We start from the raw sequence: 122027 nt of genomic DNA on the forward strand, positions 1-122027 counted from the left end.
AGCTTCATACAGATGTGTAGATGTTGCTGTAAATACCTCAGGTTATGGCAGGCTGTCACGTCTGGAGGCTTCATATTTTTTTTAGGGTTAGCATCTGGGAGTTCATCATATTAAATTCATCATATGCCCCCGCCCCCCTCCCTCCCTCCCTCCCAGGCATTACAACACAGTTTCCTGGACTTTGAAAGTTTCGATGTTGAGGAATATGAACATTATGAGGTAAGTAAGAGTGAATTATTTGGTCAGAGAATTTTTATTGGTCAAAGTCAAACTATCATTAATTGAAACTAGTGCACTATCAGTTCAGGCAGACTCATTTACAGAATAAGAGCCATAATTTAAATGTATTTCTTTCACTAAGGCTCTCAAACCCTAACCCTTTTTTATCTCAAAGGCTCACAGTTTCTGAGACAACCTCCAGTGACATCACTGATCACAATGCATATGTCAATGCTGACCACTGATTTAAGTGACATAAAAATTAAGGTTTTTATAGGAATACATAATTAGTGAACAATTGTTATGACTTTCACTACCCTCTGTAGCTGCATACGCATTTAGACCCTAAACTCAGAAATCAGTGTGATGCTGTAAATGCCTCATAGGCAGGTAGTAGGTAGACACCAAAAATAGCACACAAAATCATGTAAAGTGTCTTAATAGGATATGGGGGTCTGCATTTGTCAGTATGTGCTGATATTTTTAACTTGGGGATGTCAAACACTGCCAGTTTGATGATGCTAAGTACTTTCAGGTGACATATCCTGTTTTACCAGATGAATTTGTATAGTTAAATTGTTAAAATGATTAAGTCTTCCGCATGAGTGTGTCACTCACTGGATCTCATTATCTGTGTGGGCTCTGTGTCCTAAGCGTGTGGAAAATGGGGACATGAACTGGATCATTCGAGGAAAAGTTCTGGCGTTCAGCAGCCCTCACCCTCGCAGTAAGATAGAGAGTGGTGAGTCCCCTAAAACACTGGCTCAGTTTGGGTTTCTGACTTTGCTGGCTATTATTTCAGTCTCTCACTAAATCCATCAATTGAAATGTTATACTCGGTCTAAACATTTTTCTAGGTTATCCACTTCACGCACCAGAGGCGTATTTTCCATACTTTTGCCAAAGTGGCATCACAGCTGTGATCCGTTTGAACAGGAAGTTGTATGATGGCAGACGTTTTGAGACTGCAGGGTTTGAGCACCACGATCTCTTCTTTTTGGACGGGACCACACCCTCTGACTTCATTGTCAGGCGCTTCCTTCATGTGTGTGAGAGTACGGAGGGAGCTGTGGCTGTGCACTGTAAAGGTGGGAGTCAAAGGGTACAATGTTGTAGCTTTTCGTGGTTTATCTGCTACTTGTCACTGCTGACTTTGTGCTACTCAAACACAGCTGGCCTGGGCCGTACAGGCACTCTGATTGGGTGTTATTTGATGAAGCACTTCCGCTTCACTGCGGCTGAAGCCATTGCTTGGATCAGAATCTGCCGGCCAGGATCCATCATTGGTCCACAACAGAACTTCTTAGAGGAGTGAGTTCTAAGATAGCTCTTGAAATCCTTTATCCAGATCCAGTCATTTTGAGGTTTGTCTATTTTTTTCCTCACAGATACCACCTTGTTGCCACACACATGGATTCATCCACAGCAGCAAATAGTCCCCAACGAACGTCACGTTTCCTCCTTTTTTAGTAAGCGCTCTCATAGTTTCCCTCCGCTCTCTCCCAGCCGTCATCCTGCAGGTGGTGAATCATCACTACCCCATGTTCCTGCAGTGCCTGCTGCTCCCATATTTCTATGAACTTCGTGCAGCATCAGATGTCTTTGCCTGCACCTGTATTGAAAATCCCTTCCCCCCACTCTCATGCTGTCATTCTCTCCCTCTCTCCACCCAACTGGTCAATGCAGATAGCCGCCCCCCCCACCCCCCGAACCTGGTTCTGCCTGAGGTTTCGCCTCTTAAAGGAAGTTTTTCCTTGCCCCTGTCGCCAAGTGCCTGCTCATCAGGGGATCTTTTGGGTCTCTTTAAATCATTTTATAAAGAGTTTGGTCTAGACCTGCTCTATATGTAAAGTGCCTTGATGTAGCTTAGTCATGATTTGGCGCTATAATCGATAAATCTGATTTCAAGAAACTAAGATCACAATAGCCAGAAAATATGTCAGATACAAAAGCAATTAAATCTTCAGGACAAATGTAAAGGTTTGACTTCAGAACACTTAAGTGGTGCACAGTCTGAAAGCCAAGCGATATCACAAGATATAGAGGAGGTTTAGCAGATCCTGGATCCAGTCTTATTTCTTAGTCACTAATGCATAGCGTTAATGCATAACAACAGTTAGGATGTTATCTGCTGTGGCATGTTAGTATTGTACAAACAAAACCAGCCAAGTTTCAGGAAATGTGCCCAAAACTTGAGTTTCCTTTGTAGCCACTGTAGATGTCTAAGGACAAACTAAAATTAAACTGTCTGTGGCTAATTTCTGTTTCATGTCTCCAGCTGACCATACACCTACAGATTGTGTTTACTGTGTGCGTGCAGGAAACAGCACAGTTTGTGGGTTCAGGGAGATGTCCATCGATCGAAACAGCAGCAGAGACAGAGCCGACTGCAGCAGCTTCACAACCCAGACTCTGAGGATGGGAAACAGGAAGCCATGTCCTGCCTGCTGTCAAGCATGGACGATCTGTCAATTAACACCACACTCTACAAGTCACACAGCTTTTATGAGGTCAGGGGAGGGACTTATTATTTGCTTTTATATTCAAAACTGTAAGTAGGTTATTACTTACATATAAATATATGTACGTGTGTGCGCAGAATAACTGCAAAGAAAACAGTCTTACTCAAGGAGACAAGTTGAGAGCACTGAAGGAAAGACGACATCCAAGATCAGTCTCATCCTCCTCAAGGTACACTCACTGTGTGTGCATGTTGAAATGTTAATTAAAACCGGCCACTCTCATTTGCATGTCCATTTTTAAATGCCGGTGGAATTGCAACCAAATAAGATAGAGCAATTTTTTTTTTTTTTTTTTTAATTTTAAACCAGATGAGTGACACTACCAGGATTTCTGTGTATACTGGATCGCTGTTTCTTTGCGCTAATCGGTTTCCAAAAAACACAGAGGAAGCGCAAACAAAACTATTGTAATCTATGCTGCAGCTGTTTACTGCACTTACGATTATGAAATCTACACCATGTCGTTGTCAACATGAACTATCACACCCCTCGCCACATCACCTGGGATAATCAGAAATGACGTCATTTCCCGGGAATTGTAGTTTTCCCGCAATCAACTATTAGACATAGTCACTCTTCTTCTTGCGCTTATAAAAAAAAAAAAAAAAAAAAAAAAAAAAAAAAAAAAAAAACTTAGACACACACAGCCCACTCAGGCCAGTAAGCTCTTGCCTTGATCTCTTCCTCGACCTCTCCCTTGGCCTCTGTCTCTGGCAACTGTATTGCAGTAAGCCAATTGAAGAATCTGGAGTCTTTCCGCTGTCAGCTTAGTTTTCTTCACCTGTTGAGACTGCTCATCTTGGACAATATTCTCAGCATGTAAGCAATATTTTTTAACGTCATTTAAGCGGGCACTTTGCCATACTACACAGTGTCAAACAAACAATGATCTGATTTCAGGATTCAGACCATCCACCAGAGTTTGGATAATCTGTCACTCCCATAGTGAGTTAGTGGAAATATCTGCTGGTTGCTCATTTCCACTATGAGTGTTGAAAATTCTGAGCTTTCTGGAGAAGAAGTCATCAAAACTTTCACTGTGAGCATGAGTTCACAGTGGTCATATTGATAACTGGTTTAGAGTTTCTCCTCTAGTGCTTGACCAAGTACTCTCTGTTGGGCCCGATTGTGGATAGCATAAGCAGTTGCAGAACCAGGCTCGGGGGGGTGGCTATCTGCCTCCACAGCAGAGACTGGACCAGAGGAAGTAGATTGACTTTTTAACTATAAGCTCTGTCATACAGGAAAGTTTTAAGCCTGGTCTTGAAAATTACTAAAGAGTCCGCCCCCCGGACCGATGCTGGAAGTTGGTTCCATAGAAGAGGAGCCTGATAACTGAACGATCTGCCTCCAGATTTACTCTTGGAGACTCTAGGAACCTCAAGTAAACCTCCATCTAGAGAGCGGAGTGGCCTGCTAGGACAGTAAGGAACTATGAGCTCTCTGAGATATGATGGAGCTTGGCCATTAAGAGCTTTATATGTTAAAAGAAGGATTTTGAATTCTACTCTATATTTTACTGGCAGCCAATGAAGAGCAGCTAACAGGAGAGATATGATCTCTTTTCCTAGTTCCTGTTAATATTCATGCAGCAGCGTTTTTAATCAAATGAAAGCCTTTTAGAGATTTGTTTGGACATCCAGATAGTAATGAGTTACAGTAGTCCAGCCTAGAAGTTACAAATGCATGGACTAGTTTTTCTGCATCATCTTGAAAGAGGATGTTTCCAATTTTCATAATGTTTCTCAAGTGGAAGAAAGCTGCCCTACTGACTTATTTTATGTGAGGTACAAAGGACATGTCCTGGTCAAAAATTACTCCAAGGTTTCTTACGTTGGAGCCGGAAGCCAAACTAATGATTTCCAAATTGATCAGATGATTAGATAGCATTTCTCTGAGGTGCTTAGGGCCGAGGACAATAACTTCAGTTTTGTCAGAGTTAAGGAGTAAAAAAAAATGTTCCAGACTTTTATGCCTTCAAGACATGTCTGCAGTCTGACTATCTCACTGACTTCATTTGGCTTCATTGATAAGTACAGCTGAGTGTCATCTGCATAAGAGTGAAAGTTGATGCTGTGTTTCCTCATAACGTTGCCTAGAGGAAGCAGATAAAGAGTCAAGAGGATTGGTCCAAGTACCGAACCCTGTGGGACTCCATAACTGTCTACAGTGCATGAGGAGGAGCTGTTAACATGAACAAACTGATGTCTATCTGATAAACAGGATTGAACCACCTTAGTGCGGTTCCTTTAATTCCAATTTCATGTTCTACTCTCTGTAGTAAAATATTATGATCTATGGTGTCGAATGCAGCACTAAGATCTAAGAGGAGAAGTATGGAGGCTGATCCATTGTCTGAAGCCATTAGAATATCATTGGAGACTTTAACCAGTGCTGTTTCTGTGCTATGATGGGTTCTAAATCTGAAACTCTTCGAGCAAACCGTTCCCATCCAGATGTTTGTGTGAGCCCTGAACATCCATGTGACAGGGCTCTTGCTGTTATATGCATTGCTATGTTTAATCTTATTGCTACATGTGGTCCTACTGAAGGCCCAGAGTCTGGGTCCACTGCAATAACCAAAGGTACATAGTCCTGTCTGACGGGACCCTTCCCTGCCTCATCTACGTTTTATTTGACCACTTTTCTTCATTTCTCTATTTCTCCTTTTCGCCATTTCTCTGGTCAAAAAAGAACCCCTTCTCTCATTTCTAGGTCTCAGCCAGAGATCCTGGCTCTCTGTCTTTTCTCCAGGTGAACTCCCTCATGGAATTCCCTGTCCAAGCTTTGAAGCTTCCACCAAATCAGTGCATGTTTGAACCAATACCCTTACATTTTTAATACTTTTCTTCAAACAATTAATTTTCAAATTAATTAATAAACCCCAAACAAGGTCACCCACTATTCTGTTGTCTAAGAGTCACCACTTCTGACGAAAAGCAAAAAATTCAGAAGCCCCGGGAGGCAATCGTCCTGTTAAAAAAAAAAAAAAAAAACAGCCACAGATGAACAACCAGTCTCCATATCCAAAATGTTGTGGATGTTTTGCCTTAAAGCACCCTGAACAACAATTTAGTAAACACACAAAAACCACTGATTGGCTGGAAGGAATAACTATATTGCACAATATAGGAGACAACTTATGCACAGGAAGGTACAAGCAATGTCTCAAAATCACAACATTTATACAGGGCTTTTGATCGCATTCCTGTTCCAGATTACTTACAGTTATGAGTTATTGTTATTTTTCACAGTAGCTGTTGTTTTGAATGATGAACCTCCTGCTTTTCCTTATGTCCATCTCTAAAGCCAGATGCAACTCCGAGAGGACTGCTAAAAAAAGCTAGTTTGTAATGTCAGTACTTTGAGTTTGTCATTTTAAAGTGTCTGCAACTCTGCAACAGGGTCTGCAACGGGGGTCCACCAGACAGGAAGTTGACAGAAATTAATGTAACAATTCGTAATCCTTTATACCTTGGTGCAGGAAAAAGATGTGCATGTTTTATGCTTTACACAAAGTCTCTACATGTACCAAATATCTGTGCATAAGATCCACTTCTAAATAACCTCTGGGATTGTCATAAATCCCTCCCACCACACCTTTTTGATGTTAGCACAGGTATCTGTGACCTTTCATCCACCTCACACTGTGATTGATCAGTTGTTATGAAGTGAGAGATACTAAGTATCTTACTTCTCCCCCAGGTTGTCTGTGGCTCTGTGCAGGGCATTTTAGGGTAGGCTGTCCATACATCCCTTTATCTGTCTCATTCTCTGGGACAACGATGTCCATAATCTCACAATTTTTGACTCTTACTTTTTTTTTTTTTTTTTTTAAAGGAGGGTATATTTCATTGTGCTGTTAGTAATAGCACTTGTCATCATAATTCCTTTCATATTCACTCATCTTCCTTCTTTGCTGTTTCTTATTAGGTTAAATTTGTATAAGGCCTCTAATTCCTCCATCACCGCTCCACCAAATTCTTCTAAAGTTCCCCTTTCCTTCTCTTCCTCTAAGAAGCTGTCACAAAGCTCCTCCTCTTCCATCACACTAATTAAGAGGTGAGTTTGCACTCTTCACTTTTTAATCAAGTGACTGACAAAATGACTAACACTTTATTTTGGTGTTTTTCATCCTCAATAACCCTATATAATAACTAACCCTAACCCTAACCAACAGACTGATGATATGTGTCAGTCAAGCAGGATTTATTTGTCTCTCTCTGTCTCTGTCCTTAGGCCCTTCAGCTTCAGTCTGTTCAGCACCAGACCAGCCATCATCCACTGACCTGTGGTTGTCATTTGCTTCTTGTCATTCCCCACTGTCTCCCCCATTTTCTGTCATTCTCAAACAGTCCTATGAAATAAAGCCAGAAAAAGAATCGTCAATGCTGTGTCTCACCACAGCACTTTTACAAGAAAGAAACCACTCACCCAGAAGTTACAAAACTTTGAGGCAGGAGACAACCCTGGCATTACAACAGGCTTCCATTCTATCGCAGGGTGCTACTCACGCTGCAAGCCATTAAGTGAGCTTATGTCTCTTGACTAGTGGAAGAAGCTGGACCAGAGTAAAACTCCACTGAGATAAACCAGGTTGGAGTACTGAGTATTCATATTAGTGTTTTTCACATCAGCTGCTGCATTTATGCTTCACAAGTGAGTGAGGGTTCAAATGAGTTTATTCATTATCACTGGATGAGTAACATCCAGTAAGTTTCTGGAAATCAACATGCTTCACTGAAGGAGCATTGTGTTAGTCACGTATAACATCACACAAGTGTGTATTCTTAATTCAGGAAGCACAAGCTATCACCTAATCCCCTCTAGTTTTAGATCTACAGTCCATTTGTCATTGATCTTTTCAGAGTCTCGAAGACAGGTTTTAGTGAGAACAAGATATTTTTTATTACTGCGTCACACTTTCTTTGGTTTGTGTTTAACCCTAACCTTAACCCTAATCTCGGCCGTAAAGTATACCTCTGCAGTCCCTGCCCATAAAACAATTTATTTTATCCCCCCACCAGGTCAGTTCATTATATTATCTGAATTTTGAACATACAAATAAAACAAGTATTTTAAATAAAATAAAAACTATATTGGTCCATAGCTTTCTTTCTTTGATATGTCAGGGACTTTTTGGTCCAATTAATACATCAGGCGGGAAATTCAAATCAATATAGCTTAGTGACAGCATCAGCACCGCTGTCACTGTCAGAGACAAAATGAAACAAAAATATCTAAGCGGTGCCCAAAAACAGCACAACGAGGAGAAATCTGAGGAATTTTCTGCCAAACTAACAAAAATAACAGCTATATTTGGAACTGTAAATCCTGTCAGATTTGAAGAAGGATGCAGTATGTTAACAGGTGGATTCCTACATAGTTGATGGTGTTTAGCTACTGTACAGTTTGGCAAGATGAACAGTTATTAAATAGCCTTATTGTGTGACGTTATGTTATGCTGACTTTTTTTTTTTTCCAGAATAATGTGTTATAAGGCTTTCATATAGCCTTACCTACGGGGAATTTGCCTTTAGGCACAAAAACAGCTATAGCCCACATACAGAGAAAAATATAGCTAAGTTACTGAAGTTACTGAAGTGTCATAAATACAGGATAGGCTATTTCATATTTAGAGTAAACACAGGAAACTTGTGCGACAATAAATGGAGCAGACTCAGAAACCAACTCCCTAACAACAAACTATCTCAAACAGCACTACCGTCAACTACTATGACCTCTCACCAACTGCACCAGTGAACTAGCAGATTCAGCAAACAAACTCACCTGAACCATCCTATAATTAGAGAGAGAGCACAAGTAACAGCAAACCAGGACAGACCAACTCACCTGGACTAAGCACGTGGTCTCAAAGAGGCTCAAACAGGCCACACCCTCCACTTAAATACACTTCCCCTTCCTGGATTTCTTCCTCTGCTTCTCCCTAGTGTCTGTCTATCTTAAGAGCTCCCCCTGCTGGGACCCCAGCTACAATTAGCTCTTCTAATCCAAATCCACTGACTGGATCTTACTGCCTCATCTGACATTTCCTTCACTATTTTCCTCACACTCTGTACCCTTCCTCCTAACTCCCTCAACAAAGCAACAACAGATCTTGCTTCAAACCCTCTAAATCCTACTTCCACTGGACAAATCCTAACCTTCCATCCTCGCTGCTCAGCATCTTTACCTAGGCACAGTCAGCTCTATGAAATATACTCACATTCTACTGCTAGACCACAAAATTATATCAGGCCCAGGTAAATAGCCTTGTACAGGCTATTTCTTGGGAAACAACAAGCTTTGTTCCTACATCCAACCGCATCTCCTAGTCACTAGCATGCTCTAAGCTGCCTTGCCTCCTTGTTATCTTGTTAACTTTCCCTCCTTCTTGAACAAACTGAATTGCCACTCTCTTTGTCTTAGACCCTCCTAAATTTGCCTTCCTCCATATATCTTCAATGCCTGAAGCTAAGCTTTTTAAAACTTGGTTATGTCGCCACGTATCCCGTCCTCGTGACAGACTAACCTTACAACCTGACAAGATGTGCTTTAGAGTTGCAGTACCTGAACACAACAAACATAGCGGGTCTCCATTTACCCAGAGTTTTAGGTTCCTTACTGTCTGCAAACCCTAACCCTAACCATCCACAACTAGCTTCCTCTTCTCTTTGAGACAAGAAACTTGTGCGACAAAAAAATGGACCAGACTCAGTGACTAACTCCCTAACAACAAATTTTGCCCCGCCCTATGTGCCCTACAGATAATATCTAGGCCAGTGAGCACCGATAGCTAACATGTCTTTGTGGTCATCAGGTGGGAACCTCCTTTCATCTGTGTTTAATAAATAAATTAATTAATTAAAACACAAGCTATAATAAAAATGTTAACGGAATGTTAAAAGCTTCAGCACTAGGATGGGGACAGCGCAGGCCCGCAGTGTCACCACCATTCAGTCAAGAGGAGAGTCCCGTGAATCCTGCAACTTCAGCACCAGGAAGGCGAGAGTGCAGGCCTGCAGCTTCACCACCATCCAGTCAGGGGGAGCATTCAGTTGACTCAGTGACGGTTGAGGGAGAGCCCAGAGTGCCAGAGTGTATTATTGGATTATTGGATAAATTCTTTACAACATGTCCTGAAAATGAATCTCCTTCAAACGGTCACAACATAAGTATGAGAGGCAGGAAAGTAAGGAAAAAACAAAAAGTAAATTTTGTATTTTTTGTGGACTTTTCCATGTCTTGTAAGATCTGGAGCATCAGCAGCTTCTCCAGCTGCCCTGTAAATAAATAAACATAATAAAGTAAAAATGTGTATGTGTGTAACACTGTGCTTAAATATAGGAAAATAAAAAGCTTTACTTAAATAATGATTCAATTAGTTTTGTTGCACATAAAAGTCACATAAACATTGTACTTATGTAACCGGTCATGTCTGACTCTGCGTTGTGTACGTTGTGTTCAGTCAGAGACTCTTAAGTGCTATTTATTCTCAAAACGCCAGACGAAGGTAGCAGAAATAGAAAAATCTTCCAGTCGAATGTGTTCATATAACGTGCCCCTACACAGATCAAATGACAACTTTAAGCTAGCAAGCAAACTTATAAATGTGAACAGAGAACAAAATATTTCCTCACCATGATAACGGTTACCTCTCCCGTGGAGAACAACAGCAAAAGGGGAGAGGTTAAGGCGGGAAACCCAACTTATTCAGGGAAGTGTCACCTTGTTTATGGAACGTAGGGGTACACCCTGGAAACAATGTTCCACACATATTGATACTAGAGGCTCTACACATCGGGTTGTAACTATTTAACGTTACTGCTATGTCAGCCCTTCAGATAACCACAGTTGCAGGGAGGTAATATACAAAATAATCTTTATCAATTCATCACAAAAGGGAAACACAGAGCTCAGGTAAGTAGGGGGCAAACAGTCACCCCAGGACAACAATGGGTCCAATTAATTATGTGACTCCCGCACACAGACCATTAAGGCATGCTTTTCACCCTTTAAGAGGCAATGCAAACTCAAAACAGCACACAGATTGAAAACCCACTATACATAAGGATAATTAAACAAGCAGGTTAATCTTTACACCCTCTAACAGGAGGCACTATAATGCAAGATTACACACCTTAAGAGAAACCCAACAAGTGTCCTGCCAACTTAGTTGCTTCTCCCCAATAGCCCTCCCTCTCAACCCTATTAAAACAATGAAATAGGCAGCTCTATACAAAATCTAAAAATACAGTCATACACCCTAACCCTAACCCTAGCAGTTAAAAACAGTTATACTTAACTCACCCGCCCAGCGAGATCCTCCCCCTAACCCTAACCCTAACTCCCCAGGGAAATGGCTTTGCTGGACGGCGTGAACAGGATCCAGCCACAGTCAGTCAGTGCCACAGCAGGCAGCAACAGCATACACAGAGCAATAGTGGCTCCAGCACTCACTACCCCAGCCAGGGGTGGGCTGGGGTTGAAATTCAGCCCAAGAGCTAGGCTTGGAGGGGCCTTTTTACTCTACTGACCCTACTAACTTCTACTGAAAAAAAACGAAACAAAAAACTTTTCATCAATCAGTCACACCTGAATCAGTTTGAGTCATTAGAGAGTCCCGGCTGCTGACGTCACCATCCAGGGCTTTCCCCCAGCTCATTCTTACCACAATATATTAGACTCACAAACCTGATACACCTAACTTACATAGTAAACACAGATGAGTATGTATATTAAAAAGGATTTAACTACAAAGGATTTTAACAGCTACGTGACAATGACCAGGACCAGACAGACCCACAAAGCAGATCAGAGGGCTCACCAACGTAAGGGGCATTGTCCATTGTGGTTTGCAATCCCTGGTCAACGAATCTAACAATCGGGACATGGAATGTCACCGCACTGGGGAGAACGCAGCCCAATCCCCCCAATCTGAACCCAAATGGTGTTCTGTTATTGGACTTCTTTGCTAGAAACAGTTTGTCAATAACAAACACCATGTTCAGACAAAAGGGTGTCCATCTGTGCAAGTGGCACCAGGACACCCTCAGACCTGGAATCCCTAGTCAAGAACAATGTTCTGGAGGCAGTCACTGTCAGCAAATGGGGTACTCCCATAGTCTCACTGATGGATGGAGGAGTCCGCACTTGTGGGGATTTCAAGGTAACACTGAATCCTGTGCTATCTACAGAGCAGTACAGAGCAGTTTAGCAAGATAGATCTGAGCCTAGCTTTCCTGCAAGAGTCACACGAACTGTTCACTATTAACACACATAAGGGCCTCTTCAAGTACTACCATTTGCTATCACATCAGCGCCAGCACTCTTTCAACGTGCTATGGATCTGTTGAAGATAACATTAAATTCAGCTCAGAGGTCTGCTGTGGTGAAGTTAATTTTTATTAAAGTAAGCCAGCAAACTGCTGAGCTGACCTACACAGAGAATGTTTTGTTTGACCCAGCTGACCCAGAGCAAATGAAATGGTACCTCTTTACACAGTTGGATCAAAGCAGTGACAACAGACAATGAACCAAAAGCAAATATCAACAAGCTATAAGGTAAGAAACAAAAGGCAATAAAAGGTGGGCATTTACAGTTGGGGACATTTGCATTTAAGACAGCCTCAGTAGCTTCGACTTGTTTCCAGATGTGATTCCTGGAGAATCAGTCATGAATATCAGTCAGTGTGAAACTGTCCCAAATGGGGTTAAAAGAAAAGGGTGCTCAGCACCAGGGGTAGGGCGCTGCTCCCACTGAGCCAAGTGGCTCGCTAAATATAGCAAAAAGGGAGGGAGAAAGTGGACAACCCTGCCTGGTTCCCCTTTGGGGAGAAAAGCTTGGAGAAGTTTGATCTGATACAAGCACTGGGAGAGCTATACATTATTTTGATTCAGCTCATAAAGTTAACCCAAACTTTTGTAATGTGGTGAGGACAAAATTCCAATTTACCCTGTCAAATGCTTTTTCTGCATCTAGGGAGACTATTATCCCATCTTTGCTCTGACTGTTACAACAGTCTATCAGGTTAATAAGTCTGCAGGTGTTGTTGGTAGAGTGTTGGTCTTAAATAAACCCAGTTCGGTCGGGATATATTATGTGAGGTGTTACTTTTTCAAGTCTTCTAGCTAGCGCCTTGCAAATAATTTTAATATCTACATTTATAAATTATATTGGACGATAGCTTCATGGGAGTGCAGGGCCTTTGTCCGGTTTACGAAGGAGGCTAATATTTGCACAGTTGGATGGGTGGAAGGGTCGAGGTTTCTTGCATTTCATTGAGCATTCTGTAAAATATTGGTGCAAGCTCTAGCCATAGCTCTTTGTAGAATTCTGTAGGGAAACCATCTGGTTACAGGGCTTTCTTGTTTGGCATATGACTAAGGGCTTCTTGAAGTTTCTGAAATAGGTGACTCCAGAGCAGTTATTTGGTCTGGATTTAATTTTGGCAAGTCAACTGTGCTCAGAAAAGTTTCAATGCTGGATTTGAAGGGGTTAATCTAAAAAATGTGAATTATTTCTTCTTGGTCACGGGCTATTTTTCCAGTGGAGTTCTTTAATGATGATATTGTTGTTCTTTCTTTGTTCTGTTTTAGTTCATTTGCTAGAAATCTGCTGGATTTATTGCTATGTTCAAAGTTCTCCAAGTGTAATCTCTGCAGCTGGAATTGCATTTTGATGTTGAGTAATTCCTTTAGGGGTAGCACAGCGGCATAGTGGTTAGCGCTGTCACCCCACAATAAGAAAGTCATGGGTTCCTGGTTCCCAGCCTGAGGCCTTTCTGTGCGGAGTTTGCATGTTTTCCTTGTGTCTGCGTGGGTTTCCTCCAGGTACTCCAGTTTCCTCCCACCGTCCAAAGACATGCATGTATAGGTTAAGTGTCGATAAATTGACCATAGGTGTGAATATGAGTGTGAGTAGTTGTTTGTCTCTGTTTTGTCCTTGTGTGTTGGCCCTGCGATGCGGATGAAGATGAGTGAGTAATTCCTTTAGTTTTAGTTTTAATTCCGTCAGTTCTCTCAGTAGATGTTCCTCTTGGGAATCAGCATGAGCTGTCTCCAAAGCTTTAATTTTTTGTTTAATTGTTTTGAGAGTTTTCTCCTGTTTTTTCTTACATAAAGAATAAGATATTATTTTGCCTCACATAACTGCTTTTTCTGCCTGCCATAACATGCAGGCTGAGACATCAGGCTGGTCATTTATTTCACAGAATATTGCCTATTCCTCCTTAAAGATGTTAATAAAGGTGGAGTAGAAGTTGGCGTTTTAGTTATTTTTCTGAGTGTCAGAGTGGCTCGTGCATGGTCACTGATGGCAATAGGGTGAATCTTGGTGTCAGAGACATCCTTCATAATTGAATTACTAAATAAAAAGTGGTCTAAATGGGAATAAGTGTGGTGGACTGGCGAGTAGTAGGTGTATTCCTTCAGTGAGGGGTGACATGAGCACCAAGCATTGCAAAGATCAAAATTACTCATATACTTCTTCATTATCTCAGATGATTGGTAGTTGTGTTGACTAAATGCCCTACTGGTTCTGTCCACTTGTGAGTTGAATACCTGGGGGGTCATTGCACAAAGCCAAGATAAGGGATTAAGATGGCATATGTTGCTTATCCTGGCTGAACGTGGCCTCAAGTCGATTGTATTGAAGTAGGTCAAACTTATCCCTGTCAAGTTAGCATGGTGATTTATTCTCTGCAGCTAGCCTGTTCCAGTCCAGGCTAACAACCAGGGTAAAATTAATCCTGGTGATTCATCTGGTAGTTCTGCTGTCAATCCTGTGAGAAAGGACCCCTCTACATTACAAGATTGCAGGTAACATAAATTTCAAAATGTAACCATTAGTTCCTAATTTTTATCAGTCAGTGTTGGATAATCACTATTTTTTGTTACAGCTTTCCCTAATGTCATTGGTGCAGTGGATTGCACCCATATCAGACTCAAACGCCCCCCAGGGGAATACAATGGAGATTACATTAACAGGAAATCCTTCCACAGCATCAGTGTTCAGGTAAGAGTGATTAGTTGGTACTGTGACCTACATAAATGAATTCTATACCTTAATAGGTTACATCTTGTTGTTTCAGATGATCTGTGATGCTGACAGCCCTGTCAGCAATTTTGTGGCAAAGTGGCCTGGCTCAGTGTACGACCCCAGAGTCTTTCCAGGCTAGTCCAGTTTACGAGAGGCTCTCAAGCTTCACATTTTATTTGTAAGCAGCTTCGACATTATGAGTGTTTAGTTCTGCTGTGTAGTTTTATAAATTGTATTTTGTATTAGCAGGTGAATTCTCTGGTGTGCTGCTGGGAGACAAAGGCTATGCCTGAAAGTCATTCTGCTTGACTCCCCTTGCAGACCCCCCAAACCCAACCACAGCAGGCCGACAACAATGTACATGGCAAAACCAGGGCGACCTTTGGCCTTCTAAAATCTCCCTTTCAGTGTTTCCTTGGACAGGGCCTGTGATGTCATTGTTGCATGCACAGTGCTGCATAACATTGCAGGCCTAAGAAAGGAGCGGTACCCTGAATGGCTGTTAATGTAGACTGGGAAAATGCTCCTATTTTGCCTGAAAACATGACTGGTAGACTGCTCAGGCAGCAACACATTGCAAGTTTTTTCACTTCATTTTTTTGGATTTAGCTCATCTTCAATAAAACATCTCACGTTACTTTTTTCTGTGTATGTGCATTTTGTCTGACATTGGTAGCACAGTGTTCCACTTCACTAAATCAATGGTGCAATACAGTACACATTCATGAAAAAGGGAGGACACCAATGTTTTCTAGTTGATTCTTTAATTTACCAGTCCTCATTTGTCCAGAACCTGAAATAGAAGGCAAAAGTAACAAATATGAATACACTATTACAGTTACAGTGTGCACTGAAATACTCACTTCTCTTTCTAGTTTCTGGATTTCCAGTTACCTAAGGGCCCTGCGTTTGAGGGTAGGATGCTTGATGTAGAGACTTTTGACTGTCAGATTATCAAAGTCTTCATATCCATTATATATTAAATAAGCAAGATATTTCCACAAATTTGGCACAATACCTCGAGCCTGGAGGCCAGTGACAAAGTCTCCTTATCTGCAGATGTGCCTTCCCCCTGCCATAAACATACATCAAGAGAACTTGTATTAAATTTGACAGGACATGCCAGGCCTGTGATTTCAATAAAATGTAATAACCAGATGATCTTCTCATGGCTCCAAAAGTGTGACTGTGGTCCCAGGCACTGCAAGGAAATCCAGAGTCAGACAGTATAGTATATTTCATTGATTGTATTCAGTGTACAGTACTACAATATGTACCTTGTATGAAGCAAGGTTGTATGTTGCTGGGACACAATCTGTGACTGTCCCTCCCTGGATCTCCTTCATCACTGGCCTTTGTTCACGTGGAGTGCCAGCTCCTCTGCTGGGGTCAAATCCTGGCTTGGTGGGCCACCATCCATTCCAGTTTTATGGGCTTTTTTTTAACTGCTAAAAATCTTAGACATTCAATATATCAGACGCCTAAGCTATGCACCTAATTTGTCATCTACGCTGAAGTCACTTACCAGCCTGCAAAATGTTTTTATATTTAATTTTAACTTTTCTGCCAGGTCCTTTTCTGGCCAGACAAGTCTCTTAAAGAGCGATAAGTAAATAAAAGATGCAAAAAAAAAAGTGAGAAAAACAAATTAGATAATATTGACAAACATTGTGGATAATCATTTGTATTGACTTGTACTGTAATTATCTCTACATTTCCAGAGTAACATAGACTTCTACTTGCCACATTTAAAGCAGTGTACAACCATTGATGTGTGGACTAAAATGAACTCCTAGCTTTATGACAGTTCCAGTGGACAGCATGGCAGTGTAGTGGTTAGCGCTGTCACCCCACAAAAAGGTTGCGGGTTCAGTTCCGGGCTTTTTTGGCCTTTCTGTGCAGAGTTTGCATGTTCTCCCCATGTCTGCGTGGTTTTCCTTCAGGTACACCGGTTTCCTCCCACCATCCAAAGACATGCATGTATAGCCTAACTGGGGACTCTAAAGTTACCGTAGGTGTGAATGCGCGCATGAGTAGTTTGTCTTTATCTGTTGGCCCTGTGATGGACTTGCAACCTGTCCAGAGTTTACCCCGCCCCTCATCCAATTTGGATCACGCTCAAGTCCATTCCTCTCAGTTCCCTGCCAGCTCTTCACCTTCACCCAATGCTTCAAACTTCACAAAGATGGGCCAAACATTGTCGTTTGCCCTGTAATTTCGTCCTTGCCTTGTCCAAGCCCTGTCCATGCCCTGCCTTGTTGTTTTGCCCATGCCCTGTCGTTTTGTTCCTGCCTTGTCCGTTCGTTATTAAAGTGTTTTCTTCATCACCTACCTGGATTTCCAGCTCCTGCATTTGGGTCCTCCCTGCAACGCGCTCGCACCGCGTTTTCCCGTCGTGACAACATTTTTTCAACTTATTTCACCTCAAACCACTGATGATTAGAAAAACGGGTCAACCAACAGGAAATGAAATTGATTATTTTACCTACAGTTCAGATACCCATGCTGTGGATGCACACAGTAAATGGCCTGAGGTGGCTATCATGAGATCCACTACCACTGAGAAGACAGTTGAGAAGCTGGGGGATATGCTGTCCAACTGGTCTCGGATAAGGGGCTTCCTGCAAGCAAACGGCGTGTAGTACATACGGTCAGCACAAAAGTGTTCCTTTTGCTGTGCTTCTTCAATCCATGCGAGGAAGCATTGCCCTGCATCATGACTCTGTGATCCAGAATATGGGTGATGCATTAAGACTGGGGGAAAGGAGAGGAGGGTGGGGGTAGTCAAGAGGACTGCTGCACACCTCTGTCCTGCAGCCTACCCCGACGGAGAGCCCCTTACCTCTGTCCCCAAAGGTGTGGTGCAGTAAAATCTTGTGTCGGGTGTATGTGGTGTACCTAACTGTGACTGTGATGTAGAAATGTGGTGGAAAGTGTATGTGTAGGGTGAAGCATGGTAAGTGCAATTTAGGAGGCTGGCAATTGAGGGCCCGGTCCCCAGCTGGAGGGCCACAGGGAATCCGGAAGACTCCCAACCAGATCTTGCCCCCCAGCAAAGCACAGCAACAGGAGTGCAATGGCAGCCCTGGCAGCCACCACAAGACAACATCGGCCAGTCATTGATGGGCACCGTCAGAGATCTCATTCACCCCAAGCCCCATGGCCCTAGCATGCCAGAGACACAGGACATGGCCAGGGTGACACCAGAGAGGAGGAGTTGCCCTCACAGCCACACTCACACAATTTTAAGAGTCACCAATAAACCTAGACATGTAAGTCTTAACATGCAAACCTACAATTTTCTTGGGAGATTAAAGTCTACTGCACTACTCTAGTGAAATTATTGACAATGTAGCCCAGGCGAAAAAATAAGGGGACAAACATATTACGATGAGAAGTGAAGTGAAATTAAGGTTATTTAAATAACACTTAATAGACACATAAGACATTGTTAGTAAATAAGTAAATAAGTAGATCTAAGATCTGCACATCAATGATCCTAGCACAAGTTTTAACTATACTGGACAAGCTGTTTTTGTCTTTCACTGACAACCCATGAAACCAAGATATAAAAGAAAAGTTTAAAAGACTCTAAATAAAAGAATGATAAAACACACATAAAATGGATTTGGAGACATTAGAAAATGTAAAATCAACAACAAAATCTGCTCGGGGAGGTTAAAATAAGATGCTAGACGTTCAATTACGATATGTGGTTGCATCTTATTAAAAGCAGAAGACAAATCAGCAAATAACACTCTAACACGGAACTGGGGTTTTTCCAAATGTTCGAAAATTTTGTCCAATATAAATCAATCATCAAACCAATCATCCACCCCTTTTCCTGCCTGTTATGCAAACTGCAATGGATCAAGCTTGCCTTTAATAAAGCCAAGGATAATTTCTTTCAGGGTTAGGGTTAGGGTTAATGATCCAGCTGAAAAGTTTTTAGTCTCCGGCGAAAGCCACCTTTCCTTCCTCTTTTTCGATGTCTCGTCTTTTTTCCTTGTCTGCAGAGCTCCGTTGGGATGTTTGTTGGTATAATATCAGATGTAGATGTTCGTAGAGATAAGAGGAAGTCACGGCTGTGAGTGACACTGCTGCAGATGCCAGACTCTCCAGCATGACAGTAGAAGTCGAAAAAGAGCAAGATTATGCATAACAGCGAGTGAATCTCAAAGTTTTTTTCCCACATCCTGAAGAATGACAGTTCCAACACTCATAAATGTCGACCTGGTAAGACAAAATGATCTCCCACTTTTTGAATTAGATGAATCCAAAAGGGTACTGGCCATTGATGGCAAACTACTGGTTAATGTTACCCATATAACCCAGCCCATGAAACTCACCTTGTCTGGCAACCATCACGAGCACGTTGAACTGTAACGGTATTTTCCCCTCTAACACTGGGTTACAGCATCCATTTGCAATTGGAGTGAGCGCTGTCACCAACATTGTTTGCTATCAGCCATTCCTGAACACTCCCCCCAAACTCTACAACCCCCAGAGAACATAAACTTTACTAAAGTTCCCTGTGAATATCATGACTTAAAAGACACCTTCAGTAAAGACTGAGCTCTCTCTCTCCCTCCACACCAACCGCATGACTGTGCTATCAATCCACTCCCAGGCTCACCGCTCCCTACCAAAAGACTATACAATCTCTCCAAACCTGAAAAGGCAGCAATGGTAAAATATATCCATGACTCACTAGTGGCAGGCCTTATCCGTCCCTCCTCTTCTCCAGTGGGAGCCAGTTTTTCTTTGTAGAAAAGAAGGACAAAACCTTGAGATCCTGCATTGACTACACAGGTCTAAACAACATCACAGTCAAAAACAAGTATCTGCTCTCACTCCTAGATTCAGCATTCACACCACTTCACATTGGTGCCATTTTTTCTAAACTTGACCTAAGAAATGCCTACCACCTGGTTAGAATCAGTGAGGGAGACGAATGGAAAATTCATACACATTTGGGACACTTTGAGTATTTGGTAATGCCTACCCTAACCCTAACCCAATGAGCCTCTTGCACCTAACCCTATCCACCAACTATGAAGAACATGTTAGCCATGTTAGACAAGCACTGAACCGATTGCTGGAGAACAGATTGTTTGTAAAAGCAGAACAATTTGATTTTCATGTGACCACTGTAAGCTTTTTGGGGTATTTCGGTTGAGAAGGGGCAGCTCAAACAAGACCCAGAGAAGATCAGGTCAGTTGTAGAATGGCCAGTTCCTGCCACACGCAAATAACCACAAAGGTTCCTAGGCTATGCTAACTTTTATAGAAGGTTTATTTGCAACTGCAGTTGCATCGGTGCCCCTCTCACCCAGTTAACTTCTGTTAAGAAACCTTTTGTTTGGTCACCCGCCAGTCAGGTGGCTTTTGCAACTCTGAAAGCCAAATTTACAGATGCTCTGGTGTTAATCCATCCAGATCCAGCTCACCAGTTCATTGTTGAGGTTGATGTCTCAGACTCAGGAGTTGGAGCCGTTCTCTTCCAGCGCCGGCCTGTGGACCACAAGCTTCACCCGTGCGCTTTCTTCTCCCACAGCCTGACTCCAACAGAGAGAAACTATGGCATGGGGAACAAGAGTTACTAGCGGTGGTTTGTGCCCTCCAGGAATGGCGGCACTGGCTAGAGGGACTGGCTCACCCCTTCATTGTCTGGATGGACCATAAAAACCTGGCCTACCTCCATTCTGACCGCTGATTAAATTCATGCCAAGCCAGGTGGACTCTCTTCTTAGGGAGGTTCGACTTCGAACTCACCTACTGTCAGGGCTCTTGAAACATCAAGCCGGATGCCCTCTCCAGGCATTTTGCTCCGGAGGGGGAGGAAACCCCTGAGGAGACGACCATCATCCTGTGTGGTCGGAGCAGCCAAGTGAGAAGTGGAACAGCGCGTCCAGGAGGCCCAACAAGAAGAAACGGTCCCGAGGGAATTCATCGCCGCCTGCTCTGTCTGTGCCTGAGTCCTCACACCGTGCGCCAGCTGGCCTCCTCCAACCCTTGCCCATTCTTCATCGACCCTGGTCGCTCATAGCTGTGGATTTCATCACTAGTCTCCCTCCCTCAGAAGGTAACACAACCATTTTGTTCCACTACCCAAACTCCTATCTTAGAGACTGCAAACCACATTTTCTCACCTGCATGGCATTCTCCAGGACATTGTCTCAGAAAGGGGCCCTCAGTTCACTTCCCAAGTGTGGAATGCTTTCTGCCAAACCCTAGGAGTCAGGAGTCTGGCGGGAAGCCCAGGCAGCTTCCAGAAATCAGCAGATCACAGATCGACATCGGACGCCCACAGTACAAAGTGGGCCAGCAGGTCTGGCTTTCCTCACGGGACCTTCCTCCCCAGACAGATTTTTGCAAGATGGCTCCCAAGTGCACTGACCCCTACTCCATTGAAAGCATCATGAACCCAGTGCTGTCAGACTCAGACTTCCTGCAGCACTCAAGGTACACCCCATCTTTCATGTTTCTCCCAAAACCAGTGGTTGACAGTCCATCCCTCCCAACGGGAGATATGATAATTTATTTTGACATCTTGTTAGGCCAGCAATATTAACAATAATAGCAAGTGCAATTATGGAGGGTGGATATTTGCAGTATTTAGTAAAAAACAATCTACCTCTACAGTAGCAACTTCACATCAAATCAGACGGCAGGCCAACAGCAAAACTAGAACTGTGTAATGAGAGGAAGACAGGTTTTTGGACTTAAAATGAGTAGAATTGCGCCCCAAACCAAGTGGCTAGTTGGTAGCGCTAAACTTCAGCATATAAGATGTGTTTAATATGTTTAAGAGGACAGTGTGTGTGTATGTGAGTGATTGAGTGACTGAGAGGGAGAGAGCAAGACCGTTAGTGTGTCGGTGTTGGTTAGATAAGGAGCATGTGTTGGAGCATGAGCAAGTCCTGTTAAAATGATACTGGGCGCTCTAATACTTCATCTGACTACATTAAAATAGCAACATACTTTTTTCTGGCCCATCCCATTAAAATATGTACAGCTTAGAGGTTGTGTGTCACTTGGCTTCCTCAAAAATTTTGTGACTCTGTGACTCAAATGACTGATTCACTTTAGTCAGTGACTCATGTAAACTTGAGTCAATGAAAGGAATCATGTTTCCCATCACTATAATTCTACCCTCTTATCTGCAGAACTCCAAAACCTTCCACTTTAATATGGGAATTTGGGTGTAGTTGTTCAGTAAGTTATTAGTCAGAAATTCAAATCAATAGTCATTCATTGAACTGAAATGGTGATTTGGCTATTATTCCTCGTTTTAGGGATGGTTCCACAGGGTTGACTTTGATATTAATAAAAAATATTATTAAACATTAATATTGTTAATACTGTAGCTAATTTGATAGCAAATCACCAACTGTGTAGGCCTCCTGTGGTTTCACATTGGTTCCTGTTGTTTTCCATTGTTCACACTGATTTCCGTGGGTCATGTTTTTTCCTGATATTTCACATGGTTTCCTTTGCATTCTCACAAAGGCTTTACAAGTTGTCAGGGACAGAGAGCTCCTTTCTGTAGCGCTTCCTTTGTATCAACTGTCTTTAGATACAGCACACTGGGCTCCTTCCTTTAACTTCTCGAGGAAGTTGTAGCATGAAATGTGTTTTTTATGTGGTCTATCTGTTGCACACCTACCTTTAAAGCCTCTTCTGAATTTAACCGACCAGCGTTTGAGTGTATGGATCTCTTTTAACCCCTTGAACAATATATTTGGACTGTTTTTAACCAGTAAACTCACAAACAGCAAATATTGATTTTAAGAATTTACTAAACAAAAATCAAAATGAATCAAAAGTAATCCTTCCTCCTTTGCTTTGAAGTTTAGCAGGCCTAAAAGCCTCTCCTTTCAGATTATTAACCCTAAATTAGGACCATGAGCAAATAAACATTCACCCTGTTCAGCTCAAATACAGCGACTGGAAACCACCATAGAAAACACTTAACACCATGTATCATTCCTATTTTCTGCAGCTAATTACCTGAACTGCTATGCTAAGAAAATCATTGACATATCCTTTTTCATCTGAATCATTTCACACACACAAAAATACGTTAAACATTTAAATTTTGTGGGCCCACAAAAACAAACACAAAAGCTGGCATTAAAAGAAAATAACCCCAGTTGCAGGCCTGATTGAAATTCCATATGATGTAAGAAGGAATGATGGTGACACTGTGACTGCCGCAGGAACTCACCAATTATTACCCACAAGTTTCAGTCTCCTTATTGAACCAGAGATGAACAGCGATGACCAGAAATCTGTCCTTTATCTCATCTCCCATGCAGGTAGGTCCACACCTCTCACCCAGAATGACGAAAGGATAGCAGGAATCCACTCCTCAGACTTGGCCGTGAACCGTTAAATACCGCATACCTGTTAATACCCAGCATAAAAGTCCAGTCGTTAGCTCTACACTAACATGCGGCTAACTGACTGTCGCCGGATGGATTACATGGATTACAGTGCGTAGTTCCTACACAAAATATACACACAGAACACAGTAACACTCACGATGGCAATGAGCAGGCATTGACTCACTCTCATTTTACAAAAATTTGCCTACAGATAGCTGTTAAGCTAAATTGTAACTCCAACATGCTGCGCTCTCCTCCAAGAGCCAGTGAGAGAGTGCACACTGCTATGTGCATCTCCCCTCTCTGATGTTTTTCCCACCCCTCAGCCAATCACAATTAAAAAGATGAAATTTATGCTTCGAAGCATATCTCAATGCAACAAGTTTTAACTATGACTCTTCACCCATTTAATCCCAAATTTTTCCCAGGCAAAAAAATATCCAAATCATGTGTCATTAGTATCCCTTTCAAACAATCAATCATCATTTTTTCGAAATTTTAATGGAAAAGTGTGTGAAAAAGTGTGTTTCATGATCGGTCACAATTGTGACCAGTGGGATACTGTGTTGTATCTACTATTGGACAGACTGAGGTCCAAGACTATAGGTCTATTTGACCTGTGGGTTAGGGTTAGGGGACCTGTGTGCGCACACGAGTGTACAAAATCCTTATATCGAAGGCGAGTTATTATCACTTTTAAAAGTTCCAGCATTGGCTCTAAATGTTCTCTCATTGTAGTGTGAATATTTTACATATAGGCCTGATACTATCTGCTAGCAATATGAATACTGGGAGCACCGTTACAAATATTGAGGTCAAGACAAAAAAGAACAACAACAATCATCAATGTATTTTAACTAACTTTAGTGCAACATTCATTTGAAAACGTCCTCTGACTCAAAATTGATTCGTAGGCAACTGGACTTGTCTGGACTTGTCTATGAAGACGTTTCGCACTAGTCTGACATCAGAGTAGTGCAGACTAGTAGACCAACTAACATGAACTGATGAAGCCCCTTGGATGAGGCGAAATGTCTTCAACGTCTTCATAGACAAATACAAGCCCAGTTGCCTACGATTCAATTTTGAGTCAGAGAATAATGACCTGGGTGAATGAGAATTTTCATAGACAAAAGTTCATTTTTAGTGCAAAATTCATTTGAAAACATTCATTTTTAGTGCATTGAACACACTGAACATGAAGGTAAACATTTAGGATAGAGGTAGCTGGCTGAACATGCTTTCAATTATAGGCCTACACTGACTGACTGAACAACAAAATAAAATTGGTTGTAGAACCAAGAGCAAAGCATTATCTATTCCTGGAACATTTAGGACATTTTGATGTTTGGTTTTTTTTTTTTCAGCTTTTCTTCCTAGACTCCAAAGGACTGTATGCAACCACTTGTGTGTGTGTGTGTGTGTGTGTGCGCGTGCGTGTGTGTGTGTGCGTGCGTGCGTGTGTGCGTGCGTGTGCGTGTGTGCGTGCGTGTGTGTGGAAAGTTAGGCAGCAGCAGAATTAGCTAGCTAGCTAGTTTTCCTTGGGTCTGTGTATGTGTGTAAAATTAGGTAGAAAGTTAGGTAGCAGCAGAAAGTAAGGTAGAACAGTTAGCCTATGTGTATTAGCATGTAGATACAATGGGTTATCCCACCGGTCACCATTGTTGCCGGTGACATGTTTGTGAGTTCTATAACCACATTAAACAAAGTTGAGTAATTGCAAATGCATATATCAATACTAGACACCTTAAATATGATGTGTACCAAAAATCTATGTCCTATCTTTATGTTAACGTATTAACCTTTTCTTTGGGAGCTTTCTTGCTCTCTCTCTCTCATCCTCTTCTCTTGGTGCAAACAGGAAGTAAACAGCTCTGGTCATGTGACAATTTACAGTAAACATGCGACACTGCACATATTTCATTGAGACCATTTATTATTTCAATATCTGTTGGAAATGCATTGATAGATCATTCAGTAAAATTTTTATAGCCTTAGAAATTTAAGTTTTTTTTACATTCACTATTGTGACTGGTGGGATTAAATGGGTTAAGTTGGGTTTTTTACTGATTTTACCGTATTTTTCGCACTATAAGGCACACTTAAAATCCTTACATTTTCTCAAAAAACTGCAGTGCGCTTTATGTATGAATTCTTGGTTACTGACTTTGAACCAATATTATGTGATACACTGCGCTCAAAAATCTGTCAAAATGTTTTCCTGTGACTTTGGTAAGCGACGAAGCTACTCCGCTTGATGGATTGTCGGAGCATTCCCAGCTGACACAGGGACATTGTATTAACGTTGTTCCTTGGTTGGATATCGGTTGCCTGTCTAACGTCAGACAATGGTAGACAACTAATTATGTAGTGCTAGCAAGCCACCATCATCTAACATTTAGTCAGTGTTACCTTACTGTTAGCCCCAATGTGTATGGTTTAGTGCCATATTTCATATTTTGTGTATTTCTACATTTCTCATGCATTATGGGCCTCTGTATGGATTTGGGTTCATGCAATTTCTATGTTTCCAAGTAGGTGGCTCCACCTGCATGTGAAGCGGAAATGATGTCTATCTTCTGTATGGCTTTGATGAGATTCAGGTGTGTTTGTTACTGGTGAGAGCATACAATCAAAGTTTTTGACCATCAGTTTGCGTTTTTTGCACTTGTGAAGGAAGAATCTGTTTGCACCTGTATCTTTTTACAAACCCACGTTGGAGTATTATTGCAACGGACTTATGGAGCTTAATTTTTTAACTGACAAGTGGCCTGGTTTCAGCCACCTGATGGCTTGTAGGTTTATTGTTTTTCTAGTCCCAAGTAAGTTGTGCCTTTACACTTACTATAATTAGACGTCAAGCCAACGTTCAAACCCAATTTTCATATCTATATCATAATCCAATTATAATCAAATGCTACAACTTTGGTCCAAAGTCACACTAACTTCAGGTGTTTGCTATCACTCGCAATGATAAACCAATCAGAGAACAGAACGCAGTACGCTTACCTCTGCCACTTTTTGTAATACCGGTACATACTGTGCTTCAAAAAAATATTACTGTACATTAAAATGTGAGTGTATTTTTCTGTATTTGTCACAACTGAACAATATTCTGAGTTATTGTGAATGAGCGGAATAAAGTTTGACTCACCTGACTGTTTTGTTTCGCTTTATATATGTTTTATCATATGCCTTATAACCCGGTGCACCTTATGTATGAAAATAGACCCGTTCACTGATATTGTGCCTTATAATGTGGTGCGCCTTATGGTCCGCAAAATACTGTAAATTACATCTTAACTCTAGGATTTATTCCTAGGTTACAAAAACATTCAGGGCTTTTGTGACAAAATGTTAAGATGTATCCTCTTTGCTTCTTGGTATGTCCACATCTTTAACAGATAGCCCATGGTTTCTTCCAACTACTTGGAAGTTGCTGAAAGGACAAGTTCTTCCAGGACCTTCACCTAAAAGAGATGGAGAGATTCTTTGAGTCAAAGAATTAAATTCCCTTCATTCAATACAGCAAATGCCTCACAGTAACTTCACATTAACACAGGCATTAATGTGGGGGCTGAATTTATCTTTTATGAGATCATAAAAAAATATCACTTAAATTAGCGCTGTACATTTAATTAAACTATCAAAATATAGCCAAGTATAGTATACCATTCACAGGCACAATGACTTCTCATGAAAGTTGTTTTAAAACAGTGATGTGCATTGTTAGTGCTGTGTTCTTCTCCTTCTCGGATTCTTCTGACATAGAAAAACATATTTGTTTGATACTTCAAAAATATTACGTCTGTTGTTAAAATTAAATGCAGAAATTACTAATCCAACTGGAATTGCATAATACAGTATTAGACAACATAAGAGTAATATTTTTTTTTTCATTATCATGCAACCCTAATTTAAATTACAAGCAGCAACAGCAGCTTGGATTCTGTTGATTTCAGACAAAAACTAAAACTAAAAATATATACAAAGAGTTAAACAAATTTTATAGAAGCTTTAAATGTATGAGTAACAACATTGTCCAGTCTCTGCACTCTTTCTTGACATGTGGATGTGTGTGGAGAAGGCACAAGCAACAGGTTTCTATTGCTATGGTCAGAAGATCAAGATTCTCAAAGTCAGTAAATAAAATACTCTGCATCAGCAAAAGGAAAGTCAGTGCTAATTTACCTACAGGTCACAGTATGTCCCTGCTCATCTATACCTACCTGTCCATCTCCTCCACAGTCTTACCTGGCATCTGTCTCCTACACTGAGGTTCTCCAGCTGGTAGACTGTCACCTGTCCATGACTGTCCCCAACCATGACACAGTCTGTTTTTTTCGCAAATAGCAGGGATGTCATCTTCACCCCAAAAGGAGCGGGTTGCACAGCCACAGGGTCCAAGCTGAGGGAGAGACAGCAGACAAATCAGAGAGACAGACAGGAGGAAACTTGCCCGAAGTTTCTCTCGTTAGACTCACATGCTCGCATTCAGGTTCCAGATTTCTAGCTGTCCCTCATTGACAGCCCCAAATACTGTGGCCCATTTTGGGGACCACTTGATGTCACACACTGCTTTCTGGATGGAGGTGAAGCTCAACACAGGCTTGTGGTAGTCTTGCTTCCACAGCTGTATTGTCCAATCAGAGGAGCAACTCAGAAACATGTCAGGACTAAAAGGACTCCAAGCAATGTGGCTCACAGGACCCTGAGGAAGATGTCAGTTGTTAAGAGCATCATTACATTGACACTATACACATGTGATACAATTAGAAATATTTACTTCCAAGGGAAAATTTGGTGAGGAATACAAGACCTGTTGCATATTTATAGGAAACAGCTGAAAGATCAGGAAGCATTGCATTGTGGGATAGAGCATTAATGGATTTTACAAAGACCTACAGAAATGGAAGATATATTTCTCTGGTTAACATGAAACATTTCTAAATCTAAAGCAGTTGCATGGGAGGGAGGTGGATGCATTTATATCAAATGGACTCACAAAGTGTTTCCTAAATGTCTCCAGGAACTGCTGACTGTTGGAGCAGGAGCACTTGTGGATGAGACCCTCTTCTGTGCCTACTAGGTACAGACTGGAGTCCTGCAGGAGGGAGGAGCATGAAAACACCCAGAGATCTCCCTAAAACCAAACCAATTTAATACAAACCAGCTGAAAGTAAATAGTCTAAAACTAGCCTAAACCAACATATTTTAGGCCAATCTGTAATCTGTCCATGTCTGAAATTTACCAATGGATGGAAGTCAACACACAGACCAGAAACCATTGCTGACAGAACATTCTCTGTCATCTGTCCTTTATTGTTCTTCTTCATGTTGTGATTTCTCTTCAGTTTCATCACATCTATGATAAAAGATGTAACAATAACAAACCAATTTTTTCTGGATTAAAATAATATTTTACAAACAAATCAGGCAGTTCAAATTAAGCACTTCTCTGAACATTTTTAGATGCTAAATTTTGCAGGTCAAAAATACCAACATGTCAAAATGAATACATTCAATCAGGATGATTGCATGAGCTCACCTGTACAGTCAAGTCCATTGTTGATGACAGCCCATTTGCTGATCCTGCCATCTGCAGACACAGAGAACAGAGCCTCGGCCATCTCCTCTCCTGTTAGGCTCAGGCCCTGTTGAGTCCACCTGAGCTGCCACACTGGACCCAGGTGCCTGTTGAGACAGGCACTGCACAAAGACACACAAAATCACAGAGAAGAGTATCACAACATGCTTCACTTTTTGTGTGTCATTGGATTGCTGCACATACACACTTACTTCTCACCTGCTGGTGAAAACCTGTGACCTGTTGTCCATCTGTATGTTGTAGATGATGATGCTCCCGTTTTGTAGCCCCACAGCCAGCTGCCAAGGGCTGCTGACTGAGAAGTCCAGAGACATCACAGCGCTGTCACAAACGAGGACATGATCAGGCCACTGCACAGAAGATACACAAAAACATCTGGAGCTGCCATTTTAACTCAACAGTTCATTAGTGGATATGCTGTTGAATGGCAGATTTGCACTAGCACAAGTCTGTAGGTTTAGGAGAATAAATGAAATAGTAAATGAAGTCTGTTTCACTACTGTTGGGTTCTTGAGAGACCAGCAGCACACAAGACCTGGTCTCTGGGTAGTAGAGTCGGATTCACCATAACCTACAGCCAGGAGGTCCTAACAGAGAAAGTAGAGCACATAAAGATATGTCTTTGTTAAAAGTTTACTTTCCAAACATAACTTTCAGGACCATAAAAGAGTTGATGAATTAAAGTAATGAAAATGTGGGCCAGGTGCCCCCTTATACCAATATTCGTGTAAAATTCATACCAGCAATTTTTCATGGTATGCTCATATAATAAAATGTTAATATTAATATATAACATATAAATAATATTAACAGTTGGTCATAATAGGGTTTTTAGCAGAAGTAACAATGGGAATTGAGAACAAGTATGTAATGATAACTAATGGTAACTATAGCAGCAGCAGGTATTGAGCAGGAACATGGAGCAGAGATGATTCAGCACCTGTAAGAGGGGAAAAGAAAGAGAGAGGACAGGAGGGACAAACATAGACTATTGCAGAACAAAGCTAGTGACGTGATGTTGTGATGTAAATGTCTTGGTGGGAGAGAGACGGACAGAGAAACAGTGAGAGAGATTGAGAAGGGGAGAGAGAGAGAGAGAGAAAGAGAAAGAGAGATGTTCAGTGCAACCCCTGGAATCATTCTCACCTCTGAATCTCTGAGAGCTAGCTTCTATAGTCTCATCATCCAGATCATCAACCTGTCTATTGGAGCCAGTACCAACCAGCCTCTTTAAAGAGATTTTTTATTTAATTGAGCAGTTCATTCTAGATCTGATTATTGACCCTATCTTTGGGTTATGTACCTCAGACTCTTAAGACCACAGTCATTAAACCCCACCTTACATAGCTGAATCTTGATCCAGATGATTTGGCCAACTATAGACCCACTCACTTCTACAATCATATCCTTGATCTTGTTCTAACATACGACATTGAAATTGATAGGCTAACAATTCTTCCCCAAAATTCTCTCCTGTCTGACCATTACCTTATTATATTTGAGTTTACTTTAATGGGCTCCACAGCATTGAGGAATAAATTCAGCTATAGAAGATGTTTATCTGAAGCTGCTGTGGCTAAATTTAAAGAGAACATTTGGTCATCATTCCCAACAATGCTATATCTAAATTCAAATGAGGATTTCTCCCATATGCAGGTTGATGACCTTGTGACTAGCACTATGGCCACACTGCGTTCGAATCTCGACAATGCCGCCCCTCTCAAAAAGAAAGTATTCAATCTGAGGAGGCTGGCTCCCTGGTATAATTACCAAATCCGTGCCTTAAAGCAGACATGAAGGAAATTAGAAAGGAACTGGCGTTCCAGTAAGTCAGAAGAGTCTCACAGAGAAAACAAGAACAACCCCAGGTTTCTCTTCGGCACTGTAGCCAGGCTGACAGAGAGCCATAGCTCAGTTGAACCAGTGATCCCCTTAGCTCTAAGCAGTGATGATTTTATTAACTATTGTACAGATAAAATTCTCACAATCAGAGAAAGAATTTATCAGCTCTTGCCTACGTTAGATAAAAATCCCCTACATACAGCATACAGCAACTCCTGAATCAGCTGCGATGCCTCTTTTACATCTAGAATCATTCTCACCTCTGAATCTCTCAGAGCTAGCTTCTATAGTTTCATCATCCAGACCGTCAACCTGTCTATTAGACCCAGTACCAACTAGCCTCTTTAAAGAGATCTTTTTTTAATTGAGCTGTTCATTCTAGATTTGATTAATCTGACTTTATTTCTGGGTTATGTACCTCAGGCACTTAAGACCGCAGTCATCAAACCCCAGCTTAAAAAGCCTAATCTTGATCCAGATGTTTTGGCAAACTATAGACCCATATCGAACCTTCCATTTATTTCTAAAATCATTGAGAAAGCTGTAGCAAAACAGCTACACGAGCATCTGGATGGGAACAGTTTGTTTGAAGAGTTTCAGTCAGGATTTAGAGCCCATTTAGAGCCTCTCTCTCTCTCTCTCTCTCTCTGTCTCTCTCTCCCACTCTCAACCCAACTGGTCGAGGCAGATGGCCGCCCCCCCTGAGCCTGGTTCTGCTCGAGGTTTCTGCCCCTTAAAGGAAGTTTTTTCTTGCCACTGTTGCCAAGTGCTTGCTCAACGGGGGATCTGTTGGGACTCTTTAAATAAATGTATAAAGAGTTTGGTCATATCTAATCATCTGATCAATCTGCACGGCATTAGTTTGGCTTCCAGCTCCACTGTAAGAAACCTTGGAGTAACTTTTGACCAGGACATGTCCTTTGTCCCGCACATAAAATAAGTCAGTAGGACAGCTTTCTTCCACCTGAGACACATTAGGGAAAATCAGAAACATCCTCTCTCAGGATGATAAAACTTATTTGTATGACAGAGCTTATAGTTAATAAATTAAAGTCCACCTACTCTTTAGCTATGCTGCTCTAGCTCCCCCCCACACATGCGCTGACAATAACCATTCTTCTTAAAAATGTTTCTCTCTCCCTGTTTCTCCCAGTTCTTTGTATGTTTACTGTATTGACTAACCATGTTTTCCCAAAGTCTCTGTCTCTTCCAGCTCCTCTCCTCTCTCTCCCTGTCCCCATCCTGCATGTGGTGACTCATTGCTATCCTATATTCCTGCAACACCTGATGCTCCCTTATCTTCATTAATTCCGTATTACAGCATCATCTCCATGAACCTGCAGCATCATGTTCCTGCGTACACCTGTTTGAATACCCTCGTCTCCTGCTCTCATTCTCACCCTACACTACACCCCCACCCCCGTGGCTCTCTCACTCGCTCTCGCTCTCTCTCTCTGTCTCTCTCAACCCAACCGGTTGAGGCAGATAGCCGCCCCCCCGAGCCTGGTTCTGCTCGAGGTTTCTGCCTCTTAAAAGAAGTTTTTCCATGTCACTGTCGCCAAGTGTTTCCTCATGGAGGGATCTGTTGGGTCTCTTTAAATAATTTGATAAAGAGTTTGGTCTAGACCTGCTGTATATTTGCTCTATATGCCTTGATGTAACTTTGTTATGATTTGGTGCTATAAAAATAAATCTCATTTGATTTGATTTGGACCCCAGTTGTCTAGGCCTATAACAGCATAACTAAGAGACACTGATTAACTTTTGAACTATAGGCTTTGTCATACAGTTATAAAGCTCATCAATCTGTGTAGGGGAGAAGCCCTTTACTGAATTTTAACATTGTAAGAAATGATGCTTGATTATTCTCTTTCAATTTAGCAACAGCATTTTCAGATAAAGACCTGCTATAACTGAATTCATTCCAAGATGCTGTAGGACCAATTATTGTAAAAGCAAATGTTATTAACTAATAGTCAGAGAGAAGCGGATTGTGAGGAAGTATTATTAATTGGTCGATTCCAATGCCATACGCTAATACAAGACCAAGGGAGTGAATCAAACAGTGAGTAGGTTCATTTGCAAAACAGTTTTTTTCAATTTTATAGTTTGAGTGAGAGAAACTGAGAGAAAAGCTTTCCAGAGACCTATAACCAGTATTTAGTCTACAGTTGAATAAACTGGATTAAAATATCACAGCCATGCCTCCTTGATCTATGGCATGAGGAATACGAAAATTAACATGAGTGGGATGTAAATTCATTTACTAAAATACTCATCCTACTGCAGCCAGATTTCAGTGATACAAAATAAATCAATAAAATTGTCAGTTATGAGATCATTAATTAACAGGGATTGGATGGTAGTGATCTTAATATTCAACATTCTAAATTTATTTTTGAAAAATGAAAAATAATTTCAATTCAGTTCTCATTTTTAGCTCATCCTTTGTTTACTTTTGGTTTGATAAAAGTATAAACAATTGACCAACAAAGCCAAGCAGGCATGATTTACAATCATATTGAACATTGTGGTGTTTCCCCTTTCATGTGACATTTTCTATATGAAAACATTATTTCAAAGTCTTCCCTGCTGCTGAGTTTGACCTTCAAGCCAGAGACGACAGTCATGCCTGGCAGTGTTTGAGCTTCAAAACAACTTCAGCTCCCTACCAAGCTTACAACAATTATCAAAATCTTTAAACATCTTGATGTTTAATGTTCACCATTTTATTTTATTGTGTTACCATGGGAACATTTGCAAAGAGACATCGAAGCCAAACTGTAGCTAACACTGTCATTAGTTTCATGGATATTTTGCAATTGTTCAATCTGTAAAATTTTGATCATTGTTGTTGTCCATTGTGATTTTTGTTTTATTCTGTTTTTCGCCTCTGGTGTCTTTCCAGTGTTGCTGCAACTTTAAAACATTTTTAAAACTATTTCTTATGTTTCCATGTTCAACAATATATATATAAATATCCCTGGTCTTTCCTGCTAAATTTTAGTTGTGTTGAATGTAATAACATTGAAAAATTAAACAGACAAACCCTATTTGTTATTTACTTTAACCGCACAAGTTGACAAAATGATCTGGGATGAATAATTGAAGCAGCAGCAGGTTGTTACCGAGTTCTTCTTGTTCCAGGTCATACTGCTGACACTGCGTCCTCTGCTGAACTCACAGCTGAAAGCCCACAGACGTTCCAGAGTTGGAGATCTACAGCTCTGTGTGTCATCAATTCTGTCCACAGTTACAGGCTGCACTGCAATATCTGGGTCTGACACAATTCATCACAATCACACTAAGTTGGAGGGAAAATGCATGTAAGAGTATAATATAATGTGGATTTACATATATCTTCACTTGAGGAGGAATATGACTGTGTTACCCTCTAGTACAGGCAGCCATCTGTAAGTAGCCAGTTTAGACTGGAAAGTGTTTCCTAAGATGCTTCTCTCCATCACCATTAAGCACCGCTGGAATTTCACTGACTGCATGAGGAGCTTCAGGTCCGGCGCAGCATTGAAACTGCTCCCAAACATTACGATTTCTTTCAGTGAACTTGGAACGCTGGCTGAAGAGAGACAATGGTATTGGTGTTACATCTGCTAATAATGTGAATCATGTCAGGCAAAATTCTGAGCAATCTGGAGGGAAGCACCTCTCCTATACCTGTACTGGCTGTGCTGCTCACTGACATGTTCTTCTCAGTCCCTCTGTTGGAGTCCATTAGAGGCTCTGGATAGTTTGTCTGTTCTGGTTCAGGTATGTGCACTTTGTAATTCTGCTCAGGGCAGCACCGAGTGTCAAACATGTCCCAGGAGGTAACATTACTGGCTGTAAAAAAAATATTTAGTTCACTTTGAAGTTAAGTTGAAGTTGAAAACCCAAAACATTTTTTGATTCAGATTTTGGCATTTGATTATATAATTGTATCCATTACACACAGGTGATCATCTTGAACCATCATAATCATTTTGGCATTATCTGAGAATATGCAGCATGCCAGTTTGTGTCACTCATATGTCATCATTGTAGCTACTGTAAAGTAGCAATGATTCGTATTTTCTTATTTACTGGCATATTGGACTTACTGACACTTTTTAACCTATTTTAACTAGTTTTTTCAGTTTCTTTTGCTGCAAATAGAACTTTTGCATAGAAACTGTTTGTTTGAGGAATTTCAGTCAGGAGAGAGCCTATCATAGCACAGGTGAAAGTACCAACAATATTCCAATTGCTTCAGGCAACAGATTGACCTCCATACTCATCCTGTTAAATCTGTTGCTGCTTTTGGGACCACTGACCTTAATATTTTATTACAGTCTGGAACATGACAATGGGATTGAAGGAACCACATTTGGAGGGTTTAAATTATATTTATCAGATAGATATCAGTTTGTTCATGTTTGTTCAATCATTGAGTTCCACAGGGTTCTGCACTTGGGCCAATTCCTTTCACCCTCTATATGCTTCCTTTAGGCTATCAACTGTTATTGCTGGGCAGAGGACATTTTGCTATACTTACCAATGAAGCCGAATTAAGCTAATCAACTAGTCAAACCTTAGGCATGTCTCAGTGACATAAAGCTCTAGATGACTTGGCCTTAAGTAAATGAGGTATTAAGGGCAGTATCTTTTCACCTGCACGATATTGTGAACAGGTGATAGAGAGGTGAGGTGATAAGATGTCAGTGTCATGTGTTTTCAGTTTTATGCAAAGATGCCACAGGGAAAGTAAATTAGTTTGTCTTCTTATATGATATAAAAACAGAAATAGTAAAAAAGAATATATACAAAATTTAGCAATAAATAACTCAAATTTAAAATTGCGTTAACAAAAACAAAACAAAACAAAACCCCAACAGATAAGAAAGCACAAAGTTTTACATACATACAAATACATTTACAATATCACCAATCAATGATTGAGCTTATTTGTAGCTTCTACATATTACCTCTCCATTTATTCTTATGTGACTAAAACCAAGATAGATTCTGCTCCCATGCATGTCATATTGTTGTATCCAATATGAAAGTTCTATAAGCATCAGAGGGATGCTAACTAGCTGCTAGTTGTGGCAATTAAATAAGATAAGATAAAATAAGATGAAATATAATAAGATTTGAGGCATCAAAATAATATTGATACAACCACTCACACTCAGACCTACGGGCAAATGGGAGGAAACCATATGCCACCTCTTTCTCTCATAGTTTCACAAATTCTACTTCTTTCTCATGAAGTAATACATTTTTTTTATAAGTGGTTTATTTAAAATGTTTTATGCTGTATTGCTTTCCTTCTGACATCCCTGGTCCTTCCTACAGTTTTGTGGCCATAAAAAATGAGTGACTGCATATCAAGGGCTCTAAATTATTGAGACTGACCTGTGTCCAACATGACGCAGCTGTCACTCTGGACATGTTTGTTCTTAACTGCTTCATTCAGTGTCTGTACTGATCGATCCATGCACTTATCACTGTCCATTATGTTTCTGCAGACATCAGCACACTGATTGTTCCTTGTTCTGTAAAGACAATGTGAAGATGACACCTGCTTGTTAAAACCTAATATATTTTAACATTTTCTACTAACAATAGATACAACTCATTCCAGTTATTTTTTTCCCCAGGCAATGTCTTACAGTAGTACTCCTCAAAGTTGGACATTTTGTTAGTCATGAATATGAAGAAAAGGAGATCTTAACTCACAAAATCACTTCTGCATCATCAGCATCCACTGACACCAACATGCTGAATATGTCCAGAAGAGAAATGCTGTCTGTCTCAGCGATGTAGATGTCTATGACTTCTTTTAAAATTTCCTCTGTCAGCTGCCGTGTGACTGTTTCTCTTCTCCCTTGCAGATCTGGCAAAAATCAAATACCAAAAACCATATTGCACATCAACTTGCTGCAGAGACAATCAAAACAACAACAACAAAACATTAACATCGTATTGTATTGTCATGAACCTGGAAAATATACAGGCATGTCTTGTTTGGAAAAGGTGTCCTCAATCTCCTCGTTGCATGACTCTATTGCAGATTGGCTGGATATTCTGCTGCTACCAAACACTGACCTGAAGGGTGAAATATGAAGATCATACTGCTTTACACATAGTACACAAACAGACATCAAACACTCAATCCATATGATTTAGAACATTCTTAATCATGTCACATTTTTAAAAAATGCAATTATTTCCCTGTCCATCACATTAATAAATCATACATTATATTTTTTCAGTTACATTGAACTTCTACAGTTAATTTCACTTATTCATTGTTGAAGCATGTGCATAACACTCGCATGTTTTTTTTTTTTTTTCTTTTCTTTTCTTTTCTTCTTCTTCTTTTGTCCTTTGTCTATTCGGGGTCGGCAGAGCAAATCAGCTTCCTGCGACTTGCATGATTCGGATTGTTTTACGCCAGATGTCCTTCGTGACGCAACGGTCTCATTTTATCCGGGCTTGTGACCGGCACCAAAGTACCACTGGCGGGCGCCTTGTTGAAGGCGTTCCTCGTCGAGGAATCGAACCACGGTCTCCGGCATACCAAGCGGGTATACTCACCACAATATCATTAATTCAGCAAATTTGCTAGTGGGTTTTTCTAATTTAACATATACGGTTCTCCTGCAACCACATATCACTTCCGGATGCTCTGTCTGGGTACCTGGAGAACCCCGCGGTGAAGCTCTCCATGGCTGTTGACGAGTCTGATGCTGTTTCAGCCGAAATTTCATCTACAAAGAACATGCTTGCTCTTCCCTGCACTGCCCTTGGATCTGTCTGGTAAAGCGGCAGGGGGGTTACTTCATTGTCGTCATCATCGAATACCTGAATCAGGAGAAATAGAAACCGATTTTTCTTGTGAGGTGTACATTCAGAGGTGTAAAATCACTCGGACAGCATGTCTGTCACCCGCGCAGCCTGTTTTGGGGTCTGAACAGTGCTCTTCTCCAGGAGTCTGCTGATGCCGGCCGGGCTGAAGCTTTTCCTATTTGACCATCCGGTGACGCTTTGTGTGTGTCTGAGGTTGACGCCATTAGTCCCCCACACTGAGACAGTTTGAGTTTTAGAAGAGCTAAGATAAAGTGAAGTAAGACGTTAGTTAAAGGTTAATAGTTTGTCATGACTTACCGTGAAACAGTAAACTTACGGCCTAAGCAACAGAGTGCGTCTTTTCTTTCTTTCTTCAGTCGCCATTCATGCGGTAATTACTGACTGTAGCCTTCTCGTCTGGCTTTGCTTTTAGGTTGCCAAAGCAACGGAGCGTAGCAATGGTAACCAAAGTTACGTGTGCTGTTCGACTCAACATAACTATTAATGATTAGTAAATAAATACGAAGCAATCCCCGTTTGTTCTTGTTTTTGGTTCAGTTCATAAAAGTTATTTGGCATGAGAGAACAAACATGATAGTCTGCTGAGGTTATGACGTGATTTTAAGAAAGTGAATTTATTTTTACTTCTACCTAACCACTGGGGTTTTATTCGTGATAGTATTGTACAACTGATAAGACAACATTGATTTTACTACATTCATGTACTAAATTTTTGCATCTCTTGTTGCCAGAATATTTAGGATTAACTCCACGTTACAGGTCACACAGTTGAAACTGATGCAGTGTCACTCCAATCACTTTAATATGTGTGTACTACAAGAGGTTCAGCATTAGAGATAACACACATAAAATGCATAACAGAAACAACCAGTCTGTATTTAAATTTAGTATGGTAATTGTGAGGCTTGGTGGCTTGAATAGAATAAATTGCTGTTTTTCTTGCATTGAGTTCTTGGTAGTTTTTTATTGTAAATTCAAGTTTTGTTGGGCTACACAGAAAAAAAAGATGCACTACATTCAAAATCAACTATTTTATTTGTACCATAATTAGACATAAATGTGTTCATACCTCACAGTTTTTTATCTATTATTGCAGGAGGTTGCATGATGGTGGATGGCTATCTGCCAGTTACTGGGGCTCCTCTATGAGAGCTTCAGCTCAGAAAGTTGGTTTTACTTAGTGAAGAGAACTTAAAAGAAAAACTCACAGTTAGGAATTTTTGTATGAATCAGAAGAACTCTTGAGTTGGTGAGATAAAATACTGTGTGAATACAAGCCCATGTCTGTGTGTCACACCCAGCTCTGAATATTATAACAATTTAAGCGTCATCTCTCTTTGTGTAACTATCAATCATAACAAGCTGACCTTATGCTACACTTGTCATGTAAACTGGCCTGCAAAGTACCACTAACAAATTAACTACAAATAGGTGCTGTGAAGAGCCACTAACACACTGTCAGCTTCATCCTAAGAGGTCAGACTGTCGAAACTTGTGCTCCTTTCCTCCTGAGAGTTGAACTGCAGTCTGTTCTTTGTCAAGTACTGGCTGCAGGAGCAGAAAGTGTGATAGAATGAGGAGGAGAGGCCAGCGATATCAGTGGAGATGTAGGGGAAGACCTCTGGAGAAGCCTTATTATAGTAACTGATCTGGAAACAGAACAAAATGTTAAAATTATATATTAAAATATTCTTGTTGACAGTTGTAAACTGATGTTAGTCTCACCAGTGACATGTCGTTTTTGGACTCTAGGATTGTAAACCCTGCACACAGAACCTCCCCTCTGTTATATGCATCAGTGGGGGGATGAGTTGGCAGAGACACTGAACGCAGAGCAATGACATATGGATCGCTGAGGAGGAAAACCATCCACATTAATCAAATAAAACAGGGGAATGTGACCATTGAGCTGTTACTTTCCTTCTACTGACCCGCTGCTACACGGCTTCCTCTTGGAGGCAAGCAAGATGAAGTCCTGGAGGACTCCTTCTCCCTGATTCACTGAAGTTAGAGAACCTGCTGCACCAGGATGGACTGATGGGGTGACCACTCGATATAAAAAGTCGTCCTCGTCCACCCAGTGAATCAGCTCGCACTTCCTGATTTGGGAGAACACGCAGAACAATGCTGACAGTCAGAATATGCTTTATTTGATATATGGTGAAGGAATGGAGAAGACATAGCTTAGCTCGGCATAAAGACATTGCTCTGTCCAGGTTACAAAATCCACCTACCAGACATACAATTCCACTGCTAACTCTCTGCTCCGTTTACAGTTGCAATTATGTTTGATTGGAGTAAACAATCCTGAATGATTTAGCTGGCCGCAGAGACCTAACTGATACAGATATAGAGTACATACTGTGCTTCCAACAACACTACAAAGAAGCGGGTGAAGATGCAGTTAATTAAAATGTTATTGGGCCAGTTTTATGTGTGACCTTTGTTCAGAGTGAGCCACAGCTAATTATAAACCTGTCACAATCCAGAGTACAGACCAAATTAAACTAACCTGAATTTTGTGCTGATAAAGTCTCTCTCTTTTACACTGTTTAACAATAATCTGTTCTGTTCGGGACTGTAGAACTCCATAGAGAGTGGTGAGCTACCAGAACCAGCACAAGAGTTACAGTTCAAAGACTTTGCATCACATCAACAGAGGGAGTCTCCCACTTCTACACTCAGGAAAATGTATTTTTACGCACAAGACCAACACAGAGAGTCTTAGAGTGGCCAGAGGGTCCTCTTTTGCATCCTGCCCCATGCCCAACATGTGACACATACCGTTTTGCACTAGCCCTTTAACACATTGTTGATTCTGTTGTGAGGTCCGGAAAGGGGGTGGAGATTCCCATCTTCTGCACCCCTCAGGTTTCAAAGAGACTCCAACAGAGATTTCCCAGATCTTTGCTAAGTGCCGTCCCGGACTCTGATCTGACTCAGGTTTCTCTTCAGCGCTGTAGCCAGGCTGACAGAGAGTCATAGCTCAATTGAGCCAGTGATCCCCTTAGCAGTGATGATTTTATGGACTTTTTTACAGATAAAAGTTTCAGATAAAGAATTCTTAAGCTCTTACCTATATTAGACTATAATCTTCTACTGAATACAGCAACTCAACTCTGTATCTCTCAGAGCTAGCGTCTGTAGTCTCATCATCCAGATCATCATCATCAACCTGTCTATTAGGCCCAGCATTAGCAGCACTAGCCTCTTTAAAGAGATGTTTTACTCAATTGAGCCGTTCATTTTGGACCTGATTCATTTTAACCTTATCTTTGGGTTATGTACCTCAGACTCTTAAGGCCACAGTCATCAAACCCCACCTTAAAAAGGCGAATCCAGATGTTTTGACCAACTATAGACCCATATTGAACTTTCCATTAATTTCTAAAATCATTGAGGAAGTAGTAGCAAACTGATTACATGCCACCTGGATGGGAATGGTTTGCTTGAAGAGTTTCAGTCAGGATTTAGAGCCCATTATAGCACAGAAACAGCACTGGTTAAGGTCTCCAATGATATTCTAATGGCTTCAGACAATGGATCAGCCTCCATACTTCTCCTCTTAGCTCTTGGTGCTGCATTCGACACCATAGATCATAGCATATTACGACAGAGACTGGAACATGAAATTGACATTAAAGGAACTGCACTAAGGTGGCTCCAATCCTATTTATCAGATAGCCATCAGTTTGTTAATGTTAACAATAGCTCCTCCTCATGCACTGTAGTCAGTTATAGACTGACTATAACCCCCCCCACACACACACACAACCCTAACCCTTACGTGCACATACATGTACACAAATGTACATGTGTGTGCACATATGTTTGTCAATAAAATCCTTACTGATAATGTGTGTCCCAGCTCGGTCTGTTTCTCAGCTCAGCCAACAGACAAAATGCTCTGTGAGCAGGAATGTTAACCTCCGATTCCACCCTAAAACTCAACACGGACTTCCTCTCCAGTGTGTAGAGACGAACCTGAAACAAAGAGTTAAATGAAAGATAACTCCTCTTTTGGACCAGGAACTAACTCCTCAATGAGAGCAGAAGTAGAGAACAGCAGATACCTGGTCTTTCTCAGAGTTGAGGCACCAGTTGTTTTGAGCAGCAAGCATCTTCAGAGCAGACACGTTGTTATAGCTCAGATACACCTGGAGATATACACACAAAACACACATAAGCAAAAGAAAACAAGCATGAATGGGCCACTAAAGAGTAAGTGAATCAAACAAATACACCAACAGGAGTACAGAGTAATAACACTCAATGTGAGTGGGTCACATAATCCATGAAAAAGGATAACACACACAAGCAGTTTTTAGGGGGGGCAAAAACACATCTTTATAATCCAGAACATGAAAATCTTAAAAAGATTGTGTTTATGAAATAATTCTATTGCTCCTTTAAATCAGGGAATAAGAGGGATGTGGCTATATAACTCCAGCAAAGTACAGTTTGAACTAACTTATTCCAGTCACTCTGACTGAAGTTCCACTGAAAGATTTTAGAGAGTGCAATAAGAGGATACTACGTTTTGTGTGGAATAGCAAAAGGCCCTGGATTAAATGTAAGACCTTACGATAAACAAAGAAAAAGGTGGACTCTCACTACCATGCAGTGATGGCTACTTTACTGCTCAGTTAAGACCACAGGTATGCTGGTGCAATCAAGACTACTCAACTAAATGGAAAGAAATGGAATTGACACAATTCGAATCACCATTAAAGTCTAAGTAATTGCCAGCACTGGGATTTAGGAATTGATAAACCTAAATAATGAACCAGAGTGGCCCTCAGTGTATGGATGAAGATTATAAAATATGCAAAAATGCTGAAATGGGCGGCAATAGACTCAGACTTTAAGAAAGCTGAATTATATACGCAATTTTGACAGTGGATGCACAACGGTATAATATCTTACTTCCACCACACGGAGGTGGCTGCAACAATTATGAGCGAAATATACTACATGGAAAAAGTGGCCTTCGCATTGAGATTGTATACTGATCAACGTACAAAATATTTGGGAAATTTTCAATTCATATACCAAAGGGGGTAACCCATTATATGTGCAAACAAAAACGTATTTTTTAATTTTTTATTTGTCCCTTTTCCTGGGAAAAAATAAATAATTACCTACTCACACACACATTAGGTAATATTTAGCAAAAAAATCCATATGGTGTGCATATATTGCTCAAGGATTCAAAAGCGGCGCTAATAGAAAGACGTAATAATGCTTACTTATTAATATTGTCTGAGAAAGCCAAAATGGCTGTAAATTAAGCTGTCCCGAGCACCCAGAGCACTCTATGTGTCTGATCAATGTGTCAATCTTCAGCAGTATTCAATTGACTACAACGTTTCCCACACCTGGTTTCTGGGTTCCCAGGGCACAGACAGAGGGACCTCACCCTGTGTGCGGGAAATTATATATTTTCTGAAACCAAAAAAGCAAAAATGTCAGGTTTATTTTACACAGTCAAATTGAGACCACACAAAACTTTTGTCTATCATACATTATCAAAACACTATGACAAACTCAAAATGCAGGTTATGTCTTTTCATTTAAGTTCCACTTATATATTGTCCAAATAAACAGAAAATATCAAGTGTTTTACCTCACGCTTGATATTAGTAGTTGCAGACACAGATATCATTATAAATGCAAAGAACAAATAGGCTCATTACAACTGCTGACGGATGTTTACCTGTCTAATCTTATCTTCTTCCTGGCTATGGCCTCTTGAAACCTCCTCTCCCCTTCCTATACATGAAAGACAGGGAGGAGAAGACACGTTATCAAACAGGACTCAGACTTCCCACAACTCTCATAGTTCAACATGGTAGTGTGTCTTTTTTAGACCCTTGCTGCCCATTAAGCAGCAACATTTCCATCCTTTGATTAATTTGGTGACAGGCTGATGTTAACACTTGTGGGGATTTCTGACTGAGTACCAAATCCAGAATTTTCTGTCTCACATCAGGGACAGTGCTGTGTAGTACAAGTCGTCAATCACACTGTGGCCAGAACCTTATGTATACTCAGTTTTATGGTGTCACGGTCTGCTTTGGGAATTTCCACTCTCTCTGCCCCCGATTCCACTCTGCCATACCACCATCAACTGTGATCATTCCCACCTGTTGCTAATATTTGGGTTTCATCACCACTCATCACCAAATAAGCAGTGTCCACTTACTCATTGCTTGATCATTAGGCCTGACTCTCCATTAGTCACCCTCAGCCTGACTTACTTGTTTCAATTTGACTTGCCTCAGACTACTCCTGGTCTCTACCCCAGTAATTTTTTTTTCTGTCCCTCACCACCAGTTTTACCTCTGTGTCTTCAGTATCTCATCTGCCTGTGGCTGTGCTGTGTTTCGCTGTTCCTGGTCCTGGTCCCTTGGGAGAGATTGCATTTCCACTTGCTATCTTCAGAGCTTCCTGCCAAATGAAACAACTCTTCTGCAGGGTGAGTACCTCTGGATTTTCTTGTCCCACAAAGGGCTTTGTGGTGTGGAACAAGAATTTAATCCACCTGCTAAATTTACCTCCTCTCCAGGGGCCATCACCTTATCGTGGTGGAGAGGTTTGTGTGTCTCTGTGAACCTGGGAGCTATGTTGTCTGGAGCTTTATGCTCCTGGTAGGGTCACCCATGACCAATTAGTTACAGGCAAGGGGCCAGACAAAGAATGGTCCAAGAAGACGTCATGAAAAAGAGGGAAAGGAACAAGATGACCTGGAGCCAGGCCCAGCCAAAACGTGAGCGCCAGGTGGCCAGGCCTACTGCGGGGCCCGGCCGAGCCAAGCCCGAAGAAGCTTGTTTGTTCCTTCACCCTGTGGGCTCATCACCTACAGGGGAGACTGATGGGGTCGGGTGCACTGCCAAATGGGTGGCAATGGGAGGCGGGGAGTCCCGATGGACTGGACCCAGATGGCATAGACTGGCTGTAGGGATGTGGAACGTCACCTCGCTGTGGGGGAAACTATGGAGTTTGCCTGTTTGAACATAAGGAGCCTCATAAGTGTACTTGGTACCAGAGCAGCCTAATGCCGAAGGTCGATGATCAATTTTATTATCGTGCCATCTGATCTTAGGCCGTATGTTGTGGACACTTGGCTGAAAAGAGGGGCAGAGCTGTCAACTGATTACCATATGGTGGTGAATTGGGTCAAGTGGCGGGGAAACCTCTGGACAGACCTGTTAAGCCTAAACTTGTAGTGCAGGTGAACTGGGAATGTCTAGAGGAGGCCCCTATCCGGGAGGCCTTCAACGCCCACCACTGGCAGAGCTATTCAGTCACTGTATCGCACTGTTATGACGAAAAGAGAGCTGAGGTAGAAAGCGAAGCTGTCGATCTTCAGGTCAACCTTCACTCCTACCCTCACTTATGGTCATGAGAAATGGATCATGACCGAAAGAACAAGATTGCGAATACAAGCAGCCAAAATGAGTTTCCTCAGAAGGGTGGCCAGCTTCTCCCTTAGAGATAGGGTGAGGAGCTCGGTCATCCGAGAAGAACTCGGAGTAGAGCCTCTCTTGTGTTGAGAGGTGCCAGCTGAGGTGGTTTGGGCATCTATTTAAGATGCCTCCTTTGGGAGGTGTTCCGGGCACGTCTAGCTGGGAGGAGGCCCCGGGACAGACTGAGGACCAGATGGAGAGATTATATCTCCACTCTGGCCTGGGAACGACTCGGAATCCCCCAGTCGGGGCTAGTCGATGCTGCTCGGGAAAAGGAAGTCTGGAGCTCACTGTAAGCGAATGAAGATGGATGGATGGATGCTAACCTTACCTGCTGAGAGTTTTAATCAAGGTCATAATGAACAGTTAATCTGTGTGATTGCATTGCATTCATGTTCACCCTCGTGACCTGGAAACAGATGAGCGGTTGAAGATGAATGAATGTATTGCATTTGAGTCCTACCACACCCTGTGATATGTGGTATATTGTCCTCTAAATTGACCATCACTTAAAAGATATATAAGATTGAAGACTGGTCATTAGATGGAATGATGGTATAAGGCTTTAAGCACCAGAGCAAGCACCAGAGGAAGTGTATTTAAGTGGAGGGTATGGCATGTTTCAGCCTCTTTGAGACCATTCGGTTAGTCCAGGTGAGTTGGCCTGTATAGGGTTGATTTGACTTGTGCTCTCTCTCTGATTATAGGAATGTTCAGGTGAGTTTGTTGGCTGAATCTGCCACCCTCACACGTCCTCAGCTCCACCTTCTCCTCCAAATAATGTTTCTTCTCTTTTAAAAGAAAAAATTAAGTAGCCCACAGACAAATTACAAACTAGAGGTTTCAAAACGAACTCTTACAGACCCTCAGAAATTCATCTAAATCTTTGTCGCAAAAAGAACAGTGATAAAGTGGAACAAAACATCATATAGTGCCTTTCAGATTTCAGAGACTCTTCTCAGTGACTCAACAAGTAGGACTAGGACACTTTAATAGGAAGTGTGTCAGTAAAGAAGTTCATCTCTATAGACCCAGCACTGGGTCTATATCTTTTTGGCTTGTTTAACAGTGTGGTGTTTAGAGCCTATTCCTTCATTGGTCAAAAAACGCTGCAATGAACAAATAGATGAATATTGATCCTGTGATCCAGGCGGTAGAGCAGCCAGTACACCATTTGGAGCGTGTGTATCACAATAATGTCTATAAAGCTGCAACTATGGATTATTTTTGTAATTGATCATTTTCTTCTACTTGATTAAATAGAATTGTTTCAGCTCTAAATGTCTATTTACACTTGGGTAAATATTGTACTATGTAATACTGTGTAGTTATAATTAATTTAAAAAGATCATAATTGACTTTGAATATTGAAGACGGGATAATTTCTTGTGCCCTTCAGAAAGCCGCTTCTGCAATAATTTTCCATCTCAACATGACTGATTTCTATTGAATCATATTACCATCTTACCATACCATCTTTCTGTTGGTTAACTCACCAGGGGTTCAGGTCGTATATGTGGTAACGTACATGGCTTCCCGTGGTCATCAAGCACTTCAAATGTCATGAAAGCAGAATTTATGTGTCGATTAGGCCCTTCCCCCTGGTAGGCCTCTGCTCGCACTCCCACTTCCATGCTGCATTGCACATAAATCTACTTATTTACTATTTTCAATATTCCTCTGCTGTGGAATTTTAACACTAAGCTGCTGTTATTTCACAGATCAGTCCAGTTTTAACTGTTGGATTTTTGTGATGAGTTCTGGACACACAGGTACCTGTTTTTGAAGGCATTGTTGACTATGGCCCTCAGCAGCACTCTGTCTCCAATTTGAGAAGGTCCTCTGAACGTGAACATGTCAATGGTACGGAGAATAGGATGATCCTGACACAGACGACTGTAGAGAAACCAAACACTGTCAGGTACCTCCAAGAGGTCATGTACATGCTCACATAATAGGAGTTGTGCTACTGTTGCATTGCTAAAGAAAACGTAAGTTCCAGTTTTAGATTGGTAATTTAATAACAGGCACCATGCAGCATAGTATGTAGCACTGCTGCCCCAAAATAGGAAAGTCACGGGTTCGGTTCCAGGCCTGGGGCCTTTCTGTGCAGAGTTTGCATGTTTGGCCTGTGCTTCCGTGGGTTTCCTCCGGCACTCCAGTTTCCTCCCACAGTCCAAAAACTTGCATATTTAGGTGGAGGGATCAACCCATTATTGGCGCCAATATTCTGCATTTTGACACATATCAGCATCTGCCTTTTTTTTTTTTAATCCAACGGCTGATAAGAGATCAATTTAAAACTGGGTTATTTTGGCTCTGATGCAGCCGTGCTTCTCTGTCTGCTTATATATATATATATATGTTTCGAACATGGATGTATAAAGGGAACTGGATACAGTGTTGGAGGCGGGGCCCCTCCATTTCTACGGTCGTTGCTCAGTGGCACATGATGCCAAAAAAGTTTATTTTCTGGGTGTCATGGTGGCATTAAAATACCTGGATCTTCTGCATCAGTTATATTGAAATTCTGGAAAACATTATTTACTGAAGAAAACTTTAGGAAGCTATTTATTTGTTTAAGTTCTCATTTAACTATATAACTCATGCAGCTGAGCCTGGTAGCTCCCTGCACTTTTTGCCATAATTTTAAAACAAAGATGTCTATTGTCTAAGATAAAATAATCTGATCTGATCTGAAATCGGATAAGCAGTTTAATAAACATATGCTTAAAGACATTTAAACTAAGTTAAGTGTTGGAGTTTGTATTATTCAAAATTTTGATGCCAATATTTTCCCTTTTATTGCAAATGGATATTGGCTCCTAATATCGGTTATTAGCCTCCTTGACTACTAATAATAGGTATTGGTATTGGCCCTGAAAAAAAAAAAACATATCGGTCTATCTCTATTTAGGTTGATTGGTGACTTTAAATTGCCCTATTGCTGTAGTTGACATTGGTCCTGCAATGGACTGACAAACTGTCCAGGGTGTACCCCACCCTCGCCCCATGTGAGCTGGGATCAGCTCCAGCATCCTGAAGCAGTAGAAGATCAAAAAAAATAAAACCAAGGTTCACCACTACTCTGCACTAATGTAGGATTAAGTAGAGCGTATAATATCGTATCAAGTGGTGTTAATGTAATACGTGGTGCTGGTAAATTAGCATTAACAATATTACAAGAAAATTGTAACACTTTTCTGTTGTCCATTATCTTGGAGGCATCATTTGATTTTTAAATGTATCAGTCGTAAATCACCAGTCTATGATTCCCTCCATTGTCTGTGATTGATAGTTAATTCACTGCTGATTGACACTAATCTCAGAGCATAATAACAATAGCTTCTGCAACATTTCCTTTCAAATGTCAGCAAACTCTAAACTGTCATAGCTGTGAGGGTACAATGTTGAAAGACTGCAGATTACCGTGAAGCCTGACAGGATTTCAAATTCGAATGTTTGAATTTGCATTTGAATTGAACATACACACACCAATACACCCACCGATACATGTATGATTTAGGTGAAAATGGCCGTTATTGTACCTGGCAGCAATTGTCGCTACATTAACCATCCAGGCCATGATCTGTCCTCCAAATGTGTTCTCCTGATGAGTAGAGAACCACCGCAGATGAATCAATCTTAACACTATTTTAGACTCAAATTTTATGTAAAAGAAATTTGATTGCTCATTGCTTATGAACTGAAATAAATCACCTGATGATTAGCATGAGGGGGTAGAACCAGTTCAACACTCTCCACCTTGGTCTTCACTGCTGCTACTGCATTTCCTACTTCCGAGTTATCACCTGAGCAGATACACAAACATATTTAAAATTTAATACAAGATTTCAGTGGTTGCAGCTTTAAAAAGATTAAATTTTAGTTATTATTCATGTAACACAAACAGTAGTGTAAAACTTTTCTAAAGAGTGGGGGGACGCGGTTTTTCTTTGGGGGAGGGTTGGCATCAGCTACAAATTGAGCCTCTTAATGGATTTATGTTGTTAATGAATGTATTTATTTGAACACATAAACATCAACTTTGCCAACAAAGAATGCTTGAAAGATTGGTTACAATTCAATCAAAAGGCTGATGAATATTATATCAAACAAACTGACCAATGAACATATGCAGGGGCGTAGCCATCATTTCAAAAGTGAGGGGTGCAGATTATTCAGACGTAAAATGACTTTTATTGAGGGATTTATCACCCTGTTGTTTTCAGCTGTGCTTCTTCTTCACAGCTAGAGAATTAAATAACCACAACTAACCACAATGTACAGTATGGCCCCAATGGTGCTGATATTTCAGATATCGGCTTATTAAACAACAGTTTATGAGGCAACGTTTACATTTTGGTTATTGGTCCAGGACTCCTGATGCCCTATATTATTAATTGAATTTAATAATTTTTTATTTTATAACATAGCTGATAACCAAACTCACGCTTTTCAAACCCAACAAAACCAACAAAAATATGTGCGAACTAATTCTAAATTTAAAGTAGAAACTCTGAAGGAAGCGATGTGATGAAATAGTGGTGGAAATTAATCTCAAATTCTCTTAGAACTGCCTTCTCTGCAATAATAATAATTATAATACATTTTACTCGTGCACACCCTTCTAAACACTCAAGGTCACCTTACAAGACAAAATTAGTCAAAGAAAGACCACAGCCATATTTACAGGACAAAAACAAAGGAAAGCAAAAGCAAGGCAGTGAAGTCATTGCAAAGAGTGTTTAAACAGAGTAGGCCTATCTGAAAAGGTAACTTTTGAGGTGAGATTTTAAAGTGGTGAGAGGCAGAATTGTTGAAGTCCTGAGGCAGAGAATTTTAGACTTTTAGTACCTGAGGGTACAGGTGGGTGTTTTGACAGGAAGGTGTTCAGTGAGGTACCGAGGTGCAAGATTGTTTAAGGCCTTGAAGGAGGAGGATCTTGTTGTTGGAAGTATGATGACCAAGTGATATTATTCATATGGGATTTGATTGTGCACTATTGAGGATGACACTCAGACTCTTAATCTGTGGGGTGGGGGAAAGAGGAGTTTTTGATGAGAATGGATGGAATGGAAGTTATTCATCTAGGAAAGGGTGGATTTTGTGCCAATGAGTCGGACCTCTGTTTCATTGTGTGTGTTCGGTGGACAGGTAGAGCTGGGTTTGTCCACCTTGCAAAGAAAATTTATGTTTTATTTATTTATTTTAAAGGATTGTTTAACCAGGAAAAGGGAGGGAAACTTAAAGCAACAAAGATAGAAGTAGAAGAGTACCTGATAAATTCATATTCAGATTCTTAGCAGGATAGAGTAGTAGGGCTTCCACCTGACATGACACCATTAGGGGAGATAGATCAGGAAATGGATGTTAGACCACCTAGGTGGAAGGAGGTTGAGGAGGTAGTCAGGTGTACAAAGGCTTCTTCGGCCCCAGGGCCAAATAGAATCCCCTACCAGGTTTATAAAAGCGCACCTAATATCCTAAGACTTTTGTGGAGGCAATTAATAATAGTTTGGGAGAAACAGTCTATTCCCAGAACATGGCGTAGGAGAAGAAGTCTTTAGACCTGAGTCAGTTCCATATGATCTCTCTCCTGAATGTACAGGGGAAGATTTTCTTTAGTGTAGTCGCACGGAGACTAGCTAGTTATTTAGAAAAGAATAGCTTAATAGATACTTCAGTACAGAAGGGAGGAATACCAGGTTTCGCAGGGTTTCGCACACTAGCATGATTTGGCACCAGATCCTGGCAGCCAAATGTGAGAAAAGAGACTTGCATGTGATATTCTTGGACTTAGCAAGTGCATTTGGGTCATCGCCACATGACGGAGAACAGGTAGTGCAGTTTTGGAAGGATGTTGCTGAGGGACTGGATAGAATAGGCAAATCAGGGCTTCCTGATTTGTGGGGGGGTAACACGCAGTCTTGCCTGCGTGGAGTCTGTCTGTCATCTCACCGGATCAACAGAGAAGGTTATTGTGGAGGTGACAGGTGGGGTTGAAGTCGAGTCGTTGGGAAGATGAGTGTTGTTGCTGCTGTTGGTGAAGGAGGAGGTGGGGTGGAGGTGCAGAGGGGACTAGCATAGGAGACTGATGGGCTGTTAATAGGAGGGGGAGTGGGCAGTCAGCAGTGGTGGTGCTGGTAGGGGCCAGTTTGTCAAATCTGTTAAAAAACAGATTCAGTTCTTTGGCTTGGTCCACACTGACTTTAACTCCACTTCTGCCAGTTGGCCTGACTGAGTGGTCTAGAATGGCTCAAATCAGGTTATGGTTCTCATGCCGTTCCAGACCTCTCTCATGTTGTTTTGCTGCAGTCTTCACTCCAGTTTACTGTTGTCACACTCCATGGCCTCCTAAATCTTCACCTTGAGGACCCCCGGATTGGTCTGATCTCCTCCCTTTGTTAGCCCTCTTCATTGGTCAGTTTTCTTTTCATTCAGGAGGGGTTTGATGTCTTTTGTCACCCATGGCTTGTTATTTGGCTAACAATGTACAGTATATTCCTAGCTGGCAGCATGGAGGCCACACAGAAGTTGATGTAATCTTTGATACATTCTGTGACCCTATCAATGTCCTCCCCATGCGGCTCACAGAGTGCTTTGCAGTTTGTTTCCCAGAGGGGGGAGGGGTAGCAGCTGTATGTATCCTTAGTGTTGGCATACAGCAATTCCAAGTTTCTCTCCTCTCTAGTAGAACAGTTCACATACCTTTTGAAGTTGGATAAGCTTGTTGCCATAGTGATGTGATAGAAGTCACCCATTATAGCAATGAAAGCACTCGCTTGTTGAGTCTGAAGATGGGCAACAGTGCAATGGATGACATTACACGCCGATGTTGGGCACAAGGGGAGATGTAAACAATCACTATGATGACATATAAAAACTCCCTGGGCGAGTAGCATGGCCTGAGACCAACAGTAAATAGTTCAATGGCCGGGCTGCAAGTGCTTTCCTTCACAGTGATGTAGCCAGGATTAAGCCATTTTTTGTTGAGGAGTACAGCAAGTCCTCCTCCTTCATACTTACCTTTCCCAGTGCAATCCTGGTCAGCCCAGACAGTCTGGAAGCCATCAATAGAAACTTTGTCGCCATGTGTGTCCCGGTGCATCCATGTCTCAGTAAAGCACATCAGGCTGCACTCTCAATACTCCTTCTGACTCCTGGAGAGCTCTGTTAGCTTATCCATCTTATTCAAAAGTGACCTCACATTGCCCATGATTTTCTTTCAGTCTTCATCTCCAGTACAGGCCAACCAGCATGGCCAACTGAGTGACTTTTCAGACCCCTTTAGCAAAATTTTTTCAAAATAGCAACTAATGACAAATCTAGCGCCTGTTTCTGGTGTTAGTGGAGACTTTTCTGGTGTAGGTCTGCAGCTCTCAACAAGGAGCAGCAATGGGTGCTGCCATGAGCCCGTCCCAAAGCCCTCACAGGCACTCGGACTCACAGTGGCCTCGTCCAAAGGCAGTCAGTGCAGAGAGGAGTTCCTCACTACTTCACGTCCAAATGAATCAAAACTGATCCCACCCTGGATGAAAATGCAAAGTTTCCCCATGAAAATATTTTTGGTTACCCTATTTTCTAACATTAAACAATACAGGACAAAATTGATTTAGCCAATGTAACGTGGTTCTCGACAAAGCATTAAAGTCTTTTAGAGAAGTGATGACCTATTTCAATAGCAAAAAGAAGAAAGTACACTTATAGCTCTAAACACATTTAAGGTGTTTTTTTACTGACTTTATGTCTCTCCCACAACGTTAGACTCTCTCCTACAGCATCCATTACAATTACACGCCTATGGTCAATAACTTATGCAAATTAAGTGATGACATCATTTAGCGACTTCTACGACAATAGCTACATTCCTTCCTGAGGAGTTGGCAACACTGAGTCCAACGCCATCAGAGTCAACTAACCACATCGAGATCTCAGCACCGATTCTTCCCATGAACAGGATCCATACCACCTATACTTCACTTACTCCCACGTCGCCTTTTCATTGATGATGACATCCCAATAAAGTCGTATCACCGCTCTCCCTCTTTTCCTCTCTGCCTTTTTCACATGACAATAGTTTTTATTAACCCAAATATAGTCTTTCCTGTTTAGCAAGATAAAGCTGAAGCCTCTATCAAACCTCCTCCTTACAGTGCTACATTCAGCAGCTACATCAAGTGAAGTCAGCATCAAACCTACCCTGCTGGATGGAGCTGTGGAAAAGAAGATCTTTGATAATCTCATCATGTACCATCCTGACCCTCCGTCTCTCAGCTGCCACGCTGTATTCAATTTGTTCCCTCTGGGTGCGTGGTATGATCGGCTTCAAGGGTACCTATTATGTAACAACAAACAAATATGCAGATCAGCCACACACTTTCTGAAAAAACAGAAGGGGGTTATAGTCTCTTCTAAACAGCTCCTTACCTTCTGTCCATTGCTTGTGCGTTGGGTGACAAAGGTGGCATAAGCATGACAAACTCTCCAGTGACGATCATAGAACAGGTCCTCACAACTAACCTGTATGCCCACCTAAAACGGGATTATTCATGGTTCAAACACATCTCTGAACATATATCTATTCCAAGTGTCATTTCACTCAAATAAGAGGCAGCTCTATCGACTGAGATAATGATCATGTAATATCATTCCAAACAGATCAAAAACAATTTGATGTTTGAATGGCTATATTTGATGACATATTTGAGAGTTAACCCTAAGGAGAAAAAAAAGCATGAAACAACTGAAATTGCTTACTGTGAATCGTGAAGGAGGTTAGTGGATTCATTTACAATTGTTTCTCAACTATTTGGATATAAAGCAGCTACTTATTATTTTTGGATATTAGTCTTTGGACTGTTGTTCATTTTTGTTATTTTTCTTGCTCCTTTTTTATTATTTATTTTATTATTGTTTTACATCATGAATTGAATGTCATAAAGAAAAAATGTTTGCTATCTTGAAAATAGCTCATGGGGATCAAAATAAAGAAATGCTCCAATCACTTCCAGTCATTGCGTCTTTGCTGCTCTCCTGATCAATGTTGAGCTTTCATATTAAAAGCCTGTTTACAAAGTAAGGACTTTCAATTTGAAAACTCCAGAAGAGGGGCGACAATTAAGATAGAATAAGATAATACTTATTTTCCATTTTAATTGCAATTCCAGCAATCACATTTGCCATTACAAGTGTTAAAAGTAACACATTTTCCTGAAGGAAAAAGAAAAGATGAATGAATGGCTTACATGAGAAAATACATTTTGTAATATAATCAAACTTTCTTTGGTTTAACTAAAAAAAGAAATGAAACAGCTGTAATGGGGTGCATTTAAAGTTAGGTGAGTGAGTGCATGTCTTTGTTTATGTCTCTGATACACTGTTATAACATGCTGGCATCTGACCTCCATACTGGTGTTAAAGGCTCTGTTGACTTTTGCCTTGATGTTCACCACCATACCCACACTGCAAAAACACACCAAAGAGAAATGATTATATGCTGGACATTCATACGCACACATGCATATGCTTTTTCTACTCACACTTCCTGTTACCTGATGGTGTGTTCAAAGTTGATGTCATCCATTGATGCAGTGATGCACGGACTTCCAGCATGTCTCTCAGCTGAAACAGAGATGTGTCATGACCTGTCAAGTCTCAGGTTACAACATTGACAGGACACACACGAATGGAATGAACATTTCAACAAACACATATACACCTCACCAGAGAGGCAGGCAGTGGAATCTATCCATTTGAGTAGCTGTCCCACACTCAGCTCCTGACGATGGTTGCTGTGACAGGGCATCACTATCTGACTCATTTTCACCTCTGTGGGGTTCATGCTCTCTTCTTCCTCTCCCTCCTCCTCTTCTTCTTTCCACACATAACCTGACACTTCAGAATTCATCTTAAAAGCTGAGGGAAACGACAAGAGTTTTTCAGGTTTTTTGTCTGATTGAAAGAGATAAGGAACGAGAGGCAAAAGTTAACATGTTGACTGGCAGAAAGCAGTTGTTGTTCATACATTAACATGGGCTTTCAGGATTTATACTGACAAGGGGGACAGAACTGGAGCAGGTTCCTGTGTTCCAGAGTTTTAGGGGTTTTTCTTGCTCAAATAAATCAGAATCAGACACATTAATCCATGGAGGGAAACGCTGCAGTTCGGTAGCTTATCCTTGGAATGGAGCCAGAATAGTCACTTGTGGAGCCCCCATTCTGCTTATCACCAACCTAAGATACATAGTTTCCCCACCTGACAAATTGAGGGCTTTCTGTTGGGTGGGGGGGTCAATTCCAATCCCTTTGTCACCTTGTCTGTGAGGAGGGTGGGGTGGATGGTGTTAAATGCACTTCAAATATCAAAGAACATAATTTTCACACAAGAGCCATGTTTATCCAGATGAGAGGGGGCACAGTGGAGCACATAGATGACAGCATCATCCACTCCAAAGTGTTCTTTGCAGATGCAATAGAAGAAGTAGCAGCAGTAGAAGTAGAGAGACATTGGGGTGGTATGTCAAGTGCAGTGCCAAATCTATTTAAGAATTAATTGATTTTGTTGGATCTGTCCACATCATACATTAATGGCTGTCTTTCCTTTTTGTTCTAGCTAGTGATGGTGTTGAATCCCTTCCACAACTCACAGGTGTTTCTGTGAGTTAAATTCATCTGAATTTTTCTAGATATCCACGCAGTAGGGGTGTGCCAAAAAATCAATTAATATTCACAAGATTCACAAAAATTCACAAAAAATAAAACAAATCCGCAGGGTGTCTGCCTCTGTGATTACACGATACGAAACTAATGCAAATATCGATCAAAAACACTCCACTTGATCCCTAAGAGCTTGACATGAACTTGCATGGTTTGCAAAATGACTCACTTATCTCAGTGGTCCATTGATTGGTTGTGCAGATAGTTGAAGGCTGCCTCATTACACACGGCTTTTATCATGTCTGCAGAAAAAACCAAGATGTGGTCTGACCTGCATAGTAGAGGTAAGGCATTAGCTCTGTAGGCTTCTTTGGCATTCGCATCAAGTAGATCAAGTGTTTCATTTTCTCTGGTATGACAGTTTAACTGTATAAATCCAATTCAGTAGGAGGAAAGAGAAACATGACTGAAGCCTACAGATATTACTATGAGTGCTTCAGGATGTGTAGTTTGTATCCTGGCAACAGTTTCATGGATGACATCACATGGAACATTAGAAATAGTTCCATACAGGAGTCTGAGATGTTCTGATTCAGCCAGGTTACAGTAAAGCACATGAGACTACACTGGCACTATGCATGGGGGGGGGGTCTTCAACAAAATTCCCTACTCATCACTTTTCAGCAAAGAGCTGATAGCCCTCGTGATGATTGATAGTAAAAACAAAAAAATATATATATATATGCTGCCCATCACTTTTGCAACAGCACTGCAACATTGAAAAGGCTACTTAATCTCAGCTGGGAGTGGTAACTTCCAGATTTGCTTTTTTAAAGCAAGAAGCACCGCTCTTGAGTAACCCCCCCCCACACACACTGAAGAAGGAAAAAAAAAAAAGCCAATAGTTGGCATAACAAAAAACTAAAATACAGCAAAAGTTAATAAAAATAGGGTAATCTTGGGAGCTACCAGACTTTGCAGCAACCTAGTGGAAGTGTATCATTTGAAATCTCATTGAATTCTCATTTATTAAAGTTACCTAAATAATATATAAATTTTTGGAAGGAAAAACACTCATGACTCATCAGGTCACATCAGTGAAGAGTTGCTCATGTACATCCAGTGATAGGCAAACAGATGTTTACTGCAGCTTCCTGGACATTGACTATTTTTCTTCACCTGCTTCTGTTCTGGATTATAGCCAAACACTGAGGTTTGCTGTTTTTGACAAAAGTGATAATTAGAGTGTAATGTTCGTTATGTTCCTAGGACCTTTGCAATATTGCAACATGCTGTTCTTAGTCCACTATTGTCAGGATGTCTCAACAAGCCTTCAGCTGATTCAGAAAGAATATTAACAGGAACTAGAAAAAAAAGATCTAATTTCTCATGTGCTAGCGTCTCTTAACGGGCTCCCAGTAAAATTCAGCATGGGATTTAAAATTCTTCTCCCTACATGCAAAGCTCTCAATGACCAAGCGCTATCATATCTGAGAGAGCTCATAGTTCCTTATTGTCCTAGTAGGTCACTTTGCTCTCTTGGTGCAGATTTACTCGTGGTTCTTCAAGTTTCCAAGAGTAAATCAGCAGGGAGATCCTTCAGCCTTCTCACTCTCTGTGTCTCTATCCCTCTCTCTCCCCCATCTATGAACATTCCAACATTTCAAGTCACTACCTTTGTTTCTTCCTGTACTTTGTGTTTCTCCCTCCTGTCCTCTCTCTTCCTGTCCCTGTCCTACAGATGCTGAATTTTTCTGCTCAATACTTGCTGCTACAATAGGTAATATTAGTTATCATTATCACAACTACGAATTATACTGGTGCTCCCATTCCCCTTCAACCCCACCAGTTGTGGGAGATGGCTACCTACTCTGTCTGATTCTGTCCAAGGTTTCTGCTTCTTAAAAGGAAGTATTTCCAAGCCACTGTTGTCAAGTTATTGCCCAAAGAGGAATTTGTTGTGTCTGTTCAACAACTCCATAGTTTGCTCTATAGGTGATCTGCATGTAAAGTGTGTTATGATTTGATGGATGAATTTAATATTATTTGATTTAATGTCTCCCTTTGTGAAAAAGTGAACAACACCTTACGGTGACTGCATGTGCCAAGAACTACAAGACAGTGTTAAAGACTGGACTTATTTGAAAATGCCAAGCTGGTTGAGATCTGTAGTGTACACGTATACAGCCCGGCAGGATTTTCTTTATACTTTTGACAACATTTAAACGTTCTCCTCAAACCTGAAACGACTCGTCACGTGGAAGAGCTAAAGTAAACCGCTGCTATTCAAGTAGGACACCGTGGATTGAACAAGTTCCTCTTCTGCTTCCGAGCTAACTTCAAAAATCCACAGCTCCAACGTGTGCAGCCTGAAAACAATTTGTCCACATCATCATGCATACAACTAACTAGCTTAGTTAGCTGCTGAAGACAATGGCTAACTCCAGGACTAAATGTAGCTGAGTAGACATATAAAGCAACACTTTAGCACTATAACTAAGACGTAAAGTTTTCACGAAAAAGAACAAACCTAAAAGCAGCTGCCGATGATGTCCAGATATTAGTATGCGTCCGGAAAGTGAGTGTCGGGGCTGCGGCTAGGCTGCTGATGGGCAGAACATAGATTCTCTGATATTACCAAAACATATTCCGGTTATACCTCTTAAAATAAAAGCTATGCAAGCCAACATACCGCTGTTTTCTTATGGATATTAAAGCTATCCATAATGTATCTGTGGAATGTACGAGAATATTGAGATTACATGAAATCAATGCAAAAAAAAATTCTATTGCAAGACATTAGCAGAAGAAAAAAGCCAGCCTTTAATGCCACATTTTAAGATGAAGGAAAAGCAGGTGACTTCCGCTATTTGTATTTGATTAACTTGACAAAACTCCTCAAAGTTAGGAATGAATATTCACGCAGTTCACCGTTGGGTAGACTGACACACTGGTATGACTGGTATGCGTCTGAAGAGGTCTTCTCCACTGACACAAAATCAGGGCATTCCCTATTTTATTCTACAGTTTGGAAACAAATTAAACTGTACTTCGGGATTAATCATTTACTGGAGCCAAGGGTGAAACAACCACTCCCACCCCCACCAACTTCCCAAGTCTTTCACGTTATTATAGTGCAGCTTTACACGAAAATAATACCGTATTTTCCGCACTATAAGGCGCACCTAAGAGCCTTCAATTTTTTCAAAAGCTGACCATGCGCCTTATATATGGATCAATACTGATATTGATCCATATATATATCTGCCAGTGGATCGTAAATGCCTGGGGTGATATGTCACTGAACTGCCAGACAACAGCGACACTGACTCGATGAATGACTTTGATGAGTCGGAGCCGGGCGTGTTGGATGCCGCATTCGCCCAGCTGTTCAATTCGGACACTGAAGAAGAAGAATTCGAGGGATTGGTAGATGAGGAATGAACTGATAAAGTGAGCTTTACGTGTTTCTTTTGTATGTTTACAGTTGAACAAGGTTGGTCATATTGTGAATATGGACATTAACGCATAACGTAACGTAACGTAACGTAACCCCAGCCTCTACTGTAGCGCCTTATAATGCGGTGCGCCTTATATATGGAAAAAGTTTTAAAATATGTCATTCGTTGAAGGTGCGCTTTATAATGCGGTGCGCCTTATAGTGCGGAAAATACGGTAATTAAAAAAATGTTGCAAATATATTAAAAGGGACAACCTGACTGATCACATCAACATTTTGTATTTTTTAAGTTCTTTAGCCACTTCTCTATTGTCAACTGTAAGAACACCACCGGTCAACCTCTATATACTCCCCTTCTGGGGTACCTCACTTTTACAATGAGAATAATTATATTATGTGAAATCAAAGCCAAAATGTCTGTTGAAGCAGGTCTGGTGTGGGTTAGGGCATGTAGACAACAAGGCTGACAGCACTCTCATATTTCTACAACTGCTTTTACCATATATTTCGATGTACAGTATAGTAAAAAATAGATCCCATTTGTGGAGCTACATTAGTGTGTCACCTCTTTTCTTTTCAAGAAGAAATTGGGAAAGACATTATCTGTGCCTGCTACCCCTCAGCTATATAATCTGGTGGATCAAATCGGGCATACATTTTGTTTTGGTTGAGGTTGTCCTTTCGTTCATTTTCTTTGCTTACCACATTTCACTGGCCACTCATTTAATACTCCAAACACTACTGATGTTACTGATTTACGTATTTTATATTGTCATTAGTTAATTGCTATTTTGGTTTAAAGTCATGTTGTCCTCTCCTCTTCCCATGAGCAGGGTTGTGACAAGTGTCACCTTATACATGGTCATAGAACAGAATAATTTTGAATTGAGTAAAGAAGAGTGAAGAGCAAAGCATCATAAGTTAATGCCATTTGTCAGCTGTTTGTCTTTCTTTTGGTTTGTATGTAGTATCAGAAGGAATGGCTCATTGAAATTTTACTGAATTGACATATTAACATATTAATCTTCTACAAGCCTAACAATGTAGAGAAATGTTTTTCCATTTGTGCTTTACCTGCTGGACATCATGAGAAATCATTATTCCAGGACTGGAAATTTACATTACACACGATTCATTAATATAATTAGCTGCACTAATTGTATTCTTTCTGGCACCAGTCAAAAATAAACTGTTCAGTGTTTATTTTTCCTTACTGGGATGCTGCTGACTTCCAGGCACTTGAGAATTAATTTTGTGCATGCACCAAGAGGACAAGAAAATTCAGACACACTTAAACAAAACAAAACAAAAACAGGTTTATTGAATGAATTTGCACACTGCTTAAGAGTCATAGTATGAAAACAAGAAGCTGTAATTCAGTTGAGTTCATGGTAGGAGCAGGGATTTTCAGTCCCAGGTACGAACATACTGGACTGCTGTGTGTTCATCCATTTACAGACACGAAGGTGACCTGTCCTAAAGGTAGGCTATCCTATACAGCTCCATGTAGATACAGGGCCAGGAACTTCCTGAAAGTTTCTGGCTTGTATCCTGCCAGACCAGCTGGTACCTACAGTGAAGAACACAGTGACCATCAGAATCCACCATGTACTCCCCGCTGAACCACCATCACCATCATAAATAAGCGTGTCTCCACAAATGTCACTCCTATGGCGGCAGGTGCACCACACATTGCTTAACTTTACAATAATAAACAGACTGTACACAGAGCATCATATTAACTTGCCTTGGTTACAATGGTCTTAAAAGGCTGACATAAAAATTAATTCATAAAATAAATAATTAAAGGATCTTTACACGACAGCCAGATGAGATAATACAACTGTTTGTAGCTCATCTTTCTTACCTTCACTTGTTTTTTCTTGATCATTGGTCGGACTTTTGCAAAATCATAGAGCTGAGCATCTTCATCCAGCCACACCTGTATAGAGAAGAAGATACTTACAAGAGCAGTGACTGAGATCATCACATAAAGCTGGTGCATGTGTAGTTTTATTTCATTTAATCAAATGACTGAAACAGAACTTCTTACGAGGACAAGAATCTAAATTCCAATGGTTTAGTATTTATCCATGAATAAAATCACTGAGCAATGTTAAAATCTAGGAGAGTCTGAGACTAAAACCACTGAATTGTTAAGCATAATATTTATATCTTTGGCCCATTTGTCTGTGGAGATTGACGTTTTTGTGTCATTGGATGCCAAAAATATGTGTGTGTGTGTATATATATATATATATATTTAGCTTGAAGTGATTATAATTTCACTATTGAAATCTCTGAGGTTTATCTTTTCTTTATGTGTTGTATAAATTCCTTTCATTGAATATACAGAAAAAAAACAACGATCTGTAATGTTATAATCTTTTTGGCTTTGGTTGAAGGTCATGAGTGAAGTCAGGGCAGTCTCAAAATTCAACATACAGATTTTGTAAATGCGCATACAGCAATTTGTATGCTCTGTGAATTTATGTTATAAGTGTGCCTCAAAAGTATATTTGTGACCCAAAGTATGTTGTATTTGCAAAACATATTGTGTGCATTCATGAGTCTGAAATACAACTACAAAGCAAAGCATGTGCATTCGTGAAAAGCCCTGCGAGAGTTCTGACTCCATAGCCTTTTGATGGGCTGAAGGATACGATTTAGTTATCCATGGGAAGTGAGAATAAATTCAATTACAGATATTTAGGAGATCATTAAAATACATGAATACGTTTGTTTATCCTATGGCAGGAATTTGTTTAAGGTTATCAATCTAATTACCCACTACAAGTACTACCAACACTCATCCTATCAAATCACAATAAAACAAGAAAATGAGTGAAGTTATCCAGCATCCTCTGTGGTCGTCTATGCAGAGTTGGGTTTCGGCAGTCAGTGAAGTTTAGGAACACAAATAACTTGACGTTTATGTTTGGATGAATGTTAGTTTTAGCTGTTGATATTTGGCCAATTAAGGATAAAGGTAATTTATTCCATCTTTCCAGTATTGTATTCCTTGCTATAAGAGCATGTAGCTAAGGTGGTATGGACTGATAATATTTGGAGAAAAGCACACTACAAGGTATTAGATGGCTGCTGTTATTTGTTTAGAAGGGCGTCCCCAGTCCCAGCTTCCCACTTGCTTATAGACAAAGTTTTGTCCAGTGGATGAAGTAGCCAGACAAGCCACTATATAGTTGCTAATTAGATTAAGGAGCAATGGAAGTGAGGATGAAAGGCATGCGATATATAACATAATATCATTGGCATATAAATGATTTTATGATGATGTGACTTTGATTAGATACCTGAGATGTGTTCACATTGTCTAATGGAAGCTGCTTAAGATTCGCTGAAAAGTGCAAATAATAATGGGGATAATAGGCATGTGTGGCGAGTGCCTCTGCAATGGAAGTTGGTTATAGCAAATGCTGATGGTCTACGGTTGGGTGTTTTGATTGGATTGGTGAAAGCCAGTTTGATCTACATGTATTAATGATAAAGCTTGGCTCAGAATTTTTGTTTCTGTCTTGATTAATGAGATGGGACGGTCTTTAGAACAATTAGTGTCCTTGCTTGGTTTTCGGATGAGTGCAATATTGGCAATGTTCATATGATAAGATGTGCGTTTTTGTTGATTTTCAGATATTACTTTGAAGGAAGGATGCTGAAAGGAGAGACCAAAATTGTTTGTAGAATTCTACTGTGTCATCTGGTCCAGGGGATTTATTGTTTGGCGTATTTCATCCAGTGATTTCATCCCTAGAGAGGCGTCTAGGATTTCCGATTGGGTTTGAGTTAGTGACAATAAGAAATTGTTTTACCTCTCATTACTACCTCTGCTGTATCTTTTTTTTTAATTCTTCTTGAAATAGTAAAATCTTTGTCTCAGAGTTGTTGAAACACCATTTGTGGTCAGGGTTGGGTTGGTGTTCTTTCTTGGTAGGTAATAGATCCAGGAGCATGTTCAGAGATGATAACATTATAAATAGTTGAGTCAGTTATTTAATATGGAATAGAATTGTTGACTAGAAAGTAAACTATATAAGAGTATGATTAATGATAAGGTGACTAGTACGAATATTCCCTATAATTGGGTTTTTTTTGTTCTCCGTTTATCCTGACCCCTGAGGTTTGGCTTGTTTGTGTGCAAAGAATCTGTCTTATAATATGTTGCGATGATATCATGATATGACTATGAACATTAGAAAACAAGATTAAAAACTTTAATATAGTGCATCTTAGTATTGTGGAGTGTACTTAGAGCAAGTGGTTTATAAAATGTCACCATTCATCCATAAACATTAGCCTTTGTTTGATTGTCTAACAAATCACTGTAAACTACATTGAGCTACTGATGAGGATGAAGTACCTGGTTCTTGACGCCATCGTCCTTTGAGAGATCTGTGCTGTTGAGCTGGAGAACCAAGAATTGGAAAAGTCTACCGTTGGTCCCCACTGCCTGCACTGTTATAGGACGATCTAATACACTTTGGGGCTGGTTCTGACATGCAAACATACCATGTAAGGATGATAAAGACAGAGAGGGTGAATGATAAATCTGTTAAGTGTATTGACAGTTATCAGTTGGAACCTGTTGTTTGCATATCCTTACCCCATATAGTTTGTGCGCACGGACAAGAGCATTTCCAAAAGTAAACATGATCATGCTGGCTCTGAACTGCTCTGGTGGGAGCTTATAGCGAGTATCAGCTTCCTCCAGGAAGTAAAGTGTGTGGGCATGAGGGTAAGGGTAGTCATCAGTGAAACCTGATTGGATGAGAGGTGTCACATAATTACAGTGGATAATCCTAAATTCAGCTTCAGGGAAACCTGCAGACAGCTTTGAGAGTAAAGTGGGATTTGTCTAACCTGAGCAGTTCACTTCCTTTCTGTACACGTTGACTTTTTGTAGGTCAATGGTGGGGGAGACAGGACACAAGGTTTCTAGGACATGATCTGCTGTGCTTGCAACTTCCTCTTTCCCAGAAACCTCAGGGAGAGGATCTATGCAATTCTGCAACAATCCATTCTGACCCCGTATCTGGAACAGGCCCTCACCTGGTTATAAGTAGATATTAATAAAATATTGAATTAACAATCAACCCTTTTATACACACACACATATATATATATATATATAGGCCGAACACCTCTTTTCCATGTCGCTGCCAATGAATATTTCTCGGCAAGGATCCTCTTTCCAATCAGAGGGTGACTGCACTGGAGAGTCGCACACAGATGCATCAGGTTCATCAGCAGAGTGGTACTGAGGGAAGAGCATGAACACACACACACACACACAGTCAGGGACAGGAGAGTGACTCCCTAACTATGTGTTAGAGTGTTAAATACAGTAATTCAAAACAACTGACACTTTTGAACAAAATCACAATCATTAGCAAAAGTCATAACTTGTGAATGAACAAAATTTTATAGGGTGACTTCATGTGTCTTCAGGGCAGACTGGCTAAGCTTAACCCTAGTCCTAACCAAACAACAACAATTTCTGTTGATCATGTATACAAAGCCCTATCAAGCAATCACTAAATCAGTTATCACATTCCCCAAAACTGTCCGTGATCTGCCATTAACACACAAACAATATCTCTGCTCTGGCAGTGATGTGAAAAATGTGAATTTTTTTGAGTGTATGCACAATGGAATTAAGGAAGTAATAAATTTACAGCCAGTTAATAAGGGTTTACTGTGTACATTTACCTGTATTTCTGTTTGTCTGGTCGGCCCTCTGTTGTATCCCAGAAGCGGGCATGTTTGATGGCATTCTGCACACGCTCATCCTGGTCAGGAATCTGATTTGCAGGATCCTCAGCCAATGAGATGAGCTGAGGAGGAAGACCAGATATCAACTTGGTTTTAGTCAACCACAGAGCCTGACGCACACCTGAGAGAGAGAAAGACAAAGAGAGAGCCAGAGAGGGTGGGAGAGAGAGGGGGAGTGAGAGAGAGATGTTAATTGCATGTTGCAAGATTCTGTCGATGTTGCTGGGTTCATTCAGCAATGAACTGGCACTGGAGCCTGATCACACAGGGACCTGCTCAGGGGATATGTCTGATCACGTGTGGTGAATTTGGGCAAAGTGGATGATGTATGCTGGAGTTATAAAGACTTCCTGTTTGAGCTACCTGGACAACGGAAATGTGCCAAAGCATACATTAGGGGCTGCATTATTTCCTTTATAATCGGCTAGAAATAAGAAGCAGGAGGCTCATCTATGGATGAACCTATCCACCTTATTTTCAAACACGGAAGTAAATAGTGACAAACTTCAGTGTTTTTGTGTACCACATTCGGTCAGCCGCTTTCCCTTACCGGAGCTAACGGTGCTAGCTGATCTTGATCAACAGTTTCGTGGGTACACTATAAAGAAACCGTAAAAAAACAAGATGGGAGGCTGGTACTACATCCTCAGACGCTTAACGACTGACAGTACCAGTTCCAGTACAAAGCTGATGTACTGACCAGTCAAAGCAAAGCTGACCTCCACTCTGCCGGGGTCCTTAATACATCGGCCGGTTGTTCCTGTAGTCCCACATGAAATAACACTTAAAAATGAAAAGACATTTTATTGAACAACAAGTTGTGTAATTATATAGTCTGAAAATCTTTTCGTACTATTCAGTTCTTGAAATATAATCACAAAAGTGGTGTAGAAAAGGGCACTCTGCCACCCCCACTGTTCACCATTTTGTATGGAACCGCTAGCCCAGCTAATCAAAGATAATGATTACATCAAAGGATTTGTTAAATGTGGATTAAACAGAGGCTATGGAAGTCAGTGGCATGATCTAAGTACAAAATTTTAGAGTGGATTAGATGGTTTTAAAAAAATTTATCAAATATCTTGGCACAGATATTCCCCCATCTCTCCATAATTTGTATGAAGCTAATTATAGCAAATTAATTTGTGCTCCCTCTCTCTTTGCTGGGTCATGTTGAATGTATCAGTATGAAAGTCCAGCCAAGCTTGCTCTATGTATTCATGATATTACCTGTAGATCAGTGATACCCAACAGCTATGCAGCGCCACACTGGTTGGGAATCACTGCTGTAGATATTCCAGAGTCAACCATGGACAAGATGGATAAAATTTCACATTTCATACGCAAAACATATTCTTGAATTGGACTTAAAATCCTAGAGTTAACAAAAGTAGATGGTTGTGTTAAGCTTCATAAAATATTTTGATAAACTTGTCATCTGGCATAACAAAGTGTTGAAGTCATTCCTGAAAACACCCATCATGCGCCTGGCTTGCTTGAACACTTTCAGGGGTCCCGGCTGCTTAATGCTTCCAAGTCATGAGACAGCTCACACCCTACAATGCTGTTATTGGCCGGAGCTCACTTTGCTTCTCGAAGGAGCCAGTTTAAACGCTAGCTAAGAACAGCCAATTAGGCAACCATAGTCGAATGTGGCAGCTGCCCATTAAGATACTGGGCAATAGCACGGCAAACGTCAGTACAACAGCACAGCAAACAGCTATAGCAACAACACAGCAACCTAAAATATCCGGATGAAATGCGAAACAGACAATCAGGTTGCTTCCTCCTCTGTCATTTGCTTGACTGGCATTCTGGTTCATTTATTTTAAAATTCCACACACCAAAAAAATAAATAAATAAATAAAACTTAGTAGCATAATTTAGTTTTTTGTTTATTTGTTGACAGTAAAATATGCTGCATTAATAGTCTATGCCACTACTACAGGTAACTATTACAGATAATAATAATAATAATAATAATAATCATTATTATAGCATGTGCATGAAACATATCAGCCACATAACAAACACCAGTGTGTTTGACCACTTCTTTATTGCAATATATATTTTTAACTTATGACATAGATTGACTGACTGGATTTAAATGAGTGAACCAAATCACCTGAGTCCGCTTACCGGAAAGGTGGGATCCGCTGACCAGAGTCAGTGAACTAGTTCACTCAAATCATCTGATTCACTAGTGTTTCCAGCGATTCCACTGACTTGAGTCAATGAACTGAACCAAACCAATTATCTGAGTCTGCAGTGTTTATGGTGAGTCTGCTATGTCGCTTGGTGTACTTAGCAGCAGCAAACCAGAGGATTCATAGGATGCGGGATAATGGAGACCTTTGACTTGTGATTCATGAGTCAGTAACAAGATTCAAATCATTAACCCAGGAGATATAGAAACCGCCCAGCTCTACTTGAAAGAGTTGTGCAACATTAAGTGCTGATCGAGAGAATCTGTGAGCAAGCGCACCGAGTGCCTGTTGTTGCACAAAATTAAAAAAATAAATAAAAAATAAATAAATAAATCACAAAATAGGTCAATATCTCAATTTTAACTTTGCATTCAATCAAATCTAGTCTCAACAGTTTCTTATTGGTTTTTTGTTACAGCAATTGGTGGCAAAACTAAGAGGGCTTTTCAAATTGGTGTTTCATGTGTTGTGGCACCTGACAACCTGGCAAACCCATCCCAAATGCCCCCGCTATGGCCTCGCATGCCATACGTCACTAGCCACATCCAGGCCTACGTCAATTCACAGGATACACAAAATGTGCAAGCGGGTAAACAAAAAGAAGTACGCTTTAAAATTCCAATCTGCGTGGTGTAACACTTTTGCATTTGTCAGTGCGAGCCATGTTAGTCTGTCGGGCTGACTTCAGCATGGGACATGGAGGTAACAATTACGTTAGCAAGCATGCCAACTGTGCAAAACATAAACAGCCAGTGGAGGCACAGAGGGGACCGGCAAGAATCGTGGTGACCTCCATCTCTCTTTCTCTCTCTGTTACTGCTTCTGCCTTCACACACGCACGCTTACTTTACACATTTTGGAGACTGTAATGAATTATTGCAACGTTTATTGTTATGATTGTGTATGTACGTATTTAAAATTTTATTTTATACTTATTGTTATTGTTAATAATAATAATAATAATAATAATAATAATAGTAATAAATATTTGGCTCCAAGAAGACCGCAGAGTCATTGTAGCCAAGGATTTTAGGCTCTTTGACAGTCGTTTAATTTATATCCTTTTAATTAATTTGTGGTGTATGGTTGAATGGGGACAGAAATGTTGCAAGAGGAGTCTTCTAACAGCTACCCCAGAAAATCTTCCTCTTTTTCAAAGCCGACATGTGTTGGCCCTACGATGGATTCCGCCTCGCCCAATGTGAGCTGGCATTGGCACTAGCAAACCCACGCGACCCGGAAACGGATATGCAATAAAAGATAAGTTCACGAAAAGTGTAACCTGGTTGCGAGTTTACCTTCCAACATGCCCGTCCTTTGGCTGAACACATAGCACGGTTCCTCCTTAAACAGTGGCATCTTGTGCATCGGAGGGGACATATAGTGTCTCGGGTCTTTGTAGCCCCTATCCCATTCTGAGAAGACGGGCTTAGCCAGCCCCGGCACATAATGCATCCTTTCCCCGTAGGAGATCATCTCCAGTCCGGGGATGTCCACTCTCTCCCTAGCTCTCCGTGCAGGGGGAACTTTGGCCTTGAGACAGCGGCCGACACCAAAGTGTCTCCGGGCCTGCAGGTTGTTTATTCCAGCGTGTGCTGTCAACGGTCTCAATTCCTTCAGAAGAACAGGCTGAGTCAACAGCGATGACGCCATTTTGAAACACGGAGCTGTTTCCCGAAACATGGTCCGATTTATTACGTTTTAGAGAGCGAAGCCGTGGATTAGATGTTAGCTTGTTTTCAGACGTTCCAGCAGGGAGCCGCCATCTGATACGCCGACCTTCTTCTTCTTCTTCTTCTTCTTCTTCTTGGTTTTATTGGCGGTTGGTAAAAAACCTTATGGTGCATTACCGCCACCGACTGGTATGGAGTGTGGACCGAGATTATTATTTAGTCGTTATATGTAAGGAAACTTATTCAATTAATAAAGAAAATTTATATTTTAATCAATCCAGTTCGATCCAAATATTGTAACAAAGTGTCATAGTATTTTTCACTCGATACTATCTGTAGCATGTAATTTAAATCTAATCTCAGCTTCTGTTTTGTAAGGCTCAAAATCAGATATTTTCTTTCTTCCTTATACTGTGTACAGTATGGCATGTTCTACTGTTTCCTGCTGATCACAATAGTCACATTTTCCTGATGCATGTTTCTTTATTTATTTTTTTTTTTTTTTACAGTGTGCTGTTAAGTCCTGAATGACCAAATCATAACCATTGTTTACTCTCTCCAGGCTCTTGCTGATGTAACCCTCTTGTTCGTCTTGGGTCCAGTATAGACATGACACAGATCAGGTTCACGGTGTTTAATAGTAGCCATACACACAGCTGAAGAAGTCAACAAAATAGGCGGATGGTCACACACACAAATGATTATGAGCTCGCTCCTGCCCCACACATACAGCTGTCAAATGGAGAAGGGGGCCACAGATTGATCGTATAGTTTTTTTTTTTTTGTTTTTTTTTTTTTAAAGAAATCTAAAAAAAAAAAGAAAAGAAAAGGGGGAATCCATTAATCTAATCATGTAACAAACAACCATGAACCTACAATTTTAAACAGAATAAGAAAATACACATACCAGTAGACTAATACAACATGCAAGGCAAACCCAAACATCACTTGGCATCAAAAAAAAAAAAAAAAAAAAAAAAAAAAGTAAACATACTTGGAGAAGACAACATAACAGGGGGATGGTCATACACAAATGATTATAAGCTCGCTCCTGCCCCTATACATTAGTTAAGTTGCAAACAAACACCTAAATAAACCGAAACCATGTAAACGTTAAAAGCTGACCGTTAGGAGGACAGTAACGGTTAAAATGATAAAACAGTTAAAACATACGAAACAAAAAAAAAAAAAAAAAAAAAACACTTAAAAACCATCACAAAACGTGCCAAAATCAAACATGGAACCATATATGTTATTTTCCTTTACTCCAAAAAAAATGATAATTTATAAAAAAAAAAAAACATGGATTTGACAATACATACCACACATACAGCTATCAAACAGAGATGAACAGATGCTCTGCGGTTGCTAGGCAACGACCCGCTGTCTAAATAAATAAGACAGCATTGCATGTAAAATAAAAGCCAGCAGCACTACAACTTGCTGACAAACAAAAAAAGGATCCAAAGAACAAAACAAACCAATTCTGACAAACTTCATCACTTTTCTTTTTTTGCAACCCTGCTACAATTTCTCTCTTGTAATTCCAACTCTTTGAATTCTATAAAACCATCTGCCTGTTCTTTCTTCTTCCCATTGCTTTTGCCACCTTTCTTTTAATTTATGCTTCATTTTGGGTTTCTTAATGGAACTTGAATGTTGATATGATTGTTTCTTGTTCCTTCTTTTGCCCACCTGTCTGCTCTTTCATTTCCAGTTACTCCTATATGAGCCATATGGAGCTTTATCATCACCCACTGGTGGACTGCACTTTTGTTAAGTGACATTTTCCAAAAATAAAAACGTTCTTGTGAGTCCTTCAGGTATATTCCTATTCATTTTCTTTTGGATATTTTTTTTTATGTCTTTGCCAAAATAATAAAAAATAAATTAATCACACAAACTCTTTTTGGTTGCAGAAGAAAATTCCCATCAGGTTGTTTTCCAATGAGTACCAAAGATGATTTAATTTTTAATTTCCCTCAATAAAAGATATAGTTTTACCATCACCTCCTAAACAGACTGAAGGATCAAGGATAAAATATGACTTTAAGAATTTGTTTCTCAAATTCTCAGGTGTCAGAAGTCAAAGCTGTCAAAGTCAGAGCTGACTGATACTGGGGAAAGTGTCTTTCCAGAATTTCAGGAAAGCCAAACAAACACCATATGAGACCCATTTGACAGCAGAGGCAGATCTGAAAGGGGTCCTGTCAAAGATGGATGAAGATGAACAAGCCATAACCAAGCAAGGTGGACATCATGAGGGATCTATTCACAAAGTGACTGTTCACCACTTTGTCCATACAGGACAGCATTGTATAGCTCAGACTAAAGAGAGCTGTGCTTCCCTTTAAAGAAGAAAGTGGAATCTGTCACAGATAAAGGACATTAAAGGATAGTTCATCGTTCAGAGAGGGGAATATTTTGAGGTCCAAAGAAAGGGTTACCACCTCAGAGAGGTACCCCTTCTCTGATCCTTCACTCAGGTTGGCCTGATAACATTATCAGGCGATGGATGTAAATTGCTGCTCTGGAATGCATCCAGGCCAACAAGGACACAAAGGATTGATTTCATAAGAATTTAGAGTAAACACAAGAAACTTGTGCAACAAAAAAATGGACCAGACCCAGTGATTAACTCCCTAAAACTAACAACTTCACTGCTCCCTAACAACAAACATTCGCCCTGCCCTATGTGTCCTACAGATAATAGCTAACTAGGCCAGTGAGCAGTGATAGCTAACATCTCTTTGGGGTCATCAGGTGGGAACCTCCTTTCACCGGTGTTTTGTCTAGTTAGGCCCACGACACATCCAGGAGGCTAGACCGTGAACACTGGCGTCCCAGAGTCACCCCCTAATGCCAGCCATCACCCCCTCCTCACACAAAGACAACTATCTCAAACAGCACTACTATCACCTACTCTGACCTCTCACCAACTGCACCAGTGAAAGCGGGGTGGGGATACACACCCTGGTTTGGGTAGGGGGCATAAAAGTATAGAGGGTGCAGGAGGTGGAGGATAAGCTACACTAGCAGATTCAGCAAACAAACTCACCTGGACAGTCCTATAATAAAAACCAAATCAAACCAATACAGGCCAACTTACCTGGACTAACCACATGGTCTCAAAGAGGCTCCAACAGGCCACACCCTCCACTTAAATACACTTCCTCTTCCTGGATTTCTTCCTCAGCTTCTCCCTAGTGTCTGTCTATCTTAAGAGCTCCCCCTGCTGGGACACCAGCTACTATTAGTTCTTCTAATCCAAATCTACTGGATCTTACTGCCTCATCTTCCTCACCCTCTGTCCCCTTCCTCCTAACTCCCTCAACAAAGCAACAACAGAGCTGGCTACAAACCCTCTACATCCTACTTCCACTAGACAAATCCTAACCTTCCATCCTCGCTGCTCAGCATCCTTACCTAGATCTGCATACCTGAGCTTTTTCCTTTCATATGCTTCTTCAACTGAATCCTCCCACAGCACAGTCAGCTCTATGAAATATACTCTCATTCTACTCCTCGACCACAAAATTATATCAGGCCTTAGCTTTGTTTAGGCTCCTCATGGGGAACAGCAAGCTTTCCTCCTAAATCTACCTGCATCTCACTGTCACCAACATCCTCTAAGCTACCTTGCCTCCTTATCTTATTAACTTGCCCTCCTTCTTGAACATACTGAATTGCAACTCTCTTTGTTTTAGACCCTCCTAAATTTGCCTGCCTCCATATATCTTCAATGCCTGCAGCATTTTTAAGCTTTCTTTCCAGGCTTGGTGAGACTCTTCCAGCTGGAATGCCATTTTCTTTCTAATTTCTGTGACGTCTGTGACGGAACTATAACACAGAGCCATCCTCCTCTGTTTTATTACTTTCTTTTTGAGAGGGGCAGCATTATCAAGATTTGAATACAGTGTGGCCATAGTGCTAATTACAAGGTCATCAACCTGTGTATGGGAGAAATCCTCATTTGAATTTAGATGTGGCATTGTTGGAATGATGATGATGATATAGCAGAATTTATTCCTCGATATTGTGGAGTCAGTTAAAGTAAACTCAAATGTAATGTGGGAATGGTCAGTCAAAAGAGTTTTGAGGAAAAATTGTTAACTTGTCAATTTCAATGTTATGTTACATGTTAGAACATTATTAACCTTATTAAGGATAAAGTTGAAGCAATGAGTGGGTTCATTCACATGCTGTGAAAAGCCAATTGAATCTAGTAAGTGTTGTGAGGACTATTTTCCCCACAGTCCCTGAATGCAGCTCCAGACTTGACCCCTCCATTCTGTCATCCCCTAACCAAGGCCTGATTTAAGGCAACTGTCTCCCTTTGTCCTGGCCTCTTCTGCCAGGTTGGTGGTCTGTTCTCTCTCATAATCTAAATCATGAGTCTCTCTGACTTAACTCCCACTTTTTTATTCTATAGATGGTTGTAGATGTGTTTTCCTCTCCTGTGTCTAGCCCTGATTTCTTATGGTGGTAAGTAGGGGGCATGGACAGATCCTTTCATTATATATAGGGGGCAAAGCTAATTTGTTGTTTATTGTTACAGGTTGCCACCTGTTGCTTTTTTGTCTTCTACCTCACATAGTAGCCTTAGGTAGCTGATTTGTAAATATTAGCTTTCTGGACCAACTGGTTTTATTGTTTAATCTTGTTTCTAGTGCAGTGCTTCTAGTGGGACTGCAAGCCAGTCCGCTGGGGGAGGCTAGTCATCCTGGGTGAGGTCCCTTCACCGCTTGCTGTGCTAGAATGCACTGGGACGCACATTGTCTTCACCATTTGCTGTGAGTGTGTTTAGGTTGCTGTGACTGCACTGGTTAGAATATGGTAGCACCCCTAGATACACCTGAGTAGTCTGCCACCTCACCAGCTGACTCTAGACCACTTCAGTTCTTTTGGTTTCTGTTTGGATTCATGTATTGTTAAAAGATTTTACTTTTTAACTTGTTATAATAAAATATGTATTTGGTTTAACTATTGTGTTTTTAACCACTTTGTTTGCTTTTCAGATCATTCCCTTCATTTATAAATAAAATTCTTTAATTAGAAACACGTCTCTGTCCCCCCGTGAGTGTACCTGCCTGCCCTAATTTCAAGTTCAGTTGATTAACATTAATCCTTACATTTCTTGGGGTTTTGTCCCCAGGTGGCGTTTTTGGCTTCCTCCCATACCCTCTAGTTCTGCCACATAAGGAAAGAAACCCAGAACTAAGGCTCTCACTTTCTACATCTATATCAATTTTGAAATCTCCCCGTATGATTTTATCTGAAAGTTGTCTAAAATATGGACAACTTTCTTAATAATCTGGATCTACTTTCACGAACCAAAGAACAAGCATATAAGATTATGCACCCATGGCCGCCAAGAACTCAAGCCCTCAATAAGATGCCCAACAATAAATCACCAGGAGCCGATGGATTTCCAGCTGAATTCTTAAACATTTTTGGGATATCTTATCACCACTGTTCTTCAAAGTCACAACAGAAATTAAAACCACCTCTGCCATTCCCACCCATATGAACACAGCAGTCATGACAAAATAAAAATCCTAAGAATCCAACCCACCCTTGCAGCTACCGTCAACTCTCACTAATTAACACTGACCTGAAAATCATTACCAAAACACTTGCATCCAGAATTTAATTGATCACTCCCATCTTAATTCACCCAGGCCCAACAGGTTTCATAAAAAATAGGCAAGGTTCAGACAATATCCGCAGACTCTTAAACCTAATCAGCATAGCATAAACACAACCAAACCACACAGTTATTGTGTCATTGGATGCAGAGGAAGCATTTAAGAAAGTAAATTGAACCTTTTCATTTAGCACCGTATGCAGGTTTGGCTTCAGACAGTCGTTCATCCACTGGATTAAAATTCTTTACACTTCACCTAAAGCCGCAACAGTCACTAACAGGGTCACTTCAGCAGGGAACCAGACAAGGATGCCCACTCTCTTTATCCCTCTTTTCCATTTTCATTGAAACGATTGCAGCAGCAACAAGACAAAATGATAAAATTAGAGGAATCCAGCAAGCTAACAAACATCAGAAACTTGATAGTTGAAATGCAGATGATTTACAATTATACATTCAGAATCCTTCACACGGCGAAAGATGAAATGGAGAAATTGCTAGCTAGCAGTGAAATGGAAGGAGACGGTGGCCATGAAACAGTCGACCTAGCTGGGAGGAAGATGGAAAAGGGCTTTAGCCTGGAAACTATTAGTCGGGAGATTCGGGTCTTAAAAACAGAAATTCTGTGAATTTTAGAAACCACACACTGTTGACGTGTGCTCACATCACAGCAAATTTTATGCGTAGTGCTGAGATTTTTTGCAAACAGTAATTTTGTTAACAACATCAGTGATCCAGAGCACTATGGAAAGGCAACAGTGTGTAGAGCTGTGAGAAAAGTATCGAAACGGCTGTTGCCAATGAAGGTAGTGTTCCCAGGACACAAACCTGTAAGAAACATCAAAGAGGAATTCCACAGGATTGCAGGTGACTGATTTATATCATATATTATTATTATTCTAAATTCTATACATTCTGCTGCTCTCCCTGTGGCAGCAGACAGTGTTTCTTCTTCATCATCATCATCATCAACATCATCATTATCCTCCTCCTGTGATACAGGAAAAGATACTGTTTCAGAATACTTCAGAATACAACTGCCACGTGTTCAATGGCTTTAGTTGGAGGCTAATCGAGGCAGATGACACCATCCACAGCTGTTGGGGGGGGGGTTGAGATTTTATATACGTTATATATACACGTTTCATTTTTTAAAAGACACAAGTGTATACTTACATCTGATGTAAGCACTTGTGTCTTGGGTGTTGACAGACTCAGATGAGCTTCCCCCCAGGAGGCCCACAGCCACCGGTGGTTCCAGTTCCTCAGCTTCTTTCAGAAGTGGTGGTGGCGGCTCCACCCATTTTTTGGGCCTCTGCCTTCTTTCTGTTGGCTAAGCAGAATTCAAATATTAATCTTTTTTTAAATTAGTAGATTTTATTTAATTTGTGTACACATCATAGCGTTTTAAATGACTTCAATAAAAATGGGTAAATATTGTATGATGTGTTAATCTACGAAGTGGGGTATTAAATGAGATGACGATAAAACAATATTTTGTTTGGGGTTTAAATTACTACTTGAATTAATATTTACTTTGTTTAATAGCTTAAGTCAATTTAAAAAAATAAAATTAAAATCAAATTGAGGTACGATTGTAGCCCAGCAAAATATGCCTTAACTTTTTGAATGTTTTTATATTTCATTTTTAACTACTTCCAAATACGCTTCTCCCCTGATGGATTGCACCTAAATGAAAATCTGATGTTATTCCCATTTATATTAATAACTGTAAACTACAATCTCATACGGTTAAATGTAAAATCAATGGAAGAGTACATTCAAACTTACATGTTGACTCTCATGCTGTCTCTCTCTTCTTCACTGCTGCAGTCGTGTTACATTTACTCTCCATAGGCCTGCATTAAGACCTCCAACTCCATTGGGGTGAAATAACTGATTCTTTTTTTTTTTCCTCGGTTGTCATGGTGATTCATGGTATTGGGGCTCCATTGATGATGGCTTTTTATAGAGGTTGTGCACTCGCACAACATACTCAGTTTTGATTGAACCAACTCAGATCAGCCGTTCTGGATACTTAGAGTTTCCCCATCTCAGAGTAAGTCAACTCAGAGTTTGTTGAACCTCCTACCTGGAATACCCCCCCCCCCCCAACTCTCCACGTTCCCTGGTCTACGGTGGAGGCACACCTGGTTCTCATTTGTCAGTAATCAACCACTCCATAAAACCCTGGTCATCTCTCCACCACTTTGTTAGATAATTCCGATCTGCTTGTTAGTGCTTCTCTAGAGCCCCTGGTGTTTTTTTGCTCAGAGACAGTTTTGTTGCTGTTGCCTTCCTACTACCTTGTCTCCTGTCCTGTGTTCCAGTGTATGCCTCGCTGTTTTTTTTTTTTTTTTCTTCCCATTGCCAGTGTCTGAGCTGCCACTCTTCACCAGCCCCCCTCTGTTGACCAGCTCATGTCTTTTTTGACGTTTTTTGAAGAGACGGGCCCTTTTTGTTTGCACCTTATCTTGCTTAACTTAGCTCATTAAAATACTGAAACTGTTCTCAGCTACTGTTGGTCCACTCCGTGCCATATTGTGAATCTTATAGACCTACTTCAATTCTAAATGTGGATTGCAAGATTTTCACTTAAATAATTTCTAAAAGATTTTAAAATTTTATGACTGATTTGATTGATGATCAGTCAGGTTTTATAATAGGTAGGCAGACTCAGGATAATGTCAGACGCATCATACACATAACAAATCAGATTCAAAGACAGTCACTGACAGCAGTACTAGTGAGCCTTGATGGAGAGAAGGGTTATGACTGTGTCAATTGGAGTTTTTTTATATCAGGCATTGAGGAGACTAGGGATTCAAAACAGTCAATAAAATGTAGTCAAGGGCTCTACCAAAAACCTACAGTGAGGACAAAAATGAATGGACATCCGATAGTTTTATCTTACAATGAGGGACTCTACTTTGCCCTAACTTGTTCGCAATATTTCTTGAACTGCTGGCACAAATGATCAGACAGAGTAGCAGATTAAAAGGAATCCATATAGGAGAACAGGAATATATCATATGGCTCTTCCCAGATTATGTTATTGTGACTCTCCAAGACCCAGATAGAACCTTCCCTAAACCGAAGTCGATACCACAAGACTTTGGTATATACTCAGGTAATAAATGAAACATAGCAAAAACACAGATTCTCACATTAAATTACTCCCCAAGCCAAGAAATTAGACAACAATAAAAAAAATCTAATGGAACGCTAAAGTAATCAAAAATCAGAAATATCCTCTCTCAAGAGGATGCTGAAAAACTAGTCAATGCATTCGTAACTTCTAGGCTGGACTACTGTAACTCATTACTATCTGGATGTCCAAACAAATCTCTGAAAGGCCTTCAGTTGATTCAGAATGCTGCTGCATGAATATTAACAGGAACTAGGAAAAGAGATCACATCTCTCCTGTGTTAGCTGTTCTTCATTGGCTCCCATTAAAATCCAGAATTTAAAATCCTTCTGTTCACATATAAAGCTCTTAAAGACCAAGCTCCATCGTATCTCAGAGAGCTCATAGTTCCTTACTGTCCTAGCAGGCCACTCCGCTCTCTAGATGGAGGTTTACTTGTGGTTCCTAGAGGGTCCAAGAGTAACTCTGGAGGCAGATATTTCAGTTATCAGGCTGAAACACTCAAGCAAACTGTTCCCATCCAGATGTAATTGGTTTGCTACTGCTTTCTCAATTATCTCAATATGGGTCCATAGTTGGCCAAAACATCTGGATCAAGATTCGGCTTTTTAGGCTGGGGTTTGATGACTGCAGTTTTAAGAGTCTGAGGTACATAACCCAAAGATAAGGTCAAATTAATCAGATCTAGAATGAACGGCTCAGTTAAGTAAAAAAATCTCTTTAAAGAGGCTAGTTGGCACTGTGTCTAATAGACAGGTTGATGATCTGGATGATGAGACTATAGAAGCTAGCTCTGAGAGATTCAGAGGTGAGAATGATTCCAGATGTGCAATTGTGTCTATTGTGGGTAAGAGCTGATAAATTCTTTCTCTGACTGTGAGAATTTTATCTGTAAAAAAGTAACCATTCTGACTGAGGCACGGAGAAGTGTGCAGCTCTGCATCCTGAGGGGTATACTGCAAAGGAAGCTCAACAGAGCCGGGCTTTCTTTGGGTGAGCTGGCTCGACAAAGCCAAAAGCTCCAACCAGAGATAACGGGTATCCCGACGGTGGTTATCAACTTGATTTGTTGACCCAGGCTTGCCTTGTCAGCTCTGTGCGTGTTCACATAAAAAAGAGCATTTAGGGGTGATTTGACGCCATTTCCACAGAAAAATTGCCCAATTACGTGCCACATATTTTAGCCAAGAGGAGCAGATTATGATAATGGAGAGCTATGAAGAGTTCAGACAAATGGTGAAGGAGCAGCGCTTTTTCTCGCCGACTTTAAGCGGAACTAAAACTGGGCCCGACCAGGCCGCAGCATAAGTTATACCGGTTACATAACCCTCTTACAAGAGAGCTGTCTTTGTGACACGGGAAAGCCTGGCTTTAGGCTCAACATAGCTTGCTAAAGCACTAATCTTGCTTCAACGTACACCCCTCTCGTCTCGACTCTGTCAGACGCTGTCAGGGTTTTGGCTGGTTTTGGCTGTCAAATAAAATTGGCCATCTCATCTCATCTCATCTCATCTTCAACCACTCATCCGGGGCTGGGTTGCCGAGGTAGCAGCTCAAGCAGACAACCCCAAACTTCCCTTTCTCCGGCCACATTGGCCAGCTCTGACTGGGGGATCCCAAGGCGTTCCCAGGCCCGAGTGGAGATATAATCTCCCCACCTGGTCCTCGGCCTGCCCCGTGGTCTCCTCCCAGCTGGACATGCCAGGAACACCTTCTTTGGGAGGCGTCCCGGTGACATCCTTAACAGATGCCCGAACCACCTCAACTGGCTCAACTCCGAGTCCCTCCCGGATGGCCGAACTTCTCACTCTATCTCTAAGGGAGACTCCAGCCACCCTCCTGAGGAAACCCATTTCAGCTGCTTGTAACCGCGATCTCGTTCTTTCATGACCCATTACTCATGACCATAGGTGAGGGTAGGAACAAAAACGTAGATGGAGAGCTTTGCCTTCTGGGTCAGCTCCCTCTTCATCACAACAGTGTGGTGTAGCGAACACAACACTGCCCCTGCTGCTCCGATTCTCCGGCCGATCTCATGCTCCATCTTACCCTCATTCATGAACAAGACCCGAGACTGAGATACTTAAACTCCTTCACTTGAGGTAAGGACTAATTTCCTATCCAGAGTTGGCATGCCACCGGTTTCCTGCTGAGAACCATGGCCTCCGATTTAGAGGTGCTGATCCTCATCCCAGCCGCTTCACACTTGGCTGCGAACTTGTCCAGTGAGCACTGGAGGTCACAGACCGATGGAGCAAACAGAACCACATCATCATTAAAAAGCAGCGATGCAACCCCCAGCTCCCCGAACTGCAACCCTCCTCCCCCTGACTACGCCTGGATATCCTGATAGACTGGATAGGCATACTCCCAGGCCCCCTCCAGGATACGTCCAAGAGTAAAGATCTGGTCCGTTGTTCCACGACCAGGACAGAATCCGCATTGCTCCTCTTCAATCAGAGGTTCGACAATCGGCCGAACCCTGCTTTCCAGCACCTTGGAGTCGACTTTCCCAGGGAGGCTGAGGAGTGTGATGCCCCGGTAATTGGCACACATCCTCTGGTCCCCTTTTTTGAACAAGGGAACCACCATCCCGGTCTGCCACTCCTTCCAGACTTCCACGCAATATTGAAAAGGCATGTCAACCACGACAGCCCCTCAACACCCAGAACCTTCAACCCTCGGGCCTTGCCACTGTGGAGTTGTTCAACCACCTCAGTTACCTCCTCCGACGCTGATCCTCCATCATCCTCCAGCTCTGCCTCCACCCCAGAGGACGTGCACCCCAGAGGAGTTCCTCAAAGTGCTCTTTCCACCTGCCGACAACCTCCTCAGTCGAAGTCAACAGTGAACCATCCTTGCCATAAATGGCTTGGATGTTCCCCCACTTTCCCCTCCTGAGATGCCAAACGGTTTTCCAAAATTTTCGGCTCCATTTCTACCATCATCCTGCATCTATGACGAGAGGTGCTATCATAAAAGGAGGCAGAAGAATAGCTGCACATGAGGCACACAGTACAGGAGAAGAGAGGAGAAGGAGAGGGGGGAGAGAGAGTGGAGAGAGAGAGCTACAGGCCATTGCTTATCGTTTAGTTCAATTAGCGGAGCTACAGAATTGTCTGTAAAGTTTAGTAAGGGGGAAGAGACAGAGTTCCTGGCTAGTATATGTTTGAAAATGGTTTACTGTTGATTAATCAGGTGAATAGCAAAAAAATGGCAGAAACAGCACACGAGGTAACAGAGCAAAACCAGAAGTGACAGGAAATGACGTAACATGCTTACTGCAACACTTGCGCAGTCGACACAAAGACTCACTAAACACCCTCAGGAAGAAACTGGCTCACAAGGGGCTCTTACAAAATTTTAGAGAACTACAAAAGTTATTGAAAACAAATATTTCTTCAGATATCTTCAAATAAGGGATTACTATGATAAAAGAATAAAACCATCATTATCTGGAGAGGGCAACATAGTGATAGACACTCTGACTGAAGCCTATCAAAAGAAGGAAAAAAAGTAATTGCTAAAATATATCCAGGTCTTCAGAAGCAGAATGGGAACAACACTGGATACATTAAAGCAACATGGGAGAAAGAACTAAACATAAGAATATCACAGGAGGATTGGTGTTCAATGTGGGATGCACAGCATTCATCCAAAGAAGTGGAAAGTGTTTGGAAGAATTTGATCTTTCTTCATTACCACATACACTGCACACAAACTATCTGAACCACAGGCACAGTGCTGGAGGCTGTCTACAATCACTCCCATAGTTTTTGGTAATACCCAAAAATTCAAACTTTATGGGAAAACATATGTCTAACTATGAGAAAGATTTGAGAATTATGGTCCTGTATTTCTCTGACCAGACAGATGATGTGATTATAAGGAAAGACTGGTATCTGTGTAAAAAATTACTCATGGCCTGTAAAAAAACAATGACTTTCTTTCTGACATCTAGAGGAACAATCTTTCCGAAGAAATGGGTAAAATTTACTTCCTTTATCACAATATGACCAACACAGGAGTCCTCACATTTTATTTTATTTTGTTTGTTTGTTTGCCTCCCCTGAGAGTATGTTTCCTGCTTGTTTTGTCCTAAACTAAAAATACTAAATGAAAAGTATCAAAACAAAACAAAATATTTCTCCACCATGTCTTATTACACAATAAACTGGAATAAATAAATTATCCTACCATTCTAACAAAATAAATAAATAAATAACTAAAAGAAAGAAACCTTGGGGTCGGCTGTAGCTCAGTGGGTTGGAACCTGAGTTGGGAACCGGTGGGTTGCCAATTCACGTCCCAGCCTGGCCTAAGAAAAGTCAAGTGTGGACTGGTGGATGAAGAGATGCCAGTCCACCTATAGGGCACTGCTAAGGTGCCCTTGAGCAAGGCACCGCTCTCCCCCAAATTGCTCCAATGTGCGCTGAGCTATAGCGGTGCCTTCACTTCACTTCACTCTGGAAAAAACAGTGCCATCTCTCACATGTGCATGGTGTTGGCCCCTGTGTGTGGGTTGTCTGCACATGTCTGTTTCAGAATGTAAATTTTGTGCATTGATTCTCTCAGTATATATGACAATAAAAGCTTTCTTTCTTTTCTCGTTTTCTATCCGACAACTCCTAGAATTCCATAGCCCAAAATCACCCCTTCCGACATGGGCAACATAAAACATTTCCTCCAGGCTGTATGAGTTTTTCAATCTCAGCTACACCCCATTAATTAAACAAATAAAAGATGATTTTCAACAATGGACCAAATTACCACTCAACCTAACAGAAGAATACCAACAGTTAAAATGAAAATCTTACCTCAGTGTGAAGTACTGACCAGAGTGGCTGGTCGTTTGGTAGGAGGCAGACACAGGAAACTTTATTCAGGTATCACAAGGTGGTTTATTTTCAAAAGGTGGCCCCATACTACACATGTAACAAAAACCCCCAAAAAGAAATATGCACAAAAAGCACAAAAAACCCACTAATAGTTAATTGATCAAAACTCAACTTAAATTAACTTTCATCATGTGCACACAGCTACACACTGATGTCCTCCTCCCCTTGACAGCCAAAAGCAACTTCTTAAATAGCTCTTCCATCAGCAGTCCATCGGAGGCAACTGGACTGTACCATTGCTGCAGGGATATAGCATGTCTCACCTAAACACAGGTAAGAGATAAAGTTAAAACAATCTCACCAAGTTCCAAGGTGAACCCTTTGCCTTTACTTACCACATAACTCCTCACAACCATAGATAAACAAATCAACATCACAGCAAATAATTTACTCCACATAATCTACTACCATCCCCGACTTGGTCCAACCTAGTGGCAATCACCAATGATCTCACCAGTGTATAAATATAGGACATGATTGGGTGCCTCCTCCTTTTGTCTGTGGAGCACATGGTTGGTATGGTAAGTAACAGAGAAAGAATGATTGAATTCTGAAACCGAACTAAGCCAGTAAACAATAACTAAACTTAACAATATTTGTCAATGTTTTACTTCAACCGTAGATGCGACTGAAATGTGAACTTTAACCAAATATAATGCAAACTACAAACAAATCCAGGATAATAAGTGTCTGCAAAATAATGATTAATGCTGAACAAACAATTAACAAGCATGGTTAAATTGGTAAGTTTACCTGGCAATAATGATAAAAGTAAGGACAAATGGTGTATTCTCACCCACTTTGTCACACTCAGATAACCCACCAGTTTTCTATGATTCCCACTACTCCCACTGATGAATGGTTTAAAACATTAGATGCAATAACTACTCAATTTCATTGGAACAACAAAAGACAGAGATTTTCGTGGAAGTTTTGCCTTAAAGCACTCTGAACAACAATTGAGTAAAAACACAAAGACCACTGTTTGGTTGGAAAGAATAAGTATATTGCACAATATAGGAGACAACTTATGCACAGGAAGGTACAAGCAATGTCTCAAAATCACAGAGTTCTGCACAACATGTATGTAGGGCTTTTGGCCTGTTGTGCACTAGTAGTGCACTAGCAGTGCACTAGTAGCATCATTCATAATTATTCATTATTCAGTACTGGTCCTTTAACTAGTGATATTGCTCAGTCACTGATCTCAGTGACAGCCGACACGAGATCTCTAGTACCAATCAATTTTACAACTTATGGGATTTAAGGGAAATAAAACAAAGCAAAGCAAACAAACAAAACTGAATCCCAAATAAACAAAAGACACGGTAAAACAAAATGCAATGCACACTATTCTAATTGTCTCTACCCAGACAGAAGCCTCTTACTTTTGTTGCTCCGCTCCACTGGAGTGAGGGAGTAAAAGAGAGAGAGAGAGAGAGAGAGAGATCTGCTCCGAATGTCGGTCGAGCGGTCTGTGTGGCTCCTCAGACATGATGAGTTCTTCGGTGGGAGCGGAGAAGATCACAGAAACCGATGTTCTTTCTTAGCTTTGGGTAACAAAGTTGGCGTGTTGGTCTTCACAGCATGTGGAATCAGCTGATTGCACAGTGGTCCACACTGGGTTCGAGGAGAAGAGACAAACAGAAAAACAAACAAACAAACAAAATAAAAACACACAGTCAATCTTTATCACCTGGATGACATCACCGCGGACCCCTGCTGAGAGCACCTGAGTCCAGCCAATGTCTGCATTCAGTTCCTGTTCAAACTCGAATCCACACTTTAAGTGTGAATCGTGGGGGTCGTGGTGCCGTCTTCAAACAGGCAGACAACTTTGGCCCAGGCTTCTGAATGGACGTGTAGGCCTCTCTATTGTTCTTTTCAGAGTGCATGTGAGGCGATCCCAACTCCCCCCTTTGGTTTGAAGAGTGGGGTGCTGGCCACAGTGTTCAAAGCAACGCTAGGGTCGAACTGTCCATGTGCAGGAGGTGATAATTCTTGGTGTCCTTCCTATCCTGTCTGGTGGATAGGGACAGGGTAAGCAGTTCAAAGTTTCAAATTCATAGAGGCTATCATGTCTGGGGAGAGTTGAGGCAAGGCCTAGGCAGAGATGTCTAAATGAATATCACATCCTAACTGACACTAATGCATTGTTTCACCAAGAAAAAAAAAACAATACGCAACGTAAAGCAATGTGAAGAGAGGTAGTGTGAATCAGTAATTGGGTCTGTTGTTAGCGCATGCCAATTGTTTAGTTAAGGGTCACTACTCTGTATGATTTAATCAGCGTCTTTATCGCTGGGGGGTGGGGCTGCCACCCCCCTTCGTTGGTGGAATGGTTGATGTACCTGGCAGTTTGTTGGTTTGGTATTGACCTTGACACAAGGCTTCTCGTGACCTCCCAGTGTCAGATCTGCCAGTGCCAGTGCTTGTATCTCCAGGACCCTGGAACTGTTGTCTGACGCTCTACCTGGGTGTACTCCTGTTTCCCATGCTAACTGTGCGTACCTCCTAATCTCCTGCATGGTGAGATTGCTGGTACGGCAGTGCATGGTCACCCCATAACGCACACTTTCATCTAAGTTACGGAGAACGAGGGACTTGAAGGCAGGGTCTTCTTCTAAGCCGGGCGTGTTACGCCCTTGAAAATACAGTGCCCGAAGACGCCTGTAATACTTTTGGTGGTTCCAGTTTCCCCTGTAAAATGCCAAAAGCAAAAAGAGTAGAGGACGCCTGATCAGTGAATTGGGTGTACTCCTCCCGCAGGGCCTGACAACGCGCTGAATAGCGGTCTCTGATTACCGGCAGGAATGTCTCCATAAAGACATGGACACTTCTGGAGGTGGTTTTCCAGATAAGGCGCAGCTTCTCTCTGGTTGAAGCATGGGCCAAGTCAAGGAGACGGCGTTCTGCTTCTCTCAAGTAGTCTTCAATCGCGTTCTATAGCATTCTATATCTCGCGCAAAAGATTCAAGCTGACATGTGCGCATGCCCTGTTTTTGGTGGAGACCTGCGTCATCTGAATCATTTGAGGCTTGTTGGTTTATTGGTTCTCAGTAAGGAGGACGAGACCCCCCTTTCTGCGGGGCAGGAGGAACCTGTGGAGTGAAATCAAAGTGAGGGCGTGGACCACACCATGCATATGTTTCTCCGGTTGACAAGGACATAAAGTCCCAATTGTCATTCAAGAGGTGAGGATGGTGGTCGGCTTCCGTCCAGGTGAAAGTTCTTCTCCTCTTGAAAGGGGTAATGGAGCATTGATGGACCAGCTGAGGTGTGCTCCTTGGGTAAGATGCCTCTGCGTACTTATCATAAGACATTGACGGTGGATACTGGTCAAGCATGATGCAACCAGACAAAGTTTCAGGGGCCATCGGTTCTCTGCCCCTTGTTATCTGGTCAGCCGGCATGACTTGGACCGACTGAGCAGTCCGCCGCGTGTTGTCGCGCACTATGGCTGTTTCCCATGGTGGGAGTCTAAAATTAATATTACCAAAAATCCATTGCCACCTTCTAAACCAAATGAAGAGCTTGAAAATTAAAACATCTCAAAAAATTATTTCCAAACCATAAAAACTTATCTCCAGTACAAATGTATCCATATTTCTACCAACCACCAAATGGGAAGAGGACTTAGCCCTGTCTCCCAACCCCAACTTCTGTATACAAATCAATGAAAGCATCTTGTCTATGACCAGTAACAAAAAACATACAGTTAATGAAGTATAAAACCATTCACAGACTTTACATCACGCAAAATGGAAACTCTAAAATGGGACTAGCGACCACAAACATCTGTTCACAACACACACAGGGCAGAATGGATACTTATTTGCATACCACTTGGGTCTGTCAACCGGTTCACACCTTCTGGATAACATTCACTGAAAACCTCTCCACCATCTTGGGCTGCAGAATCCCTATGTCACCATCACTCTGCCTATTAGGAGACATCACACATGTAGATCTTCAACCCAAATACAAAAACCCACTACTCACCTCCCTAGCTACCGCCAAGAAAATAATCTTCCTAAAATGGAAATAAAAAAAAAAATAAATTCATATTATGCACTGGTTCTAGTCTCTCATAGAATACATATAATTTGAAAAAAATCTACTCATAGAAAAAACAATATGTCAGCCTTTAATGATATATGAGGCAAATTCTTAACTCATCTGAACCATAAACAAGATCTACCAAACCAAAATCGTGTACAGAACCAAGAGAACCACCCCAGTAGCATCTTCATCCTTCTTTGATAATTGCTTGAATCAACCCCCCTCACACACACACACCTTCCCATCTTTCATTTATTTATGCATTAATTTAATTTATTTATTCTCCTCCCTTCTACTCTCTCACATATCACTATTGTAGTCATTTCAACCACTGTTGATTTATGATGTGTCTATTTCTTCCCTCATCTGTCATCCACTACTGTCTCCCCTGACATCTGTCCTTTTTATCATCAGGATAGTTTTCTATGACATTTAAACAATAATTTATATCATATAATTATTACATCTGTGTTGTTATTATTATTAATTTTGTTGTTTAAACTTAATTTAAAAAATACAGAAACTGTTTCTTCCCGTGGAATGTGAGGTCACTCGACAACGCTCAGTGAGCAATCAAAGGGCCTATGTGCAATATTTTAGCAGTTTCTTCTTTTTGTTTTATCAGTGTTTATAGTACACGCATACTGCGTACTATAGTAGGTACACAGTAGGTACACATACTATGTACCTACTGTTGCCAAGTGCTTGCTCATGGTGGGATCTGTTGGGTCTCTTTAAATCATTTTATAAAGAGTTTGGTCTAGACCTACGCTATATGTAAAGTGCCTTGATGTATCTTTGTTATGATTTGGCGCTATATAAATAAATCTGATCTGATATAAACACACAGTTCAAACAGCACTGTATAACCACTGGCATCTGGTGTTATTCATAATGTCTTACTTAACGTTATATTTCTTCTGTGTTGCCTATACCTGTGTTTGTTGTTACTTTTTGCACCCTCAGTTGTATCTACACCCCAGTTTCGTTGGGCAGGAACTATCAGAAAAAAAAACAAAACAAAACAAAAAAAAAAACAAAATTATATAATAACAGCAATGCAGTATATTTGGTTAAAGGGTATGGTTTATAACTGCTTTGTGCTTTTGGCAAACCAGGCCTTATACTACCCATGTTCCGACTAGTTGCTCAACTTTTCATGCCAATTTTACATAGGACATTCAGAACAGGGAAGCATTGCCCGTAGGTCAGAGTGTGAGTAGCTGTTTGTCTTTGTCCGTCTCTGTATGTTGGCCCTGCGATGGACTGGCAACTTGTGGTGTACCCCATACTCACTCAGTGTGACCCGGGATTGGCTCCAGCACCCCCTGCAACCTGGAAATGGAAAAGCAGTAGAAGATAGATAGATGAATGAATTAATGAATGAGCATTTACATCAGTAAGATAATATGATAAAACATATAACGCAAACTGCATATAAGTGTGGACAAACTATGCTAAATAATGTAGAAAATCTGGCTTCTGACTTACATAGTTGTAATGACTATTATGTATAGGTAATAGTAGATAGAGCAAAGAGTAAATAGAGCTGACACGTAAAGACCATGCTCAGATTCACTCTTACATGCAATCCAGACTCAAGTGTTAACTTCACCTGTCTTTGGGCTGTGTGAGGAAGACAAAAGAAAACCTAGGGATAGGGGGAACATGCAGAGTCCACATAAAAGAACTCCAGCATTGACCCAAAGTTAACTCTCTTCCCAGCTTGTTTGTAGCCAGAAAAGTCTTGATATAAAGTGACAGTGGTAATCACTGTCAACCACTATAGAACTGTTGTGGCGGTAAGAGGTGGAAAAGAGGAAATCAGGCTGTCCAGACAAAGGTGTCACATGGGGAATCTTTTTATTCAAATCAGCCCTACTAACAACGTAGTCAGAGACAGGACCACCAGAAAAACATGTGACATGCTTCTTATACCTATGTGTGTGTTGTGTGGATAGCCTTCACCCTTATCTTGAACTTCAGCCATAGTGATTGTGCAGCTCTGTGTGTATGTGTGGTGTAGTTCTCTGTCCTGGCACCCAGATGTCTTCTCGTTATTGTTTTGACTTGTTAGGCGCCAGAGCAGGTCCTGATGATCTGACTCTCATATTGACGCATGAACAGAGACAAGGCCTCTGGACTTTGTCTTTCCCATACAGAACAATGGTTAGTACTGCTGTCATGCATCTGTCCATAAATAATCTTTTTTTGTTTTTAATGTGTATGACTTGGACTTTCAAGAAAAAAAAAATTCAATTTACTGTATTTTTTGCACTATAAGGCGCATTTAAAATCCTTACATTTTCTCAAAAATCGGCAGTGCGCCTTATAATCCGGTGCACCTTATGTATGAATTCTTGTTGTGCTTACTGACCTTGAACCATTTTTATGTGGTACACTGTGCTAAAAAATCTATCAAAATGTTTTAGTGCGACTTTGGTAAGCTATGAAGCCACACTGCTTGATGGATTGTTGAAGCATTCCTAGCTGACACAGGGACTTTGTATTAACGTTGGCCCTTGGTTGAATATGGGTTGCGATGTCAGACAATGTAAGATTATCCAGTGCTGGCAAGCAACCATCAACCCAAATTTAGTCAATGCTACCTTACTATAATTAGACGTCAAGCCAACATTAGGTTTTTAACGTAAACCCAATTTTCAAATCCATATCAGGAATTTGATGGATTTGCGGAAGACGAAGAATTATTTAAAATGTGAATGTATTTTTCTGTATTTATTGTTAGTTATGCGAGTTATTGTGAATGATTTGAATAAAGTTTGACTTACCTGACTGTAGTGTTTCGCTTTATATATGATTTATCATGCGCCTTATGTATGAAAAAAAGGCCCTTTCATTGAAATTGTGCCTTATGGTCAGCAAAATACGGTAGTTATATTTACTTTACCTTTGGCTTTGGCCTTCCACATGCTGTCTGCCCTTTCAACGACTATTATAAACCCAGGGATGGCAGAAATAAACTACTGCTGTTTGCTGCTGTATTATGTGCCCAACTATGAACTTAATAAATAAAATGTATGCACCATCAAAGCAGGACTTAGCTGTTAAAATTACAGTTGAGTTTAAAACATTTGTTTGAGACAAGTTATCTCACATGTAGAATAACACAGGCAACTGTTAAGTTGATATACCACGTGGTAGAAATTTTAAAACATATCCATGTATAAAGAGTATGGAATCCCTTTAAGGTTAGTGTTAGAAGCCCCTGAGAGTCTGTGATCCTGGAACAGAGTCTCTTTGACTGGTCAGTAATTAATTGTTGGTTGAAATCCACATGAGGCGCGCAAGTTTCAGCACATCTTGTTCCAGATCCAATCAAAACAAAGCAAACTAAATCAAATTTATTTATTTATACAGGGCCAAATCATAACAGAGTTACATCAAGGCACTTTTAGAGGCAGAAGCCTCAGGAAGAAGCAGGCTCAGGGAGGGCAGCCATCTGCCTCGACCGGTTGTGTGTCAAGTTTAGCACCAAGGGGACTTCTTAATAGTACTGGTGAAATGAAATAGGCTACTGGATGGATAAATATTGCCGCTAGGGAGAGCAAAGGCAAAGTGGGGAGAGAACAAGAGCAGGAGGACAAGAGACGCATAAAAATGCGAGCAAAACATACAGATTTAAGAAGTGATTGAGGTCTGGTACCACTAAATATGAACTAATATACTAAACTAATACTAAAATATAGCAGTAGCTGAAGATAGGATTTTAGCAGAAGTAACATTGGGAATTCATTAGTAATGTGTAACGATTGGAGACTATTGCAGGTTGAGCAGGTTTGCTCAATGAAGATGACCACGTAGACCTGAAAAAAGGCACAAATGTAATTTTAAGTATCTCCTGATGTTTGTGACTCATGTTTCAAGACTCAATTTAGGATCCTTCCATAAAATGTACGTATATAATAATATTACATATTGAATGGTTAGTTAGTTAATAGTTAGTTTTGTTGTTGGAAACAATGCAGATACTTAGAAATACAACCAAAATTACTTAAACGATTATTTGAGTGAGTGCTGGTGAAAGTTTAAATAACTTTTCGCCCCAAATCAAATTGTGCGTCACCCGCTCCACTCAGACATATAGGCTTTCAGCTTGTATTCATCAAAGCAGTTTACGCTCGCTCCATCCGTTTACTTGCCGTAGTTGCTAAATGTTTACGAATACTGCGTAGATGGAGAGGCTTCTCAGATGGTTAGCCAAACATCCACAGAAAAAGAGATGAGCAGGAAAACGAAAACATTTTACTTTAAGCAGGAAAATAGCGGCAGAAAGAAACTTGTTTAGGTATGTACGTTTTTTTACTTTGCATAAATGTGCTGGCTGAATTAGATAGCTTTGTTTATGAACGGCTCTATGTATGAACATAAATTCACCATTAGCCAACACTGGCTAGTTAGCTGCCCGGGTAACAAGTTAGCACCTACCAGATTGCATCTTGCTGCGACCCTTAGGTTTATGGACACTAGCCTAGCAGCTAGTTGTTGATATGACTCACGAACTATATGATTCACTGCTGACTGCTAATACTGTAGGTGACCTCGGTGACGTGTTACCTCATCTTATTTACTTTCACATTTTCTATCGTTTGCAACTTCAAAGTTGTTTCAATTAAGCTAACGTTGTTAAGCTACATTGAGGCCAAACACACTCAAACTACTGTGGCCTGAACCCAACTTCCTGCGTTAGCTGGCTCGATTGATAGTTTGACGTGGAATAAAATACGTATATAAGATATTCAACACTAACAACTAGCTAGCGTCAGCAGCGTTTCGTTATCAGGCTGAACAATTGCTACTGTTTAACTGCGAGTTGTGCGATCGAATCGTTAACATTAGCTCTATTAGCAAAGTCGAACTAGTATGGTCATTAAACTAACAACATAGCATTCTGCCCGACATTTAGAGCGTATGAATACATTGATCAAACCTGGGGGTTACCGTCTCTTAAACTGTTTTTAAGTGTACAATACTTTAAAACACCATATTCAGAAATTAGTGACGTTTTGCAAGCAAGTTGATCATTTGAGTGTGGGTGGTGAGACGAGGCCGTGTTGACACATCCAGTGCCGTGTATGTGCTGTCTTAAAATACAAATAGGTGTATTGATTATCAGAATATAAACGGGTTAGGGTTGTTTTTCATCGAAGCCACCACTACTGTACTATACTTTACTATAGTGTATGGGACATTGGTGAAAAACACATAAAAGTTTGATACATTATAACAGACTATAAATGCTAAGTACACAGTCAATCTCAAAATTATCTGGGAAATCCTCTACAGTAATGTTTCATATAATATTTGTAGTTATATAACAAAATCAGAAAACCGAAAGCGTCCATGCTTAAATTTATTGAAATCACAACAAAGGGTAAAAAAAAAAAACCTTTATTATTGTTTCAGATATGTTGTCAGAATAATTTTAAAACATTTCTATGTTAAATTATCTCTAACTTTGAATAATTGTATCAGTATTTCATAAATTAAAAGCTTACAGAAGTAAGCTTTTAATTTATGTAGTGCATTATGTATCACTAAAAGATCTTGACAAATTTTGAATTTGAAGTCAGTTTTGTCTGGACTAGCAGCTCCAAAAAACTGCCCCTGAGAGTCAGATTTCTTTCCTTGACAAGTAACTCTTTGAACCCAGTTTGAAATTTTTGAGGTCATGCTTGTTGTTGGTACTGTTGGATATTTGGTGCATGCAGGTTAGTGGGTGCAAAAAAGTGTTGGTAAAGTTTAATATTATCAAAGACAAGGGTACAAGGACACTGCAGACAAGGTTACTATACTCTCTTTTGATCTTGCTGAAGTGCTCAATGAATACTACTGCCAATGTTTATTGTTTTATCTATCAAATGAGGAATTTAGGTAGTTTTGCTGTGTAGTTTTAAATAAAATACATGGTGATAAACCCCCTTTGTTTTTGAGGAAGTGATGACCTGCGGTAATGAAATTCTGATAAATATTTTGTTTGTTGTAAACATCTTTCTAAATTAACTGAATGATTTTAAATGACTCTATTGTATCAAAAGTCAAATTTGAGCACTGTCACCATAAAATTTATGAAAAATATAAAATGAGACCAAAGAATTCCAAAGTGAAACTGCTCAATGAACAGTTATGGTGGCTCTGTCCAAAGGCAGAAAACTCAAACCTGTGCTGGAAATAAAGGTCATTATATTGTAGACTGTTTTCATACAAGAGTTGCAAATTCCACTTTTAGCTGAGGTCAGAGATGATGCGTCGGACTGATTGTCCTTCCTGCTTGGTGTAAGCCAAACCCTTTCTCTCATCCACATAAAGCAGAATTAATTTTCTTTTCATTCATGCATTCATCTTCTACCACTTATCCGTTTCATGGGGAATGCTGGGGCCAATACCAGCTCACATTGGGCAAGGGCGGGGTATACCCTGGACAGGTTCAATCCATCGCAGGGTCAATATGCAGGGACATACAGAGATGAACCAACACTCACACTAGCACTCATACCTAGGGACAACTTAGAGTCATCTATTCATCTGTCATGCCCAATTGGCCCAATTGAAGACAATCAACCACCATAAAATGCAGTGAAACGGGAAAATGGTGCTTTTCCTCAAGGTTTAGGTCCTATTGTCCACAAACCTGACTTCCGGAGGCTATTAGCCTCGAGCAGTAAGTAATGTGCGCGAAGTATGGGTGGCACGTGTGTGTAGGGTGCAGTTAGTGACTTTGGGAGAGTTATTGTAGTTGTAAATTTAGTTATTACTATAGTTGGAGTTGTTATAATTGTTATAGTGTTAAAGTTGCCGTTTCCTTGGAACTGGAAAGTATCCCTATTTGGGATACTTGGCACAAATCTGGCACACTCGGCACACATTTTGTGCCAAATTGTGGAAAACTGAGTATCTGCCTGGTGCTGTCCTTACTAAAACTTTTTTGGACGCTTGACAATTAGCTACAATTCTATCACATTTGACAGGAATCAATGGCATCTAAGTGCCTGGAAACATTGTTAGCATGGTATTATTGTCTGTCAAATAGGGGAAAGACACAGGCAAGGATAAAAACTTCACATTTCTCATTTGGTTTATCCATTTTTTCAGGCAAATTAGCAGGTAAAATATTTTTGACACTGGAAATAGAATCTCTGAGGTCCCATAGATTTCCCTAGACACGAACAGCATGCATATGAACCTTATTATTATGTAAAAATTCTTCATTTACTTTTGGTATGTCTTTTTGGGATTTTTTTTTTTTCCCTAAAAATATGGTCAGGGCTTAACAGATTAACATAAACATGCATGTCTTTGGATGGTGGGAGGAAATCCACACAAATACGGGGAGAACATGCAAACTCCACACAGAAAGGCCCCAGGCACAAGAACCCCTAACCCGAACCTGCAGCCTTCTTTTTGTGATGCAATCGTGCTAACCCCTATGCCACCATGCTGCCCCAGCTGATTTCTCTTTATTATTTATTTGTTTATTCATTCATTCATTCATTTATTTAGTTGCTCAATCTACCAAAGGCATTTGTGGGTGAAGAAAGCCATGTGACCTACTTCATGGGATGTAATTAAAAGCATACATTCAAGTTCAGTCAGGGAAGATTTAATTTTTTAATTTTTAATTTGTATGAGATTTAAATTTAGAAGAGATCCTCTTTGCTACCTTGTTTGATGAATCTGCACTTTTAAGAGTTTTTATTTACTTTACTAACTACTGACTCCAGGGATTCTGGTATTTGTTATGGGTTTAGAATTCAATGTTGCTTTTGAAGCATCTAACCACACACTAATTTTTCATCTAGAGCACTGTATGCGCATCAGGGACACTGTCTTGGATTTATTCAGGTCGTATCTGTAAGGGTGATGTTTCTCAGTTAGACTTGGCAATTTTGCATCATCTACTGTCCCCCAGTCTTGTGGATTTCCCAGGGCTTAATTGTGGTGCCCATCCTCTTTTCCTTATACCTTCTCCTCTTGGGAAGATAAAGAAACAAGAAAAAAGAAAAAGATCTCCCACCACTTTTATGCAGACCACTCCCAAATCTATCTGTGCCTTAAAAGAAATGCTAACAGTATCCTGATACATTGATTTCCATAAGAACATGAAAACCTGGTTGGCTTTCAAGATTTTGAACTTCAATGAAGAAAAATCTGAAGTGATGGTGTTTGGATCCATGATGTCTCCTCTGTTGAGCAGGGTTCTCTGCAGCCACATGCTAAAACCGTAGTCACAAATCCCAGTGTCAAAATGGGCAGGAATTTTAAGCTTGATAAGCAGATAAATTCTTTGGTAAAATCCAGTTTTTATCATCTGATGCTTTTATGATGTTTTATCTTTTAATGGTTTTGAACGAGTGATTCATGCTTTTACTCAACCTATTTGGACTACTATACTACTATCAGCCAGACCAATCTTGCGCATACACAATTTGTCCAAAATGTGCCTGCTTGTCTTTTAACAAGCATGAACATATTACTCTTGTTCTGGCCTCCCTCCACTAGCTCCCTGTCCATATATGTTTATAATCCATTAAGGTTGCTGAGCTCCGCTGATCACCTGCATCTTGTCGTTGATGATGGGAATTCTGACAATTTTTAGAGAGCTCCCTTTTTTGGCTCCCAAGTGGCTCCTTATGTTTTTTTGTTGGTTAATTCATTTATTCCAAAAATACACAAAAATTATGTGTAAAATTAGTTACTAATGTAATTAACATACATTATATCAAGTGTTTATTATTCATATGGATTTTTTTTTATATATTTAACAAACTTTTAACTGTGTACATTAAAACAACATAGACAAGGATAAAGAATCATAAAACAGAATATGAATTAAAATGTGTACATCAAAAACAAAATGCAGCATCCTGTTAACAGTTTTAGCTAGAGACTGACATTAAGATTAACCAAGTGCCTAAGCCTTGAGGGGTTGATCCTGTTTCTTCTCTCAGTTATTATTTGCCCTATATTGGAGAACATTGTCTGAGGGGACAGATATTGCTACAATACACAGTCTCTGTGCTGTCACATGTGTAAAGTGTGGGCAGAGCTAACCCTTGGTCTCCCACCAGTGCAGGGGGTCTTCACTCCTTTCCTGTGTGTTGTCTCTGTCTGTAGCGCACAAACTTTCTTTCTCTCTTCCTTTACTTAAACAGACAAAAGAGGTGGAGAAAAAAAAAACCCAGATCGGCTCCCAATCAAGAGCTGGCTCCTGTTTTTCACTTGAAAGAGTAAGCACTCAGAGCCAGATTTTTCGCAGCATCACTACTTGTCCTCCCAAAAACCATACCAAGAACAAAAAAGCAAAAAACGGGCAACAACACCATCTCAGTAGTTGCCCTTAAACTGCGGAATGAGCTAACCCCCCCATACATCAAACTTGTCCCCACCATCGAAAATTTGAAATCACATTTTATGTAATTAGTCCTCTCATGCTGGATTAAAGTCTGAGAGATTCAATCCACCTTTATGTTTCTAAATCCCATTTTATTTTGTCTGTTTTATCTAATTTTTTTTGTGCTTACATTTTTTTTTTTTTTTTACTTTTTACTTTGTAAAATTTCTACTGTGTTACATTTATACTTCGAGAAGCAAACCAGCAACCTGCTTCTAATACATAATTTCATTACATACATGATGTACAATGACAATAAAGGCTTTCAATTCAATAATTATTTCATGCTTTAAGTATTCTGAGACTGAATGAACACAAAAAGAACAAACCAACTGCTGCCAGTAAATTTATGTAACTTGATTTGCAGCAATTGAATTGTAAATGGTTTATATTCAGCACAAAATGTTTTCTGAACACCTCAGTCCAACAACAAAGTTTGATTAGTATTTTATTTTTGCCAGCATTTTTCCTCCTGGTTGCCCACATGGGTGTCAACTTTTTATGATTGATGCACTTTAAGTTTTGCAGGTGTACATTTTATTATTGAAATGTGAGTCTGCGACCACAATCAGTCCTCCTTAGAAACTAGTTCATTATTTATTGAGTGAAAATTACCTTTTGTATTGGGGAGGGCAGTGCTGCAGCACGTTGAATCTTGGGGGAAGGAAGAAAGAACGAAATGCAGTAGCCAGGGAAAGCGTTATTATCAGAAGCACTACAGAACGCACCCTGTCTTCCTGGAGAAAGATCTGGTTTGGATTTCAGTCAGAAAACCCAAAACCTGTCAGCTTGTTGCTTTTGTTACTGTTTTTTGTGTGCAAAACCATTACATTTCAGTGACTGACACTTTGCTCGCCTGCCCTCAGACTACTCCAGTACCCCTTAGCTATCTTTCTCATTCTTTTCATGACACATGCATCTTTTCCTTTTTTTTCCCTGATAAAGATAAAGATAAAGATAACTGAACTGACAGATCAAGCCGGACAAGTGTCCGAGACTTGGATCTCAATGATCTGTCAAACTAATTTGGCGCATTTCTATCAGGTCCATCAGGGGCATTTACAGGCAGTCTTGCCTACTTGTTGTCTTTGCTGCTAGATTTATGGTTTTTTCTGACTCCACTAGTAACTTAAAAAAGAAATCTGATGACTTTTGACAAATCTTAGTAACAGATCGTACAAGATATTGACTAGTCCTACCCAGTGAATGTCCTGGAAGTGACTGCTATTTAACATGTCGTTTTTAACTAGCTGTGTGAATCAGTCATGCTGTGTCACAGAAACAGAAAAGCATATAAATAAGAGAATTCAGCTATATTAAAATATGTATTTGGACACAGAAAAGGAGAGATGCAAATAGACTGAATCCACTTGATACTCAGCAGAATACTAAAAATAACCATCATAATAAACATCATCATAATTGCAGGGGAATACTGTGGTTAAATATTGTTGTTAATGTAACTCACATTAGGTACATTGGCATCATGCAGCAACACACAATGGAGAAAGAGCAAGATGCCCTTCTCGATGCAACCCACCCATTTATCTGGGCTTGGGACCTACACAAGCCTACCATTGGTTGGCCTTGTGGCTGGGTGTTAATATTGCATGACAGTAGAGATGGTAAGACGGTTCTGGGGGGTGGGGGGGACAGAGTAACCGCAACCTATCAGGTTTAAAAGCAGCTACTACTAATGGCCCTGCTAATTATTTTCAATTATAAAACCTAGTGAAATTATTCAGTCTCTTATATGTTTTGAACATTCAGCGCATTTCAACAACAGTAATAATACTGACCGTGATCAAAATGGTCTTGGTCATCAGTGATCTCGATGCTAATTTTTAATACCATTTGAATCTATAGTTTGACTTGATTTTTTTTGTCTTTGAGTGCCATTCCTGAAACTGTGCAGAGTTTTACTTTAAATATCACGGTGCAAATAATTTTTTCCCTGCCTGTCTTTCAGGTTCTATATTGAAAACTACAAGCACACAGCATTCCTCATACCCAGGGACCAAGACTGCAGCTAATCCTCCTGGGTTCCATTAGACCCAGGAGTAATGTGACTGACTTAGCATCTGAGTATATGTGGACAAGTACAGGTCTGGTGGTTAAAACAGCGCATGCTCAAAAACGAATTGGTATAGATCTATGGCAAGAAATCTCACAACCAGTGTTTGGTCATGAATGAAGGTCAGATGTGAAAAACTGTAATTTCTGAAATATCAGCACATTTCTTCTGTCACATTCTGCACTGGCATTAAGTGCATGGGTGTCGTGCTGACAACAGGCTATTGTCTCGAAGGCCTGGTATGTCTGAGCCTGAAGCTAGCAGAGCTGCTCTGTTTCCTATGGATTGTTAGCATATGACTAACTACATATGGTGACTATTAAGGCCATTAGCCCCCCCCCCCCTCCCCACCCCCTCTCCCTGCATCACTATTTCTAGTCCCTGCAAGGGGGTATAAACTCATTGGTAGTGGCACCCCTACTTACCACATCATATTTTCAATGCTCTTTCATTCATTCATTCATCTATCCACCCAACAATGTTTGCTTAACTTTCATCATCCCTCATTATCATCTGTATTGTACGAAATACAAGCCCAAGAAAGCTCTCTACGAGATCCACTTATTACGCTTGTCTTATCTCAGCCACAGCCCAGTCCCAACCTTGTTTTAAATTAAATCCTGACCTTTGTTTAACTTGCAGTTGGGACCAGAGTAGACCACCCTAAAGTCAAGCCAGTAGGCAGCTGTTTTGTTGGTTGTTTTGTTGCATGGAATCGGCTTAATCGTGGAGAGGCCAGGCTACCACAAACTGATGGACTTTGACAAGCGAGGAGTAGGGGGAGGAGGTGGTGGTGGCGGTGGCGGTGGAGGAGGGAAGGGAGAGGCAGAGGAAGGGAAGAGGATGTCTGGGAAAACAGGAAGTCGATCAGGTCACGGTGGTCGGGGTACTGGCTCCAACTCTGGCGTTCTCATGGTTGGACCAAACTTTCGTGTTGGAAAGAAGATTGGCTGTGGGAACTTTGGAGAACTACGACTTGGAAAGAACCTGTACACCAATGAATATGTGGCTATCAAACTGGTAAGTTGTTTTTTTTTTTTATGTCTAGAAATTACATATCTAGGACATATGTAAAATTTGCTGCGTGACTGCCCTGGATATGGCAGGCAATAGGCAATAACATTGCCTGATGTGGAATTTATTCTATGAATTTTCAAACCTAATCCTCCCTTGCAGGAGCCAATCAAGTCGCGGGCCCCACAACTCCATCTAGAATACCGCTTCTACAAACAGCTGGGGAGTTCAGGTGAAAATATCTTGTGTCAGCGTTTGCACTCTAAGACTGATGTGCAGTTTTCATGCGGCCAGCATCCATCATGTACTGTGCTGTGAAAAAGTATTTGCCCCCTTCCTTATTTCTTACCTTTTTGCATGTGTCACAATCAACTGTTTCAGATCATCAAACAAATTTAAATATTAAACAAAGATAACCAAAGTATACATAAAATGCAGTTTATTGATTATTTTAGTTATTAAGAGTAAAATAGTGTCCAAACCTACATGATCCTGTGTGAAAAAGTAATTGCCCCCCTTGTTAAATGATTTGAAAACTCACTAATCATATTATTGTGGAAAGCTGAGTTCAATTTCATAGCCACACCCAGGCCTGATTGCTGCCTTTCAAATCAATAGATCACTTAAATAGAACCTATCTGACAAGGTGAAGTAGGCCTTGTTGAACCCAAGATGCCGCGATCCAAAGAAGTTCAGGAGCAGAGAAGAAGAAATGTAATTGACATGTCTCAGTCTGGAAAAGGTTACAAAGCCATTTCTAAATCTTTGGGACTCCAGCAAACCACGGTGAGAGTCATTATCCACAAATGGAGAAAGCATGATACAGTGGTGAACCTTCCCATGAGTGGCCGGCCCACAAAAATTACCCCAAGAGCACAGTGACGACTGATCCAAGAGGTCACAAAGGAACCCAGAACAACATCTAAACAACTGCAGGCCTCACTTGCCTCAGTAAAGGTCAGTGTTCATGACTCAGCCATAAGAAAGAGACTAGGCAAAAATGGCATGCATGGCAGAGTTTCAAGGCGAAAGCCACTGCTGACAAAAAAAGAACATAAATTCTTTTCTCACCTTTGCTAAAAAACATCTTGATGATCCCCAAAGCTTTTGGGAAAATATTCTGTGGATTGATGAAACAAAAGCTGAACATTTTGGAAGCAGTGCATCTTGTGACAGCTAGCGTAAAATGAACACCGCATTTGATAAAAAACATCATGCCAACAGTGAAACGTGGTGGTAGTGTCATGGTTTGGGGCTGCTTTGCTACTTCAGGACCTTGATGACTTGCTGTCATTGAAGGAACCTCTACTCTCTACCAACAAATCCTGAAGGAGAATGTCCCGCCATCAGTTTGTGACCTCAAGCTGAAGTGCACTTGGGTTCTGCAGCAGGACAATGATCCAAAGCACACCAGCAAGTCCACTTCTGAATGGCTTTAAAAAAAACAAAATTAGGGTTTTGGAGTGGCCTAGTCAAAGTCCAGACCTGAACCCAATTTAGATGCTGTGGCATGACCTTAAAAACCCTAACCCTCCAATGTGGCCGATTTAAAATAATTCTGCAAAGAAAAGTGTGCCAAAATTCCTCCACAGTGATGTGAGACTCATTGCCAGTTATTGCAAACGCTTGACTGCAGTTGTTGCTGCTAAGGGTGGTTCAACCAGTTATTAAGTTTAGGGGGCAATTACCTTAATTTCTGCACCTGAATATAAGCAACACCCATTAAATTTAAAGAGAAAAACAGTTTTGTACGTATATAGGCTGCACTTGTTCATAAGCTGCAGATCTCTGAAATGTGGGAGGAAGTGGCATATAGCAGGAATTACGTTACACAGAAAGATTTTGTGGGCAGCATGGCGGTGTAGTGGTTAGCACTGTCGCCCCACAATAAGAAGGTCGTGGGTTTGTTTCCCGGCCTGGGTCGTTTCTGTGTGGAGTTTGCATGTTCTCCCTGTGTCTGCGTGGGTTTCCTCCGGATACTCCGCTTTTCTCCCACCGTCCAAAGACATGCATGTATAGGTTAAGTGTCGACATTAAATTGACCATAGGTGTGAATGTGAGTGTGAGTAGTTGTTTGTCTCTGTTTGTCCTTGTGTGTTGGCCCTGCGATGGACTGGTGACCCGTCCAGGGCGTACCCCACCCCTCGCCCGATGTGAGCTGGGATTGGCTGCAGCAGCCCCGCGACCCGGATACGGATGAAGATGAGATCGTCAGATCGATCGACTGACTTTAACTTGAAAGTGGCATCATATGCATTGCTTCGTGTGTTTTCCATGATAAGGGTATGTGCATGAAGCAAAATAAACGACTGATCTGAGGAATGTAGTTAATGTGTTAATTCTAACAATTTCATTGGTCCACTGTGACCTGTTCGGTAATTTCATTGGTCTGTATGTAAATGTATTGGCAGCATGATGCTCGTTACCCGTAAAAATCCATAAATTAGGCGCATAGTTGTTTAAGCCGCAGGGATCAAAGTGTGTGAAAAAAGTAGTGCCTTATAATCTGGAAATTACAGTACTCTTTCACATGGGCCATGCAGGTTCAGATGGCTTTTTTTCTCTTAATAAATAAAATTATTTTGTTTACTTGTGAGTTATCTTATAAACTTATATTTATGTTTGCTTGATCTGAAATGGCTAATACATGAAGTGACAAGGTGCAAAAAAGTAAGAAATCTGTAAGGGGGCAAATACTTTTTCACAGGTGTGTGTGTGTGTGTGTGTGTGTGTGTCTTGTACAGAAATTTGGGGTTTTATTTGTGATCTTGGTAATGCTTCATTGGTCATCCCAGTGATTTTTTATTACTGGTTAGAATCAGCTGTTCATTTTGTTGTAGGGGAGGAGGTGATCCAAAGAAACCAGTCTCGCAAAGTTTCGCCTCCATTTCTACTATCATCCTGCATCTATGACAAGAGGTGCTATCATAAAAGGAGGCAGAAGAATAACTACACATGAGGCATACAGAACAGGAGAGGAGAGTGGAGACAGAGAGCTAGAGGACATTGCTAATCGTGTGCTTTGATTAGCGGAGCAGCAGAATCGGCTGTAAGCTTTGGAAAGGGGTTAAGATATTGAGTTTTATACCAGTGTTAGTGTGACAACAATTTGCGGTTGGATTAATCGAGTGGAATAGGAAAGAATAGTAGAGACAACACACGAGGTGACACACATTACAACCACCAGTGACAATGACAATGATGCAACATGCTTACCGCAGCACCTGCTGAGAACCAGATAAATGCCAACCTGGGGAAAAAATCAGTTAGAAGATTTCAAATGTTACTTGACTATTTGGATTTGATTTGGATGGTCCTGATGTTCTTCAGAATCGGAAATAGCTTTATTGGCTGAGTATGTTTGCACAAATAAAGAATTTTACTCCATTTGAGCACTGCTCTCCCTGCACAGAAGTAATGAGAAGTATGAAAACATAATATTAAAATTGAAGAAATAACAATTTAAAAAAAATGTAGAGCAGGAGTATTTCAATTGGGTTGCATCAGTGCATAAGAAAACTATTCATTACAGTAATTGAGTTGGCAAATGAAAGATCATGCCTTGGATAAATATGGTGACGTGGAACCCTAACCCACATAAGATATTAAGCCAGTGATTATTGTGCCACAGGAAAAAATTACCAAGCACAACTGATCATTTATCTTGGCTTGTGGCATTCTTGCCCTGGAAATAAAAAAATTGGTTAAATAATCTTTGCCTGCAGGTCCTGTTAGTAATGATCAATATCATTTCATATATGTGCCTGTAAAAATGTCTCGTTTTTTTTTTTTTTCTTCCATCCAGAGGGTGTACCCCAGGTGTTTTACTTCGGACCATGTGGTAAATATAATGCTATGGTTCTGGAGCTTCTTGGACCCAGTTTAGAAGATCTTTTTGACCTTTGTGACCGGACGTTTTCTCTTAAGACTGTGCTCATGATAGCTATACAACTGGTAAGACACAAAAAAGATTTAACTTCCATTGTATTCATCATGTAGCTGTTTTTACTGTGGTGTTTTCTTCCCTGACACTTCCCAGATAACTCGTATGGAGTTTGTCCACACCAGAAGTCTGATTTACAGAGATGTGAAGCCTGAGAACTTCCTGGTGGGCCGACCTGGCTCCAAACGGCAACACACCATCCACATCATAGACTTTGGCTTGGCAAAAGAATACATAGACCCAGAGACCAAAAAACACATCCCATACAGAGAACACAAGAGTCTCACTGGAACTGCTAGATACATGAGCATCAATACACATCTGGGGAAAGGTGAGTTGTCAAAGCATACAGCCACACCATAGCCACCAGAAGCTGGCCAAGGAGCAGCTCAATAAAATGTACAACCACTCTTCATTCTATGTGATTATCTATTAAGTTTGGATCATGTCAAACATGAGGGTGACCCACAGCCAAAGCCAGTGCCTGAATGACTAGATACAGATAGCACATATATATATATATATATATATATATATATATATATATATATATATATATATATATATATATATATATATATATATATATATTGTAACAGATAGTTGACATGGTGGAGGTTGTGTCCTGCACCTGCAATGACAAGATATCATTAATGCTTGCATTGCCACTCCTTAACACTGTTGAATGCCCTTTCACATACTCTGTACTTAGTAGAGTTAAATCAGGAGCAATAAAATCTTGTGTTGTTATTGAGACTACCTGTAGCCAAGAGGGAATGGTAGGAGGATTGGAAGAACAGTGTCTTTAAGTATTTTTCCTTTACTTTTTTTTTTACATTTTTTTATATACTGGTTTAATAATGTTCAGAGACACAAGTACAGATGTTAAAATGTTCTGAGTAAACTTACATTTACTGAGAGTGAAACATACTAGCTTTAGGTGTATATACATTAGGATTTCATTGACCTGATACTTAGACATTGACTGTCAGCAGCTTATTAGGAACAAACCAAAACCAATACAACAAAGAACAATGTTATTAATTATTTCAGAGAGAAATAGTCATAGTGTGATCATACAACAGTTGCTCACTCAGTGATCAGCAGTTGGAGTATTTATTGTGTGGTGCTGTTGGGCTAGATTACTTGATAACTTATTACCTATGCTTTATATATTACTAAGGTGTCTGCCATTTAGTCTTCCAACTATAAATGGGCCAAATTAGTACAAACACTGAGACACAGCAACTCCATAAACCAAACAGCTGCTGGTTCTTATAGATTTCACAGCAAAACAAAGACAAAAGATAAAGCTTATCACCAACTGCTGGTTAGGTGTTTTCATTTGTTGTGTTCTCACACAGTTAAAACAACTTTGTAAGGTTCCTTATTATGTGGGTTACACAAAGCTGTTTACTCTCATTACTGTAACAAATAATTTCAGTGCCCAGTTAAATGGAGGAAGTTAAGTAACCATTGTCTGTCCTTTTTTTTTTTTTTTTGGTTAGAATTATTGCTAACGGAGTTTAAGTACAATGAGGGAATAAGACCACAGTTGATATGCTTTGCCCCTTTCTTTCAATTATATTGTAACAACCATGACATTGTCAGGAAGCATTGTGTTTGTGTTCTTGGCATAAGAGGTGTTAGACATGACAATGCTGATGCAGTCCAACCATTGAAAGCCTGGTTGTTCTTTCTGTTATTTCAGAGCAAAGCAGGCGGGATGACCTTGAGGCTCTGGGCCACATGTTCATGTACTTCCTCCGTGGCAGTCTACCCTGGCAGGGGCTGAAGGTGAGGAGACAATTATTCAGGCATCTAGTCTGTTCACTGTTCAGCCATCTTTGTCTTTTCACTTCCTTTTTTGTAGAAGTCTCTGTGTCTACCAGTCACTGTCTTTGTCCTCATCAGGCCGACACTCTGAAAGAACGCTATCAAAAGATAGGAGACACCAAAAGAGACACACCGATAGAGGTGCTTTGTGAAAGCTTCCCAGGTTTGTACACCTGCACAAAAATTGGCCAATGTATATGAGCTTTTGTAGAAAAGCTGTTTCAGTGTTGAGGCTGGCTCATGTTGATCGAATTTTGTGTGCCTGCGTGTTGGATTGGGCACCTGGGCACTTGGATGTCTTGCATATCATACATCCGTGTGTATGTGTGTGCGTCTGTGTTACAGAAGAGATGGCCACCTACCTGCGGTATGTGCGTCGGCTGGACTTTTTTGAGAAGCCCGACTATGACTATCTCAGGAAACTCTTCACAGACCTGTTTGACAGGAATGGATACGTCTTTGACTACCAGTATGACTGGACTGGAAAGCCACTGGTCAGTGTGCATGGGATATTGCATACAGCCTATACACAGGGAGTTGTCTGAACATTCCACAGTTTAGCTTAGAGCTTGGTCAATGCAGTCAGTTCAGAAGTGACATATAAATTTATAATTGATCATCTACACAAGGAGGAATTGATGAAGTCATCCTGTTTTTGTGTCGGCATTAGATGTCATTCTATTTCATAATAACAGGAAAGCTTATTGTACAGGGCTCATAGAGTCCTAGTTCTATCAAGAACTTCATTCATCAAGTTCATGTAAGAGGACATCAAAGACACAACTGTATTCTTCTGATTCAATGGTAACCTCTTTCCCTGCATTAGCCCACTCCCATCGGACCAGTGGCAAGTGAGACTCCACTTCAGACAAGCAACCGAGAGAAGGCACCACAGACCAAAAACCAGGTACTCACATTCAGTGTGGAATAAAGCACTTCATTTTACTTTAGAATTACTGTGCTCATGCAGTGTATTGAGGTCTAAATACTGTGACCACATTCAGTCCATCACCAGACACACAGAGCTTTGAAGTAGTCCTTACTCTCACTCACATTGCTGCAATTAGCTTACTCATCTCCTCAAGAAAGATTAATAGTCAGCCACTCTACAAATTGAGAGTCCAGTGTGAGTCCAGTCTCTGAACAGAATTACAGCTTTGTAATGACCAGGAATTCTCCAGGTGCTTATGATGGCCATTGACAAGAAAGTCAGGAAAAAACAAGAGACATGGCTGGAGTTTCTCCTCTGTACCCTTTATTTGGCTGCTGGTCAGTGTCAGGAGACCTGTATCTGTTATGAAATGTAAATGTATACATAAATTCAAACAACCCCCATATCACACTGTCACAAGCGACACTGGGCAGTACAATCCAAATTTTATGTTATGTGGGGATGTCATGATACCAGAAAATAAGTACCAAAACTAGTAGTTCAGTCACAAGTATCACCAGGTCGACTGGCAATTAGATCTCAGTTCCCTGCTCTGTAATCAAACAAATGCAGATTACACTTTGGTTTAAAAGACCAAAAGTCAGAATGTTGAGCCTTTATTGTGCTTTGTTATTAAAAAGAACAAATTTGGAATGAGCACATTATGTCTTCAAACCAGCAAATGCCTTGTAGCATTGTCATATTTGCTAATAGCACACACCACTCTTGTGTCTCACTCTGAAGGAGGCACTCTGTGTTTGGCAGAGAGTCAGATAGGGAAGGGGTTAATGGATCAATACACTGTGCAATGAAGGAGAAGAAAGCAACCAAACCCCAATATGTTTTTAAATATGAAACTATGGCGGGATAAAATCATTAGTTAAGTAGACAGCCCATCAATGTGAAAGAAATATTTGTGTACAGAACAACTTAAAATGTGGCCAGTGCCACATCTGAACAGGGCTGTGCTGAGGTAAGTTTGACGTGTTTAATCATTCAAATTGCTCTTTGCCGTTTAATTGTCAAACGTCGTTCCCTCATAATCCCCCTTGCAGTATCTTTGTACATCAATTTTGGCATGTTTTTGCGTCACACCTGTTATTACACCTGCACATTTTGCAGTCATTTAATCAGTTTTAATAGTTTACCTGCTCTGTTTGATGGCAGACTAGCTCACTTAGTGACAGGTTGTGTTAGTGTACAGACCCCACCGATCCTGGAAGAATCACATCTTTAATTCCAGAATTTTGGGATGGCCTGGGTACTGAAGTGTTGGTTCTTGTAACACACCTAGTATCATGGTCTCTATTGTGTGTTATTTTAAGCAAAATACACTACAGGATTCTGAGCTAAAATAGTTTTGATTCACTACCCTGATACCCTGTGTGTGTTCTCTTTGCGGCACCTTTTACGCTATAATTCCTCTTGTAGAAACTCTGCTTTCTGTTTAGGGTAAGTTGGGTTCTGTCTCACCGGTCTGTTCTATTTACATGAAGGGGATCATTCTAGTGCATTCTGGAACAAATTTTATTTCCTGATGTCACATATCACGGAGTAGGTTATACCACCCATGCCGACCCTTGCCTTAGGGTTCCACAAATATACATATTTGTTTTTTACAAATGCAACACTTGCACTGTAGGTCTGAAGCAAATACGCTGAGGGAGCACAGAGAACAAACCACCACAACCTCCTTTCCCTCTTGCTAGGACCTCCACATATGTGCAATGAACTTGAGAGCTCACCCTCCTATTTATCCACCACCAAATTCTGAATCTGAACTCACTTTCTTTTTTCTTTCCTTTTCCACTCTGTGCTCATTATTTTCTCTCCTTGTTGTTCTGCTCCTCACCCATTCCGCTCCTCCTTTTGTTAAACTACCTACTCTGCTCTTGCTTTACTGCTTTCCTTCTTTCACTCTATTTCACATTTCCATGGCCATTTTGCCCTTCCTGCTCACGTCTTCTTCAACTTTTTCCCTTCTTCTTCTCCGTTTCCTCCCTGTTCTCTTTTCTCCTGCAATCGGCTTCCCATCTCCTCTAGTCTCCAGAAGGGAAAGGCAGTGAGTCCCAGCCCAATCCCGTCACCAGTCGAGAGCTGCTGGGCTCCCATCTCACTGCTGATAGGCTGGGCGGGTCTGTCCAGGTACTGAGAGGAAGGGTTAGCTCTGCTGGCTTTCTGTCTGTCTGCTTACCTGTCTGTCTACCTGCATGACCTGTTCTGTCTCTACAGCAGGAATGAGCGCAAGTCTGTTTCCTCAGAACCTTGACAGTTCTCTAACCTGGGAATATTTTTATTTCAGAATTTGATGTTGTCCAGATGACAACATCAAGTTTGTACAGCTTGTTTTTCCCAGCTGTGCTACATGTATTTATTTAAGTGTCAGACAGCGCTTAGATCTGCATTATGAGAGAGAGGATATGAATAGAGTCTTTGTGCCGGGGACAGAAGGTGGTTGCAGAAATTTTACTGACCACGTGATAATAGTTCCTTTTTTGGGAGCAGAACAGGGAGAATGTGGCGGAAGATGGGTTTCATACATTGTCTGAAACAGAATAAACTATACAAAATTAACAATAGAAAGCTGCAGAAATTAGTTTGCCCTTCATATTCCTCCATCCTGAAGACATTTTCAATTTCTTTTTTGTAACATAAACTGTCACCAAATATCCCAGTCTGCATGTGTTGCTGACAAGTGTCTGAGTGAGGCTGTGGAGGTCATCAAGAATGGTGAACATCATCAGGTTAAATATGATAACTGGTCTGCTCACTCGTCATCTTTAGAGTCTGGTGGTTTTTTGACAAACAGATATGAATGTTCCGAAAAGTGTCCCTAGAAAAGCTCAATTGAACTACAAGGGGAAGTTTAGTGGTGATGACACTGAAGTCATATGATCATGTTGTTGGTTTATAGCCTTTAGTTACACATTAGTTTTTTACCTTCTATATGTAGGCTTCATACATTGTAAATTGGTGAAGTTTATTGGTAAAGATGAACTAAACCTAAATCAGGACCAGAAACTGTTGTTTATTATCTGGAATCATCCAAAAGACAATAGAGGAATCCCATTGGCTGGGTGTGGAGGAAAACAGGTGATGATGGCTTCATGTTTAGATTGCAAACATAAATCATCCCTGCAGGACTTTGTTAATGAGATCTTATAACTTGGTGCATCTGACACATAGTGTATGTGATGTGAAGGTTTGCTACCAAATATAGTTCAATATCAATAATGTCTTGTCATTGCTCCTGTTAAGTGGTTTTCTAGTTTCAAAATTTGTTAGAACAATATTTAAGGACTGTAGTGCTACATTATCAAACATGGTGCAGAGGTAAGTGGGATGTTGGAAAGCTATATGAGAACTGATGTATTCATTAACAAATGCAGAAAAACTGCAGGCTAAGCATTATGAGGCATTAGGCGTTTAATACTGATATTAATGACACCAAATAGAGTAGCTCATGTTGAGGGCTAAAGAAAATTTTTCAAATCCTTCACTTTTTTGCAAATTTAAGATGTTGAAGATCTTTGACAATCAGCCCTCACTTATTTACCTGAAACAACAAAGTGAATGTTTTAAAAAATGTTGACATATAATAAAAATCTTAATCGAAATTTGTCATTTACAAAAATATTCCAGCTACTAATTAGGGTGAGATGCATCCTCTTTAATTATCTTTGAGATCTGACATCATTGTAGTCAGCCTGAGGGAAGTTTAATTAATAAGATGCAGTTAACAAAACCAAACCCAGGCAAATATAAAGTTAAAGTTTCAGGATGAAAACCAAGCCTAAGATCTCCCTGTATACCATGGAGATTAAAACTTTGAGGCCAAAGTGTAAAACTATCTCTGAAGAGTTTTCCCAGTTTGGAGTCTTTGGAACACTTCCTGGCGGTCTGGCAAAATTAGTAAAGAGGCAAAAGGAGTTAAAGGGGTGGCCAAGAACCTTAAGTCACCCAAACAGAACTTTAGAAGACCAACTGAGCAGCAGGCTGAGAGACTAGACTCAGAACACCTTGAGTAGAATTGATGTTTCAGCAATCTGGACACAACCAACCAGATTTCAAAGGACTCTGAGAGTAGTAGAAGAAAGATGCTCTTGTCTGTTACAATATCCAGAAAGAGTTGCAGAAAACCTGCTCGAGTGTGCATGCAACCTAGGACTGTGACTCTTCTAATTCACGTCACCACCAGAATGAAAACCATTGCCGTTGCCTAAATGAGAATGAATACATGCAAAAAAATGAGTTGCCCTGTGACTGCATACAGTAATGATGTGGAATAAAATTTTTCCAAAACATTTGTCTCTTATCATCACTATCTTCCTAATTGAACTTTATTATTTCTACTACAGAACCTTAGTTAAAATTGCACCAGTAACTAATGCCCTCCCAGTTAGTCTAGTCTATGTATTAATGGATGTGACCATTTGTGAAGTAGCCCCAATGTTTTGATTTTAAACCTTTCATTCTTGTGTTTCACCATGTAATTGAAATGCTTATAAATTCTCGAGTTGAGTCCAGCTAAGGCCATTCAGCAGAGATGCTTCTGTTTTGCATGACAACAAAGTGAATGTTGACACTGAATGTCTCTGAACTTGTCAGACCTCCCTGGACATTATAGCTCTTAGGGACAATTAAGCTAAGTCAACATTAAGATGGCTGCATTTGAAAACTGCAATGAATGACACAGATGGACATTTAACCAGATGAGACTCGTGATTAGCCTGTTTGTCTGAATTTCGAGCATTTTCAGATTTAACTGCCTTAGTGTGGATATAATTAAGGTTTTGTTTTTGTTTTTGTTTTTTTTTTAATTCATTTTCACACCTGTCCTCAACCATCTCCCTTTCTCACTGACAGGTTATGAGTTCAACTAATGGGGAGCTGAATACAGATGACCCCACTGCAGGACACTCCAATGCACCAATCACAGCTAATGCAGAGGTGGAAGTGGCTGATGATACCAAGTGAGGACACTAATACATTAGTAGTGAATTAAAAAAAACTGCAATCATGTTCCAATTCAGGGGCTGCATCTTTTGGGGGTGTGTATGTAGGCCACACTTAGGCTCACCAATCACTCGAATATGTTTTGTGAAGGATACTAAAACAAGTCCCTAATGTCGGAAGTATATATCATCCCTAAGAAAACAAGTTTAATTTATTTAGAAAATAAATATTGATGACCAAACACTGAAGTTTGTTTGTAAAATAAAAGCATGATGTCCATTTTACAGGTGCTGCTGTTTTTTCAAGAGGAGGAAGAGGAAAGCTCTTCAGAGACATAAATGAAAACCAGAAACAAGAGAAACCCCTGTTCTCTTTTTCCCTTACTTCTTCTGTAGCCCCCCTTCATATAATCCCATCTCTCTGCCCCTTGATCTCTATGCCATTTCTCTACTGCTGTTGGAGAACCTTCAGTCTACCTTGGGTTGTCGAGACTGGCTGAATAACCACACAGCACACAGTTTGTTAAGATGATCTGTTGGTTTCTCCTCTTAACTGACCAATGCAGACAGTAATGTGCTGCCCCAACCCAGATCATTAAACTTGGATGCTTGTGAATTTATGGTCACAAACTGAACTAAAACTGGATCAACACAAATGGCCACAAATTAACAGATAAACTGTGAAAGCTGAGCTGATTGGCTGGCAGACTGGATTCCAGTGGTATTCCAACAGGTTGGCCACTTAATCCCCCCCCTTACTGACTGGTTTAAAGAAGAGAGATGAACAGTTTTGAGGAGGTACAGACGAGAGAGCAGCAGCAGGACTGAATGCAATGACAAAGTCTGACCATGTACGCCAACACAATGAACGCACACAGAGAAATGCGCTGCACAAAGTCTTGAGCTCATTTACGAAGAGAGAAGAGGGGTCAGAAGGTTGCAGCTTTCACAAGTTTTATTCTGTGGGGTCAGAGGGGATACAGTGAATGGCTTGGTCCATTTCATGCAATGGATCAGGCATAGTGTGCTTGTCAGACAACGTCCACCCTCAGAGAATAACCTCTGAACCACCCGAATCAAACATTTAAAATGTGTTTATGTAAGAATTATGCTTTTTTGTTTGTTTTAATTTGTGACTAAAAGACTCTGCAATTTGAATCCTGTTTTTGTGTCTTTTGGAGTAGTTTGGAAAAAAATGGGTTGTGTAGCTTCTATACTGTGTTCCTCAAAATGCTATTTTTTTTTTTAAATAACTTGTTTTTTTTAATTTTCAGACCCCCCCCCCCCATTGGAGTTTGAGGATGGAAAGTCAGATAAATCCATTAAAACAACCAAAAACAAAATTTGGATCTTAATGGTCTTAGTTTAATTTGAATCATTAAAAATATTTAGGGAGGGAAATCTTACTGGCAGATCAAGACATGGGTCTGGATAATACCATACAAAAGCATAATTCTTAAGGACAATACTTCTGTTCATAATAGAGCACTCTTAGCGTTTGAGCCATTACAAAGAACCTTGACACCAGGCTACAGTAGGGTGCTGAGGGCGTGGGTAGCAGCGAAATTCTTAAGAGGCAAAAGAGATGCACAAAACAAAATTTATGCTGATGGTCGGCAAAGGGAGCGTCCAGGGCACAGTTTGAACTTGTAACTTTGAATGTTCTTAAAAGTAATTTTCGTGAGTGGTGACTGTACTACATAGACAAAAATATTAACCACACCTTCTAATTATCAAAATTGTGTCTTTCAAGTACCTAGCCATCTACAGTTTGTCGTTAAAGAACTCTGAATGAAGAACTGAATTCAAGTGAAATACTGTAATAGGACGACAGAGCTGAAGTCTGTTTGGAAGCAGAGGAACTCATTAGGTTACAGAGCGTGGTGGGCGAGGGCAGAGGCGCAAAGTGCACAAAAGTTTCTGATTCAATCACTGAATTGAGTAACAAATCTACCGTGATATCAATATCATGATTCTGGGACATCACTCTTTTCGTCATATAAACGATCTTTGGTGGTCAGGCTGCTGTCACGTGAATAACAGAGTTAGCGCGACGAATACTATTGGCTGAAGGGGGCTAGACTGGAATTTTATTGGTTCTTTCTTCTGCGTTACTGTTACGCATGTTTGCATTTTTATGTCCAGATGTTTCATGATTGTTGCCGGTTAGCTAAAAGCTATAGAGAAGTTGATCGATGTCAGTTTAATGTCACATCGTGTTTGAATTAATCGTCAGTCGCCGACTCCCTTTTAACGGGATTTTGCAAGGTTTTGTCATCTTGTTTGTGTAACTGGTTCGTATCTCGTCATTTGTTTTGACGTTGTTGTGTAAACGGGATGTAAGAGCAGACGGCGTCGGTTGAAGCTCCCTCTGCTTGTTGCTGTCTTTCGGTTTCCTTCCCTCACGGATGCTCTTCCTGATCCTGACAAGACAATTGTCACCTGACAATAGCAAGTTACCGAGCCCAGAACATAGAGGAATGCCGGACGGGAAGCGCCGTCTAAAAGGGGGAACTGAGAAGTGTCTCTTGAAGTGCAAGAAGTTAGCGTGACTTTAATTGAGTTCGTTACGCACGATTGAAGGAGCGTCTCGGGTTTTTCCTGTGATCTGCTGCTTCGCCTCTTCTGAGCCGATGTCGGACACGGAGCGGTCTCTGCCCGCCCTGCGGAGGCTCAGCTACGCGGTGGGACACTTTCTCAATGACTTGTGTGCGTCCATGTGGTTCACGTACCTGCTGGTTTTCTACCACTCAGTACTGGGTTTCCAGAACACAAATGCGGGTCAGTTTTGTTTATATCCAGCCTATCATGCACGTACATTCATTAATTCCAAAATAATAAACTAATTAACTCATTTACGTGATTGTATTTAACACACACACGCATATATATATATATATATATATATATATATATATAGGTGTGTTGCTGCTGGTGGGGCAGATAGCTGATGGTATCTGTACACCTCTTATCGGCTATGAGTCTGACCGAACCCCTGGATGTGGGAACTACGGCAAGAGGAAGACCTGGCACCTAGTTGGTGAGTCAGACAAAACATGCTGCTGCTTTCTACCTCACGAGATCCCGAAATGATTTACCCTTAAACAGCAAAGTCTGGATTCAGACATTCATTGTAAACAGCCTACCTGTTCACAGCTCATGATCCCCCCCCCCCCCAAAAAAAAAAAACAACAACAAACCAAACAAAGCAAAAAAAAAAATCAAGGGGCTTTATTCCAGTAGAGATGCCAAGGTAAAATTCCTCCTCTTTAATTCATTTACTAGCTACTATAAAGAATATTATTGCATATTGCATGAAATACAGCCATTTTTTATATTATATATTAATATACACACTGGCCCATGCTGGCACATAATTGTCCTACATTGTGTTACTACCCTGCAGCCCACCAGAGGTGTTGGTGTTATAGCACCTTCATATGAGCCAGTACAAACCTAACACAGTACTTATATTTCTGTTGGAATGGATAATCAAGTCTGTACTTGTTTTTGTCAACTAGCTTTTATTCACATGCTGCCATTCATGGTACACATGTAACTCCTCATAAAACTTTTGTTTGGACTATGCTCTCACTTATTGATCCAGTTCATGTGAGATAAGTAGTGATGGGTGAACGAAGCTGTGTGCAATGAGGCTTTCTTTCTTTTTATACCGAAAATGCTTTAACGTTTTGGGTCATCACTGTGAGGAGGAACAGTGATATCTGGTGGCAGACTGGAATTAAAACAGTTGTTTCACAATTTGAGCAGAGTGCTAGCACAGTTCATTTAAAGCTGCCATAGCATTCAAGCTGTAAACCAATGAAATGCTTTGTGAAGCACCAGTGACGTCCAGAGCTTCAGATTTCATCAGTCAGGGTACACAACTGCCTGCCTTTGGGCTGGAAGTGGACGGGCAGCAGTGCCCTACATGTATTAATAGTGTTTCATAAATCAGCAATTGGTGTCTTCAAATCGTTCAGGAGAAATAAGAAAAAAAAACGCTTAGTGGAGGCCACAACCCATTCTATTTTTGACATTCCAGTTTGTGCTGGTCTAAACTCTAAACCGTTTATGATATATGCCCAGTGTGTTTGTTTGTGTTTGACAGTGGAGCAACAGAACAACTTAGTACTAAGCAAATTTGCAGTTTGTGCTTTTGTTGGATGACTGTGTTGCATTATGCACAGAAGATTGTCTCTTGTGTAGTATACTCTCATAGAGTTGAATGGCATGGGCAAAATAGTAGGACCACCTGGTGACCCGTTTACAAGCAACCTTCCACAACTTTCATTATAGGATTCGTTGTAGGAAGATTGCTTTAGGTGTAGGGTTTCCAAGTAAACTTGAGTGCACATCCTGATAACTGTTTGATAATATTTTTCAATTAAATGTATTATACACTCATCATGCAATAATATATCCACAAGGGAACTTCAAATTCCAGCATGCAGTGAGTGAAATCTTCAATCCAAATCAAATCCATGGTGGCACTTGCAATAAAAAAAACTTCTAAAGTTTGCAGACGACACAATGGTTATTGGCCTCATCCAGGACGGAGATGAATCTGCCTATAGGCCCCAGGTGGACCCACTGGTGATATGGTGTGGTCAGAACACCTGGAACTAAATCCGCTCAAGACTAGAGATGACAGTGGATTTCAGGAGGAACCCGCCCTCCCTTCCCCACCTCACAATCCTCAACAGTATAGTGTCTAGTGTGGACTCATTCGAGTTCCTGGGAACCACAATCTCCCAGGACCTGAAGTGGACCTCCCACATAGACTCTATTATTGTCTTTTCCTTCATGTGTCCAAAATGCAAACACCGGAGACAAATTCCTAGTATGTTTACACATACTTGGCAATAAAATCTGATTCTGGAAAAAAAAAGAAGATTCTGGGTTTATTCCCAAGCCTGGGGCTTTGCAGTGTGGAGTTTGCAAGTTTTCCCCTTCCCAATGTGAGTTCACTTCAGGTCTTTTAATTTGCTCCCACAGTCCAAAGACATGTTTGGTGTTAATTGGTGACTCCAAATTGTCTGTAGGTCTGAGTGTTCGTGTGAGTGTTCTGTCTGTCTCTTGTGTTGGCCTGGCAATGGACTGGCAACCTGTCCAGGGTGTACCATGTCCTCGCCCAGAGTGAGCTGGGATTGGCTACAGCACCACTGCGACCCGGAAATGGATAAGCAGTTGAAGATTAATGGATGAATGAAGTCTAAAGACATTTTAATCAGTGACCCTAAATTGCCTGGAGCCCAGAGTGTGAGCATGAGTAGCCTTTTTAGGTTGGCCCTAATATAGACTGGTGATAGAGGATGCACCCCTGCTTTCATGCCATATCTGCTGGGCTATAGCATCCTGCTAACCTGACATCAGCAGTATAGATAATGGATGGATGGATTGACTTCATTACCCTTCAGTTATATGATGCAATGTCAGATGTTGGATGTATCACTGTGGGTTTGCAGCAAGGGGGATATTGTGAAGCGATTCTGTCATCACGTGTAGTTTCAGGTGTAGTTTCAGGTGTAGTTTCACTGTGTCATCCATGTTTCTCTTGCCATCTGTTTCTGCGTGTTATTCAGGCACACTGAGTGTGATCTTGTCTTTCGCCTTCATCTTCAACCAGTGTCTGGGATGTAACTCACTCACTCCTCCGTGGGCAAGCCTTATCTACTTCATTCCCTTCATCATCATCTTTCAATTTGGCTGGGCTGCCGCACAGATCTCCCACTTGTCCCTTATCCCAGAGCTGGTCACCTGTGAGCATGCAAAAGTAGAACTCACTGCATATAGGTATGCCATATACAGACACACGCACACACATTCCCAATGCCAATCATAACCACCTCTTGACAATTTATCTTCTGTGTGTTTGAAGATATGCATTCACAGTGGTTGCCAACATCATAGTTTACGCAGTGGCCTACCTGCTGTTCCATATGCAGGCTGGAGAGGGCAATCCCCCACAAAGCGAGGATCTCGGACCAGCAGATGTAATCATCTTCAGGGTGAGGAGGGTTAATATCCTCACAAAGAATCACTCAACAAACCAGAGCCTTTGTACACCAATCTATGAAATGACACATATATTGACTCTGTCACTGGAGAACTTGTATTTGGTGAACAGGTAAGTCAGTCAGTTAATTGTAGGGCTGGGCAATATGGAACAAAATCCTATCACGATATTTCATATCAGTCGATATCGATAGTCGATATATCACGATATAAATCAAATAACTATTTCTGTCAAGTTTAAAGGTTCCCTTATACTCCTATGTGAGATGTGAATATAGCACATTAATATTGGTTTAAATATTATTTATTTTCTGTCAGAAGTTAAACCTATGAAATGTACTACAGACCTTTTAGAACTGTATTTCAAAAAAATAAAATGATTATATAATAAACTAAAATCTTAATTCTGACCAGTCAGAAGCTTCAAGTGTTAGAGGAGAACACAAACAAATCGACAACCAAATTCTTTGGTCAATTACAAAAAAATAAAATAGTTAATACAAAATAGAAAAGTCTCAATTCTGACCAGTCAAAAGCTCGACACAATTGTCAGTGCACACTACTCTGCTTCTTGTCGGACTTTAAATAGCCAAAGTATTGCCACACTACAGAATTCCTCTGACCTTTCTTCCCAACAATGTACTCATCTTTTGAGCATTGGGCTGTGTCCGTCAGGGTGTCTTCTTCAGGGATGCTGTCACTCGTGTTAACTATTTCTGCCATTTTCAAATATTTCACTCCCACTCCTAACGTACTGGTGGCCAAAACATAAGCATGTGTGCTTACATTTAAGCCGGCTGCATCACCTACTCTCTCTATGTGTGTGCGTCAACCTAGCCTGACGTGGCTGTAACTCTATTCCAGCTGTGTGATTGGCTCTGTACGGCGCTATTCTCATTATCATTGGCTCTTTGTGTTGTTTGTCAAAACATGGATGGAATGAGTTCTATCTACCATATTGTAAAATAACAAAAAGTTATTTTATATTGGTTTTATTTTAAATTGGTTTTTATTCTGAGCATATTATATTGGTTTTTATTCTTTATTGCCCAGCCCTAGTTAATTGGCATTTTAAATTGCTCTTATGTGTGAAAGGCAGTGTGTCTGGCTTTTCCCTCTATTTACCAACCCTTTAGCAACCCTGATAAACTGTTGATGTGTTCAGGGTGTACCCCATCCTCCCTCAGTATCAGTGAGGGTGGGATACTCTTTGGTGTCGGCACAGAAACTGTCTAGTCAGTGACTTGCTTGATTGATTTGGAACAGTTTTTATGCCAGATACCTTCCCATTGCAACCCTTTCCATTTATTTGGGCTTGGTGGTTGGTAGGGGTGGTTGTAAATATGATGAAAACGATGATGACAAGTTTACTGTAAAAGGATGAGGGTGGTATAGGGTTTTAACTCTTGTCATTCCAACAAATAGGGTCAGTGTTTTGTTTGAACTTCAGTCTGGATGGAAGTCACAGAACCAGCAGTGTGACAGACTTTGACCTTTGCTGTATTTTGTTTAATGACAGAATCTGGCATTGATTGTGCTAGGCATCGGTACTCTCTTTTCAATTTTCTTCCACCTGGGAACCAAGGAGTTGAGGCCTGAGGTGGGAGGGGAGGCTGGACAAGGGAGGGAGGGGATGAGGGGGCAAATAGAGGAGGAAAAAGAAGATGAGGGCCGATGCAGGCAACTGCCTCCTTATCCAAAGACCTCCTCTCTTCTTCGCTGGAAATGTTGGCTGAAGCAGCCGTCTTTCTACCAGGTAAGATAAGTCTCCATCGCTGAGCCACATCCTATTCTTTATCAAAATAAAAGACTCCATCTAACTTTCATCTAAATTATACGGAGAGTTCACACCTAACCCTAACCTTTCACCACACCTTAGCTGATCCTCAACATTACCTTCCTCTCGGAACTTCCTCGTTTCAACATCTTGACTGGTGCCATATGTGATAATCAGTCAAACATATGCCGATGTTCATACAGGTCTGTTTGTCCCTGTGTGTCTCTATAGGTGGCCTTACTCTACATGTCCACCAGGTTAATAGTGAATCTGTCTCAGACCTACATCTCTATGTATCTTATCAACACTTTGGAGCTGCCAAAGGTTAATCACAACCTACCTGCTTTATTTCTTTTTATATGTTTTATATGAACCCTCCTGTACTGAAGAAGTATCTCTCTCCTCTTGTTCCTCTTACAGAAGTTCATAGCAACCATTCCTTTGGTGATGTACCTGAGTGGCTTCTTGTCCTCCTTCATCATGAAGCCTCTCAGTAAACTGATTGGAAAATGTGTAAGCTGAACCTTTGACCATGGTCGAGTCACTACAAATGGGTTTCTAATTTTGTTTTATATGCTGCAACTGTGAAGATACACAGTTAGCCATTAAACTGCTGAAACATAGTACTTGCACTTCACAGTGTAATCCCCAAACCCTGTATCTATATTGTGTTCCATAAGGAGCATATAATGAATCATTCTCTATGATTGCACCATGAAGGATTCTGCTTTGCGAGCACTTGGTTTACAAGAAATGGACCCATTTGAAGTAGCCCTTGAAAAACGGACAGTTTTTGTTGTATTTTGATCTAATAATATATATATATATATATAAATATTACAATGCATATATTTTATTATTATTATTATTATTATTGTTGTTGTTGTTATTATTATTATTATTATTATTATTATTATTATTATTATTATTATTATTTTATTTTAATAAAGACAGTGGAAAATTCCCAAAACCAATGTGAAGCTGGGACCACACAACCTGCGTGCCGGCTATGAAGCATCTTGGTTTTCATATTGGAGTTGGCAAACTCCATGCATGAGACACTTAACAGCTACTGAGTCACTCAGTGACTTTTCACATCTTATACACAGCTATCAGAAAAAATAGACAGAGAAACATTAGAATTATATTAATCATAAAACAGTCTGGAGCAATGACATTGATAATCAGACAGAAAAGTTGTTTCAGTAAACTGACTTGTCAAACTTTGTATGTCTCTCTTCTGCTTGGCCCAGCTAACCTATTTTGTGGGCCTGTTGCTGATCATGGCTTTCTCCTACTGGGTGCTGCTGGATGAAAAAATGGGTCAGCAGGTGTATGGAGCGGCAGTGCTGCTGGGGGCGGGCTCAGCCACGATCCTGGTCATATCACTTTCCATGACTGCCGACCTCATCGCCAATCAAACTGTAAGATGTCTGTGTGTTAGTGAGAGGAAGAGAGACTGGTTGTGGTGTAACTTAATTGAATGTCCCCTCTCTCTCTCTGTTTCTGTCTCTGCAGCAAAGTGGTGCCTTTGTTTATGGAGCCATGAGTTTCACTGACAAGCTGGCTAATGGTGTAGCTGTGATGGTCATACAGGCATTGCATCCTTGCCAGTATGCGCACACGCACATTTTGTTGTTGCATTGTAATATTAGCTCAGTGTCTCCTAATAAAATGCTGAGTGAATGTATTCTGTATTCATGTCAGTTACTGTTGAAAGATTCAGTTAAAAAAGGCACCACCAACACATTTTCCATATTCAATTTGCTTTATTGCCCCAATTATTGACACACGTTTAAAGAAGTGCTGTCCTAAGCCTGTTGAAGGCTATGGAGACTAGCATGTGAAGGATTTCTATGCCTGACATAGGTGTGTAAAATGATATTAGTTAAGCAAAACAAGGGCCAATATTGTCATTTTTCACCTCACAGTTTGGTGGGTAAAGAAATGAAATCTGACAATGAGCTCATTTGTTAATGCTAACACCCACTATGTAGTGGGTTAGTTCATTTACCAAACAACAGTAATACTGTAGTGAAAAACAGAAATAGAAGAGTCTGACAATCAGACTGAGGAGCATCAGAGTAAACCGGTGAGCAGGCTTTAGATGCTCCTTCTATTTCACTGTGACCTGCTGACATATTGTTTCTTTCTTAGCACTGTGTTGTGTTGTCCGGCCTGTGTGTGGTTCTACCATTACATCATGGTCATCGTGACAGGGGGTGTGGCTGTTGTTGCAGCTTTGGCCCTCTGCTCCATCCTCATCTGGCCAATCAGGATCAGACTCTGTGAGTTGTACACCTCCACACCACAACATAAATGTGCTCGTGTAGTGTGTGATATTTTTGTATTGCTGATTTGACAGCTCCTTCTTTCCTGTATGTGTATGTGTATGTGCATGTGTGTGTGCGTTTCTAGGGGATGTGTCTGCCATCTCTGATGTAGCCAGAATCAACTAAAAATCCCTCTGCTAACATCCATATAAGTTGAGTAGAAGTCTGCGCTGGAGGAGTTTTCCCTTTTCTTTGTGTTTCAGATAAAATTGTAATTTTTCTCTGAGAGGTAGAAGCACATTTCTGACGAGCTGCTGCAAATAAGTCAACCTTAAAGTTCCAAACCAGAGAGAAAGTTCTGACACTTTGCCATTAAAAAAAAAAAAAAGTAATCAATTAATCATTTTAGTCACTTTTTGAAGCAGAAATGAGAGTTTCTGACATCAAACTGTAGCTAATATAAACTCTTAAAATTTTGTCTTGACACTTAATTCGCAAGTTTTTGTGGAAGTATCTCAGGAGCTCGAAAGGTTTTCTTGGGGACTAGTAACTTCCATCTTTATTCATGTACTGTCTGTACAGATGTAATAACTGTAAAATGGCTCAGGTATGTGTGTGTGTGTCTCTCACTCTTTTCTCTGTGCATTAATGAAATACATTCCTGGAGGCCAGAGAAACATGAAATTTGACTGGTGTCTATTCACACCAGTCTTCTCTCAAATTAGTTTATTTTTGTGTATTAGACATGAAGAGCAGCAGAGGGTGTAGTGTGGATCATTCCACAGGCTCTGCTGCTGCACAACATCTGATGAGGGTGACAGACCAAATGTGAAAAAGGACTACGCCCAGTGTGTGGTGTCTTCAGGTGACGAAAGCCAAGGAAGAATGCATGTCGTTACAGGGCCATTGCACTGTTTTCATTTCATACAGTGACACATTGATAACCCCCTACATTTACAATCACACAGACAGTGGTCACATGAAAACTGGCTTTGAAATCCCCAATGATTCATCCAATGATGATGAACAGAGTGAGCTGTTTTTGCAACTCACAGATGGTACTTGTGTTACTTTGCACTTCACCTTGAATGGTACTGGGGAAACCAAAAACAGCCAGTTCAGCTTTTCTTAACTAAGAAGACATAACACAGGCCATTGACTCATTAACACCATTGAAAGAAGCTTGTACCTGAGTGAAGTCTCATTTACTGGACTTTTGTAGTTTTAATAGATGCTGACATTGCCTTAAGGCTGAGCTCTGCTACAGGTGACAGGAGAAATGCTATTTTCCTTATTTCCTTCTGTTT

General features: G+C 40.6%; 6 protein-coding genes across 11 annotated transcripts in view; 3 read left to right on the forward strand and 3 right to left on the reverse strand.

Moving 5' to 3' along the window:
* Positions 1-7119, forward strand: part of LOC115057858 (dual specificity protein phosphatase CDC14AB-like) — a 12205-nt gene extending 5086 nt beyond the window's left edge. Inside the window, exons 7-14 of the mRNA XM_029525084.1 lie at positions 157-219; positions 874-961; positions 1077-1307; positions 1392-1530; positions 2540-2729; positions 2819-2910; positions 6675-6803; positions 6981-7119. Of these exons, the coding sequence (XP_029380944.1) occupies positions 157-219; positions 874-961; positions 1077-1307; positions 1392-1530; positions 2540-2729; positions 2819-2910; positions 6675-6803; positions 6981-7029 (981 nt within the window). The 3' untranslated portion in view covers positions 7030-7119. The remainder of the gene's footprint in view (positions 1-156; positions 220-873; positions 962-1076; positions 1308-1391; positions 1531-2539; positions 2730-2818; positions 2911-6674; positions 6804-6980) is intronic.
* An 18020-nt stretch (positions 7120-25139) lies between these two features.
* On the reverse strand, positions 25140-37883 carry dnai4 (dynein axonemal intermediate chain 4). The gene is made up of 17 exons (XM_029525752.1): positions 37790-37883; positions 37552-37714; positions 37304-37467; positions 36602-36708; positions 36340-36496; positions 36016-36155; positions 34297-34461; positions 34013-34198; positions 33750-33901; positions 29280-29366; positions 28978-29129; positions 28720-28880; positions 28424-28536; positions 28177-28275; positions 27656-27882; positions 27426-27579; positions 25140-26641 (listed from the first exon to the last, which is right to left on the reverse strand). Exons 1-17 carry the CDS (start codon positions 37834-37836, stop codon positions 26597-26599), a joined length of 2319 nt encoding a protein of 772 aa, XP_029381612.1. The 5' UTR covers positions 37837-37883; the 3' UTR covers positions 25140-26596.
* Positions 37884-38417: 534 nt separating this feature from the next.
* On the reverse strand, positions 38418-58223 carry LOC115058393 (acyl-coenzyme A thioesterase 11-like). 2 transcript variants are annotated; one of them, XM_029525753.1, is made up of 18 exons: positions 58132-58209; positions 55831-55932; positions 54669-54860; positions 54497-54566; positions 54347-54407; positions 53373-53477; positions 53145-53280; positions 48663-48754; positions 48491-48552; positions 46719-46838; positions 46439-46577; positions 43190-43245; positions 42852-42918; positions 41547-41630; positions 41324-41457; positions 39405-39572; positions 39199-39325; positions 38418-39122 (listed from the first exon to the last, which is right to left on the reverse strand). In XM_029525753.1, the coding sequence occupies exons 2-18, from the start codon at positions 55880-55882 to the stop codon at positions 38943-38945; spliced, it is 1845 nt and encodes a 614-aa protein (XP_029381613.1). In that variant the 5' UTR covers positions 55883-55932; positions 58132-58209; the 3' UTR covers positions 38418-38942. The 2 variants fall into 2 exon arrangements, with proteins under 2 accessions (XP_029381613.1, XP_029381614.1); XM_029525754.1 differs by lacking the exon at positions 55831-55932 and having other exon boundaries at positions 58132-58223.
* Positions 58224-60352: 2129 nt separating this feature from the next.
* On the reverse strand, positions 60353-68836 carry mrpl37 (mitochondrial ribosomal protein L37). Its single transcript, XM_029525762.1, has 8 exons — positions 68357-68836; positions 64789-64972; positions 64221-64336; positions 63940-64128; positions 63683-63837; positions 63440-63571; positions 60929-61003; positions 60353-60631 (listed from the first exon to the last, which is right to left on the reverse strand). The coding sequence occupies exons 1-8, from the start codon at positions 68739-68741 to the stop codon at positions 60554-60556; spliced, it is 1314 nt and encodes a 437-aa protein (XP_029381622.1). The 5' UTR covers positions 68742-68836; the 3' UTR covers positions 60353-60553.
* Positions 68837-90678: 21842 nt separating this feature from the next.
* LOC115058396 (casein kinase I-like) lies at positions 90679-111810 on the forward strand. 3 transcript variants are annotated; one of them, XM_029525759.1, is made up of 12 exons: positions 90679-90796; positions 97869-98993; positions 99150-99219; positions 102793-102941; positions 103027-103261; positions 104642-104727; positions 104845-104929; positions 105112-105260; positions 105593-105673; positions 107741-107842; positions 110564-110670; positions 110941-111810. In XM_029525759.1, exons 2-12 carry the CDS (start codon positions 98727-98729, stop codon positions 110993-110995), a joined length of 1386 nt encoding a protein of 461 aa, XP_029381619.1. In that variant the 5' UTR covers positions 90679-90796; positions 97869-98726; the 3' UTR covers positions 110996-111810. The 3 variants fall into 3 exon arrangements, with proteins under 3 accessions (XP_029381619.1, XP_029381620.1, XP_029381621.1); XM_029525760.1 differs by lacking the exon at positions 107741-107842; XM_029525761.1 differs by lacking the exon at positions 107741-107842 and having other exon boundaries at positions 105115-105260.
* A 446-nt stretch (positions 111811-112256) lies between these two features.
* On the forward strand, positions 112257-121168 carry LOC115058395 (major facilitator superfamily domain-containing protein 12). 3 transcript variants are annotated; one of them, XM_029525757.1, is made up of 11 exons: positions 112257-113433; positions 113573-113692; positions 116238-116448; positions 116534-116663; positions 118190-118270; positions 118325-118426; positions 118679-118771; positions 118868-118960; positions 119701-119871; positions 119966-120060; positions 120605-121168. In XM_029525757.1, exons 1-11 carry the CDS (start codon positions 113286-113288, stop codon positions 120807-120809), a joined length of 1449 nt encoding a protein of 482 aa, XP_029381617.1. In that variant the 5' UTR covers positions 112257-113285; the 3' UTR covers positions 120810-121168. The 3 variants fall into 3 exon arrangements, with proteins under 3 accessions (XP_029381617.1, XP_029381615.1, XP_029381616.1); XM_029525756.1 differs by having other exon boundaries at positions 112270-113433; positions 118190-118426; positions 120605-120735; positions 120866-121168; XM_029525755.1 differs by having other exon boundaries at positions 112266-113433; positions 118190-118426.
* Positions 121169-122027: the final 859 nt, after the last annotated feature.

The sequence above is a fragment of the Echeneis naucrates genome, chromosome 17 (assembly GCF_900963305.1).
Source record: "Echeneis naucrates chromosome 17, fEcheNa1.1, whole genome shotgun sequence".
NCBI lineage: Eukaryota > Metazoa > Chordata > Actinopteri > Carangiformes > Echeneidae > Echeneis > Echeneis naucrates.

Bases quoted from the DNA above. Each gene is read 5' to 3' on its own strand.
- LOC115058395 (XM_029525755.1), top strand. From the start codon at position 113,286: ATGTCGGACACGGAGCGGTCTCTGCCCGCCCTGCGGAGGCTCAGCTAC. The intron at 116,449-116,533 runs GTATGCCATATA...GTGTGTTTGAAG, and splicing joins GTAGAACTCACTGCATATAG to ATATGCATTCACAGTGGTTG. The intron at 120,061-120,604 runs GTATGCGCACAC...TTTCTTTCTTAG, and splicing joins CAGGCATTGCATCCTTGCCA to CACTGTGTTGTGTTGTCCGG.
- LOC115058396 (XM_029525759.1), top strand. From the start codon at position 98,727: ATGGACTTTGACAAGCGAGGAGTAGGGGGAGGAGGTGGTGGTGGCGGT. The intron at 103,262-104,641 runs GTGAGTTGTCAA...CTGTTATTTCAG, and splicing joins CAATACACATCTGGGGAAAG to AGCAAAGCAGGCGGGATGAC. The intron at 110,671-110,940 runs GTGAGGACACTA...TCCATTTTACAG, and splicing joins GAAGTGGCTGATGATACCAA to GTGCTGCTGTTTTTTCAAGA.
- dnai4 (XM_029525752.1), bottom strand. From the start codon at position 37,836: ATGGCGACTGAAGAAAGAAAGAAAAGACGCACTCTGTTGCTTAGGCC. The intron at 37,468-37,551 runs GTGACAGACATG...CTCCTGATTCAG, and splicing joins CCCCAAAACAGGCTGCGCGG to GTATTCGATGATGACGACAA. The intron at 27,580-27,655 runs GTGAGTCTAACG...TCTCTCCCTCAG, and splicing joins TGGAACCTGAATGCGAGCAT to CTTGGACCCTGTGGCTGTGC.
- mrpl37 (XM_029525762.1), bottom strand. From the start codon at position 68,741: ATGTTTCGGGAAACAGCTCCGTGTTTCAAAATGGCGTCATCGCTGTTG. The intron at 64,337-64,788 runs GTAAATGTACAC...CTCTTCCCTCAG, and splicing joins CCAGACAAACAGAAATACAG to TACCACTCTGCTGATGAACC. The intron at 63,838-63,939 runs GTTAGACAAATC...TCATCCAATCAG, and splicing joins AAAGGAAGTGAACTGCTCAG to GTTTCACTGATGACTACCCT.
- LOC115058393 (XM_029525753.1), bottom strand. From the start codon at position 55,882: ATGAGGCAGCCTTCAACTATCTGCACAACCAATCAATGGACCACTGAG. The intron at 48,553-48,662 runs GTGATTTATTTC...TCTACTCATCAG, and splicing joins CCCCTCATGCTAATCATCAG to GAGAACACATTTGGAGGACA. The intron at 41,631-42,851 runs GTGTGGGAAACG...GTATATCTCCAG, and splicing joins CCTGGGAACCCAGAAACCAG to GTGTATCTGAGCTATAACAA.